This window comes from Castor canadensis, chromosome 11, assembly GCF_047511655.1.
Source record: "Castor canadensis chromosome 11, mCasCan1.hap1v2, whole genome shotgun sequence".
NCBI classification, from domain to species: Eukaryota; Metazoa; Chordata; class Mammalia; order Rodentia; family Castoridae; genus Castor; species Castor canadensis.
The window spans coordinates 116,073,460-116,217,638 of record NC_133396.1 but is presented as its reverse complement, the minus strand read 5'-3'; the positions used below and the strand labels follow the sequence as shown (position 1 = coordinate 116,217,638).

Genomic DNA, 144,179 nt, shown 5'->3' with positions numbered 1-144,179 from the left:
ACTGCTTTGACTATTCCATGGACACTTTGAAGAAGCTGTATGACAACTACCGCATGCTACCACGGCACAAGTCTGCCTCCTGAACGCATTGTCCCAGCAAATGGCTTGCACCAGACTTTTCGACATCATATGCTGGGTGAACTCTAGCTGATCCTGACACCAGTACCCAAGATAGAGCCATTCTGATCCTGCATGCTTATGCAACCATCTGGAAGGAAAGGGGAATGCTAACTACAACAGGAACAACTTCCCATAGGGATAAAAGGGAGATTACTCTAATAGTTTTAGGGCTAACAGCGTTAGTTACAGCCCTAACTGGAATCAGCTATGGGCTGATTGCCAATCGTGTACCTGCAAAAAAACTAACCAAAGTAGTAGAGGACACCTCAGACCAGGTAGGCCTTCCCTTTAAGGACATGTAAAGGTCTTTGTCATCCCTTGCCTGTGTGGTCATGGACCACTGCCTGGCCCTAGATTTTCTTTTGGCTAAACAAGGAGGAGTATGTGCCAATACTTCCTGTTGCACATATATAAACACTTCAGGCATTGTAGAGGAATGTGCAGACTACATTCTCCAACAGGCTAAGTGGCTCCAGGAGCAATCTCTTGAAACTCAGTTTTCTACACAGGTATGGAACCAAATAAAATTCTGGCTGCCCTCCAAGACTTGGTTCCCACACTTTCTGGGGCCTATAGTTGCTAAGGAATCCCAATATCTTCTTCAAGGGCACACCCCAATGACCTAAAGTCCTTCCACTAAGCTTCACTTCTTGAAGGCTCTAATCACCTCCCCATATTGCCACAGGCTGTTGACCATGCCTTAACACATGGGCCTTTAGAGGTTATTTAAAATCCAGATCATAACATTGTGATTAGCAGGCTTCTTTGACCAAAGTTCTGAATGTTGGAGTACGCCCAAGGATCCCTGAAATCCTGAGGAATTTTACCCTATTTTATACTCATATTCTCTCCTGGATAACCTCATCTCATCCTAATTCAAAGCTTTTATACCAAATCAATATCAATGCTCCTACCTTCTCTCTAGTACCTGGTGTTTAAGTATTTGTCTAACATCTAGCAAGCATCTCAAATCAAATGTAACCTGCCTGAAATATATCTATCTTTGAGGTTGTTACTGCCTGGTGCTCCCCATGTCAGCAGATGAGTCTTCATTCCCTCAGTCACTCTGTTCACCCACTTCTCTCTCCTACTCTATAGTTTTAAGACACTGTCCTCTGCAAATATTGTAAATAAGAGCCAAAATAAAAAGGCAAGAATGCCTACTCAGTATTGTGATAGTAGCAAAAGAGAAACAAATTAAATATACATCATAGAGACTAAGTAATCATGATGCAGTCATTGAATGGAAGACTACGCAGCCTTTACAAACCATGAAACAGATTTACTATTAACTGAATAGAGCAAGCTACAAAGCAATATAAAATCAGATTGAGCAAATACAAATTGAAATGCAAAAATGGGAAGTTTTCTTCTGAGAACTGGCTTCCAAACAGTGCATTGAATGTTTCCGTTTTGTTTGTTTCTAATGAAAAGCACCATCGTTTTTATCATTATAAAATCAAAACTTTAAAAAATAGGACTAGCAAAGTAAAGGTAAGGGACGATTAGTATACAGGATCATAAGAGGTTTTCTTGTTTACATTTTCATAAGAAAACCATTATTAGGGCTGGTGGAAGAAATGTCATAGGGTACCTAGAAGCTTATGGTCACAAATTGCTCAATCAGTGTAGTATCAGAGAAGTCAGTTTAGCACCTTCTCAGCCCTAAAGGTTTTCCTTAAATAAAAGGTTTGGAGGTGTGTTTAACAAAAAGACCAAGGGTTGGGGATGTAGTTCAGTGATAGTGTTTGCTTAGCATGCAAATGGCCCTGGATTCCATTCCAGTACCACCAAAACTTTCCAAAAGACCAAATAAAACAAGACCACAGGAGCACTGATGCAGTGGCTATGGCGTACATCCTGCCATTTAAATGGGAACTGACCATCCTTAATCACAAACAGAATCAGAAAAATCGAACGATCGCATGACACTTCTAAGGGAACATTCTATATCTGACCTCTTGTGACTATGAGATACACTAACTCTGCACTAAAAATATATGTAGTCAAGGTACTAAAAATACTGTATAAAATTTCCTTCAGGCCATGCGTATAAGAAGCATAACTGAATTTCATGTTTAGACTTGGCTTGTAGCTCCAAGATACAATGTATTTTTGCATATACATTATGTATATACAAATTTTCCAAAATCTGAAATCCAAAATACTTGTGAGCCAAGCATTTTAGATAAAGGGTGCTCAGTGTGTACTTAAGTTTGAAGAACTAGGTACTAAACTTATCTTGGGGTCTTGACAAAAAAAGGTGAATAGCAGGTCCAGTGAAAAGACCAGTAGGCAGGAGCTGGAGAAGTAGTTTGCTCTTGGATATGCCACCTCCTGGGTGACCTTGGACTTGACATTTAATCTCCCAGCCTCAGATTTATTATTTTTTTTATGAGTGATATTTTATTGATTTTTATTTTTACTATCATATTATTATTGTACTGGGGGTATATTGTGACATTTACCAAAGTGTTTACAATATATCTTAGTTAAATTCACCCTCTCCATCATTATCCTTTACCTCCCTTTCCTGTAAGCCTCAGATTTCTGATTTGTAAAGTAGAGTTATCACTATCTGCCTTTCCACACTGTAGGATATTTTCAGGATCAAATAAACTAATGAATACAACCCAACACATATACAAGGCTAGTCAGTCCTTAGGAGAATCTTGAAGAAATTTGTTTGAACATCAATTGTAATTATTTCCTCTTGAACTATTATACCACTGTGATAAGCTTCCTTGCCCTAAAGTGCAAATAATTTTCAAAGGATTATACTTGCAATTTACTTTAAAATGCTTCAAAAATTAGGGTGAGCCAGATTTAATGGTACACAACTGTAATACCAGCACTCAGGAGGCTGAGACAGGAAGATCTTGAGTTCAAGGCCAACCTGGACTATCTATCTGGACATAGAGATCTTATGTCAAAAAGGCAAACAAATAAACAAAACACATACGTAAATAAAATTTTCCACAAAAAATTAGAATGGATTGATGTGTAAATAATGAATGGCTATGTGACAAGCAAATATAATAAATATAAATGACAATACTGAAAGTATTCGCTATAAAATTCACTTTTCTGTATGTTTTTAAGTTCACCAGGAAATTATTGGGCAAGCACTCATCGGAAAGAGGACAAGACTGTGTGTCTCTTTAGTCATATAAGAGCAGAAGGCTTAGACTTGCATGCACAGGAAGAGCCTTGCATTGACAGAGAAAGACCAGCTGCATTTTGCTAATTTAAATTCCAGTAGTTTTATGTCAATTAATTGTGTCATAAACAGCAGCTAACAAAGCACAGCCAAGCCAAAGAAAGGAGCTCCTCCCAGGCCCCCAACAACAACTGTTCCCTGGCAGTTGTTGGAGACAGCCACTTACAGAGGCAGATTCAGCTCTGCATCTGTATCTCTGTGTGACCTTGAGAAAAGCATTTAACCTCTTCCTTCTTCAACTGTCCCATTGGAAAATGGTGACTACTATTGATGATCACAGGACTACTAAGATGTTGCAGAATGATTTTTAAGCACTCAGAAATGCTCCATACAAATTAAATGATTCTTTCCCTCTTTCAGTTTCCACTGTTGAGTATTTCTGAGATATTTCTTAGGATTTAAGATGTAGTTCAAGATGCACTCTTGTTCCATCCTCCAGTGCCTAGCATAGTGCCTTATACACTGTAACCCCCCAATAAATATTTATTGATTTGATCTGATAACAACATTAGAATGCATTTGTTCAGAAAACATTAGTCATTTCATCATTACAGTTGCCTTGACCTAAAGTGTACATCACAAACCTTGAGACTTGTCTGACGCAGCAGAAACTAAGTTCAGTTACTAATCCTAGGAGACCTTGAAGTGAAGGCAGCTCTACATCTGGGGCTTGCTGTTTTTTTCCACAGTGATACATATCATAGAGTCAAGAGGAGAGATAATAAATCTAATTGATTGCCTTGTACGTTATCTTAACATAGAGTCAGGCGCAAACTGTGCTGCAATATTTAAATGAAAGCCACACAGAGTCAACTCGATGCCAGGGGAGAGAATAGACTGATATTCTTAATTCTGAAAAACTGTATTGGTAATCAATTGGAATACGAGAGCAATTGAAAAGCTGTCCAATTTTCAATTGCAGTATAAGTTGGGAAACAATTTGAAAATAATAGCTCATACAAAGAGTTTTTGAAGCAGTCAATATGGACTTCACGTGAAGGACAAATAGGAATTTGGCAACATACACCACATTCAGCTACTGTGCATCCGCATCAGAGGCACCACAGAAGGGTCCTCCTCTGAGCAGAGCAAGAAATCTTTCAGAACAAGACTCTATTGAGACTCTATTTGATGGGGTAGTCACCAAGAAAGCATTTCCAATCAATCCTCAGGACTGCAAACATTTCCATTAATTTGCAATCATTATATATGTATGGTTTATGAAACTGGTTCACATTAGAAATGTTTATGTCTTAGAGTTATCTTATGAGACTGCTCATAAAATTGAAGATGTCTTCTCCCATTACCCACAAATTCTGATCTGTTATTGCAACAGATGAGAAACTTATATAAAAACCTAGGTGGCTTTTATAAAATTAGAGTAAAAACAAAAACAAAACAAAAATCTGCAAGCTGTTCTTTATTTACTTGCAAAAAATTTGTTGGGTAAACTTCACTATATTACAAGCTATGGCAATAGCTAAAGTTCATAGGCCTCAATTACAGTTTTAAATTTTACAAGATTGTACTGATTTTGAAAGCTGGTTATAAGCAGCGTGGACCTCATAGAATTAGATAGAGGACCACCTCCCTTATGAACCTCATCCTGCCTACTCTTCAGGTCCTACTCTTCAGGTCCTACTCCACATCACATATGGTGCAAATATTTACTGCCATTGAAAGCAAAGGCACAACTAATTGATTTAGATATGTCGGTTAACTGAATTGAGTTTGAACTTAGTTTTAAAAAGAATGACTATCCTAGAATGAAATAATTCTGCTATACTTGTTATCAGACTGAAAAAATAAAAACAAAACCACCATATATTGCGTGTGTGTCCGTGCGCGCACACGCGCGTTTTTCTTCTATGTGTGTTTTCTAACTCTCTTTAGAGGCATGCCCTTGTCTAATGACCTTAACAAGCAGAACAAGGCCTCTTTCTGGGACAATTTAAATGCAGTGTGCCTGGAAATGTCCGGGATGAGTTCTGAAACTCCCTTTCAGCCCTAGGTTTTCATACCCACACAAATGAAGAGCAGACAGTTGTTTGCTGGCACTGACTGCCCTAGGCCCACACAGACATGCAAATTAGGTGATACATAGGTAGTGCACTTTCATGTTGATTAAATTGACTCATTTCCTAATAGGCCTGCTTGACAGGGGCTGTAAGAAGAGCTCCTAAGTGTTCGTCGAGAATGTGGACAATACAGAAGGTGCTGTTTCTCAAAGGGACCTGGAAGAAAATATACCTTAGGTGATTCCAGAGTGTGATTTCCTTAATCTCTAATTTTAGTGGCTAGATAAAAACATTTTCCCCAAATGGTTAAAATGTGTGGAGTTAAACTATTATGAAATCTGTCACTGTAAACAGCATATTACTTTCTTATATGCTTCAAGTCATCTCTAATCACTTTGAAAGAAAGTCATTTCCTTCAAATTTGAGTTCACCCTAAAATTAGATTTCCTTCTCTATTAATAATGATGTTGCATTCTAGAGAAGATGCCAAAAGAACAAGGGTCATGTTCTTTACAGCAGAGGTTCTTAACTCAAGGGCAAGGGGTCCCTGAAGGACCTTAAGGAATTGTGGTCAGCCTAGGAGTGCCAAGCATTGTCTACGGAGTGAAGACGAGCACCTGTTTTCCATGTGCGTGTAAATACAGGAAACTGTACACGTGCAATCATATATTACCCCCTCTATTTCGCAAGCAGGCAAGGAAACAGGACTGCAGTTATGAATGGTATGTATAACTTTGTTAATTTTTTACTTAAGGATTTGCAGCCTCTAACTGCATACGATATGAACTATGATTTTAGATCATCATCATTTCTCTCCTTTCTGTCACAAAAAGAGAATAAATGCAAGAAAAAGAAATTTATAATGTCTACAAAGTTCCTTAATACTAAAATAGAATAATTGCATTACTTTAATGTCTTAGAAGACCCAAGTTTCCTTCCAAACTTTAAACCTCAGAGAACCCTGTAAAGATAAATAGCTACCTAATGGTCCCTAGTCACAGATCAAGAAGTACTTACAGGTCTGTATATGGCTGTCATGAATAGGTTAACTATTTTAATTTGGGAGGGGGTGTCTTTGAGGAAAATTTACCATGTTAAAGTTAGTTCTAATAGTTCCACTATTCTATCAACAAAAATTGAATTAGCTTTCCCTGTTGATATCCTTTTACAGGAAGAATGTAGTCTGATTTCATAATAATTTTGTTTTCAGAGCCAGGATAGGACATTTTTAGTTACCTCTTTGCTTTGACTAGACAGGATGGCATTAAAAAACATTCTGTACCAAAATATATCATTCTATTTTCTATTTCTATTTTCAAAGATCTCCAGGGAAAATCATTCTTTCTCTAGTTATAAATTTCAGTATAGTCTTCCCTGTCTAGTCCATCTTCAAAATTTCTAACCTCAATCCTCTCCTTGCATTTTAAACTTACTTCTTTTTAAACTCTGGTAGAAATTGGAACTATTTTATCACATTTTCCTTAAGCTCTTATAACTTCATTTATACTAGAATATTAATCACAAGCTGGGAAACCCAAACTTCTTTCTTTTTTTTTTTTTAACCACATGCCTAATTTTAAAAATCCTTTATGTTTCTATAACTCTCCAAAGAATTATTTATCATTTTAACTTATCCAATTTAGTTAAAGACCTTGAAACTAAGTTTGGTTACCGTCAGTATAACAAGAGGTTGAGTGAATCAAGATCATGGCCTTGTAAAGATGCTGCCAAACTGAATTAGATGCAGCTTGTGAAACTCTGTGGCAGTCTCCTCCTTTTCTGCTACATTTCTCCATATCTCCTCATTTGTTAAGCTAAGATTTTATTTTCCCAGAAGCATCTGTTATAAAATGAAAAACCCCTTGGATGGCATTTGCTAGGTGAAAATACAAAATGCATTGCATACATTCCAAATAATCTTTTTTCTTGTTCAATCTCTATTTTCAATAAAGATCTCATTGATACTCTTGACAGTTTATTATTTTTAAGTGCTCACCTTAAAATTGTTTCTATCTAAGTCAATACAACTGAAGAAATCCTTGAGAATAGTAAATAGTGTCCCCAATGGTAAGTAATACCACTGGAGGGACTGGAAAAATATCCTCAGTCTTTGGAAAATAGTATTTATGGTACATAAAACTTCACTTTTGATCTTAATCTTAATTTACCAGAATTTAAAGTCTTAAATCTTCACTATTACAGCAAAATATTAAGCTAATCAGCATTCCAAGAGACTCTTCTCCTGTCTGCTAATAACCAAGAACCTCAAAGCTCTTGCACAACTCTGAAAAAAAACACCCAACAACCTTAAGAAGCCATTAGCAAATTTTCTCATTTTCTGAGTTCCCATTGCATTCATTATTCATGCTACAAAATATATACTTCCTTGTTTAGTGTAATCTATCAAGATTCTTCTTGTGTGTTAGTCTTCCCTCCCCAGTAGGATTTTCAAGATATATTCATCATTGAATTATGATTTTAAATAGGTAACAAAAACCATTAAAGCTTTAGTAGATGAATGAAGAGTAGTGAAGTAAGTCCTTTCTTCTCAGTAAATGTTTTATCTAAATTTTATTATCTTTATTGCCATATTACTTAGACAGCTCTCCTTCCCTCCCAAAGGGCTTATACTCAAAACCTAAGAACTAATTTTAATGTTTGCCTGTGTACAAAGAAGTACTTAGACATTGTTCATCTACTACTGGAGTGCTATTCTGATAGCTGCTCTTTATCACAAATTCACCACCCTACTGCCAATGATACTGGAGTATTTTTTGATTTGCACACCTATGATAATCTCATCTCCATTAACACAGAGTGCTAGAATTTGCTGTATTTTTGCTCCGTATGTAGTATTCATAGAAGAAAGCTGAGGAAATTGGTCAAAGAAATTAAACCCCCAAAGGCCTTGTAGAGGAAGATAACTGGTTGGTTTCCATTTTACACATTGACGTCATAAAGGTTTGCCAAATCATTGTGTGTCTTTCTACTTAGTCTATGTGATGGACCCTGGTTCATGGAGCAGCCATATATAGCTGCTCAAAAAATAATCAGCACTTGACATCCCTCCAACTTCAGGGATTGGCAGTGCTGAGAAGAAATGAAGAGTTAAATAAAAGCTTCACTCTAGATTTCTTTGATGAAAGGGCCTATTTTTTCCTTGGAGGAGTTTTGGAACAAGGTTCATTTTCCAGCTGAGAATGCTGTGCTTTGTTAGTGGATAGCTTGTGACATAATTAGCTGACAATCTGGCACCAGAATTTTATGTGCAGATAGGACGATAATGCAGGGGGAGTGTGGCAAGGTTAACCATGTTAGAAGCCTTTCAACTTTAAAGGAAATCCTGGAGGAGTAAAGAATAGAAGAGACTGTGGTGCTGATCTTTTAAGCCAGAATCAATTGGAATCATTATAGAAGAGACAGAAGAGACAAACACCAATTTGTATACGTTTAAAAATATTTACCATAAGAAACACAAAAGTTTTATTGCTATCTCTCCATTTATAGCAGTGGCAAAGAGTCTGAAAAAGTGTTAAATCAATGATTTTAAGATTAAGGAATTTAAGAATTCACCATTCTTAGACCCCTGGTGTCCACAGGCTCCCTGGAAGATCCTAGGTTATTTTTCTCCCTGTGGCTTTATCGTTGGATGTTATTTTGGGGGACAGATTGCCACAACTCTAGAATCTATGGTGCAAACATGAAAAGTGAGAAAGGAAATAAAAAGCCTGGAGAATAGACAGTGACACCAATCATGACTATTAGATAGAGCGAAATAGAAAAATCTATATTTTTGGAAGAAAAAAACCCTTAGTTGCATGCCTTTACTGAGTTTGTTCTGACATTACAAGTGACGTGTGAATTTCTCTTTGAAAGGCAGTAAGCTGTTCAGTTACTGCCATCTTAAGTCTCAATCAATAGCTGGTCTTTTAATTTTTTTCTCTTCTTTTCTTTTCCAGAGTGGAGTTTGGTGTGTGGATGTTTTGCCTCCTTTTTCTTCTGGGCTGTCAGATTTCTAAGCAGACCTGGAGGGAGAAAGCTTGAAGATCTTGTGAGTCCACAGCTGCCTCCTGTCGAGGACGGTGAGTTTGATTAAAGGGGAGCACCCCCATGGCTTTCGCAGACCACATCCATCACGTTGATCAGCCCCCGAAAGGCAACATATTGTCTGGGACTCGGCCAAGGAGGGATATCAATTTCACAATTGCACTTATGTCTTTCAGCCAGGAACCAGTTTATTTTTGGCTACTGAAGTCTGAGACCCACTTTGGAAGCTGCATTTATCTGTTCATGTTTTCTGCCAGTTCCTTAGTAACTTTCTCTTTAGTCAAATAGAGGCAGCTTTACAGAGCCAACTTGTGTCTGGAGTTTCACATTTCTTCTCTGAGAGTCATGTTTTATATTTTGATACTTTTGAGGGTTTTTTTTTTTTCCTTTTCTATAATTAACTCTATCTAGAGAGATTTCTTGAAGTAGATGGGGGGTGGTCTCCTTTCAAACAAAGACCCAGAAAAACAGAACCATCAGAATTGGTAACATTTATTAAAGCAAAAGAAAACAAAAACAGTACTTGAATCTTCAGTTTCTGACATGTGCTGATATCAATAGTAATAATTAGGTAGCAATATCAGAAAGTCAACCCCAATGGGTATAAGTGGTTTTGGTGTCAGGTAGATTATATGTCTAAATTGTTAATAGTATATATTGCAAATTGTGGACAGTCGTTTCTACAGTGTGGCTTGGGATGTCATCAACATTTGACATAGGCTGCTCACGCAAAATTCTGGCCCACAATTAGCATCAAGTTATCTCATCATGGATATTCTTTTCATTCTACTGAGTAGAGTTGCTGTTTTCTGTTTTGTCTGTTTCTCCTTCTGTACCTTTACTATGCATGTCAGGAATTCTGGCCCAGAAAGAATCAGGTGCTTATTGGGAGATGTATTACAATGAAAGCCATTAACACAAAATATTTGCTGAGGAAAAAATGGAAAGTGTACCTTTAAAGGTCCAATATACGAAAAGTACATCTTCTAACTACTGTACATATTTTGCAAAACATCTCAGGATAGGAAATTGGAACAGACAACTCAAGTATAATAACCGGTCATTTTTGTTTTGTAAATTATGTAGTGAATTACCAAGTTAAATTCAATGAATTTTTTAGATAATTTCCCAGGTTGGTTTGAATATTCAAAAAATTGAAAAACAATGTGAAAAATCAAAAGTCAAATACTGCATAATCCTCTTTTAAGAACTGTATCTCTGGAGGTTTAAAGGTGAGTGATCACAGCTTCTGTAAAATTCTTTAGTGATTAAGCACCTATTTATTATATATTTGGTATTTACATATATACAAATACATATATTACATATGTAAGTACATTTTCAAATTTGAGGTAACCCTATTATAAGACACCTTTTTTTAGTAACTTTTAAAACTAATTTCAAACACAGAATTTAACATATTGTTTGAATGATTTTCCTTAAATAAAACAGGTACCAACTAGAACTGTTTAGGGAAATATTCTTTGGCCATTTTTTTTCCCCTTCAATCATCAAAAGTAGGCGAAACTTTATTTTTCAATTACTTCCTGAGATGGACGTCATCACAAAACATGTTCCTGAAAATTAACTTGAGATCCCAGTTTCCATTTTAGTGATTATATCACACATGAAACTGTAATAAGTGCTGAAACCTTACAGTGCTTAAATGAGGTAAGATATGTGAACTACCAACAGCAATAGCTATCTTTGAAATGTACTGCTGGATTCTTTATTTACCATTAAATGCTTTCCTTAAATTATTTTAAAATGCTATCTTTTTGGGTTCTGGGTTTATAAATGGCTCTTTCACAGCCTGTCTTTACAATGTAACCTTTACATCTATAAACAATCTTGTTTAATATTTTTTTTTAGCATAAGGACTATTTAAGTTAGTATTTTTTCCCCCTATGGATACAAAGTACTGCACAATCTCATTTTAATTTCCATGTTTGTTATTTCTCAAAGGAGACTTCTGTAGTCAAGTTCATCTCGGAGGGCAAAAACACTGATTAACACTTTCATATCAACCAGTATTTGAATAAAATCTTTATTTTTTTAGCCCCATGAAGTAAATGCATTTTTAAATGTCACAGTGATGACTGTCACTCAATCAAATAGAAGAAAGATAAACAGTTGCTGTCTGTTACGTGGCATTGTCACGGGGAGTTGTGACATGGAGAGTATACAGAGAGACATACTTCTCTGAAATTTAGGTTTTGATAAAGTAAACATTTGGATCTAGTTTTGATTAATTCTATTCTTAAGTGTTGTTTCTCTCTCAATCACATCTTACATCTCAGAAGAGAATGTAACATTAACAATGGAAGGAAGCTATTATTTGCCTAAGTGGATTTCACAATCTGTGATATTGTGTCATTAATTGAGCTGAGTTTCTTGACTTTCTCCATCTTGATTTTCCTGCTTGATATCTACTACTTCAGTACATAGCCAATATCACCACGCGCTGAACTAAGCAGTTTTGACATCTTCATTTCAATGTCCTTTTCTGTACCTTCAGCAATGTTAATGTTACAAATTATAGGAGGGCATATTAATAGCCATACCCAAGAAGCAGAAAGAAAAGTGCATTTTTTTAAACTAAGTACTAACTTGGGATTTCCCGGGCCCATTGTCAAGTCAGCCGAACCCACAGCTCCTCCATTGTGATGATAATGAATTCCGTGTTGTTGGCGCAAAGGTCGTGAGGTCACCGTAAGCTCCTTAATGGACTGTGAAATAACTTTAACTGCATTAACCTCTCTGGATCACATGGGTGGCACCAACAGCCACTCTTGAAATTCCCTTTCGCTTATAGAGACAATACTATTAGATTATCATATTTTCCATTTGGAATAGTGATAGGCTCAAAGCAATTATGCAGCTAAGTATTTCCATTAAGTGAATAGGACCTTAAAGAAGATTAACTAGAACATCTCTGACTTCAGATATGTGTGAGTGTGGACAGACGTTCCAAAAATCTCACTAGTCTTTCAGATGCCTTACACTCAAATTGTCTACCACATTAGATTTTAGCATGTAGCATCACTGGGTGAAACAAAAATACCGTATATGTGTCACAAAGCTCCAATCGATTCTTCCTGTTGTCTAAGCTAAACAATGTATTTAGGGGATACATTTTTACCATCTATTGATTTTCCTAAATGAATCATCTATGAAACTGAGAAAATGGTGAGAACCAAGAACTTGAATCAGAGAAAACTACACTGGAACCCATATGCTTTCCTTTCTCTAGGTTTTAAGGTCTTCTTCCCTGTCAGAGATACCTTTTTCTCAGGAATTTAAATGCTGCTGTCCTAATTTCGACCTGCTGGTTATTGTGTTTAAAAGATCAAAGTACTTTCCTTCAAAGCCACACAAAACTAAAAAGCCCTTATTTCTGAAGGACAAGAATAATTGGCATTTGTTTGCATAGATGTAATCGAGCATCTATTTACCTGCAAGTTAAGCCTGGTAGGATAAGGATCCAAGTGGGATTCAAAGAGAACCATGGTTATCAGTATTATCTATCATTAAAGTACCTCATTGTCATCTTGATATGACATAATAGAAAAAACACACCACATTAAGCATATGTTTTCAATGCTATTTGATTTTCTAGTGGGAAACCGTGAACTGAAAAGTGAAAACAGACTGTATCACTTTATTTCTAATGTGTGTATTTTAATGTTTAAAAAATTAGGACCCAACTTTCAATCAATTTGTGTATTTAAATAGTACTTTTTTAAATTCTGGGAAATATAATTGAAGATATCTTAGAGTTGTGAGAACAGCAAACTAATCGGAGATGCAAATGTCTTTCTTTAATGCTGAACTTTGTGTGTGTTACGTTGTTTTAACCTTGGAAAGCTGTTTTGTTTGTTTTTTTAAAAGATTTGATAGGAGATGGTTATTATTGTCTTCTAAATATGTATTTTTTAGTATTTTCTGGTTCATGTTTTGGATGTAGTGGAGTTTGAGCTCAGTGCTTTGCCTTTGTTAGGCAGGTACTTCTACCACTTGAGCCACACCTCCAGCACTGTTTTCTAAAAATGAAGGAGAGAAGATGCAATTAAACATGGGAAGCTTGGTTTGGGGGTGACAAAATGACCCATTATCTAAAAATTCTGATAAGAGAGAGCAATACACTTCTGCTGATGCCAAATACCTCAAAATCTATCATTTGATCACCTAATAAAAAATATTTTGGGAATGTCTTTGTCTCTTTCCCAGGGAGCTGCTTTGGTTTGTCTGGTCAGAGTTATTATGACTCTGATTGTCACCCACTAAATGGTTCACTCAGTTTACAGTCATTCTACAAGCAATTATTGCATGTTTTTGCATGGTAAGCACTTTCTACATGCACATATTCCAGAGATGGGGAATGACAAGTGAATTAGCAGTGAGGTGGGATGAGTGTTGTCATTGAGGCTGGAATTGGCAATATGGGGATTCAGAACAGAACACTATCATTGTACTTCTCTAACAGTTGAGATAAAGTGGTATTTTATACTTCTGTATCACCTTCCTGGTTCAGCTCACAATAAAACTACTACCCAGAAGGCTCGGTGTTTCTTGAATGTGGCACACCTGCCTTGCTCCCCTTCTAGTTTCTTTAGATGATTCTGCCCCAAGATGCCACTTCATGATGGCTCTCTTTCTATATGGAACTGTCATGAATGTACTCAAGGTATCAGACATGAAACGTGGGTTGTTTCTGTGTCTCCTGGCCCAGAGACCAGTCATTTAGTCTATAGGTATGTACAGAGCATGTGCTGTGAGATAGCAAGAAACTGGCTGGGCTTTTTTCCTCAAATGCGTGTTTGGCGTGAAGATCCAGTCAACTATGATATGATGGACTAGGCATCCTTGTAACCTTCAAGAAGCCAAGAATTTTCAATAATGGTCAGAGCCCATGCCAACAAGTAGTGCTCACACACTATAATGAAGATAAAATGCAGAACCTTTAGTGTAATGCTTACATTTCTCTTGCATCCATTGTATTGCCAAGAGTATGACCACACTCCATTGAGTGCATGAAAGTTGGAAAACTCTATAGTATATCCAGTGGCACATAAAAAGAATTATACATCATAACAAGGTGGGATTCATCCAGAGATGAAAGGTTGGTTTAACATTGCAAAATCAATTAATATAAAACATCGTATCAATAGAATAAAAACTAAGTCACATGATCATCTCAATAGTAGTAAAAAAACCCCAAAAATCCAATGTTCAGGGGAGGGGAGGGACAGGGGAGGTGGCCCAAACAATGTATACACATGTAAATAAATGTAAAAACGATAAAAGAAAAGAAAAATTTGCACTTGCTCTTTGCCCTCCCCCCCACCAAAAAAATCCAATGTTCCTTTGGGATGAAACACTCATCAAACTAGAGACATCTACCAAAACAACAACAATAACAACAAAAGGACATCGCTAACACTGCACCTAATGGTGAAAGACAAGATGCTTTCTCCTTTAGAACAGGGATATGATAAGCATAGCCAATCTTCCCACTTCTTTTTAACATTTGTACTAGAGATTTAAGCTAGGTTAATTAGGGAAGAAAAAAAAAATCCAAATTGAAAAAAGAGAAGTATAGCTATATCTATCCATAAATGACATGAACTTTAAGATAGAAAATTCTAAGTAATCCATTAAAAACTAATAGAACCAACAAAGAGTTCCACAAAATTGCAAGATACAAGATCCATATACAAGTCAATCATATTTCTATATATTTGCAATGTGCAATCTTAAAAAAGAAAAGGAAGAAATTCAATAAAAGAAATACAAAAGTTATACTCTGAAAACCAGAAGACATTGTTGAACGTAACTAAAGTACATCAAATAAATGGGGAAACATGCCTCGGTCATGATTGCAAAGTCCCACAAACTGATAGATTCAATGCAATTTATCAGAATATCAGCTTTGCTTGTTAAAAATTTACAGTTTGACTCTAAAATTTGTATGGAATTGCAAGGGACCCAATAATAGCTAAAATGATCCTAAAAAAGAACAAAGTTGGATAACTCTGACTTGAACACTTCCTACAAAACAATGGGAGTGAAGACACTGGTACTGCCACAAGAACAGACACACAGATCAGTAGATAACAGAATTGAGAATCCAAAACAAAACCGTACAACCATGGTCAACAGGTTTTCAACAAGCATACCAGTGTCATTCAATAAAGGAAAAAATAATTTTTAAAAAAAGACAAATGGTGCAGAAATATCAGGCACATGTTAAGACTAAAGCTGGGCCTCTCTCTCATATACAGAAATTAACTCAAAGTGGAACAAGGATCTAAATAAAGAGCTCAAACTATAACATTCTTAAAACTAAACATATGAACAAGTTTTCATTATCTTGGTTTGGCAAAAGGTTCTTAGATATGATGCCAAAAGTATGAGATTAGAGAGAAAAATACATAAATTAAATTTCATCAAAATTAAAAACTATTGTTCTTCAAAGGATATTACCTAGAAATTTTAAGCAAACCTCACAAAATAGAAGAAAATATTTATAAATAGTATACACAATAAGGAACTGGTATATGGAATATATAAAGATGTCTTAAAGCTTAATAATAAAAATACTATCTAATTTTTAAAATGAGTAAAAAATCAGAATAAACATTTCTCCAAGAAAGACATACAAATGTCTGGCAAACCCATCATTGGTCATGGGGGGAATGCAAACCAGAATCATAATGAGATAACACTTCTCACACACCAGGATGGCTACATTCAATAAGTCAAACAATAACAGGTGTTGGAGACGATAAAGAGAAACCATATCCCCTCCTACACTGCCGGTGGGAACAGAAATGGTTCAATCGCATGGAAAACAGCCTGGAAGTTCCTCAAATGATTCAACACTGAGTTACTGTATGACCTAGCAACACTACTCCTAGATATATATCTGAGAAAAATAGAAACATGTATTCACACAAAAGCTTATACATGAATGTTTATATTAGCACTATTCCTAATAGTCCAAAGGTGGAAAAAACCAAATGACCATCAACAGGCAAACAGATAAAGAAAGCATAATATGTACAAACAATGGAATATTATTGGGCCTTAAAAAGGAATGAATATAATGATACATGCTACAATAGAGATGAACTTTGAGAACATTATGCTAAGCAAAACAAGCTAGATACACAAAAAAATCATCATTTCATTTTCATAAAATTCTGCAATAGTGAAATTCATAGGATGGAAAGTAAATTAGTGATTACTTAAGACTAGGGGATGAGATGGAGGGGGTTGTGTAAAGGGATGGTAGATAATGAGTACGGGTTTTCTTTTTGAGGTAATGAAATGACTGTAAATTGACTATGGTGATAGTACATATACCAGTGAGTATTCTCAGATCCACTGAAATGTACACTTTAATTAAAGTGGATGCATTACATGGTATGTGGATTATATTATTAAACAGCTGTTAAAAAAGTGAACTGCAGAATGTATTATCTAAAGTACTTTCTGCTTGCCTTTGAGATGTGGGAAATAATTTCTTAAGAGTAAACATGAAAGATAAAGAATTCATTTACTGTCAGAATTATACCTTAGGAATCAAATTGAAATGGGAGTTACAATAGTTGCCAATAGATCTTTGATATACTAGGAAATTTGAGGATTTATGTGCAAAAATATTTCAGTGCCAGTTATCTGACTGCCACTGTGTGAGAGCAACTATAGTCTTAGTTTTTCTACTTTCCCCTTATAAGTTGTACTTCACAGTCATTTTTGTTTCAGGTGGTGTTTTTCCATTTCCTAGAGTTTTTATCATGCTTACCTTTTTCTGGAATTTTTAAATAGCAGCCAATCTCTTCCATAATAGATACAAGTGACAGAATCTCTCTGAAAGCCAGAAATCATATATTTTATATTCTAAAATGAAGCAATATTTAATAAGTAAGTATATGATAAATATAACTGCCAGGCTCAAAGAAAGCCCCTGAGATGCATTTCTCATCTGTGTAGCAGGAGCGATAATGGGTGGGTATGTCTTTGCATAAGTGTTCTCACTGAAGTTTATTTGCTTTAGGTCTTAAGGTGGCACAGCATTTTGCCATGAAGCCACTAGCAGCACCATATTGAACTGTCGGAAGTGCTTTACCTTCTCAGGTCTTGCTCCCATTAGTACTCACTGACTTACTGAATGATGGATTTTTAATCTGCACAGGCATTTTTCATATATCAGAATACAATTTTAAAGTGTATGGAGATACCTATATTAATTTCACCCACTCCAAGGACGTTTTACAATTCCCCAGAGGACTGTTTCCTCTCCTCTCTCCAAGGTAGATATTCTAAGAAAATATTAAGCCCTATTACATTTGGCTTTTCATCTTTAGGAAGAGATAGTCTAGGAAGCCCTCTGCAGTGGTTCACTGAAGTTGGCCCACTGGCTAATGTTTTAAGAGAATCACAACATCAAGACTCAGGTGTATGGTCAAGTGTGTTAGTCAGCTTTCCAGCACTCTGACGAAATTCCTGAGATAATCAATGTAAAAGGAGGAAGGATTTATTTTGGCTTATGGTTTCAGAGGTTTCCATCCATAGTCAGTTGGCTCTGTTGTTTGGGGACTTCAGTGAGGCAGAAGATCATGGCAGGAAGTGGTACAAAACCACTCACCTCATGGCAACCAGGAAGCAAAGAGAGAGGAAGTGGCCAGGGTTCCAATATCCCTTTCAAGGGCATGTCCCTAATGACCTAACTTCCTTCCACTAGACCCCCACCTCTTAACAGCTCCTCTACTTCCCAGTAGTGCCACAGGGTGGCAATAAACCTTCAACACATGGCCTGTGGGTGACATTTAAGATACAAACCATAACATTAAGTGACTCAGTCATTCAGCAATTGCATTTCATATGCTCAGTGTGTGCAAAGCGCTGAGTCAGCAGTGAGTGTGATGCAGGCTTGTATAGGACTTGGCCTGTAGATGGGGTTAGGGAGATGATACGACAGGTAGAGCCATACTAATATCAGACTACATGTAGTGAAAGAATTAAAATGCACAAAATGAGAGAGGTAGAAATAAATTTCTGTGAGAATTCAGAAAGGAAATCAGGTTATCTCCAGGAAGGTAGTAGCATTTGAGTTGGAATTCAACCTTTAAAGGAGTTTTATAGACAAAGTGAATAAAGAGACACAAAGTTTGGGATATTTTTGGGGAAAAGTCAATAATAATGTTTGGTTGTAACATAAAAAATTAATAGGAAGAAAGTCTGGGAAGTAAGTTGAAGATAAATCATGAATGAGATTATAACACCAAATAAAGAAATTTGGATTTTACAGAGTATATCATTTAGGATAAGATTGTAGCAAGTCTGTGCAGGTGTTAATTCTTAGATATAGAAGGATATTTTAGCAGTCACTTACTTTAACATTTTATTTTCAACTTATTTTCCAGAATTTATAGAATTTGGTGTCGTGGTGTACACATGGCTTGTCCTCAAAGTGTTCATGGATGGAAGCTTGGTCCTCAGTGTGGTGATGTTAACAGGTAGTGCAGAACAATCAAGAGTTACAGCCAAGTGGGAAATTAGGTCATTTAGGGCACTGCCCTCAGAAGGATTAAGGGGGTTCCCCTGGGACTCTTAGTTCTCACAAGAGAATTGTTATAAAAGAGCAATCCTGGTCCCTCACAGTCTCCCTTTCTGGCTCACCATGTCATCTCTCTCTCTCTCTCTCTCTTACACACACTCCCACCATGACACCATCTGCCCTGACATGATTCACCCAGGGGACTCTCACCAGAGCCAGCACCATGCTGCTTGGAATTTCAGCTTCTCAAACTGTAAGGTCAGTAAATCTCTTTTCTATATAAGTTACCCACCTTTAGGTTTAGATTCTTTGTTAAAATAACAGAAAATGGATTAATACATTTGGAGATTGATTAAATAAAGAGCATGAGGCAAGGAAAGAGACAATGATCATACCTGGCTACTAAGGTTAAGATGCAGAGTATAATGGAATATAGAAAAAAAGACCTATTTTGGGAGAAAGACTATGGATTAAGATTATGAAATAATGATATTGAACATTACAGCCTATCCAAAAGGCAATCTCAGGCAGCAGGTAGGAGTGTACATACAGTTAAGGTATGAAGGGAAATCAGGACTACAGATTATAGACTTGGGGTTCATCTACATACTAATGATGGCTTAACACCTCTTGAACTCATAAAGAACAAGAATAAATTACATATAAAATGAAATAATTCAAAAGAATACCCACATTTCCAGATCGGAGGAAAGAAAAGGAACCAGCGACCTGGACAAAGGTGACATAGCAGAAGTAAGATGGAAAGCACAAGAAAACTCAAGGAAGAACTCAAGGAACAATGATTATCATTGTGGAGGCACAACTTGTGTTTTGATAATGAAGAAGTTGTTAGGAGAAGGATTAGTAAACAAGAAAATAGAATAGATAATAATATTCCTCTGGTCTGAATATTTGTGTCCCCTTCACATTTATATGTTGAAATTCTAACTCCTCTGTGACGGTAATAGGAGGAGGAGCCTTTGGGAGATAATTAGACCACGAGGGAGAAGCCTTGATGAATGGGACTAGTGTTTCCATTAAGGAGAGCCCAGGATTTTTGGTCCCTTCCACCATGTGTGGTAATGATGAAAAAATGGTGATATGGAAATTAGGTCCTCACCAGACACAGAATTTTCCAGAATCTTCATCTTCATATTTCCCAGCCTCCAGAACCATAAGAAATAAATTTCTGTTGTTTAAAAGCCACCTAGTTTATAGTATTCTTTATAGTAACCTGTCACAGACTAAGACAAATACTGTCATTAAACAGTTGTATGACATTTTGCAACTTATAAAACACATTCAAAACTTTTGAGAAATTTTTACTAATAAACTTAGTTTTTGAACAAAGTTTCTATCTTAAATACTTTTAGAAAGCCAAGTATGAAACCAATGAGAAACCCAGAAATAGATTAGAGAATGGGTAATTATCATTAAAGTGTAATTAATGCAATTTATAATTAATTAATAGAATTAACCTCAATGAGACCCTCAAATTCCTATATCAGTTACAAGTGAATCAATTTTTTAAAACCATCTCATATTAAATAGGAAAAAGAAAAATTCAAAGTTTTGAATTTAAGAGAGGAAAATGTAAAGGTCAGCTCTAATCTTTGTAACTGTAATAAAACCGAAACAAGTTTTCCCTAAATTCAAAGGTTAAGTAAAGGAATCAAGAAAGAGAAAAGTTGTGTCCGAGGCAATCATTTTTAAACTCCAGAAGATGAAACATGCCCAAGAGATAGACAGTGGATTTTCTTTCACCAAAAACAAGTTTACCTTTCATGTAATTTTTTTCTCTAAATATGTCCCATGTGAAAAACCTTCCCCTGCCAATAATTTAAACTCAAATTTCTAGGAAGGAAAAGTGCAAATTTTGCAAATTGCTTCTTTTTTTATTTTTCTAAGTAAGTGAGTATCTCAAATAGAAAGGCTGCTTCATTTGGCTCATTGGGAAGCCCTTCTGTTTGTCAAGCTAACTATATTTAGTTAGAAGATAATTCTATAGCTACTTTGAAGGGTAACCTTGACTGTTCTGAGCCAATATTCAGTCATACAACCTTAGTGCTATTACTAAAAATTAACACAGTGCTAAAGTAATACAAATGAGGGACCTATTACCCAGAAAGTGGAAAGTTCATGCATCTGTTTACATTTTCAGTTTAACCATAAGCTTTCTTTTCTTTGAATATACAGACCTGATTTTAACCTTAAATCTGTTATATTTTTTAACAGTTTGAGAAGTTTTCCTAGAACTTATATCACTTGATTCTTCAAAAGAAATATTCTATGTGATTAGCAAAACAGAGATTCTAATTCCAGTTTCACAGATGAAAAACATGGCTGTCACAAAAGTGAAGTGACTGTCTTGTAAGACCCACTTCAGGTTGGACTCGGAACTCTGTCTTTCAAGAGAGGCCTTTGTGTTGGGCGTCTGCTTTCCACACTGGAATGAGGGCTCCCTGAGGCTCTGTTGTTCACAGCTGCAACCTCTGAACGTAGACTATGCCCTGGCACTTATTAGTTGTTCAATGATCACTTTAAAATAGATGAATACATAGTGATATATTCAAATGAAGTGGAATATCTACCAGTAGCTGTATTTGGGGAAAGAGAACAAGAACTGAATTATAGAGAATGTGAGAAACTTAAATCAGCATTATGAAGATTGGGTACTTGTATTTTTTATTGCATGTTTATTGAGATATTAATCACAATTTTATGTCTTACAGCTTTATTGGTATACAGAATATTACACATGGTTAGTGTACATGTCCTGATGAGTTTGGACATTATACCACCATCCTAACCAAGGTATCAGGCACATCCATCACCTCCAAATACCTCCTGTGTTCTGTAAATCAATCATTTTAAACATATGATTCAGTGATTTTTATAGAATTGTGTAATCACCACCACAATACAATTTTAGGGCATTTCAGTCACTCCTAAAAGATTATTCACACACATTTTTAGCATTCCATTCCTGAATCCTAGCAACTACTTATCTACTTTCTGCTAAAGTTGCCTTTTTTGGATATGACATATAAATGAAACGATATAATAAGAGATCTTTTGTGTCAGGGTTCTTTCATTTAACATGTTTTTGAGGTTCTTTTTCAATGCAAAATAACATTCCCAAATTTCGATATATCTCATTTCACTTATCAATTCCCCAGATAATGGACACTGGGTTTGTTTCCTCTTGATTTAAAAATCAATTGACCATAGATGAAAAAATTTACTTCTAGCATCTCAGTTCCATTGCTCTGTGTGAAAGCTTGAGCCTTTGCTTGCAACACACAGAGATGTTTACTTTAGTCACTAACCCAACACATTTTTCTGAAATTCTACCATATACCAGAGATTGTGCTGTGCAGTGGTTAAATAAATGATGGGTCTTCATCTTTAAATAAGATCCAGAGGAAAGGAAGGAAGTGGTTAAAATCTACTATAATCAAAGAAAAGTGCTAATTTCCACTGGACCTGATTCGTTACTTAGTTGGTTAGTTATGCCACTAGAAGATTAATAAGCATTACAGGACAGAGTCATGGATGTTGGAATCTTGAATCATTATTATTTTCCTGAGGGTTTGTGTTTGTGAGCCCTTGTTATGATTTGAGCTATCCCCTAAATCACATGCTTATTTGTAGTAAGAGCATGGAAAGGCATTGCTGGGGAAACTGCTTCCCTCAGGCCAGGTTGGGGGCTGGAGGAGGGGTGTATGAGTGGACAGAATCCAGAAGGAGATAGTGGAGGCAGCTAGTATAAGGAGAAAAGAAGGGGAGCTGGCCAAGACTCTTTGATCCAGTGCAAGAAAGAGCAGAATAAGTATTGCCAGTGGCAAAGACTGGGGAGGTCTTAGAAATACAGAGAGAGAGAGAGAGAGAGAGAGAGAGAGAGAGAGAGAGAAACATCTACCCATGGTTTCCGGATTCTTGTCACCATCAGAGAAAGAATTCAGAGGCAAGACAAAGTAAGGAACTGAGAGGAGGATTTATTACTGAGCTAAAGTACACACTCAGGAGATGAGTACTGTCTTTTCAAGAGAGAGTCACGCTTTTCAGGCTTCTCTTGGTGGGTTTTATACTAAATCTGAGGTATGTGGATCAAGGTGACAGGTTATTTTTTGACTAGTGCAACTTAACGAGGAATATTTTATGTCCATGCAGGTTAGAAAGTCAGACATAATGTTTGCAGTTGAAGCTTTTTTTTTTTTAAACACAAAGCCCAGTTTGATGATTGCTGATCTCACATTTAGAACTATATAATTTATAGGATATAAGTTCATGCTTTTTCCATTTCTTGTTTTCTTTCTGTTTTTAAGTCTTTCCTTTGACTCCTGACTGCTCCTTGATCAGTCTCTATTTCCTAAGGGAAGTCTGTCTAGCCTGAGAAGTGGCTCCTGAACCAGCAGATGGAGAGGTGTGGGATGATTTCCCACTGAGCACCTGATAGGAGGAAGCACAGATGCAAGCATGGAGATATGTTTGGCTCTTTACACTCAGTTTTGAGAGGTAGGAAAGGGTCAAATTCTGGAACTTGAAGTACCTAGCTTTGTGACATTGGACATGTACCTTAAGCCTCTTTGTGCTTCAGTTTCTGTAAAATGGGTACAATAAGAGAACCCTGAAAGTGAAAAGTATCTGTGAAGTCTGGTAAACACTACATAAATGTTTTATAACTTATCTATCTATCTACCTATCTATCTGTCATCTATCTAAACTTGCAATGCTTGGGAAACAATGCAATTGTGTCTGGAAGATAGTTGGAAGTATATTCTGCAAAGTAATCAAATCTAAACATATCAAGATGAGAGAAAAGTCGCAAATATAATATTTTCATTTAGTAGCTAAGAAGTGAAGGAAAAACAAATGCTAATGAAGAATATTTGAGTATATAACGAGTTAAGCAGGGTGACATACACTAGAAACCGAGGAAAATTAAGTTTTAAGAAGGATGGGGTGATAAACATTTAGCTTGACAGCAACTCCTGATTTTCCTTAAATAATTTCAGGTTCATCTATTGTCCCAACATAAAAGTATCTAATTTTGATGTTAAAATATATGGCTACACTATCACAATTATTCAGTGTGGCTAAGCAGTCTGTGCATGTGGGAACCAAGATGAGGTCTCTGACCATGGACCCTTTAGAGAAAGCAGGGTTAGCTGAGAGTTGACAGCAAAGTCTCACTACAAAGGAGTAAAGAGAGGCTGGTAGTCAGAAAATGCAGGTATTAATTTTGAGAAGTTTCAAGATATGAGGAAGGAGATAGGGTTGTCAAATTTAGCAAATAAAAACACAGGGTATCCAGTTAAATTTCAAATATTTGGAACATGCATATTAAAATACTATTTCTTTATAAAAGTTTCAGATTTAACTAGTTACTTTCTATTTTATCTGGCAATTCTAGAGTGAGGGAGATAAAATGATAGCTCTACAAACTACACTAAGGGATGTTTTGTACAGGCTGACATCATTGAATGTTTGTTTCTGACAAAATTTTTTTTTTTTTTGTGGGAGAGGGTTAGACTAGGGTTTGAACTCAGGCCTTTATGCATGCTTTGCAAAGATTTGTCAGTTCTCTGACGGACACAAATCTTTTTTTTTTTTTTTTTTTTTTGAGATACTGGGGTTTGAACTCAGGGCCTTCACATTGAGCCATTCCACCAGCCTTATTTTTGTGAAGGGTGTTTTGAGATAAGGGCTCTCGAACTATTTGACGGGTGTCTTTGAACCACGATCCTCCTGATCTCTGCCTCTTGAGTAGCTAGGATTACAGGCACGATCCACCAGCACCCAGCAAATATTTCTGTTTCTTTCTTTTCCTCAGTAGTTCAGGGGTTTGGACTTGGGGTTTCACATGTACTAAGCAGGTGCTCTACCACTTGAGCTACTCTGCCAGCCCCTTCTGACAAATCTTTAAGATGGATTTTTGTTTTATTTTGCTGGTGAGAGATGTTGAAAGATCAAGAACCTAGTACGTAGTAGAACTATTACATACTCATGTATGAAAATGTAAAACTGAGACGTGGAACTATTCCAGGAATGGAGCGATAAATGAGAGTGATGGAGAAGGTGAATTCAGCTATGATAGATTGTAAGAACTTTTGGAAATGTCACAATGTACCCCCAGAACAATAATAATATGATAATAAAGAAAGAGGAAGACATAAGGGGCTGAGATGCCTGGATTTGAATTCTGATTTTGCCACTTCCTCTCTGTGCAACATAAGGCCAGTGACTCAAACTCTTCACACCCCATCTTCACAGGATCTTTTACCATGATTCCAAGGAGGTGATTTTAAAAGTATTTAGAATGTAGTGTAAGTGTATAGAGCTTAGAACATAGTGAAACATAAGTATATGTTAAATAAAAATGTTAAAATGTTACTTACAAAAATATTGCTGCAATTATTTACAAAACACTAAAATACTCCCTTTAAATAAGTAAATATTCCTGTCTTCAAAGAATTATAATATCCTAGTATAAAACAACAGTGAGAAGCTGTGACTTTTACCTTCCCTCCCTAAGCCTTTCCAGATTCTTTTAACCTTAATAACAACAGTATGTTTATTATCAAAACTCTCACTGAAAAATAATCCATGAGGTCAAAGAACATTAAAAGATGCATAAAAGTTATGAGATACACACTTAGAGATGAAAATAAATGACAATAATATCTAACAACTAAAAGCAATGCATCATTCTAATTATTTAAATCATAAAAATAATAGAGAAATTTTTTAATACTAAAGAAGTTCATTTCTGACCCTTGTCTAATGGAATTTAATGATATTAGAAAGTTGACTTGAGGTTGTACCACTTGCTTTCTGGTGAATTCTCCCCACTTGTGCCATAGCTCAAGGCCGTGAAAACAGCTAGGGCCATCCTTCTAGACTTTGATGGTAGCACTTCAAAGTCAATCAGTAAAATGCCAAATTGTAAAGACAAAAGAGAGAAGTGATTAAGAGAATAAGAAGTAGAGTGGAATAAAAAGTGTTTAAAGATTTTGGAAACCACTCACCTTCAGGACTACTAACCTTCCTATCTCAAAAGATCTTTTTGTTTGTTTGTTTCTGTCTCAGAAAACCTGTTAGAGGAATGGTTGCTTTTCTGGATAACTTTTTATACTTCTTGAGACAAGTAATAGCTATAGATTTTCTTTTTCTGAGTTGGAATCCAGGAAGCTTAAAACTGAATTCAGTCACCAACTGGTGTGTGGGTCTCCATGATTTTGACTATATCTGTGCTATAAAATTTCAAAACCTAATTGTTATCTTATTGCTACTTTTTAAAAAATCGTTAAACAACTTAATTTTTGAAAATTAGAGTACAATTAAAAAAATTTCTGAAGTGTTAGATTCCAAATCTCTTGAGACTTCTCACCAACCATTAATTTCTCTGGCTTTCCATCCTCATGCATACTTATTACTACCCCAATCTAAATCCAGGATTACCTTCTTTTTTTTAAACAGTAAGAAGGAATCTTATTTATAAATAGGATTTTATTTTTAACATCCTACGAATGAGTAAAATTGATACTTTGTTTTTTATTTTTAATATGGTTAAATGCTAATGAAGAGTCAGTAAAAATGGTTGAAAGACAGCATCAGTATATAAAAATCAATAATATTGATTCTAAAATCAATATTGCAATATAACAAGAAAACTTTTCTTGGAGAAGGTTAGGAATGGTTGAAATAAACATCATTTTTGTTTCCCTTTTTACTTAAAAAGTATATGTCATTCTTACTGTACCTTTTCACTTAAACTATGAATTATGGCAGAATAAGAAAGACTGAGCCCAGCTCCTACAGGAACCATTCCAAAGCCAGCTGTTTCATAGTGGGGTTATAAGAGTACAATGTTATTTAAAAATGAAGCAATTTGAGCTAGGTATGGTGGTACACATCTATAATCCAGCTAAGCAGGAGGCAGAGATAGAGTAAGTGTCCAAGGCCAGCTCCAGGCAAAAGTGCAAGACCTTATCAGAAAAATAAACTAAAGCAAAAGGGCTCAAGATGTGACTCAGGTAGTGGAGTGCTTGCCTAACAAGCACAAGGCCCTGAGTTCAAATTCCAGTACTGCCAAAAAAAGAAGAAATTTGAGATTGTAAGTATAATAAATATTACATGTAATGTATAACAAAATAAATATAATTATGCAATTAAAACCAGAATTAAAATGACATGCAATCATAATAAGACAATATTTTAAACTTTGGCAGAAAATCAGAAATACACATGTCTAAAACTTAGCATGGAGATGCTTATTCTTTAGGCCTAGGAGGTAATTCTGGTGTGCAGCCAGGCTGAGAACCTGAAAACTAGACCAAAGTAATTCTGAATATTACTGGAAATAATCAGAAATAAAGAAAACAAGTAGGCTTCAATATGCTTTTCATTTCATTCATTACAATATTTAATTCACCAATCTCAAGCAAACTATGTCATATATAAACAGAATGGTATGTGGCTATTCGTAATTGTGAGTGAAGAGAAGTTAAGGACATAGGAAATTGTGCTAATACTAAGAGTTCTGTAGACTGTAGCCTGCAGGACTTTTGTTTCTTTAGTCCTGCACTATCCCCAGGTGCCTTAGTAGTGTCTAATCACGTAGCATGCACTCATTAAATACTTGTTAAGTAAAAGAATGAAGGTATAACTTTAAAAATGATACAAAGGGCATCTATGCCAGTAACTTAATAACTTTAAGAAATTATTAAAAAGCTGACGGAAATGTTGTATGAGTTTTACTCAGAAAAAATAAATAAAAGCCACATTTAAAAGTTAAGTTAGAATCCATGTCTGACGCATCTGTGAAAGCATTGTGTGGTGAGACAATTCAAATGATGATTTTGGAAACTGTGGACTCATGAAAACATCCTCTCCTACATTAAAAACCTTTGGACCATAATCAACCAGCAAGTACAGGAAGATTGGATTTGGGCAGAAAAATGTCAGAGATGGAGTCAAAGGAACCCACAGAAAGACCTTACATGTCTCTGCAAAAACCTGCAATTGCAACTTGCTTCCCCACAAAAGCTTCTAAGAGATTGAATTTGAGTCCTGACACACAGCTGAGTATCTAGTCTCTGTGGAGGACAGCTGGCTCTGTGTGCTTATCTCCCAGAAAGGAGGCCTGTTGGGCACAGAAGGTGCGCACAAATGCTTGGTGATTGACTGGCTGGTTGGAAAGAGGAAGATATGAGTCTGGAGGACAGACTGTCAGTTCCAGATGGTCCCCTGAGGAAGAACAGGAGGCGATCCAGGATCTCTGCCCCAGAAAAGCCACAGGCCATCAATGACATGTAGCAAACACTACTGAGAAGAGGCACAGTGGATGGATGCAGAACAGGCCTAAGATGGTATTCTTGAGTACATGGCTTTCCTAGTACCTTCCTCTCTCCTTTCCCAATTTGCTGAGCACTCCCAGGAGTGCCTGGGTCCACACACAGCGACTCAAGTGTCTTCGCATCTACTCACATTTTAGATATGTGTGAAGACAAAAACAAATTGGTTTCACAATTCTATTTTCCCCCAAGCACTGAGCTTCCAATAATTTTTTCTCTTTAAAAAAAACAAAGAAAGAAAAAGTTTATTTGCTGCCAGAGAGAAAGTGTGGGTCTTTGTTATTAATGTTGTAGAAATACAAATATGTCCACCTCAGAAAGGAGTCTTCATTAACTCCCACAGCCCAGAAAATTAAGGCACGCCTCATCAGGATCCGTGCTTGCTGTGGACTAAATTGCAAGGGACTAGTTGCTGAGGTCCATAATGCTGATAGAGCGGTTTCCACGTGAGTGAAGGATAAACAGCGATTAATTTCAGCCAATAAATAATGGTTTGAGGCCCACATTGAAAGAGGAACAATTACTTTTCCATTTTTCCTGCCAAATGAGCTGATAAGAGAAAACAGGGGAGTTGGCCACGTAAATCAGTCTTAATTTTATCTTTCCCATTAAAAAGCAGCCATTAAGACCATCTTCGGCTCATTTCATTCCCCTCTTGTTTCACTTTTTCAATTTGCACAAAAGGGGGGAGTTTGCTCGTCATAAAATTTCACTTTGGCCAACCTATCATTTGCATCTGGGCCAATAAATAGCAATTAGCATAAACATTTAAATCAGGAGCTGGAACAAATTCTTGTTCCCCCAGCAAGCTGTTAAATTACAGTATTTTACTATATATAAGAAGGGCTAAACAAAAGATCTGCTGGGCACTATTATTCGCCCCCAAATAGGACATGGTTGAAAGAGAAATAATAACTCCGAACCTACAAATGTCTCGCTCACTTTGAGGGTATCTGTCTTGTGGCCTTGGCCTCTTGAATTAACACGTCTCCTTCCTGTTTAAGTACTCATCCAAACAAGTAAGTTTTACTGCAGTTTTGTGAAGTATGAAAATGGCAATAAAGACTTCCTTGCATAAATAAATCTCTTGTGTTCTTATTAAAAAATGAATCAGTACGAGCCATTTTGTGCTCAAGTCAAAGTCCATTGTACAAAGTGCAACAAAATGTATATAATCCAGAGAGAAGAACTGGCCATGAACCCAAGAGAAAAAAAGATTATTCTGGTGAACATAATCTCAATGTGAGGCTGGGAGTAGTGGCTTGTGCCTGCAATCCCAGCTACTGGGAGGCAGAAGTAGGAGGATCAGAGTCTAAGACTAACCTGGGCAAAAAGAGCAAGACACTATCTGAAAAATCACTAAGGCAAAAAAGACTGGGGCTGTGGTTCAAGTGGTAGAGCAAGGGCTAGAGTGCAAGGCCCTGAGTTCAAACCATAGTACGGACAAAACAAAAACAACTCAGTATGAAGTGGTCTAGATACATAGCTCCTAGCTCATTCTGTTTTTCCTGGTGTTCATTTCTTGAAGTGGTCCTTGGAGGTGGTTTATTATAAGAGATGTGTTCTCTTATATCACATTGTTTTCGAAGGCAGAAATGCAACCCTAAACTTGCCTTTACCTAAACCTCATTACAATTTTGGCCCATGCTCTTGCTTGACATGTCAAAGGGTTCTTCTGAGGCTTTACAGACAAATATTAAGAGGGAAATATGGAGACATGCTCCAGGTGACTGTCCCCAAACCAAATATCAAGCCTGGCACCTGCTTTTCCTTTAAGCCCCTTTTAGTGTCAGTAGAAACTTAGCTCACTATTTATCTATGGCTCATTGAAAGTCAAGGTGAGTGCTCCTCTTGATTAGACCCTAATTAATTTTGGCTGGGAACTCAGAGTGGAACCGAGTGGTTCTGATGTTCTCTATGCATGCTTTCATGGAGAAGGCTTGGGTTTAGCAGTGAAACACCATTAACTGTTTCCAATTTGCACGTTCATGAAATAGTTATTTGCAGTTACATAGGAGCTAGTGAGAAGACATTGTGAATTTGAATCAACTGTACCCTAATGCTGTTTCTGGTAAATTATTCTCTTACTTCTCAGGCATTAAAAAAGGCAGGAAATTTCCTGACATCTAAGGAATTAGACATAGTCAACAGGGTGTCAACTAAAAACAGAAGAACAATATTTCCACCACTCAAGATACCAGCAAAACGTCACCCAGCACTGATTCTAACTTCTTGTGGGACATCAAAAACACCTCAACTCTCAGCTATGTGTGTACAATTTATCAGCTTAGTTGTGAATATGAATGATTCCCCTTTTTGCCTTTCTCTAAACTTCTCCTTTTCCCATCTTTTCTAAACTGTTTCCTGACTCTCTTCCCATCAGACTTACATGTGGACCTGGGGGGAAAAACAGGCAAGAAAAGGGAAGAGTCTCAAAGAAAACACATTTAAACTTAAATTCTGCCCCAGTGTTCAAGAGAATGAAAAGAAGTAAAGACAACCAGGAATCCAAAAGCCTCTTTCCTTCTACCTCAACTTCCACCTTCCCAAATTAGATGACAAAGTAGATTCATAAAATCCACAAATATTTACTAAGTGCCTGCTGTGTACTAAACCACATTCCCAAATTAGATGACAAAGTAGATTCATAAAATTCACAAGTATTTACTAAGTACCTGCTGTGTACTAAACCATGGGGGCACCATTGAATGAAGGCCTATGGCCTTCCCACTTCTAATTTTGGAATAGAACATTTAACATACAAGTTACAAATATTTGCTAGGCTATGAATCAGTAAGGCTCAAAGCACCAATAATTATATCTGCTTATAAAAGCACATACACTCTTTGCTCTCTCTATACTGCTGTCTAATGTTTAGTAGAATTTCTTTATACTATACCATTCCTATGCTTTAATTCATTTTTCATTTGGCTAGAGTTTATCTTTATGATATTTTCCCCAGTTAGGGTACCAACGTGACACATTTTCAAGTCCTGTTTACCTGAGCATTTTAATTTTGTTTAGAGTGAGTGATAAACTTGTCCTGGTATTTCGCTCCTAGGATGTGTGATCTGATTCCCTGTTATCTTTTGGGGCTAAGTGTGGTAGAAATCTGAAACCAGTACATTTTAGATAACATATCTTTTCTACTTGGATATTTCTATTTACTTATTCATAAAAGTCAATTTTTTATATTGTTTTGGTCTCTTTTAATCGAACTTGTCTAGACTTTAGAAGCACCAGTAAATACTGGATTGATATTTATTGAGCTCAGATTTTTTTCCTATTGTATCTGTGATCAGTTATATTCTTTTGTTTTTGTTTTTCCTTCTGGATTAAGTTAATTAATTTTGCAAATGTTCATTGACTATGTACCATGTGCCAAATTCTGTATCAGGAATTTGGTGGTAAGGTGGATATAACAATAAACAAGGAAGAATTGCTGCTTCCTTCATTGATTTCTCGCAAGCTTACTAAATGAAATTATTCAACTTCCTTTCAATCTGTTCCAAATATTCCTTTTCCTTTATTACAAGAGACCATGTCAGAAAATTTTTCCTTTCAATTTAAAAAAAAACTAAGTTATATTTCACACCAATAAATTCAGCATTTTCAAATGTAAAATCCAGCTATTTTTAAATATTTTCTTAGTATTGGTCAACCGTCACCACTATTTAGATTTAATTCCAGAGCTGTTTTTATCATTGTTGGTGGAGGTACTAGTGTTGAAGATCAGGGCCTCGTGCTTGCTAGGGAGGTTGAGCTACACCCCCAGCCCTTAATTATAGCAAATTTTCATTATCCCAAAAAGAAACCCCTTATCTATGAGCTGTCCCTCTGTCTCCCAGTATCTGAAAAACCTCAATTTACTTTCTATCTCCATGGATTTTCCTATTCTGCATATTCATATACACGGAATCAGACAAAAGTGGTCTTTTATGTCTATCTTCATTCACTTAGCATATTTTAAAATTTTGCCCACGTTGTAAAATGAGTCAGTACTCACCCCTTTTTATAACCAAACAACATTGCATTATACTTATAAACCACATTTTGTTCTTCTTTTCATCAGTTTAGTAACATTTGGGTTATATCCACTTTGTATCTATTTTGAATAACAGTTGTTATTGACATCTGTGTATAAGTTCTTAATGTAACATATAAGTTCAGTTTTCTTGAATATATACTTAGGAGTAAGATTCCTGGGTCATATGCTAAGTCTGTATTTAAGCTTTAAAGAACTACCAGACCATTTTCCATAGCAGCTGCAGTATTTTACAATTCCACTAGCAACTATGTGTTATGTGAGTTCCAATTTCTGTACTTCTTTGCTTCAAGTTGATGTTGTTGTTGTCCTCCCTCCTTCCCTCTCCCTTCTTCTTCTTCTCTCCCTCTTTCTTTTCTTTTTCTTTCTTCGTCTTCCTCTCTCATTTCCCCCTTTCCTCCTCCTCCATCTTCTTTTTCTTTTCTCTCTCTCTCTCTCTCTCTCTCTCTCTCTCTCTCTCTCTCTCTCTCTCATGAGCTATCATGCTTTTTCAGATAGGATCTCACTATGTAGCCCAGGCTGACCTACAACTTGCTGTGTAACACAGGCTGGTTTGGAACTTGTGATCCTCCTGCTTCCACCTCCCAAGTGTTGGGTTTATACAGGCGTGTGCTATCACAGATGACTTATGAAGTAGTTTCTCCTTGTGGTTTTGATTTTCATATCACTAATGACTAATGATGTTGAGTATCTTTTCATACATTTATAATTTGCACATCCACTTTAGAGAAATGTCTATTAAATCCACTGTTAAATTTTTAATTGAGTATTTGTTCTGTTGTTGAACTATAAGGATTCTTTATATTCTGAGTATCAGAATCTTATCAGACATAGTTTCTAAATATTTTCTTCCATTCTGTGGTGTGTTTGTACTTTATTGACATTGCCTTTTGATGCACATTGTGGTCATATTTTATACTTTTTCTTTAACTACTTGTGATTTTGGTGTCAAATCTGAGAAATCATTGCCTAATCTATGATCATGAAGCTGTATACTGTGTTTCCTTCTGAAGTTTTACAACTTTAGCTCATATTTTTAGGTTTTTTAATTCATTCTGAGCTAAATTTTGAATATGACATGAAGTAAGGGCTCAAGTTCACTCTTTCACAAGTGGATATTTGGTTGTCTAAGCATCATTTGTTGAAAATACTGTTCTTTTCTCATTGGGTGATCTTGGAATCCTTGCCAAAAATCAATTGACCACAGATGTATGGGTTTATTTCTAGACTCTCAATTTTCTTTCACTGTTGTGCATGTCTGTCCTCATGCCAATACCATCTTGCCTTGCTTACTGTAGCTTTGCAGTAAGTTTTGAAATTGGAAATTATGAATCTTCCCTTTTCTAACCTGTTTTGATTATTCTAAGACCTTTGTATTGTGATACAAATTTCAGGATGTTTGTCCATTTCTGTAATAAAGGCAGTTGGAACTTCGAGAGGTGTTGTAGTGACTTTGTAAATCAAGTTGAGGAGCATTACACTTTTTTTTTTTTTGGTGAGACTGGGGTTTAAACTCAGGGCTTCATACTTGCAAAGCAGGTACTCTAAAAGCAAGAGCTCTACCACTTAAGCCACATCTTCAGTCCATTTGCTTTGGTTATTTTAGAGATGAGTTCTCAAGAATTTGTCATCTAGGCTGGCCTCAAACCATGGTCCTCCTAATCTCAGGTTCCCAAGTAACTAGGATTACCCGTGTGAGTTACCAGTGCCTGGTTTAACAATATTAACTCTTCCAGTCTCTAAACACAGGATACCATTCCACTTATTTTACTTAGATCTTTAATTTTGTTAAGAAAATTTGTTAATTTTTGTTGTATAGTTTTATAGTTTTCGATTTATAACTCTGAAACTTCTTTTGCTAAATTTATTCCTAATTGTTTTATTCTGATTCTATTGTAAGTGGCTCCCACTTTTGTTGGAACATTTCAAAACTACAGAAAAATTGCCCTTTTGACAAATCTATTCCCTCTCATTTTCCCTCTTTCCCAGTTTCTCTCCCATTTCTTTTCTCTATTTGAAAAAATAATCTAAATGTCAAAAATCTGTCTTACAAATCGACATTTTGAATCATACCCTTTATATTACATAAGGACTGCTAATTTTTAAAAGAATAACTTAAAATAATGCTACCCTACCTTCTTAATGGTAGATGGGCTACTTTGCCTACTTGAACATTATCATTTTGAATGCTGATTATAGCTTTTGGGGGATGGTATTGACACCTCAGCTGCCAAAATAAAGAGAAACTGGTTTCTATTTTTGCATCTTCCAGTGCTGTTCATCCTATGGCAAGACAACAAATCACAAATAGATAGTAAGACATCTATGGAACAGGTTAATTATGGCTACAGTATTTTATAGGAGCAAAAAGGACAAGACTCATTCTGAAAAAAATCTAGTTTTACTCATTTATTCATTCTGTCACTTAACATATATTTTTAATATCTGCTATTATCAAGTATAGTGCCATGTACTAGAGATACAATGATGAAGACAACAGACCTGGTCCTAACTCTCTCTGATGGAAGTTATGAATTAATGTGGTTACAGACCATGGACAAATAAAGTATATATATATATATATATATATATATATATATATATATATATATAATACATATACCTTATCATATATACACACACACATATATATTATACATATAATTATGGATCTATTATCTATCTCCATAATTCCCTATCAATTATTTTAATAACTAAATGGCTCTGAAAACACAAAGTATTTTCTTAAATCCTTTAGCAGTAAAACCTGATCTATCTTGTTATAAAGCCATATTTATTTATACGCACATACATACATAATTTGTTTACATATATACATCCACTTGTTGGGAATATTTGCATATTTCCTATAGAAATATCAGTGTTCTTAATTGTAAAGTGCTTCCAGATTCTTTGAGATATTATTTATGCACCTTATTATCTTTCTAAATAAAAGTCTAAATTCTGAAGTACATCCAACATCAATGATTCCAGATAAAACGAATAAAAGGGAATACTTGGAAAATATTCAAGTGGCAAATATCTTGAAACTATAAGGACACAGTGACAGCAAGTAGTCACTGGGTAGATGGTTGAGGAGAGATTGACTTTATTTGAGAACAAAGCCCTCTCAGTTGGAATGTATATTCTAAAAGGAGAAAATTGAGAAAAAACCAGCATAGAGTTGAGCAGAGAGTCTGGGACACAGAGTGTTGCAGGTAAAGGGAAAGCAAGAATAAATTCTCCAATGAAAGGAAAGAAGGCCTTTGAGACTAGAATGTAGTAACTCTTGCTATTGTGGAAAAAGGATTTCTTAATCCATCCATAAATGTTGGTCTACCTGCCCTCCTTATCCCTGTCTTGAGCTCTGTAAAGGAGAATGTTCCCTTTCTCCGGCAATTAGGTGAACACATGCAGGCTGAACACACAAGCATCTCCCCTCCTACAGGTGTGTTCTGGAATGAGAGACTTACCTGATGGCTGGAAAAAAAACAATTAAGAGACTATCAATATTATCCTCTGTCTGCATCTCTTGTCAGTCTATCTGCCCAAACAGTGCAACTTCCACTAAAGATGAGCCTTACAAGAATGACTTAATCAACAGCTGGACCATTCCTTAACAAATTTGGCCATGATATTTAGAGAGCTTCCTTCACAGTCCCCCCATTCTCAGCCCTCTTCCATAAATGGTGTTATTTCATTGAAACCAAATAGAACTATTTTCTGTGTATTGTATCAACTTCAAACAAATTGATCCAAATCCATAATTGTTGGGGACCAGGTATGAAACCTGGACTGGGAATAACGGAGCTTGCAGAGCCTCTCCATAGTAGGAGCTTGCAGAGCTCTCCTACCATATTTTTCCCAGCACCTGGAGTCTTGACCTTTGTCCCTGCATCTCCTTGAAGAAAACAACTTGCTGCGTCCGCATACCAGCCCCCTAATGCAAAACTAAATAAAGTACCAGAACTGTTAGGAGACTCCTGATGCCAGATTAATCAATACCTTAGATAAGGTGTCCTGCGTGCCTTGATGATTCCAGAACAGATGTGTTGTAGTTAAGCTTCATTAGCCCTAGGAAAATTAGCCCACCAAACCTCATTCCTTTTACCTTAGATCAAAGAATTGTTGATGCTTGATTTTTACCTGAGTCTTTTCCTTTTACTGACCTATAAAATAAACACTTTGGCCAGGTAGATGCTTATGTATCCCACCAGGAACCTGCAGTCCTCCCGATCCCACTTTTCTGTTCTATGTCTGTATGTCTGTGTGTGTCTTATTTCTCATTCCCTGCCGCTCTTAGTCAGGTTCATGCAGCATTCCCACACACGTCACAGGCAATAATGAAATTTTAAAAATGGAATTTAAGGGGTAACCCCTTCATTTTATAGGGAGGTGTTGACTGCACTGCACCGCATTTGAGATCACCTCCTAGCCAAGCAATGTATTTACCCTCCTGTGAGGTGCTAGCATGGGATGGTTCTTTCTGGACAAGGGAGGGAGTCCACGGATAATTGTCTTTTGTGTGTGTGTTAGGATAAAGCTTAGCAGTCTTTCTTTTTCTTCTTCTCCTTTTGTTTTTTGGAGGTACTGGGGTTTGAACTCAGGGCTTTGTGTTTGCTAGGAGGACACTCTACCACTTAAGCCACTTTGCCAGTCCTGATGCTTAGAATTCTTATGGGTCAGGAACTTGTCAGGTCTCACCAATGCAGAGTGTAAAAGATGGCTTAATTCTGCCCAGATAATTAAAAAGTGTTAGGCAACATAGTTTTAACTGGTAAAACTGCAGTGGAAAGTATTTCCTCTTAAGACTGTTTTGTGAACAAAATTCTCTTCATAATTGCTCTTCAAGAACATAGGAAAAATTTCACTGCCCATCAAATTTTGAACCCCTCCCAAATATTAAAAGAAAGAAAGAAAAAGACTGCTAGTTTGTTGACACTTCTGGAAATCTGTAGAAAAAAACTTTTTTTCCTCAAAATTCATTGAAGTCTAAAGCTGCATTTATATGACAACAAATGTTGGATGAAGGAGAAAATTCTGCCATCTGAATTGTTGGTTACATAACATCTACATCAGCAGAATGGAAAATAATGGATAATTGGCCAGATGTTTGACTCTTCATTTGACTGGTTGTTTTCAAATTATTTTCTACCCAACACACCCAAGGGTTACAACACAGCCCATCAGTCACAGTAATTCTCAAGGGGGAGAGGTCTGTTCTGCTCCAAATTGAGGGAGGGGGTTGGAAAAATCCCCTCAGGTGACTCTGAGATGTCTCCCTAGGGGACCATCATGTGGCAAAGACTAAGTAGAAATGAGGCATTTTATGAGTGAGTTGATTCACTGGTCTCACAGTGAAAATGACATCATCAATTACGGTATTTAAGTCCTCCATTTTCAAAGATGAAAACTCTAGACTGATTTTAAGACTAGACTTCCACAAGCCAACTGAGACAGAAAACAAGGTAAGACTCACCGAGGGGAATTGATCGGCTTTGATGACTGCAAGGATATTTATTGATATGAAACAATTACCCTTAGCTTACTTCTGAAAAATCAATTTGAGGTGGGGGAGTATTTATTTAAGTAAAAAAACACTCATCCCTATTTTTGTACTTACTTGTTAATTTATTCAACATGCACTTTTGATGCATCTATTTCCCACAGAATATTCTTTTGGGTTCTACAGCTTCATATTTAAAGTCCTAATAGTTCCCAGTTTGTTGAGGATTAAAAAAATCTTGAATTGCTTTCAAAAACCAATTCAATAAATATAGTTTGGCCTTATGAATATAAAAATAATCAAAAGTCAGTTTTAAATTTGAGAAGTGAATGTCTCTTTTTATGCTTTCTTTTAAGCCATGCCACAAGTAACCTTTCACTTTCGTGTTCTGTATGTTTGCATAACTGCGTATTATATTCATGTCTAAATACCCACTATATGCAGACACACACAATTTAACTATATTAAAGCAAAGATTAATGTCCAGAATTAGATGACTGATATACCACATGAGCTTGATCATTTAATTAATATCAAATGTTCAAACATAAAATAAAATACAAGAACTCTTACCTTGCTTTAATATATAATTTACCTAGACAATTAAGAAAGATGAAATCACAGAAGTATAATATGCTTAAAACTCTGTTCCCTTTACCTTGATTAATTGTTTTGCTCCTGACCCACGCCTGGGTGGGTTCCTAATTCTGAGGTCCCACTGTACATTCATTCCAATAAGATCTTTCTTTTTTCCTGTGACTCAGGAGAAAAATAGCCATAACCATATCTATGAGGTTTCAAAGGACTATCAGCACCAAAATGACCTTGATACTTTCCAGTTACAGAGTCTACCTGTAAGTTCTTGTAAAAAGCACAGTTCCACTAGATGCTCAATTACAAAGCAAGAAATTTTCAAAAAATTATTCCTCAGAAAACAGAGTCATCTTAAATTCTAGCCTTAAGAACTTTCTCATTTCTAAGGGTTAAACTTGCAGTTACTTCATTTTGAAAAGTGATGTCTTATTTAGGGGGAAAAATTAACAGAGCCCTAAATGGCCTCAACTAAGATTGCTGATTGAAATGGTTTTAGAAAAAGAAAAAGTCTAAAAAATATAACCCATGTTAGTAATTATTCTGGGAGTTTATGCCACAATTCCAAGTATTGGCTGCCATGTAATCAATTGTTTTAAAGATCATCTGAAAACAATACCATAAATAATCATGCTGTAAAGAAGACAAATGTATGCACACAGGGTAAATAGAAAACTGAAAGCTGTCCAAATATAATATGAAAAGTATCTCATATAGACTTAGAAGGATTGTATATTAAACAGCTTAGACAAAGTGCAAGGAAAACCACTACTGGATGACAAATGAGGCTCAGTGGGGATAACGACACTGCTGTCAAAGATATGAAAGAAGAGTTTGAATAAGACTGGCATGAAACGTGAGTGGATCTTGAATTTGTAAATTATGTTTTTATATATATGTCTAAAGTGAATTATGTATAAGTATATATATATATATATATATATATATATATATATACACAAGCATTTGACTGCTTCAAATGTACCTCAAAATTCTTTATTCAAGTCCAAAAAATATTTTTTAAATCTTAATGAAAGAGATGAATCTTGCCTTGTATTTGAGCTCACATTATATGTGGGTATGTATAGGATACTGTTCATGCTTTTAAATTTCAGAGTTACATATGTGAATCTGCACCCAATGCAAATTAGTTATTCATTCACTTTAAACACCAAGTATTGTTGTTTAACATTTAATAATTATTTTAGGTTAATTTAATAGGGAAGCTATTGTTGTAAATTTTTCTTTTCTCTTGACTTTGTAAATATATTTTAAGTCACTGTAGTCAAAAGATAATGTGTTGGTCACTTGACATTTTAATGCTTAGAATATAAAATTATCCCCAGAGCAAGGAAGTAAATAAAATATAAAATACAGATGTAGTAAATAAAATACAAAATGCCTGTATTTTATTTCTATAAAAACATTCATTGTTTATTTGAAATTCAAAGTTAATGAAATGTCTTGGCAATCCTTTCCTGGGGTGAATTAAGAATTTTTACTTTATCATATTTAAAATGAATGAATGGGAGAAATTGTTCATAGGGTTTTCAGTATGCTAATTTTGGGGATAATTTATTTTCTTGATTCTTAAGCATTGAAAAATTAGAAGAAGTCCTGCCCATTGTGTTGGCTGTGTACTTCCTAGACTCTACCCAAAATATCCCCTTTCTCTGTCTTCATGTTGCCTACTCTCCCACAGCTGATATTTGTATTTTTTACTTTCACTCCATAGGGCTATTTCAGACAGAAATTGCATGAAGGATGCCATATCAAACAGTGCAGCATGGCAGAGGATGCTGGAAAGACTTGTTATGGGGGCTGCACATTATTCTAATGGTGGAAAATCCTCAGCTCATCAGGGAAACGGTCCTCTGAGGGGTATTCCAGATATGTATGAAAAAAAACACAAAATTTGAGATTCTTCTTATCATCTTACCAGTCTTCAAAAAAAAAAAGGGTAATACAAAGGACCTGGTGTTTTTCCCGCATGACATTAGCGCCCATGACTGTTCTCTATGTATTATAAACCTCACACAAGGACCATCATGAACCCTGCAGTGCACATTTTCATAAGACGATTTATTCCTACTTTGTGGGCATTTAGACCTCCTTTGTGTATTGGAGTAAAGTGTGTTCCAGCAATCAATAGCAAATGAAGCACTATTGTGTCTCTTTTTTTCCCCTAAAAGTACAGACCTTGGTGGATCTGGCCAATTCTTCTCCCTTTTAAAACTCTCCACTGTATGCTCTGACACTATTACAAAAGTCACACTACTCTGTGAGTCTGTTATTGGCTAACTAGGCAAAACCCAACAGGTCGGGTGACCTATTTTTGTTTTTTGACAGTGCAAGTCAAAGTACTTAACTTCAATCACGATTTCCTTTACAACCCCCCCAAAATAAAAAGCATGACAGTGAGCGCTAATATGATGGTAATTTCATATTGTTTCTGCTTATGAATTTGTCTTTCGCTTATTAATCATCCAATAAAGTACTGACACTGCAGAATCTTGACGTGGCTCAACAAACCATGGATTAAGGACAGTAGCACCCTCAAGGAAGAGGCTACCGCAAAACTGGAGAAGTGCAAAGCTTTTATTAACACCAGAGGCCCATTAGAGTTCTCTCTGTTCACCTTCAGTGGAGCAATAAATGAAGAGAGCTTCACCGGAGAGGACTCCTACTGTCTTTGTGCTGGTAATGCACAGCCAAGCTGTAGTCATGTTGTAACGCTTGTAAGAAACAGATGTTCCTTCCCTGACAAATCTCCTTTCTTGATTTATTATTCATTTGCTCAAATCACAATGGAAAGTCTTTGGCCCATTAATTAAATTCCAAGCAAAATAAAATTTGCAGGAGAACTCATTACTGGTAAATGACTTTGACACTTCATCAGATTTGAAGGTAAAATAGGCGACTTTAGGAAGTTAAAGGTGGAGGGAGCCTAAGCCTTTTCTGCAACCACTGCAAGATGATAAAGATTGTGATGAAATTTTTATGTTAAGTACTGATCTCAGAAAGTTCAATTTTCTCCCCCCATCTGCCCCCACCCTCTCTCTGTCCCCTCAGTGAGCTACTTTCTGGCTTCTTATAAAGGGAGGACTGAAGGAGACACTTGGATTTCAAATGTTTATGGATGTGGGTATCATATCTTGTTCAAACACAAAAGCACATTTTTTCAGTATGCAGAGAAACTTGGCACATTGTGTATTTGATGTATTACCTTTTGAATAAAGGTCCAGGGGAAATATAATAACCATGAACTGAAGCATGATAAAGGAATTAAAACTAGGACTTGAGAAAGGAACAGAGGGAATTTTGACATCCCGATCCAAACAACCAAAAATATTAGCGAAAGTGAAGCAAAAAATGTTAAGAATTTCAAGCCATGCATGACCTACACCAAATTACAAGCAACCCAGAGGGGGAGAAGATAAATGATTTCAAAAGATGAGCAAAAGTCATGGTCTTCTTCAGAAATAGGACGCACCATTGTAGTCAGGGTTTTGAAAATGTAAAAGCATACCAACTGCACAACAAAGTTTGTTTGCATGGCAAGTGAAATTCTGTTTCTATTCACCCGGTGCCAGTTGGGTGTGACTCATTGATGAAATCTGTCTTGTTCCAGTGATTCAAATACACTTTTCCCATGTAGTCATGCAACTGTGTTGTGATGCTTTTCTCCTGCAGTGATTTATATACTAAGGATGTCAAAGATTAAGGGTGTCTAGTTTTTAGAAGATGTTACATCTTAAAACTAGGTTACTGGGTAAAGAAATACTTAGCAAAACCATACCATAAATAATATGTTTTTACCACTTGAATCCAAGTATCTATAAAGATCTATAATAAAGTATTAAGTGACTTCCTATCCACTTGAAGCAAATTTATCATGAGACTTGTGAAAAAACATGAGAAGAATGAAAAATTGTGGCAAACTTTGAGCAAAATATTCATTCATTTTGTCTTTTGAGTGTTGGGTTGTGATATCAATCTGACTAAAATTAAGGTGAAATAAGGTCAAGAGCTGACACAGTTTTTAAATGAACATTGAGTTCTAAGATTAGTTGAGTTTAATAAATAAGCCCAGGCAGCATTCTTAAACCATGTAGACTTTTAATTAAAGATTGATGAGAGTCCTGGAAGAGCTGGTGTTGACTTCTTTTGTACAATGTCAGACTGTATTTGTGACGTAGTCAGATGGCACCAAGAAAGAAGTTTAACGTTAACATAGTCTGGAAAATTGTGAAGGTTACCTGAAAAGATTCATAAGGTATTTACACTATATTTTGATCAAATTTTCACTAGATCCACAAAGCTTCCAGATGCACAGAGAAACCAAACCAAACATATATTTCACATAGATCTAAAAGCAGCCACTCCATTTCCACTGAAAAATTTCTCTCACTAACCCATACTGCCCATGTCTCCACTGTCCCTACTAGGCTTTCTGTTTTCAATTTCCATCCTTTCTACTTGGTCTGAGAAATAAAAACATAAGAAAGAAGAAACCCATATCTGTAAATGATGCCACAAAAGACAAAAATGAGACTTCTGCAAACCACGGAGTCAAAGGAACAGCAAGAGTATATTGTGATAGAAAGAGAGATGCTAGGCCAGCATCCTAAGTCCACCCAAGACTAGCCACCTTTGTCCAGGCCAAATGAAGGATCCTTCTGGCATTATGCTAGATAATAGAAGACTTTACACAAAGGTGGAACTGAATTTTAAACCTTAATCGAAATTTTAATTTAACAAGCACACCAGTGCCTTTCTCTCAGTTATGTAACTGCCTATCAAAGTAGTCAGTCACCTTAGTTGGCTATCCACTTGTCCTAATGACATTGTCATTGCTCAAAAATTCCTGTAGCTTTGTAGGAAGTGCCTTAAGGAGAAGAGTCATTTTTTTAGTCTTATTTCTGTTTAGATGATGGGTGACATTACACCTCTGAAGATCAAATGATCCATCCAATTTTACTTCTACATGACATTTCCCTAGTTCCAAAAACAAACTCTATCTTCAAAAACTATCAACTTACCATTAATCAGGACATTCTCATGTTCTCAAGGTTATTTCAAAAAGGGAGTTATAAAATGTTTTTTTTTTTGAGCAAGGTTGTGTATTTTCCCAAGGTGACAACTTTGAAGGGGGCACTGCTCATTTAGATGAATTAGTTCTAGCTTGTTAGCTAAAATGTCCTACTATAGTCATACAGAAGCTCTAGATAATGAAGAAACTGGTATATAGATATCTGTTCCCTTATTTTCATCCTACTAATAGTACTAAAAGTGGAAACAAGAGTGTAGTAATGTTGTAAATCTCTTCAGGGCCTCTGTACCTTAAAGTAAAAACTAACAGCCACCAAAACTTCAAAGGTGCTGTCTTTTGAATATCCCAAGTAAAAGTATTAAAACAGCATACTTTATTAATTTTGCTTGCATGAGACAGTAGGTATTTGGTCCCTAAATTACCAGGAAAAAAGGAATAGTCATGAAACAACCGAAAAAGTACAGACATGAATAAAAAGACTATTGTATAAAATGGTGTGAAAAAAATAAAGAATACCAAGAGCCAAAGGTCAGTAAAAGAAAAAGTATAATCTCTCAAAGCTGACTATTGAATAAAAATATGTGCAAAAAGTAGAGAAGAGTAGGGTGGGCATGATTGTGCCCATCTGTAATCCCAGCTACTCAGGAGGCAGAAGGATCGCAAGTTTGAGGCCAGCCCAGGCAAACTTAGCAAGACATTTCAAAGACAAAATGCAAACAAAAGTGCTGGGGGTGTGGCTTAAGTGGTAGAGCACTTGCCTAAGATGCATAAGGCCCTGGGTTCAATCTCCACTACCTAAAATAAAAGAAGTGGAGGAAGAGTTGGAGACAGAGAATTTGTTTCTCAAGAGGTTGGTAAAGGACAGATGTCACAGATGCAGAGGTGAGATAAAAGGCATCAAGAGTATAGCCTGTTTCCCCTTCCAGGAGGTGAAGAACAATGACAAGGTTTTGTGGTCTCATCCCCTTGATGGTACCTTAGTGTACCATCAAGCAAAAAGTTCCCTTTTTTCTCTCTGTAGTTTCAGTAAATCGGTTCTGTCATGGCTTGATAATTCCTTTCAGCCCTATCATTAGAAGGTCAGCAGTAGCCTAATGCTAGTCTCAATGCCTGCTTTACCTCACTTCATCTCATCACGTCAGCATGGGTCATCTCACATTATCACCTGAAGAGGGTGAGGGTGAATACAGGACAATATTACTTTCATCAACACAGAGACCATATTCAAGTTAATCTCTTACTGTGCCTACTTCATGAGTGAAACTTTATCGTTGGTATGTATGTAAAGGAAAAATAGAATAGGTTGAATTCTGCACTACTCAAAGTTTCAAATATTAAGCATTCAGGAATTTCAAAGTATTCCACTGATTGTTTTGTAGAACGTTCCCTGCAGATAAAGGGATACTGCAGTAGCCTTTTGGGCTGGATGATTTTGTTGCTTAAAATGGTGGGCTTCAGGCTACATTTGGAAGTACTACTTTCTTCCAGAACTGTAGACTCTACCTATAAGTTTATATAGTCCTAGGAACATCCATCTGTTTAGAGGGAGGTCATGCAACTTATGAATATGGGTCACTACAAATCCATGTCCTTGCAGCACAAGTAATTCCAAGGGATCATTCGCAGAATGCTATGACAGAGAACTTACACAAACTTTTGAGAAGAGCAAAGTAATCTATGACAAGTACAGTCATTGTCATATATGTATAAATAATATGCTGCAGAAGTTCAGGTAACTGGGGAAAACCTCAAAGATTAATTAATGAAAACTACATAATATATTCTCCCTTATGATGCAAAAGAAAATATTAAAATTAGGAAACATGATATATTGATCAAGTGGAATTCTAGTTAAACTATAGGAATGAAAAATTAAAAGTCCATGAAAATTCTTGGAAAATTCTGTTACAACTACTCCATCTCCACATCTGGAACAAAATAAAACTTGAAATCTGTGCATTTGAATTCAATATCCCAAAATACACATTCTAGTGGCCTAAATTCTAATCTCATTGCTAGCTTCTCTCTCTTTCTCTCTCGGTGGTTCTGGGGTTTGAACTCAGGGCCTCATGCTTGCTAGGCAGGCACTCTACCACTTGAGCCTCTCTGTAGCCCCACTAGCTAATAGTCGGGAGGTCATTTCTGCCTAGAAGAGCAGCCCAAACCCAATGAGTATTAGTTTCTATGTCATTTCATGCTGAGACATAAAAGGGAGAGTTCCTTGCAATACTGGTGAGTGGTAAGTGGCAATATAGCAGAAAGCATACAAGAAAATCCAAGTAAGTCAAATTTGAATCTCAGTGCTACAGGAATAAAGACAAAAAGGATTAGAAATATGCAGATTTCCTTCTGTAATTCTCTTTATTACATTTCTGTGTCAGAAGGTCCAAGTTTGAAATATGGGGCAAGAATACTTCTTGATCTTTACTGTCTGACCAATGAATACTTCATTTTCCTCTCCCTCATATGTTTCCAGTGTCACTTTATGTATCACTGGGTAAATCAACACATGCCAATGTGACTAGAAAGAAAGAAGTGGGAACCAGCTTGTAATGGGTGGAAGCTGAATTCACAGATTGACCACAATTAGCCTGCCCGTATTAGTCAGGTTTAATCACTACAATGAAATTCTTGAGGCAGCTTACTTTATAAAGAGAAAGGGCTTATACAGCTCACAGATTCAAGGGTTCAATGCCCAAGGTTAGGCTATCCCATTTGTTTGCCTTCTGGTGATTGGCAGCCAATATCATCTCACCATGGTGTGAGTGGGTGTTGGAGCAAATGGTCACATCTTGAATAGGAGCAGAAAGAAACTGAACTCTCACAGTCCCTTCTAAGGGCAGCCCCCAGTGACCTCAGACTAGCCCCCACTAGACACCATCTCTTAAAGTCCATCTAACCTCCCAATACTGTCATCCTGGACACCAAGCATATGAACCTTGGGATAGGCACAAGCTGTATGCAAACCATATACAATTGGGAAGATTTTAAACCTCATTAAAAAGTAAACAATGTACTTGGAATCAAAAGAACAAAGCTTGGGACCCAACAAGGGTCCTCCATGGCTCTACAAACTCAGGCAAGTAAGTCACCTGATCTTTCTAAGACAGTTTCCTCATCTGTACAGCATTAAGGTTTTAATTCTAAATCCCTTCCTGATCTAACATTCTAGGATTTTTGCATTTTTAAAATTGATTTCAGTTCTCATTCCAAGTTCTTGGCTGTATACTTGGGAGTGAGACATTTCCCAGGATAATGATAATAACTGCTCATTGAGTGCTTATCATGTCTGAACTCTGGGGAAGACATTTTATGTTATTTTCTGCTCTTTTCAACCATCTTTCATCTCCCTTTGCAGAAAAAAACCTGACCTTCAAATACAGTAAGAAACTTCTCTAATACCGCATAACTCTTAAGAGGCTGAACTGAGATTAAAGCCCAACATTCTCTAATTCAACACCTGTACTTTTCCCAACACTGCCTTTACCTCCAGGATCTCAAATAAATCATCCCTTAGAAATCCACAGAGGTGTTTCTGCAAGGATGGAAAAGCTGAGAAATAAAGGTGAAATTTTAGTACAAGTCATCACACACACACACACACACACACCCCTAAAAAAAATTACTGTGAAAGTCCTTTGAGGTTAGAGTATCAGGAGACAAGATTTGCCCTATAATGCTGAAGTACTCCCCCAAGAGGGGATTTAAATATATATCAAATCAGTAGGCAATATTAATTGTTCATTTTTTGGTCAACAAATATTTCTTTTTTGTTATTGTTGCATTGGAGGTACATTGTGACATTTACAAAAGTTATTACAATATATCATAGTTGAATTCCCCCTCTCCATCATTAACAAACATTTCTTAAGGATTCACTAAGTGTCATGTTGGATGAAGTGTGTGGGTTTGGGGGATATACAACCTCCACATGCCCTTGGAGAGGTCTTAACCCTAGCAAGCAAACTCTGCATTGTGGCACATGGTGGAAGGTGCAGAGAGGTATGGAGGAAGCATTTCCAATACAACCTGGATATTAGAAGAGACTCTTAAGATAGTATGTTGCAAAAACTGAACCTTGACGAATCAAGACAAGGTATACAGAGGATGTGCCTGGGGTTGAGAGAGAGAGACAGAACAGAGGAATGAGAGATGGTTCCTCAGCCTAAAGAGAAAACACAAGTTCAAGAAGGTCTCTGAAAGGAATCTGCTTGGAAGACAGGTAGCATGTAGAGGCACAGTTAATCATAAAGCTACAGAAGAGGGAATGGACCAGAAAGTCTGTGGACTTCTAATTGAGGATTTTGACTCTGGCCTGGGGGCAAATGGTGCTATGAAAGAATTTTAAGACTGAAAATTATATGAAAAAATGTGTTGAAATCTGACCATGACAGGGGTATGAAGGACCTGCTAGAATAAGGCAAGGTACAAGATCAAAGTGAAACAAGGACCAAGGAAATATGACTGAAATTCTCAAAAGGGATGTTCAGAGCTGACTATACAGAACACAGAGGATGATAATATGTTATTTTAAAAAAAGCTGTTAACAAAATGTTATGGCAGTGAAATAACCTATGAAATGAAACACAACCCCATGCACAAAAGGACCCTGGGCTTGCTTAATGCCTTTGTGGTTGGTATCTTGCATTTTGTAGGTGAAGTCTGATGGGACAGCAGAACATGGACGTGAACAGAGACATACTTGCTGTACAGGTTTGCTGTTCCTTGACATCCTGTTTGCATACAGTATTTACAATGCCTTGTGAACACAAAATTCCAGTGTACTCAAGATTTGTAGGAGTTCATCAAGACTCAAAGCAAATACAAGATCAGTGTGTTACATTTATGATTGAGCAAAGGCATTGTCAGCCATAAGAGGCTGCTTTCCACTGAGCCAGAAATGCTTCACATGCAGAAAGAAAGCAATGACATTCGAAGAAACATGAATGACTAGGGAACTCTATTATGTCCTTACCTGACTTCCTTGCACTCCATTTAATGTGAAAATGATGACATAGAAGAAAAGGAAAAGAGAAAGTAATCCATGGTTCCTTTTCTTTTCAGTTCAATACTTTCTTACTTATCATCTGCAAGCTAAAGGTAGAGTGTTAATAGAACATGATCTTGTCAAGAAGTGAAACGAAAACAGTTGTTTCCACTGTCTGGGAAGAAGGGAAGACATGTATGTTTGAGCTATGAAATATGAAAGGTGTAATTTGGTGATTCTGCACAAGATTAAGTATACTTCTATTAGAATTTAAAACTGGTATTGCACAATATAAGGATGAATGATAAAATTGATGCTAGTAATTTAAAAGTTTAATTTTTTTCTTAGAATGACTTTCAATAGTAGATAAATAGTGTCATGACAAGTCAAAAGAGAGATTGTGCAAAAAGGAGCAAGATTCATATTTTAGTACCTCTAGTGCAACTTCCTTCTGCTTTTTGAAAATGGGGTCCTGCACTTTCATTTTTTGTACTGAGCCCACAAATTATGTATCTGACCCTGTTCCAGGTATGCAGAGATCTTCATAGAGATGATATAAAACTTGTGAATGTTTCCTAGTAGAGGAAAAATAACTTCCCGTGGATATTAAAAGTGTGGACCATGGAGTGGATCTGGACTCTGATGAGCTATTAAGGTAGAGCAAATAAAAGCAACCAGAAAAATTACAGTAATTTGACAGAGTAATTTTATGTCTGCTAAATTTAGAAATAAAAAATATTTGAGTTCATACATTGTGAACATTTGGATTTCTAAAGTTATTTCCTCCTGACTGATTTTTATTCTGTTTTACAAAAATATTAGATCACAGCAGACTAGAAATTAAACAAACCAGCAAAAATGTGCTCTTTCCCACACGTAGTTTGAGAAGTCCTGATGGGGTGCTTCCTCCCGTTCAGGTCCTGGGCATTTTGTCCACGGTCTGCTTTTGCGTTTAGATATGTTAGTCTGACTTTGTAGGGATGTGATCACTTTGAAGACAGATGTTTAATTCTTTCTAAAAACAGCGACAAAGGGTTTCTGTTGTATAACCACTACTGGAAAGAACTATCACAAAACAAGAATATCTCTGGTTACCTACAACTTTCTCTACTGGTCTTTCCCTCCTCAGTTTGCCATCCCCCAGTCTGGGTCTGTGGCACCTACATCCTTTTCTGCCCTCCCAGTCCATCCTTCCACCTTCATCTGTTTTTATCCTGTGAAGGAATCATTTACAAAGGAACTTTGACTTCTTCCTTCTCTCATACTTCATCTGGATTTGCTAAGTGTGGTGGTTGTCAACTCTACCTACCTATTGCAATCACCTGGGAAGCTCTTTTTTGGTAAAGGTTCCAGAGTATGATATTTCTCTTTTTTTTAATTGGTATATTCCCCAATTCAAGCTAGGCTGTTCAAAGACAGACAGAAAGCATGAGGACTATTTTCTTTTGCATCCTATACAATAATAGCAAATTGTTCAAGATGTAAGTATGATATTTCTTAAAATCTCCCCTGGAGATACCAGAAGCCATACTCACCCATAATCCTTGGCAACTTCACAGTTCAAGTTCTGTGTTTTAACTTTTGATCTGCAGGACATGCTAAGGAATTTCACAATGAACCAATTAATTCTCTCCTAATGAAGGAATGTGATTCACTTGTCTCTGGGGATACTGCCAGTGGCCAACTATAAAGAGGAACCTTGCACACTGAGGAGGGGCCTGACTGGAACAGGACTGTCTGGGTGGTATAACCAGAGTCCTAGGTCAGATGCCCAGCTCTGTGGTTTCCAACATGTCAGGTCCAACAGTTGCCCCAAACAGAAGTAAAGGTGAAAAGGCAGGAAAGGATGTATTCAAAATAGGTATGCTGTGCTATACTATGCTGGGAAGAGGGAAAGCAAGCAATTCAATCCATCTTCAGTGTACTGATATGAGTTTTAGGTTAGTATATTAGAAGACCTGGGACAAAGGGCAAAGAGGATGGATAATTAAGTAGCCGCATTCAAGTGTGGTCTGACTGGGTATTATCTCAGTTCTGGTTCTGTAAGATGGCCCAAAGAAGAAGTCCTTATTGTTTGAGGGGATGATTGGTTTCCCATGAAATGATTTATCTGCTTGTGGGGTGATCTCACCATGGGGCTCTGCTGCACATGGATTCCAAGCTGACTGCAGGTTTAGGACAGGACTGGAGACTCCCAGCACCTTTTTCGGGGTCAAAATCAGACATTGTAAAAGCTGACAGTAAGTTGCCTCAGTTACTCTTATCTTTGAGCCTTCAGCCTCGAAGGGGGATGAGATAGGTTAAGTACCAGTAGTTTTCACATAGATGCTCCTGGAGTGATTAACAGGCCGAAGTGCAGAGTTAAGCAGGAGTCTGACCCAAAGGTTTAAGGCAAAGAAGACAGATGCAAAATGCAGACAGTGATGCCTAGCTTTTATCCTGCTTTCAGTTACCTTGTGGGCCCAAATGGGAGTCAGTGCTTTTTAGCAAAAGCAGTTTCTAAATACTTACTATAATGCTGAGGCTGCTGATTCCTGACTGTGTAACTTTACATAAAAGTTTCTTAGCCTCTGTGTACCACAGTTTTTCCATTTATAAAATGGAAGGGAAGACACTGAGGATTGTTGAAAGTATTAAATATCTATAATATGGATATATATAATTTATAATATAGGTAAAAATACTTATACAAGCAGTACTTAGTACATAGTAAGCCCTATAGCAATGCTTGGTAAAATAATAATAAATCGGATTTTCTATAGTAGCTTTAATGCATTCTGCAATACTTGTCTTCAGTTCCCTTCCTCTCTCTTTTTGGTGGTGTTGGGGATTAAACTCAGAGCCTCATGCTTGCTAGGCAGGTGCTCTATTATTTGAGTCACACCTCCAGTCTTTTTGTTTTAGTTTGTTTTCAGACAGGGTCTTGCACTTTTGGCCAGGCTGTCTTGGACTATGATCCTCCTACCTCTGCCTCCCAGGTAGATGGGATCACAGGCATGAGTCACCATGTCTAGCCCCTGCTTCTTTTCCTTTAACCTAGACTTACATCTTACTGATAATATTTGACATGAACTGCTTCCTTTTCCTTCTCTTTCATTTAAACTCTTCTTTTAAATTTCACTCATTCTTCTCCTTCGAGATTTATGTATTCTTGGTTCTTTTCCTAGTTAGCCATCCTCACTCAGGCCTTTGTCTCCATCCCCTGCTGCTTATTCCCAAGACTTGCTCCAACAGTCTCTCTCCTCTCAATCATAACTGGATCTTTCATACCATCATAAAAACATGATCAGTTCTCTTCTTCAAATAACACTTTTTAAAATAATTCTGTCTGCTGTTCAAATTCTCATTTCTTTTCTTTCTCAGCCAGGCTTCTTTATTGTCCCTGATGTTTTTTCCTGAATGCTTTGGTTTCAATATGGTTTGTACCCTCTGAAATTCATGTTGGAGTTTAATCTCCACTTTGAGGCACTAAGAGGTGAAAACTTGACTATCTGTGTTGTTTACAGGTGGAGATTTTGTGGGGTTACTAGGTCTGGCTAAGGTCATCAGGGTGGAGCCCCATGACTGAATCCTGGTGGCTTTATAAAAAGAGAAAGTACCCAAAAAGTATACACTAGCTCTTTCACTATGTCTTGCCTTGCACTGCCTGGGAACTTTGTCAGCAACAAGACAAAGATCAGATGTGACCTCCTCATTGCTGGACCTCCAGAACCATGAGGCAAAATAAACCTTTGTTTTTATAGTGTGTGGTCTTGGTTACTAGCAATGGAAAATGACCAACTTTTCTAAACTCACTAGCCCTTCAAAACTCTGTTTCTTTTCATATGTTTGCCACTTTTTCTTAAGAAGTCATCTTAATGGTTTTACTCCCCCTCAATCATTGTCTGTTCCTTGTAGTACTTAACTTTGATCACTTCCTCTTATTTAAAAGTCTCTTCTTCCCTGACTCCCATGGTTTTCCAGGCCCTACTTCTCACTTACCTGTCCACTCTGTCTCTGTCTACTTCAGTGATATATTTTCCTGGGTCAACACTCCCATGTAAACATTCCCTAAAGATCTGACTTAGGTTCTGATCTCTTCCCTCTATTCTCTCTCTCTTGATAACCTCATTTAGTTTCTCCTCTATGTATATGAAGTGGAATTCTCTAACCTCATCCTTTCTTTATGTAGATGAAATCAATTTCTCTTTTTGTGTCCTAATCTTTATTTTCAACTAACAACTAAACTTCACTACCTTGCTATTACAAAGGCATCTCAGACACATTACAAATGAAATTCAAATACCTCCTTCCCTCTTTGAGTCTCCTGTGTTTGCTAATTTTATTAAATGCATCACTTTCTTGCTAGTACAACAGACTTGAAACATCCTTGCTGGGTATTATAACTTCCCTTCCCCACCTAGCTTCCCCTGCTGCATTCCAGAATGAAGTGTATTGATTCCACCTCTATGACATCTTTAATATCCACTTTCTTATTTCCACTCCTACTGGCCAAACTATATGTCAGAACTTCATACCTCTCAGTAGAATTCCTGCGACATCCTTGATTCTGCCTCTCTAATTCATCTTGGACAGTCCTACCACAGAGCACTGGTCACATCATGTTCCAAAAGCTTCAAGAGTTCCCCATTGACCCAAAAGCAAAGAATTAACTCCCTAACCCCATGTTGAGGGTCTTCCACAATCTAGTCTCTAGCTACTGTCCAATATTCAAGTGAGACTCCAACTTAGTATTTCTAGTCCACGCACTGAAGTCCTCTACCTCTGTGTTTCATTTCTCTGTACCCTCTACCAAACTCAATTTACCCCACTATATTCAAATCCCAACTGGTTTTCAGTGTGGGATGCCTTGAATAAGATTTAGTAACAAGGCCAGAGGTTCGTCCTCCATAGATCAGGGCTGTTTGGTGACAGCAGATGGAAAGGTGTACCTAGTTACTTTAGATATTCAGAATGACAAGAGCACAGTGGTATAGAGGGCCACTCAGCCTGGATTAATGATTTGGTCTGTGCCCTAAAGAAGGTCAGGAAATTGCCAGGGTGAATAATGACTGTCGATGCTAAGAATTTATCTGTAAGAGAAACAGTCTAAAGTAACAATAACAGTATGCTGATAGTTGAAGAGTTTAACATACCCAACATTTACAATTGCTAATGTTGTGATTTTGTCAATTAAAATAATATAAAAGACAGAAGAATAACTGGGACTTCATTCCAATAGATGGTGTTGTACTTCAGGTTAGACAAAATTATAGCAACAGAATAGTATGTCTGATTCCAGCCTCTCCCTTCTTTCCTGGACTTCCTGGCACACAGTGTCTTCTTTTCTATCCTTGTTTTCTCAACAAAGGTATTGCCAAACAGCTGTATCCAAAAATACAATTCCCCCTGCTCCCACTCTCAGCCACAAGTCATGCCCACTGAAAATTTATTTCCAACAGCATGATTCTTTTGGGGAAATAAATATGTATTCCAACTATTGGATGACTTTATTATTCAACTGATAGCTGAGCTTTCCAAAGGGCTTATTTTACTTTTGTAAGAACTTCATAATTTTAACAATTGAATATCATTCAAATACTATACCAAATATATGGAACAATAAGACTTAAAATGGAAAAAGAAAAAAAATGCAGATAAACTATAATGGAGAAAGAAAGGACTGAAACAGTGAATTTGGGAAATTAAACAGAGCTTAAGTCCCTACAGCTAGCTTATACTTTTAAGAAAAATACTATAAACTGATGTTTCTTTCATACCAGTTTGTCACCTACAGCTCAGCCAGGCCTCTTGTTCTTACAAAGCAACAAAATGTGTTTTCCTGAGCAGAGAAGGTACTTACAGTCTCTTTGCTACAGGTCAATTTTATAACTTTTAAAGCACCAAATTGCATCTAGTAGTTAGAAACATAAAACCTTTAGGTTAAATTGCATTCTACAAATGGTTCATGGTATAAGACTATGAGTTATGCTGAAGCAAGAAACAAGGAGGCAAAAATACAGGTATAATTTGGGAATCTAAAAGTTGACCTCAGGTGTGACCTTGGAAAAGTCATGAAGCCTCTAGGCCTAAGTTTTTATACCATAGAATAATAACTTGGATTTCTACAAAAATTCTTTGAGTGGCTCCAAAAGCCAGCATGTGACAAGATATTTTCCCAGCAGCCAAAACATTCTCTGTAACTGACGGATGGCTTTGGTTTTCTTTCTTTCTTTTTTTTATATACACAAAAAGACACAAATATCAGAGCTCAGTCAGTGCTTAAAGTTTTCTCCTGCACAAAATAATGATGCAAATACCCAGAACACACAAAGCTAAGGGTAATAATTCTATCACGATTTAAATACTCAGAGGTTTCCTATGCAAAGCAATTTGAGCAACATTCAGAAACACATACACCACGGGCAGCAAACAGCTCTTTTACATTTAATTAGGCAAAGAAATGCCAGCTGAATGGGTTAAAAATTGCCACTATTTCACAGTAAGTGATTTTCTTAACCCCCAAGGGTTCAAATTACTTTGGCAGGAAAAGCAATTATGCAATTAATAGGGGAAAAATCTCCAGAGCTCTGTAATTTGCAAAGAGGTAAAGGTTCTGTGCTGGCCTGCAGGGGACAGCTGATCTCTGAAGCTCCCCCTTTTTTTCTTCTTTTTCTCTCTTTCTATTCCCTTCTTTTTTCCCCCCATTTTGACCACACCCAAAATAAAAAGCAAGGATATTTTGAGGAGTAGGAAATCACAACAGCTCGAATAATGCCCCTTCCCGTAAGTTCATGACAGACTCATCAGAGTGGATGCCTGCAATCGGAAGATTAAATACTAGCATCGGAGCAGAGTTTGGTTTTATAATGTATTGTCCTCTATTTCCCGGGAGGCTGCTTTGTTTGATAAAATGCTGAGTGTGGTGTAAAAATATCCCTCTCTCTGTAATTTGCACTCCTCTCCATTTAGAGCTATTCTTGCTGCAAACGAGAATTGAAAGCTGCTAAAATTAAGTGGTGTCAGTTCTCAATGACACTTTAATGATAGAGCGCTCAGCAAATGAGATGAGAATGAATTCCAGCATCTGTGCTAAAGATAGCAACCAGCTCCACACACTGTAATGTTCCAAGGGGCCACACTTCACCTGCTTCATTCATATGGAGTAGAACTGAAATAGAGAAGCTATCATTTAAGTGGCCATAAAAAGAAAGGTGAAAGTATCTGATCACCACTGGTTCAAAAGAATTGGAATTGGGGGTTGTGAGTCTAAGACCCTCTGTCTGGCTGAGCACCCTACTGCTTTGACAAGATAATCTCAACATACATAGCATATTTGTTTCAAAGAGGGTATCACACATGTTCCACTGACCAACAAGGTCTTTTCTGGTACTGTGACCAAGAGGACTTGAGGCTCTAATTTATTTTATTAAATGAGCAAATATTTACTCAAACTAATGACTTATTTTGTCCTGTTCTGACAGATCTGAGTATCTGAATAACTTTTGTAATACCATGCTATCATTGAAGGGGAGAGATGTGTTCAGTCTCAATTTGGGGAAAAAAGAATTCTGGGACAATAGAAACTTTCTGAGGCTCTTGGACACTAACTAACACCACACAGGAGACTGAGTAAAACAAAAATCTAAGGGAATCAAAATTGGAATCATGGAAACAATATATATCATATTTTAAATCATGAAGAAGCTAATACTTGAAGGTAAATTCACTGACATTTTCTCTCACAGATATACAAATTAATTCAATGATTTCATTGAATGATTGAATGATTTCATTCCTGCTATGCAGGAAAATCTAAATATACACATATATATTTATACATATGTATATGCACATACTTCTATGTGGATATATGCCTGCACACATATATAATAAGGTATTTTAAAATGTCTACAATCTTCTTGACAAAACAAAGAATCATGACAAAATCTATGGGTTTGTTTCAAAGCAATATACAGACATGTCCATATCAATAAGTCAGTAGATGGAAAAATATGGAAAGGAAAAACCACTTCATTACCAGGATGACCCTTGTTTAAGAAGGGCTTCCTGGAGAAGGTCACCTAGGTATGGGTTTTGAAGAAGTCAAAGAACTGAATAGGTGCAGAAGAAGGAAAGGTAGGTGTTCTGGCAAGAAAAAATGTGGGGCCAAGATATAAAGGTGGGTGCCCTATTTGACACACAACATTACAAGGAATAACGAGACACTTGTTGGCTATCTAAGGTACATATTGCCCAAATACCTAGATTCACATCAAAAGAGTTTGAATGTGTTCTAATTAGTAACAATCAGTCACCATAGATCCCTTAGCATCTCATGGGTGTATTGTAAAAACAAAATGAGGAAACATACAGGAAAGCTAGGAGCACTGCAGGACCTGGCAGGTAATACACACTAAGTGTTGGTCTGTTGCTGGGTTATTTCTGAATGTGTCTAGACATATTGAGTGGGCTGCTTCAGAAGATGGTCTGTGCAAAATGAACCAGAGGCTGGGAGAATTGGGGCTCTCACTGCAATCCAGCCATGGGATGACAAGCATGCCTCACCACTGCATATGCAGACCATATGTCACTAGATTTCCAAAAAGCTGCCATCTGCCACCATAGCAGTCTGATGGACTTCTGCTGCCTGGATGATGCTGACCAGGGACCGGCTGGACAATGTATCCTACTGTAAAATGTAGCTTACATGTGTTTCTTGAAATTACAGTGTAGTTTTAAAAACAGGCAGATGTGGTACCTAGGAAGCTGAAGAAAATAGTGAGTCCCATTGATTGCTCTTTTATGCTACCACTTAATAACAATCTGGAGAACAATGAAATTCCTTATGGCAAGGTGCTGTGAGTATTTGTAAAAAAAAAAAAAGCTTCAATATTTTAAAATGAATACCCATTTTTGCAATCAGATCATAATGGAAAATATCAAAACAATTTTATTTCCACATCTCTTGAGACCATTAGTGGTTTGGCAGCATAGCAAAGTTAAATGAAATCATTTTAGCCTCATCTGAGCCTTCATCCTCTTACATCCATCTCTTAGCTTGGCAATGACCAAGAAAGGGCTACAGTGCATTATGACTTTATGGTGGCTAAAGGTGCTCACAGCTTGCTTGACAATGATGCCTATGATCTTTTACTTCCAGCAACACTGGGTAAACCCAGTGTTTACAAGTTCTTTTCCTACTTCAGGAGTGAAGGATACCCAAGTGCATTACATCATTTGGTTTTGTTCAATTTTCTATAGCTTAGGTTTATTTTTAACTCATAGGGACTTCCATAGAGTCATTGTGATATAATTTATGTGTTATAAGATGTGGTTTAACATATCCCTTAAATGTACAATTCAGTAAGCTTTGTCATTTGTGTGCAGTCCTGAAACTGGCACCATAATGAAGAAAACAAATATATATATTTTTTCACTCCCCGTATAAAAGACTTCCTATGCCCCTTCAGGGATCAGTTTTTAAATACTACATATTAGTTTTCCGTTTTAAAGAATATAAATGGAACCATATTCATTTGGTTCTTGAGTCTTTCACTCAGCATAGTGATTTGTGGTTCATCCATGCTGTTGCATGTACCAGTAACTCAGTCATTGTTATCATTCCTTTTTAGTGTTCATTATATGAACTTTCTGCATTTTGTTTCTTTGTTCACCTTGTAGTGGCCATTTAGGATTGTGTCTTGCCTTGACATCCACTAGGAATCTAAGTTGGACTATCTCATACCAGAAGCGGGGCTCGGTCTCCCTGGACAGTTTCTCATTTTCCCCCTCCCGTAGTTCTGCAATGTGGTCAATCCAGGTATCTGCTTTACACAACTGCCTCGCTCTAAATCCCCCAGTCCTCAAGAGATACCTGCTTAGATATTGCCTGAGACCGTACAGAACCCACACTTTCTCTCTCCAGTGGCAGAGCCTGTGTTCTCAGGACAGCTTCTGTTGGGGACCAGGCATGAACCCTGGACTGGGAAATAATGGAGCTTGCAGAGCTTCTCCATAGTAGGAGCTTGCAAAGACTCTCCTTCCATATTTTTCCCAGCACCTGGTATCTTGACCTTTGTTCCTGCATCTCCTTGAAGAAAACAACCTGCTGCATCCGCATACCAGCCCCCTAATGCAAAACTAGATAAAGTACCAGAACTGTTAGGAGACTCCCTGATGCCAGATTAATCAATATCTCAGATAAGGTGTCCTGCGTGCCTTGATGATTCCAGAACAGATGTGTTGTAGTTAAGCTTCATTAGCCTTAGGAAAATTAGCCCACCAAACCTCATTCCTTTTACCTTAGATCAAAGAATTGTTGATACTTGATTTTTACCTGAGTTTTTCCTTGTACTGACCTATAAAATAAACACTCTGGCTCAGGTAGGCGCTCATGTTTTCTACCAGAAACATGTAGCCCTCCCGATCCCACTTTTCTGTTTTATGTCTGTATGTCTGTGTGTGTCTTATTTCTCATTCCCTACTGCTCTTAGTCAGGTTCACACAGCATTCCCACGGAGGTCATAGGCAAGCTCCCCCCTTGCCCTTTGAGGCAAGTTGCTCTTTCCTCTCTGAGGGCTGTGAGTAATAAAAGCTGTTCCTTTTACTTTGTGTGTTTTGTCGTGCTGTCTCCCCTTGTCTCAGTTGACCAACATGACCAAACCTAACTCTTCTCCCAGTCAGTACTCTCTAGAGAATAGCTACTTTTGGTAGGAATAAACTGGACCCAGGTCAGATAGGTGCCCTGAGTGTGTCTGCCAGCGTAAACAAGCTTCCTAAGAGGGAAGATATGAGAGGTTGGATATTTAGGCATTAGACTATCTCAAGATAAAGAATCCTGTCAAAGGCACTCTGTAAATGTTCCAAACCAAATCTCCTAAAATTCCATTAGGGCAGGACGAGAGGTTATAGCCACTCTATAGAGAGAAACTTTGAGACCAAATCACAGGAAAATATTACACAGATGTTGGCAGGTGTTTTCATTTCCTAGAACTGCCTTAACAAATTACCACAACCTGGGTGACTTAAAATTCTCTCCCAATCTTAGAGTAGAAATTTGAAGTCAAGATGTTAGTAGGGCCATTGTCCCTCTGATAGCTCTGGGGAAAAATCTCTTCTAGCACTCTGGCTTAGCTTCCTGTGGTCACTGGCAATCCTTGGCACTATAGATTCATGGATTTAGTTTCTGCCTATGCCATCTCTCCCCCATTTGTGTCCCAAAATCCCTCTTTTTCTCATTTTTTAGTGGTACAGGGCTTCATGCTTGCTAGACAGGCACTCTACTGCTTGAACCACTTCTCCAACCCTTTTTGCTGTGGTTATTTTTGAGATTGGTCTCACCTTTTGCCTAGGCTGATCTAGACAATGACCCTCCTACTTTACATTTCCCACCATAAGTGGAATGATAGGCACATGCCACCATGCCCATCCATTTTCCATTGAGATGGAATCTCTTGAACGTTTTTATCCATGTTGGCCTCAAGCCACAGTTCTCCCAATCTCAGCCTCCAGCCTAGCTGGAACAATAGGCATGTGCCACTGTGCCCAAACTTTTTATGCCTGGAGTAGCTTCAGACCATGATCCTCCTGAGCTCAGCCTCCCAAGTGGTTAGGATTACAGGCTTCAGTCACCACTCCCAGCTCAAAATTCCCTTTCTTTTTTTTTTTTAATACTCCCAGCTCAAAATTCCCTTTCCTACTGGATTTAGGGCCCACTGTAATTCAGTATGACTTCATCTTCACTTGATTTAATCTACAAAACCATATTTCCAAATAAGGTCACATACATAGACACAGGGTAGATGTGAATTTTGTACAGGTGGAGGGATACTATTCAATCCAGTATGGTGGATCTTCACAGTTTTGCCTATTATCAATAAAGCTGATATATAACTCAGTTTGTGGATGTTTGTATTTGTTAAACACATATGCATGGAATGCCTCATTTGCATGTAGGTGTATTTTTAACTCATTAAGAAACTGTCCAAAGTTTTCTAATGTAATACCATTTAACTCTCCCACAAGTAGTGTTTGAGAGTTTAGATGTCGCACATCCTACAGACACATCACATAGTCAGGTTTATTATTTATAGAGCTTGTTGCCTATGTTGATACAAATCCTTTGAACAGACATATGAATTGATAATGTTCTCTTCCAGTTTGCTGCTTGCCTTTGTTTTCTAAATGGCATTTCTCTAAAAGCAAAAGTTTATAATTTTGATAAAAGTTCAATGCATCAAAATTTTCAAAGTCTGTGCTTTTTATATTCTACCCTAACGTTGTAAATATTTTGTTTGCTTTCTTCTATATTTTTTGTGTTTCTTCCAGGTAGAGAATATTACTATGGTTCAAATTGGTACAGAAGCTGTGATGTATGAACCATAAAAATGTGTTTGATAACAAAACCTGGCAACTCTAAAAGAAGTAAAACTAGTGTTCTTTGTACCAGTTTTTACGAAAATTAATAGATAAGAAATAAGTTGTTTAGTTCATCATTTTTCCTCCCAGGAATTGTATAAATTACTTCATCATGAGGTTAAGCCAATACTTTTGGAATCCCAATTCTTCAGTTTACTACCTGTTGGGCTGAGGGAAAATTATTTGAATTTCTGAATCATCATTTTCCTCTTCATACACTAAATATTGCTCCATATTGTCAGGATAGGTGATACAGAGAAGGTCAGATAGTTAATTTTGGGAAGTTTGAGTTGAGGATATAAATTTGGTATGCAAGCAGAAAAATCAAGTAGACAAGTTTGGAGGAGAGTTGTTGTCATAAAGATGTATTTAAAGTTATGAGTCAATGGCATCAGCATGAAAATTAGTATAGATTAAGAAGGGAGAGAAGGGGACCAAGGACTTTGCCAGGAATACTTTAACAATAGGAAGCCTGAGAAGAAGAGCAAAGAAACATGAGAAAGAGTGATTAATGAAGTAGGAGGAAATTGGACGTGTGGTGTCTAGAAAGCTAAGACAAGGAAGTATATCAAAGAAGAAGGAAGTGCCAACTGCCAAATGATGACAGGCCAACTAAAACAAAGACAGAACATCAGCCATGGATTTCCAAAGGATTTTATTGGTGGCTGAGACAAAAGGATTTTAGAAAGATACTGTAGAGAGGTGAATTAGAGCAGGTATAAAAGAGAATGGAGCTTATTAATTGGAGACAGCAACTCTTTCCAGAAGTTTTGCTGCTGCAAAGGAATGGCTCAGTAGAGGGTGGGGAAATGGAATAGAGAATGCTTTTTAATGCATTTAAAGGGCTGTTATGTTGATCGAAATTGATGCACATTAGATCTAACCTGTGCAGGTGATATGCATGCTATAAGGAGAGACAATCAAATGTATTTGATGGAAGTAATATTAGGACTGCTTTTGTTTCAAATAGCAGAAATCCACTGGAGCCAACCTAATCAAATGGGAGTTAATTATAAGAATACAACTGTCTTACAGAATCACAGAAGTAGTTGGCCTTTGAACAGGTTCATCGAGGTACTAGAAACTTTAAGTATTCATTCTTCATCTGTATCTCTGTTCTTCTCTGGTCATCTACTCTATTCATCTGTTTGCTTCACAGACTGGTTTCTTCTGTATCTGTGAGTGGAGTGGTAGAGTTCACCTCCCTCAGAAACCTTCTCAGTCTACCTGTCCTTGGCCCATTTCCAATGCCCACCACTGACCCAAAGCAACTGAATTCCTGGGGGTTGACTCATATTGTAAATCCATAGCCAAAAGAAATAATTCCTGTGGGTAGAATGAGCTGCTTCCAGATGATGTAGGTGCCGAGTATGGGGAGACAACAGGAAGTATAAACAGTACACAGACGAAGAAACTTTCCTAACACAGCAAAAGGAGGGACAGTGATGTCAGAAACAACCCTAATTTATATACATATTTAAAATGAAAATATTTATCTACATGTACACATGTGTAAATACACTTATACCTGTCCATAAACATGTGCACCTGTTTGACTTGAGGTTGCGTTATGGAACTTTACTGAAATATTCATCTTCTTAATTGTGATGTATCTAGGCTTATAATAAAATAGATTTATATTCAATTAACAGTGAGTTTAGATTAGACAGAACAGAAATGGCTTGATGAATGAGGAAGTCTCAGTAGGTACCTATGCATGTATCCATCCAATCATACGTTTTCCAGGTAAGAATAGTGAGCTATTGAGAACTGAAGTGACCTATGACCATTTAGCTGGTTAACAGAAAAGCCAGACAGTTTTACACTTACTTTAATCCTTTTCCCCTACTTTAACAGGCGGTGCACTTGTCATAATTCACCAGTACCAACTGCATAAATACTGCCACGAAACTTTGTTTGGAAACAAATAATATTTGTACAGATGTGTCTGTAAGGAGCTCTCTTCATCTTTAAAGATGAAATGATGGAAATCATAATTCTGTGGGTTGAAACTGCAAATATGTATAAATGCCTTACAATTTACTGTGCTTGGGAAACAACGTCTATTTGATTTGTAGCTGGAGCAATATTTTTATAAATCTGAGAAAATTCAACATTGGATCATATGTACATTTCAAGAGGAGGGAAAAGCTTGGGTGGTGTCCTGTGACAGCCTGGAAACTTCCAGGAGCAGGGAGGTAGTGGTGTTCACAAGAACAGAGAGGACAGTGTGTCACCCATGTGCCCAAGTTCCCTTCAACTCCAGCAGGTCCTCCATGTGGCAATGTATGTCCTTCAGGCAGTGATAACAGAAAGAGCAAGAATGATCTCTTGTTGAGGATGTCACAGGAACCATCTCACCAGTCGTATTAGTAGAAAGTCATTTTTTTTCTGTATCTGGAGCTTTATCTTAATGTTGGAGATTTAAAGTGTCTTTTTGATAACTAATGCCATAAGTAAAATTTTAAACTGAAGACATTTTAGAAAGATGTATCAGACTTGTCTCCCTAAGAATTATGCTGGAAAAATCTCTGGATTTCTTTCGAGTTTGTCTTGAATTCCAACTCTGCTTTGTCAGGTCTTCATAATTGACACCATACTTAATCTTCTTGTACCTAAGTTTTTTCTGTTTAAAATAAAAAATATAATGAAAAGTACTTGATAGAGTTGTTTCCAAAATTGTTAGTTAATTTCCATACAGTGCTTAACATCTAACTACTGCTAAAACAGAACAGAACAAGATATATCTCTTCCCTTGTGACAACTCTCCATTCTTACCACACTGTTTTCTACCCTTACTCTTGCCCCAATCTCTTCTAGTTTATGGTAGGAAGGGAGATATTCTGAATATTATGCAAGATGCTCAGAATCTCACTTGCCCCCAAATGTGTTGGAAAAACAAATCCTGTAACTTTTTAGTTCTTATTTAACACATGATATTTTGGCACTGATACATGCTTCTAAATAAAAGTAAAGAATCCATACCCAAAGTATCCAAATATGGCCCAATGTATTCACTGCTTTCTCAACTGTCTCAAAAACAAATTGTTTATGTTTTAACTAGCTCAGGTAAGAAGAAGTCTGAAGGGGACAGTCACACCAAAACCACAGCAGAGATCCTGACACTACTCCCAATCCTTAGTTAGAAGAAATAAGAGTTGCTTTATGTGCACATAACACTTTGGAGAGGCTGTGCTTTCCCTCAACACTCAACCAGTACATTTTAGATACCCCCCTCCCATGTGCCCATGCTAGTAGGATGTACCATACCTATACCCATGCACAAGTACAGATACAGCTGGCCATTTCTATCTGTGGGTTCTATATCCAGTGATTCAACCAACCACCAATTGAAAATACCAGGGAAAGAGTTGCACCTGTGTTAAGCATGTACTGATTGTTTTTCTTGTCCTTATTTACAGCAATTCAGTATAACAACTATTTACATGGCATTTGCATTGTATTTGGTATTGTAAATACTAGAGATGATTTAAAGTACATAAGATGATGTACATAGGTTATTTGCAAATACTTCATTTTTATATAAGGGATTTGAGCATCCACAGATTTTGGTAAGCATGGAAGATCTTGGGATCAACTTCCCACAGATACCAAGGAACAACTATATATATGTATGCACATACTAGAATATGTGAATTTATGAATAATAATTCCTTTTATTCAGTGGCTTATAGTCTACCTGGTATATTCTGAAAGCCAAAACTGACAGGAAAATCTTGTGATATAGATAATATTACAATAACAATAACAAATTTTTATGCTATGATCGACTACATTTCTACTAATACTTGAGGCAAAATAAAGATAAAAGTGACCAGAACAAAGGAATGTGTAGTCTTTTCATCTTAAAATATTTTTCATATTAAACCTAGCTTAAACTCTTATAGAACATCAATAAAGGTTGTTTATTTAAAACAAACAGATAAAATGTTTGTGTTGTAACTAGGATTTTGAGCCTTTAAAAAGGAGCAATTCAGCACCACATGTGGTGGTCCAGGCCTGTAATCCCAGTATTCAGGGAGCTGTGGCCGAGGATGTTAAGTTTGAGATCAGCTTGAACTGCAGAGCTACATAATGAGGCTGTGTTGCACAAAACGAAACAAAGCAAAGCAAAACAAACAAACAAAAAAAACAAAATCAAATGGGATCAATATAGCATTTTTAAAGAAAGCATAAATTTACTTTATATCAAATAAAATAATTCCAATAAATTTTGGCTACTTTGACTTCTAAATTCAGAAATTACATTGGAAATTTCCTAACTTAAGTCCATAGACACACGGGAAATTTAAAACAAAACAAAACAGGATGCCACATAGCTGTCTCTAAATACATAAACTTTTGTTTGACTTTTTATCTTTTCATCATATAGCGTGACTTTGTATAGATGTAACCAAGCACCAAGGATTTTTTTCTTCACTCATATGCTGTATTTGTAGTTTTTACTAAACTCCCTCATTTGAATACACCTTTGAATTATTTTATTTGTATGGTACAGAAAGTACATCAATTACATGGGGACATATTTCTGAAGAATCCAGGACCTGCTACAGGAATTACTTCACACAGCAAACATTTATCTGTGCTTACTATCACCAAACCCTAGGATATAATAATGAGCAAAAATAGGTGTGACCCCATTCCTAGAAGAGCTTGAAGTTTAGTGGAGGAGAGAGCATTAGTCAGACAATATATAAATCCTTGTAAAGCTGCAACAATTAAGAGTACTGTGAAGGGATGTTTGTGTGTTACAGAAACTTGCTTTAGCATAATATGATTGTGTCCAAGACATCAGGGAAGGGTTCTAGAAAGCAATGCTTCAATTGAGCTCTGAAGAAGTTAGTTCAGGAAACAGAATTCCAGGAGAAGAAACGGAATGTGCAAAGGCACTGGAGATACAAATCTGGTACTGCTGAGGTTAGTCTCTGTTTAAGAGGATGCTAAAGTGGAATGTTGAGATAAGACCATGCAGTCCATTTGAAGAATTTCGCCTTTAATCTTAGCATTGTAAGCATCCCAGGGTCTCACGCAATAGAGAGGCATAATACCACTCACATTTGACAAGTAGCACCTTGACTTCTGCATGAGAGGTAAAGTAGACATCATAGGTAAATAATGGTGGGCCAATTAGTAGGATTCATGATTAAAAGTGAAGAACAATACTAGCTTGGAGATACAGAAAAGTGGTTATTTTAACAAATAATTGAGATTCTGTCTTTGACCATGATTGCATAACTGCTATCAGACTTTCCTTCTAAAGCAAGCAAGCAAGGATAAAACTGCACAAAATATATGGTGCACCATCTTGGGGTATTAAGTAACAGACAGAACTTGAGAGAAGGGAGACTCATAAAGTGAGCTTCATAAGTGACACAGTGCTCTTGATATGGACAATTTCCTGACTACTGGCACAGGAGTTAGAACTCACAGCAGCAGTCACCCTGAGCTGAGGAGAGAGAGCAGAGGCTGCAGAAGCAGGTGGAATTTATAGGACAAAGGACCTGAGAAGTGAAAGCTGTTCAAGGCTTAGGGGAAAGTGACTGAAGTGGGACTTCACCCTGAGCCCTTAGTTCAAGGCTAAGCTGCACAAATAGGAAAGATAGCTAAACCTAACAGACAGTGGCAGCTGTGGATAGAATGACAAATGATGATACCATAGTCATACAGTTCAGAAAGCATAGGAGGGGCAGCTTAGCCAGAGCCTCGCCTACATTGAGTTGGCATTCCCATGGGGACACAGTTTAGGAATAAGGATGAGGACACATTCGAGAGCTGTAATGAAAACCAAAAGGGACTCCCTTAAAAAAAGATAAAGCAAAGACTGGCAAGTTTAAAAGAAGTTCTTCCAGAACAAAATTAAACAGCAATTAAAAGCTAATATCCAGAATCACTTTATCATGTCACCCAAGTTGTCTAACCTAGAATTTTAAAACACAAGACTTATAGGAAGGGAAGAATGTGGTGGCTCATGCGTGTAATCCCAGTACTCAGGAGGCGGAGATCAGGAGGATTACAGTTCAAGGCCAGTCCTGGCAAAAAGAGCCAACTCAACACACAGATTGGGTGTGTTGGGTTCCATCTCTAATCTCAGCTACACAGGAGGTATAGGTAGGAGGATCACAGTCTGAGGCTGTTCCACGCAAAAAAGTATAAGACCCTATGTGATAAATAATTAAAAGCAAAAAAGGGCTGGATGTATGATGCAAGTGGTAGAGTAGTTGCCTAGAAAGCCCAAGACTCTGAGTTCAAATCCTAGGGAAAAAAGACTTTTAGGAAAACACACCCATAATCAAGAGTAAAAACAATTATCAGAAATTGGATCAGAGATGTCTCAGGTACTAGACTTAGTAAAGACTTTACAAGAGTTATTATGACTGTATTCCCATGATTAAAGGTAGCAATGGCTGTAGTGAAGGCACAGAGCATATCTACATCAGGGTAGATGTGGAAAGAGAACTAAGACATGAAAAAGTGTAATACCTGAAATTTTAGAAGAGAACAAAATCCCAAAAAGGCTCAGCAGCAATTTGAAGACAATAAAAGATCCAATAAGTATTTGAGGACAAATAAATAGATATTATCTTATCTGCAGAAAACAAAAAAAAAGGGATTACAGAAATCCAACAGAACAAAAGGTAAAAGACTAATGAGCATGCATTTAGACATTCGAGAGGGAAAGGAGAGATGGAACAGGAAAAAAATTGAGGAAAAATAGCTGAAAAATTTGCAAGCTAATTGTACATAGGCACTTAATACCAAACTGGAAAGTTAAAAATATAAATAAATGGTGTAAACTTATAATTTGTAAGTTTGACTAAAGTGTGAGCCCAAGGCCCCAAGCATACTAAGCAAGTGGTGTCTGGAGAGCGACAATGCATTGTGATCAAATAGAGATACACAGAAAGAAGAATGAAAACGTTTCTCCAGCTGTAAAAATGGTTAAATTTTTCTAACCTGGCACCAGGTAGAAGATGCAGAAAGGATAAAGGACCAAATAAGTTATGCCTTTAGAAAGGTAAAGCTCAAATAAATAAAGTTATGCCTTTAAATAGATAAAGCTCAGCAGAGGGGTCAGAGGCATAGGTAGCTCTCATGTTGTCAGCTGTAATCCATTCATCCTACAGTTTAAACAACTTCCTAGAGGAAGTGGGATGAACTGCTGATCAAGGCTATCCTGAATAGCCTTGCAGAAGACTGTCCACAATGGATTACCCTGGGTTTCAAACTGCACATTCGGGAAGGTTTTTATGTTTTTGTTTTGTTATTTTTGTTTTGAGCAAATAAGTATGTGCACATAAGAAAATGATTACTACAAAAGAAAGAGATGTAAAAAGAACAAAGGAAAGAAAACAGCCTGGGAAAGCATTGCTTTGGAATTCTACTACATAGTGATTGATAAAACCGGCAATTTTCAAGCCCAGTCACAACTGTATTATAAAGCTGTCATTGTACAGGATATTGATTTATACTCTTAAAACATGCAAATAGCAGGAGAGATCATTTTTCATGAAGTCTTAGTTAATGAGAATGACTTGGGTCCTCAGGGAGGGTAAAGGAGAGAGGTCAGCCTTGGCATTCGTTCAGAGAAAAGCCACTTCACCCCTGCTGTGTTTTGGAAGTGATGATGAGTTACCTGAAGCCTGAGCCAGCATTCCACTTAGTTGGGATAGATGTCACACATTGCCTTCTTGCTAATTGGAGAACACACGGACCCTAGCTTAAATAAAATTAATAATTTCATTATAATAATCTACTGATGAGATGAATTAGCTTAAATACATTTGCATCGAGATAACTCGTAGTTTTCTGAGGAAAAAGCACATATGTCAAGGAAAACATATCTAGTACTCCATCAAGGTGAGAGGTAAGAGGATAATACCAGTTATTTCTTAGCCATCTCTCTATAGAAGAGTAAGGTAAAATCCAACATTAATTTTAAGTATGTAAATTAAGGGAAAAAAACTAACTTTACCAATCCCGCCCCCCAATTTTTATTTTTGTTGAAACTTTTAGATAGTACACCTAGAGGAATAAATATAAAGATATATAATATTTGTATTACATTCCTTTTATTTGTATATATAAATATACAAATATTTATATATATACAAATATATTTGTAAATATATTTCTTGTATTTGCACATCTCTATGCAAATACATATATGTATTTCTATATCATTACAAATAATCTTTTAAACCTTCCTCTCTATCTGTCCAAATTTTTGTTGACAAAATTTGGAACTTGTGGATGTGAATCTCAATAATAATTTTATATCCTATGTATCTTTTATTTTGTTTCATAATCATGCTGACAACTGGATGAGTAGAATCCCATAGGTATACCTTGTACCTATGGCTTAAACCCACATTTTATGGTTCTGCCTTCTTTCTTCTTCAGTTCTGTATTGTGACTCATTTCTCAGTCTTCCATGGTTTTCCTCTGAGAGATCTTTGTCTCCCAGAAAAGTCTGAGAATGGTGTTTTTTACATAGTCCTTTTATGTCCAAGTCTGTCATCTGCTTTTGCACATGCAAGGACAATGAGCAGGATAGACAACTTGGGGGGACAGCTCTTTTATCCAAAATTTTGGGAAATGTGTTTCAAAGGTTTCTGATTAATTTAGTACAAAGAGAAAAATTAATACAAAAGGGATTCCTTTTTCTTTTGCAGAGAATCTGTTTCATTTTTTTCTCTTCTTTTTTCTTGCCTGAATATGTAAAGATGTTTTTCTTTATTCTTTAAATCCAAACATCTCACCAGCAAGCATAAATATGGATCTTTTTCATTGGTTTTCTCTGATCCTCGGTGAGCTCTTTTAATGGAATTTACTTCTTCATTTAACAAATATTTATTGAGTACCTTTTTTGTGCCAGTCACAAAAAAACCCAAAAAACTTTAATGGCAAAGGAAGCAACAGAAAAAAAAAAAATCCCTGCCTTCATTCAAGTACGTTATATGAAATTGTTATTTTTGTAGATCAAAGTGATTTAATGTCAGCTATTTTAGATGGCTCCACATATTAAGTTTACAATATGTAAGAAAGTGTTGGGGAGAATAGATAAGGGGGAAAGAGAGTGTCTGGGAGAAAAACTGCTCACAGTGTCCACTGGTTAAAACTGTTAAAAACTCTCCACTCTCACGATGCAGGCCAACCTGGAATTATATTATTCATCACACTCTCCCTTGAACATACCCATGCTTCTTCTCCCAGCAGATGTCTCTATTTGTAACCTTAGTCTTTTATTTGTATTTTTCTTTCTTCCTCTTCTTTTTTCTTTTGTGGCACATGCTAGGCAAGAGCTCTACTACTGCCCTAATTGTATTTTTTCTATTTCAAATCCTAATTCTCCTTTCTCAGTCTTATTGTCTTCCATCAAGCCTGATCTGGATTCTGAAATCATTTGGAAACCCAGGTTTTTCCAGCTCTGAGGATTGCTCCTGCTAATTTCCCCTCTCTAGCAATTAGCATTATGCCCTAATAGTTCTCAGGCCTAATTGGAACTTCATTTGGAAACTTTTAAAAAATATATATCAATTCCAGGTCCCACCTCAGATTAATTAAACAAGAAAATCCAGAAGTAGAGTCTCAGAATTGATCTTGTTTAAAACTTAAAATATTGCATAATTTGCTTAATATTTTGAGGAGCATTAGAAAATTCTGATGCCTAAGATCCACCTCTGAGAGATTCTAATTTAATTGGTTCAATGGTCCAGGCTGGACAATGTTTCCTAGGTGATTCTACCATGCAGCTCAAGTAGGAATGGCTGGTTTGGGTGGTGACTAGTTACAACTTTGAATGGAACCTGAGAGAGTCCATAGAAAAAGATGTTGCTGATTTGGCAGGGGGTATGTGGGAGATACAGGAGGGAGGAAAACCTTTTCCTCTGTCCTCTTAGGTACTGTAGTTGGACCTGTGGTTTAAACTTACAAAAGTAGATTAAAGGCACACAATTTTTATTTAATGTTAATATTTAAGTTTTTACATGCATAGAGACCTTCAGAGAGAAGTAAAAACCCAAGGAAGTAGTTGTACCCAGGGGTTACTATATCATTTTAACAAAGGAGAAGTGACAAGACCAAAGAAAAGAGATTTGGCTTCCAGGGGTGGTAAGTTGTGGGGAGGTATATGCATGGGGGGAAACTAATGGAAGACAAGGGTTATTTAGTGAGGTTTCTTATGCAGATTCATTTCATTGCTGTCTCCAGCTCCAGTGATGAAGGTTTTTCTTCATTCCAAGAGAAATTTATGATCTGCTCCTAAGCAAGGCCAGGGAAGGCAGCTTTTCTTCTGCTTTTCTCAATTGCTTTCAGCACAAAATAATCTTTATTTCAAAGTGACATATTTGGGGGTGGTAAATTTTTTATCCTCAAGTGAGACACAGATGGAGAAACTAACAATAATAAATAGCCAAAGCCAGTTGTGACAGTGTACTCCTGACAGGGGAGATTGGGGCAGAAGGATCACAGGTTCAAAGCCAGCCTGGACTACATAGCAACACCCTGCATGAAAAATAAATAAATAAATAAACAAACAAACAAATAAATAGCCAAGTATCAGTACCTAGTGGCAGGCACTTTTCTAAAAACTGCATCTATTCACTTATTTATACCCTATAGTAATACTATTCTGCTCTTCAATTTATGGACAAGAAGGCTAAAAAAAAACCCTATAATTTTCTTCCACAAGAGCATACATCTAGTAAAGGGTCAAGATTCAAACCCAACATGGTACCAGAATCTAACTTCTGAATCACAAGGCTAGACTACTTTGCCTCTAAATGGGATGGAACAGCTCCAACGCTTCTTTTATTTAACACTAAAGCCATTTTTATTGAAATTAACTCATGTCAAATTAAAATGGAAACAAAACTGTATTCACAGCTACCTGTCTGTGTATGGTTTGTACCCACGATAATCCCACAACACAGCTGACATCCTTGTTCAAATTGAAGCTGAATTACAGCTAAAGGATCTTGAGAATGCAATCAAATCCAGAACTGACCTTTATCACCATTCAAGGCTATGATTTCTAAAGGTTCTTTCGAAGACAGTAAAGGAGTCCAAGAAATTTTGTCAGTGTTGAAAACCCCAATATCAATTGCGCATATAACTAGCTTGTTTTGAGCCAGCACAGGACATGCCATCAAATTTGGTTTGGGATGGAATTATATCAACTCAGAACAGTAAAACTGATAGCTCAGCTAATTTAAAACTGGTGGAGACAAAGAGCTCCAGGATTACATTTAGGATAAGTGCTAAGAAAGAAAAGAGGGGGCCTCTTTTCCTGAGTGCTCCAAGGATTGATTTTTAGGGAAAGAAGCTATCAGGCAGGTCTCTCAGAGCCTTGGAGTGGAGTCAGCCAGGAGAGGCATTCTCCCCCACAACATGCTAGGCTGACCAACAGAATATGTCTACTCATGGGAGAAATTATGATTCTAATCAAAGATGATCTTTAAAATCCTTGAGTACTAAGGTTAACCTAACCTTTTACATTTAGCATTATGATCTGTGCAAGTTTTCCTGCTGGTCAGAATAATATGAAAGTTCTAGTAGAAGGAAATTGCATAATTAAACCATAAAGTTTTGTATTTCTCAAGACATATTACCTTGGTTGATTCCAAGTATATTGTTTTAAGACTTTAATTTCAGGAAATATATTAAAATTTTCTTTTAAATCTTTAAAGTTGGGTATACTGTTACATTTCATAGTCCTCTTTGTAAAATAAAGAAAACACTTTGAGACTAAAATGGGACCTGGATTGAATCCCTCCAAACTCATTATTATATGAAGATCCAAACTCTACTGCTTAACAATCAGGACATTCAATCATTTTTATCCCATTCCAACAAGGTGGGTTGAATCTCAATTTCAGAGTAAGCTTTGAAAAGCCAAGAGCAGGAACCATGCTGGATTTTGTGTTTTGGTGAGTCAAATCAAAAAGCAGGTATTTAAACCCAGCTATGAGAGTATTCCAAAACTTCCTAGTCTCTAATTTTCTTGAAAATAGGCCTTTCCTGTTTCCATGGCATCTTTAACCTTCACACTGTCCTTTCTCCAACAACCCCACTCCTTTAGAAGATACATGTTTGCTTAGAGAAATCTAATTTGTGTTTTGTTAATGTGTGCTGTCTTTACTTGCTATATTACATTAAACGAGAAATAGAGTTACCAAAAAGTCATCTCACTTGAAGTCATTCATAAGCGATCAACAAGGGAATTCATATACCAATTTCTTTTTTGCTTCATAACTATCTGCAGCACTAACTTGACCTTTACCTAAACAGGACTATAATTGCAGTTAAGATTATATAATTTACAATAACAACAAAAAATTACTTTGGAGGAACTGCTACTGGGCACAAATGTCTCACAGCCATTAAGTGTATCATTCATCTTGAGAAGAAAATTATTCTTATCCACACCGACATTTTTAACATAAACTGTAGTACTCTCTGTTGGCACCTTTTTACGTACCCATTAATCTCAATAGTAAAGTCTCAGTCTCACCCACCTAGTCTCTGAAGTTTGGATGTCACTACTGTGTACAATAAAAATTGTATATTCATGAACTCCATTTGTTTTATGCCCTTCTCTCTGTCAAACCCTCCCAAGCAGCATATGCTTTGCTCTGTGGAGAATAAAATCAAATTTGTCTGTCTTGTCATATTGTCATCAAAATGATAGTATCACAATTAGATTAACATTTTGTGAAGGAGCTGAAGGGAGGGAAATGAAATAGGAGCACATTATAATAAAATCCACTTAACCCTTTCCATCACAAATCCCTTTTTCTTTAGCACCCGGAGGCAACGAAGGCAATCAAACTCTGGAATAAGTGACACCGTCAAATTATTATGATCTATGTTGGAATCAAATAGGTCAGTTACTAGGCCTGCAAGGTACATTTTCACTTGAAGGGACCATTAAGATTTTGTGACAACAATCTAAAGAACTAAGACACTTCCTGGGGTTCTCTAAACTAATCAGTTTGGAATTAAGTCAGCAAGAATTGGTCAGAGTGGTTGATGACACTATTTGACCCTTAATATATTACCACTCAGAAGTCTAGGTTCCAACTCCAAGAAAATTTCCCATGCTGTAATGGCTAGGTCCTAGGAAATTTGGTGGAATAAAATGCTAGCATACAAGATAGAGACTTTATTTTCAATACTTTGTTTAATAAAATACTGTGAGACTCAAACAGAAAATGTTATGAGTCAGAAGAAAGGCTTGAACTAAGGATGGGTTTAAATTGAATAACAATTCTAGGTTTAGTCATCTGCCAAATTTTTCTTCTTACCCAATGTGTGGAGAACAAAGGAAGTCACACATACAAAGAAAGGCACTGGTTAAGATGGAACTTACATTTAATTTTTGATCTTGCATAGAAAGATGTGAACTACTTTCGCATAGGCTGTTTTCACTAAGGGCTGTTACAGTGGGGCAGTGGTGGAGTCACTGTCCCACTGTCTCCCTGACCACAGTCCCTGGAGATGCGATGGGCCTCCTGGTCTGCTCTGCTGTTGGTAGCAAGGTGACCTTCTATGACCTTTTTCCCAGAGAAAAGGCAGTATTTATAAGATTAGACTCGCAGTTCTTGGAGTGCAGCCATATCCTAGTCAGCCTCTGTTGTCCACAGAATTACACAGCTTTTCCCTTTCCTACGCCACCCCCTGCCTTCGACTCCTTTAACATGTCAGTATTCAGCATTAAGTCACATCTAACATCGTGTTGTTCTCTGATTTGAGCCACTCTATCTTACTCGTGTCTGTAGTTGCACTCCTACCAATTCTCTACAACTCTACAGGTCACATTGACTATTTCCCTGTCTCAACAGTTGCCTCTCTCACACCCCTTCACACACACCTGTACTTCTAAGTATGCCCTACTCATTCTTTCACTCAGCTCAAGTGTCATGCCCTTAAGGAAGCATCACCTGAACGCCTACTCTTGACCTTCACAGCCTTTTGTCAGAATTTCCTCATAAAATAACAACTACCTGCATTTCCTTAAACTAACATATTCAAGCAATAATTCACACCTGTTTTTCTCTAATATGTTGGCTATTATGTAGCACATGATAACCCTCATAAAATCAAAATAAAGAATAAATGCACGAAGAGTTTCTAAACATTTATCAAAGAAGGTGGTGGTCTCGAGAATGCCAGATAGTCACAGAGGAAATATCATAATGAAAAATTTGTTTCATGTTTGAGTTGGGGGTTATTTATTTATTTTGAGAGAATCCATAGCACACCTTAATTTGAGCAAGCCAGTGGGACAAAATCTCTCATTTCATTCTTGTGAGAAGAAGGAGAAACATGGACTGAGTGCTGGTACAACTTTATAGATATGTCACAGGATAAAAAAACTCAAAAATTAGTTTTGATTATTAGACTGGTTCTTAGGAGAGGTTTGTGGCATAGCAGGATGTATAGTAACATTTGGGATTTAGTCTTTTTTGAACTCTTTAGTTTATTCTATCTATTGAATAATAATAACTAATAATATTGATATATATTGAGAATTGGCTACATACTTTCCTATATTGGCTGCATACTTTATATATATATATTCAAAATATATTAAAATGTACATGTAGGAATCCTTTGGATTAGATATTATTACTATCTCTGCTCTACAGATGAGGAAACCAGGGCACAGTGTGCCTGATGACACATTGATTATGCCTTGATATGACAAGAAGCTGAAAGGAATTATCTATTGGATCACAAAAGCAGGCTTCAACTGAGCTCAGTAGACTGGAATAATGGATGAAAAATTCAGCTATATAATTTGGGGAGTTTTGACAGTTTATTTACTAAAAAGACATTTGCTGAAGATTTACAAAATGCCTGAAATACTAGTGCTGCTGAACACTAGGAAACATTTGGTAAGTTTGTTTACTGACTCTTTAAACCTCCATCACCACTCATAAGAGCCAGGGAGACTTTTTTATATCACTCATCTTGGAGATGGAAGTCAATAATTTGACACCAGATGTATCAGAAATTTCTGCACATGGAATCACTAAAGCCATCCAAGTATTATTACAACATTCCCTTGCCGTCTTCCAGGATAACCTGCCAAATTCCCCTCTCGTCCTTCAACTTTGTCATTTATCATCTTCAATGATACAGTTCCTAGACTTAAAAAGTGCAGCTGCTAGGAACCTGTAGGATCCTGTCGGGTGACATGTCCTCACTCAAAGTATAGGAGGAAACTGAGGTAATTTACCCAGGTTCAAAGCCACTTCAGTATCAACATCTAGATCATTTAAACAAGAGAATTTGGAATCTTTAGGCATAAAATAAACAAATTTTAGCATTCTCTCCTTTTCTCATGAGTAGAAGTGGTCTACAAAACAATATTTAGAATAGTTACATATGGGTTAGTCATATTTTAGAATATGATGTTCTTATTTTATAATCTATTCTCCATCATTATTAGTGAATCCTCTAGAAACTTTACAACAAAGAAAGAAGTAAACTTATTTCTCATGACTAATTATAGAATAGGTAGATTTGAAAGTTCTGGTTTCAAAGTGCCCACAAAGATAGAAGTAAAATGGCAAGTACATGAGTTAGCTTTCATAGAACCTCCCTTCAGTCCATTTAAAGAAATGTGGTAAAATAATAGAAGTATTGTTTTTGGCTTTCAACCAATTTACTGTTTTAAAAATATTCATACGATTTAAAAATGCAATTTGTTGTTATATTTTTTAAATTAAGAATATGGCTAAATCTTTAAATAATAATTTTAAAAATACTCTTTTTTTTCAAAATTTCCAACAGAGTAGCATATAGTAAAATTGTTGTGCTAAGAATTAAATGAAACATACAACCAAATGAACAACAGTTTTCCTATTCACCAACCCTACCACAATATTTATCAATGGAGTTGTAAGCTATAGCATCTTATATAAATTATAATATTCAAAGGAAGTAGGTAAAGGGTGATTTCTATTTCTTCTTATATTGGTAAATCATGGTTTTCAAGGAATTTATTCACTTCATTTAATGATTAATTTATTGACATGAAGTTATTCATAAAATGCACTCCATTGTTGAAATTTCACATCTGAAGAAGCAATATGTCCAGAATGACTCTGTGAGGTGTTTGGCCGACTCTCATTGAAGTAAAGCAGCCATTTAACCAGTAACAATTACTACAAAAATTAAATTGTCTAGAAACTGAGATTATACAGCAAATAGAAAAACTAATTTAAGAAAATCTACCATATCTCAGTCAGAAGAATGAGTCTCCATCGTCCCTTCGTTATCGCCCTTTCATGGGAACTCCCCTCAGCTCTCCGTCCGGGGCTATGATTCCATCTTGGGAGTCTGACCACCCATGTTTCTCTTCCCAGCTCAGAGTTGCAGAACTTTTATTCTGAGTGTGCATGATTCAGAGGCCTGTGCTGTCTTTCCCCATTCGGCCCTTGGATCAAAAATTCTGTGTTAATTTCAGGAGTCCAGTCATTTATTGTGGCCTCCAATATCTCATGCCCCTGTCCCATCGTACTTGTAGACCACAGGGAGGGGCAAGCCTTGAAGACCAGGAGTCGCCATTCCCTCTCAGTATCCTCAGAGGTCTCATTATAAGAAAAGCAGGCCTCTCTCCCACCCACCCTCCCACAACACCGTTAGAAAGTGCAGTGGCCTTAAGGTTCTGCACAGGGAAGGAAAAGAAGACTATGAGGCTGGAAAGTCCCAAAGCTCTGCCTTATTTGGGTCAGAATAGAGAGCTCTGTGCCTAAGCTCTTTGTCAAAAGCAATGGAGCTATTGACTGACAACAATTAAAAGGAGGTAGAAATCCCATGTAACAATCAAAATCCCAGGGCAGCCAGACATTCAGAAGATTGAGGGAACCCGATGCTAAGAAGAACCCTGCTGGGAACACCATTAACCAACTCTGCAGTCTACAAGGCTTAGCGCATGCATTAGGCTGTATCCACTCCCCCCCCCCAAACCAATCAGAGAAGGGTAAGGGGCAAAGGCTCACCCCATGCCACATACAGACCTATTAGAAAATGGCAGAAGCCTTATTGGTTCAGGAGGCTTCAGCATAACATCTGACAACCACTGGTTGAAAAATAAGCTATTATGATGCAGGGACAACGTCGGGGAACCTAGGATTACAAAAAAGCCACACTTATTCCGTGTGCACACCCAATGTTTCATTCTGTCGGGAGTGGAAAGAAAGAACAACTCTGAACCCTAATTTCTGGCTACATGCAGGACACAATTATAAATTCCCTGAACTGTGAAAGCAGTCTCCAAGACACAATCACAGCTGATAAAAAAAGGTAAAATCTAACTGATTTTGGGAACTTAACTATAAGCTTTGGCCAATAAGGACTTGTGATAACCTAAACTGACCCATAGAAAGCTAAAAGATAGGGCCAGGCATAGTGGCACATGCCTGTAATCCTAGCTACCTGTGAAGCATAGGTAAAAGAACACTGTCTGAGGCAAAAAACACAAAACCCTATCTAGAAAAGAAATAACTAAAGGAAAAAGGGCTGGGAGCACGGTTCAAGAGATAGAGCACCTGCCTAGCAAGCTCAAGGCCCTGAGTTCAAATCTTAGTACTTTCAAAAACAAAACAAAGAAAAAAAAAAGAAAGAATGAAAGAAAGGAAAAAAAAGAAATCTGTCAGGTAGTAGTGGGAGGGAGAGCGTAAATGGAAAGGGTGAAGGAGGGGGAATAAGGTCAATATACTTTGTGTACTTGAATGAAAAGAGAACAATGAAACTTGTTGAAGTCATTTTAAGTAGGGGGAAAGGGGATAAGGGAGAATGATGAAGGAGATGAATCTAACCAAGATACATTGCAAGCACATATGGAAATGCAGAAATGAAACCTCCCTGAACAATTAGTGTAAGCTAATAAAATGTTTTTAAAAGACAAAGAAGAACAGATAAAAAAAAAAGGAGGGGGGGGAATCTGAGCATCACAGACTTCATACTGTAAGGAAAAAAGACTACAGAATTAGTTCAAAGAAATCAATCAAAAAATAGATTGGACATGATAGTACACACTTGTAATCTCAGCTACTCAGAAGGTAGAGATAGAAGGATTGCAGTTCAAGGCCAGCTCAGTGGAAAAAATTAACCCTATGTCAAAAGCAAGCTGGATGTGGCAGTTCACACCTATAATTCCAGCTACTCAGGAGGCAATTGAAACCACGGAGTCCAATTATTGAAAAGTGAAATAATCTAAATGAAAAATTCTCGAGTGGAGTTCAAGGATAGATTTGAGTTGGCAGAAGAAAGAATCAATGAGCTTGTAGATCAATAGAGTTTATGCAATCTGAAGAAACAAAGAAAAAAGAATGCAGAGAACATTGCAGAATATTGCTAAATGTACTAACACACATAACAAGCACCAGAAAGAAGAGAGGGGGAAAAAAGGAGCATGAGAAATAATGGTTGAAAACTTCCCAAATTAGATGAAAAACACTTATCCATATGTGCCAAAAGCTCAAAAAGCACATCCTTTAAGTAGAATAAACTCAAGCAAATCCATGTCGCAGACGCATCATGGTCAAGTTGTTGGAAGACAGAGACCATCCTAAGGAGCAAATGGGGAAAATGACTTGTAATGTACAAGAAAGTCATGGACAGGCTGAGAGATGGCAGATTTAAAGTACTGAAAAAAAAAAATCAACAACAGTTACCTTCTATTAATCAAGAATCCCATATCTAGCAAAGCTATCTTTCAAAAGGGGAAATAAAGATATTCCCAGAAAAACAAAAACAGACTTCATTGCTAGCAGAATTTCCTTGAAACAAGTACTAAAGGAAATTCTTCAGGCTGAAGTCAAATTGAATCCACATTTAAAAAAATAAATAAATAAAAATGTTCATATTAAGATAACATACATATGAGTTTGTGATCTCAGTACTTTTAAAGATATAAAATTCTACAAAAAGTAATTGTAGAAATGTACTGCTGGGTTTGTTAACTGTAAGTGTGCACAGTCTATATCACAGTAATAAGCAGAAAAAGAGAGAAAGGGAGGCATGCTGGGATAATCTTTTTACATCTTACTGGAATAAAGTTAGTAGAAAGCTGAAGTAGCATATTATGAGTCCGTGAACCACTAAATAACAAACAGAAACATTACCTGTAGGATCTGTAGTGATAGTCCCTTTCATCCCCGATACTGGTAACGGTTTCTCTTTTCTTTTTCCTTGTTTAATTGTATTAATCCTTTCAAATAACCAACTTTTGACTGTTGATTTTGTCTTCTGTATCAATGATTTTTATTCTCAGACTAATTATGCCCTTTTTCTAGTTACTTTGGTTTTCATTTGCATTTCCTTTTTTCTAGCTTTGTAAGGTGGCAGCTTAGATAACAATTTTAGAACTTTTATCCAGGATGAGCATTTTAAAGCAATAAATTTTGTTTAAGCACTTTTCAGTATATTTTTCACAATTATGATATCTTGTATTTTTGTTATCATTTAGCAAAAAATCTTCTAATTTCTCTTGTGATTTCTTTCTTGACCTATAAGTTATTTAAAAGTGTGTATGCTTAATTCTAAATTTTAGAGGGTTTCTGAGTTTTCTTTTTATTATTGCTGTTCCACTAATGTGTTTGAAGGCATAATCAGCATGATTTTGTTGACACATTTTATGACCCAGCATTTGTTCTATCTTTTCTATGAGTTCTTGAAAATAATATGTGTTCTCTAGTGGTTGAGCATACTGTTTTTATAAATATCACCTCTATCCATTAAATCAAGAATGTTGTTCAAATATTTATATGTTTAATTATTCTATCAGTTATTTGAGAAATGGTACTGAAATCGTCAGCTATCATGTAGATTTTATTAATTCTCCCTTCAGTTCTTTCACTTTTAAACTTCTGGAACTTTGCTATTAGATCTTTGGGAATGGCATGTCTTCTTGACTCTTGCTGTTAGGATACTTTTTCTCTGTCAGTACTTTTTTGCTTGAAATCTACTTTGATGATAATATAGTCATTTTGTTGAGAGTAATTTTACATGGTACAGTGTTTTCTATTTTTTTGCTTTCAATCTGTTTGTGTCTTAATATTTGAAGTGCATCTACTGTACCTGGTGAATAGTTGAGTCTTATTTTTATTGTCTGATTTCTGTCTTTGAACTGGAGTACTTACTCCATTTGTATGTAATATATTATTGATAAGTGTTAGTTATTTTTACCATCTCACCATTTGCTTTATATTCATCTAAGCTATTCATCTTTTTATTGCTCCTTTTTCACTCTTTTTAAGTTAATCAAATATTTTAGTATTCTACTCTATCTACTACAATGAATTCTACTTGAACCTGTTTTGTTTTGTTTTTTTACTGATTCTCTAAAGATTTCAATTTGCATCTTTAATATTCACTGTCTACCTGGAATTAGTATTACTAAGCTTCATACATAGCATAAGAATCTTATTGTAGCATTTTTCCATTTAGACACCTTCCATCTTTGGCATTGTTATTGTGTATTTTACCTACGCATGTTCTAAGGCTTACACTGGAATGTTGTTAAGCTGTCTTAAACTGTCTACTCAACTTCAAGGAATTTGAGACAAGGAGTAAAGGTTATCTTACATCTACTCATTTATTTACCAATGCTCTTCTTTCCTTTTCAGATCACTGTTTCCATCAAACTGAAGAACCACTGGTAGTGTTCTCCAATCCCAGTACTATAGCTTTGCTCATCTGATGTCAAAGGCTCTCCACTTTCATACCTGAAAATATCTGTTCTTTATCTTTTTTTTGAAAGATAGATTTATTCAAAATACCAGTTTTAACTGGCAAAATTTTTTAACACTTTAATGATTCAATTTATTTTCTTTGACTCCATGGTTTTTGATGAGAAGTAACCTCCCTTTCTTATTGCTGTTTCCCTGTATGTACTGGGCAGTGATGAACTGGTAGATATTTTGTTTGTTTGTTTGTTTGTTTGTTTTGCAGTGATGAGGATCAAAGTCAGAGTCTCTTGTGTATTATCAAATGTTCTACCACTGAGCTACATACTCAACTCGAGGTGGTAAATGTTTAGCAAGTAGCTCACTGGGGAGAAAAACAAAGCCCTGATCCGTAGTGTTGATGATTTCCAACAATCAATAATAGCTACACCCATATCTCCTGATTCTTAATCACAGTTTCTTTTACAATAGCACACAATCTCATTTATTCAATGAAGATTCTTTTTATTCTCAAAGACAACTTAACAACAAATATCATTCCTTTAAGATTTGCAGACAAAGATCTTTCTATTCAAATGATAATACTCATTAACTTTATTCCTTGATGAACTGTGTCCGGAGACTTATTTTTCCTTTAAATGATTTCCAGACAAAAGAAGAACATAAGATAGGTTCTTGGAGGAAAAAAGTGGGGAATTTAAAGGAATACAGAATCTGGGGATGGTGATAAGAAGCAGGAAACTGGCAACTGGACTACAAGGAAAATAGTCTGCTAACTTAATCTTTGTTCTGGTTATCCTTGGTTACTGTAACTTGTTTACTGTAGATCCTGGATTTGGGAAATTTCCTTGACGAGAATTGTTCAAAAGCATAGAGAAAGTGGTTCTGAAATCAGAGTCCATTCTTTTCCAGTTGTTCATTATTATGTGCCAAAAATCATCTTAGCTATAATTTAAAAATAAATGCACAGATTTATGAATACACGAAGTGTTCACAGCTGCAGTAATTATAGCAGGTCATGATAACGTGAGAATATTGCAAGGGTAACTAGAAAAGTCAAAGCAATGTAAAATTATTTGAAAGAATGCTATGTGTATATAATCAAATTATATTTATTCACTAACTAAATTTTTTATGAAAAAAACCCAAAACTCTCAGGCATAGCACTAGGCATTAAAAAAATCAAACATGAGTAATTACCCAAGAAACTCATTCCAGTTGGAGAGTTAAACATGTGGACAAAGCCAGATGCAACATAGAAGTTTAAGAATAGACACTGCCCTAGACTGCTTTTGGGATCAGAAAGGGAGCATTAATTCTGCATCCCTAAAACTTGGGGTGAGGATTGACCAATTGGAAGAAGATTGTTTAGTCAGAAGGCTACAATCCAGATGAATCTTGATGTTTAAACATTGGTCAAATAAGCAATATGGAAAGTGCAAGTCTGAGTTTGTGTTCAGTGTTTGCAAATGAAAATGGGGGACAGGCAGAGCATCTGCCTTATAACACATACATAAAATTTTCCTTTAGTTTATGTTCACTTATTATTTGTAGTACTTATTCCTTATCCTTCCCAGACAATGTTAAAACGCTTTGGAAAAGCTCCCTGCAATACATTGTGTGTTTGTGCTTCATCTGGGTCTTTGGACTCATTGAACAGGTTCAAAAACAAGACTGTAAGAAAGCTGTTCTCTCTCTGCCATTACATGCCTCCACTTGCTTGGTGTTCTTACTTTTGGGTATCTTGTCTCTGGTGTAAGCCACTAACTCTGTCTGCTCCTGAAATGTTCAAGGACATGCTGTTGACACAGTGGTGTCTAAAAGTCAGACAGACGGCTTCAGGCCAAAGAACTGCTGTGGAAATGGTTTACAGTTACCTAAATTAGAACTGACAACCCAGTCCTGGATTTATAATGTGAAATTCTTTGGTTTTGAATGTTAGAAACTAGCTAGAAAAGGAAACGGCACAAACTGAGTTGTTCTGTTTTTTTTTTTCTTTTTGCTTTGGGGCACCTCTTTTGTTGTCCTTTATATAGATGTCTCTTTATTTTAATGAAAAATATTTGTGATGTTAAAATGATTAGTCGAAAGTAGTTATTCCATGTTTATGTCCAAAGTGACCTGAATGTAGCTGGAAGTTAATGTGCATGCTGTAGAGTGAAGATGACTTCTGAAGTGCTTGTTAACGTCCCACTGACTTGGTGTATAGCTTTTCCTAAAGAAAATTTTTCACACATTAATAAATCCTTGTCTTTTAGTTAATGCTAATATTTGGCTATTATATCAGTGGTCTGTGACTTTTGACAAAACTATCACCACAGTACCCCTGAGGAAAAGGCTTGCAACCAAAGGATTGGTGAGAATCCCTATTGTTTATATTTATTTTATGTATAAATTATGAAGAAAGAAATTAGGCTTCACTGGTCTTTATCATAGCGATGGACACCACTTGCCCTTTTGGTGATCATGTGACATGTAGACCCCAGTGCATCCTGAGAGGCCAGAGGAAGTAGTACACATACCATGGAAGAACTGCTAGTGTGTCCTGTACTAAGTTCGCATGCTGTAGGATGTTATCGGTGTCATTAATTTTATAAAAATGAGTCCTTTTTACATCATAAAAAACTTTAAGCAGGTGATAATCTCATATTGTACAAAATCCAAAACACCTAAGATCATAAATTATGGAAAGTCCTCCATACTTTGGTTTCCATCCTCAATTGTGGAAATGATCAGAGGTACCAATTTCTTGTGGTCCTTCCAGAAATGTACTCTTTGTGTACCACAAGCTGTCATGAGTCCATATCCTTTCCCTAAAGTCTGTTTTTATAACAAGGAGTGGCACACCATAAACATTCTGCACCTTAATTTTTTTCAATTGCTATTTCATAGAGAAAGTTCCATATCAGTACAGAAGGAGTTTCTGTGTTCTTCTTTGTGGCTATACGGTATTCCCTTTTATACCTCTTCTATGATTGACTGGCCAGTCCTCACATGGCATGTACTCATGGTTTCCAGTTTTTGAATATTGCAAACAACACTGCATTGGATAACCATGTTTCGTGTGCCATTTACACATGTACTCTATGACTATTGCATAAATTCTGAAGAAGTCAAGTATCTGTGTCAAAAAGCATGTGAAAGGTACTGCCAAATTAGCTTCATAAATGTGGTACCAATTTCCAGTCCACCAGCAATGTACGAGAGTGTCTGTTTCCCCCACAGTCTTGCCAACAATAAATATCTTTGCATAATTGAGCTTGGGGTTGAAAAATGAGCGTGATGATTTAGTAAGATGAGCCAAGAATAAACTTTTTCCATTTGGATCTATCTTTCTTTGCAAGGTACCTCTTCCCCAACAATGATAGCCCTTAAAACTTTGTGCTAAAATAAAGACCATAAAATCAGACCTTCAAATCACTGTATTACAAAGAATTAACCAAGAATTTTTCAAAATGAATGAAGTAGTTTCTATCACATTCTGCTTTTTAGATCATCAGTAAATAAAATAAAAATTACTTTATCATATCCCTTTTAAATTTCTATTGTGTTGGTTTTATATATACATAACATATATACATATATAATTTATTTTGTTCCATAGTAAACATACTATTAGTAAGCTTAGTAATCTGAAATCCAGTTTAGTTAGGATCTGAAAGGCCCCAACCAGAGTGGGCTTTAAGATTTCCAAATATATATTCCCTCGTAAGGGAAGATTATAATGAAGTCTACAGTCTTTATTTTTCCCTAAGAAGACAAATTGAACAGAAAAAGAAGGCTGATCACTCAGGAGAAGAATGGAGGGAGAGGTTTGGTCACCTTCCTGCAGTCTCCGTATATTGCTCTCAAGACAACTCTGAAATGATACCAGAGTCTCATAACAACTGTTCCTGGAACAGCAACTGTGTGTGGCCAGGGCTTTCTTCCCTGGCCACATGGGCTCCTGACTACAGCTCCTACAGCAACTGCTCTTTCCTGTGGCTCAGGGATTGCTCAGTCACTGGACCACTCAGCACAGCTTCTGAGGAGAATCTTAGAGAACATCCCACTAAAACCACAACCAAACCAGGAGCCTGTAGTTCATGCCTCTAATCCTAGCTACTTTGGAGGCAGAGACCAGGAGGATTGCAGTTCAAAGCCAGGCCAGGCAAACAGTTTGTGAGACCTTATCTTGAAAAAACCCATCATAAGAAAAGGCTGGTGGAATGGCTCAAGTGGTAAGAGTGGTAAGAGCACCTGTCTAGCAAGTAAGTGTCCCTGAGTTCAAACCCCAGTACTGCCAAAAGAAAACATGTAAAACTGGAAAACAGAATGATAAAGGAAAAAATAAATGTTAAATAACAAGAAAAAATTTAACTAACCTTATAATTCAAACATAACTATTAACTTTTACCCTAATTCCTTCCATTCTTTTCTCAGTATAGAATACATTGTTTTACATAATGAAATTATATAGTATATGTATTTTCACATTCTAAATTTTGTTCTCAGTGAAATGTTGTCAAAATTCCCATGTCATTGAAAGCACTCCCATGTGATTGAAAGCACTCCCATGTGGTGGGAATCTCAAAGGAACCAAGACTGCAGAAACATGAATTTCTGTGTCTGTTTCACACTCATTCACTCTGGGGCACATAGTCAAAGAACAGCCTGGAAAACAGTGCAGAATCACCTGCTCCCTGTGAATTGTCTCTCCAACTCAGTCTAGTTTCTTCTGTTTCCCTCCCTTCCTTAAAGTAAGTTAAAGATGCCTCTGATGCCATGTTCCTGCATCTTCTCAGAGTCCTGTGAGCTAGGCTGCCACTTCACAGAATCACACTTCTCAGCCTTCTTTTGCTGCCCCAGGCTGGCTCTCACGCTACTGTTCCTGGTCATCCTTAAAATTATCTACCCAGCCACAGAGTCCCTTCTATCATCACTTCTCCCTGTGTGTCATTATCAAATCCCTAGAGAAGCACCATCCAGTGGAAACAGAATACATACCACATGTTTAATTTTATATTTTCTAGCAAGTTTAGAAAAGTAAAAGGGAAATGAATATAATTTTAATAATGTCTTATTTAATCCAGTAAATGAATCCTTTCAACATGTAATAAACACAAAACTTATTAATGAGCTATTTTGATTCCATTTAAAAAGTATGAAGTCTTCAGCTGGGTGCCAGTGGCTCACACCTGTAACCTTAGCTACTTGGAAGGCTGAGATGGGCAGGATCTGGGTTCAAAGTCAGCCTAGGCAAACAGTACCCAGACCCCCCCATCTCCAAAATAACCAGAGTAATATGGTCTGGAGTTGTGGCTCAAGTGGTAGAACATCTGTTTTGCAAGCACAAAGCCCTGAATTCAAATTTAATTCCACCCCCTCCAAAAATACTAAGTCTTCAAAAGCTGCTGCTTACTTGACATTTTAAGACAGAGAATATATACCTTTATTGGTGTATTAATTTTTTAGAGGATCATGAAAATGTGGCTTTCCTGACATTGTTTTAAAATGAATAGAGGGTTCTCAGTAAACTTTTACATTACTCTGCAACATGTTTTGTTAGAAAAGCCTGTGGTAGTATCTAAAGTTATGTAAATCATCAGTTTTTAATCTGGCAGGAAGTAGATAGTGGCCCATTAAACTTTCGTAATTAAATTTTCCCTGTACTCCCCCATAGAACCATTATCTGAGTTTTCTAATTAACACAAGGGGAGGGAGTCAATTCAGATTGATGGGATCTAGAGCCATCCCCTTTCATTTTAATGACTTTTAATAAACTTTTATTACTATTGATATTGATAATTATAATCCACCCTTTAATTCTGCAATGTGATTCTAAGGACCTTTTCAAAAATTGCAAAATTCACCTTTAAAGCTAGAGTAGGCAGAATTATTCTATTCCCAGATGCTGTGCACTTAAGACAGTGACTTTAAGTGAGCTGAAGGGTAGCTAGGCATGGTGTCAATGGGTTTTCCTTTCTGTGAGCCACAAGGCAGGACCTCTGCCTTTACACAGCCTCCTAATTCCATAGCACAGCAACCAGGGAACGGCAGATAGGCTGACTGGGAGGTGGTTTCAGATAAATAATCCACAGGGAATTAGGTGGAACTTGCTAAATTTGTTTTGTTTACAATTGGAACTGCACTGAGAGCAGGAGGCCAGATGCCCAAGAGGATGTGCCATTAGGCAAGCAGGCTGGTTTCCCAGAATGTGTTCATGAGAGCTTGCCAGAGTTTTACATAATTCGACATCCCCTCAGAGCTGCCATTCCTGTCATTGGAACTGCTCCTTCCAGGTGGGAAAATAAATTTGCCAACATTGAGCACCTGAGCACCAAGAACTCTTCCATTAGTAGTTATAGGTTGCTTCAGAAATTGGGGTTCTGTGAAGATACATCACCAGGGTCATGTGTACAATGACTGCTGGAGCTCGGATTAAGCTTATGCTACTTTTGGTGAGTTGGTTAGTTAAATCAAAAGTTGTGGACATGAGATTTGCCAAATTCATAGTGATTAGGGGACACTGCACAGAGTATTTCATAATTTTATCTATAAAGTGGGTTCAAGATCAACCTGAGATACCAAGCCAGCTTAAGGGCAACCTGGATTACATAAGGAAACCCTATCTCAAAAAACTAACAACTAACTAACTAACTAACTAACTAACTAAATAATACAATACTGTATGCCACAAAAATGGTGTGAGGATTACAGAAATAAGGTATATGAGTGTCTGGTTCAATAATAGTCCAATCTCATTTTACTATAATTTTTATTTTTATAATCACTCACTTGTTGAATACATATATATAACAAGTGAGGTACGGTTTTTCAGATAGCACAAAACTATGATCCATTAGAGAAGGAAGGTAAATGATGTGAGCCATACAAATGCCTTATTTTTCTGTCTGGAGCCATTTTGCAGACTGCCTTGTGGCGACTTTATCCCAAAGACAGTATGGCAATCTCACTAAGTGAGGAGACACACATTAGACTTTAGGGAGACTGAGGGAGCTAGAAAGGAAACAGCAATGGAGTTTTAGAAATTTCCATAGGGATCCCATAAATCTGTTACACATCAGTGAGGTGGAAGCCAATGAGACCACAGTAGAAAATGGAGAGTTAAATGCTGAACAATTCCTCCAGCCTATGCAGAACTGAGAAACCACTTCACTGGAAACCCCAAGATCATTGTAACAGTGATGCTAAATTCATCCCTGAAGAAAGGATATTGTATATTATGGATCAGCAAAATATAGTCCATAGGCTAAATCCATGCTGTGCCCTATTTTTGTATGCCTTACCAGATAAGAGTTTTTCTGCATTTTTAAAAGATTGTAAAAAAATGAAAAAGATGTACACTGCAGATTGCATGTAGTTGTCAAAACTTGAAGTATTTTCTGCCTGTTTCTTTATAACAAAAACTTATGGATCCTGCTCTAGACCTTGTCTTAAAAAAGTCTAAGACAATAATCTTTGAAATAATTAAACTGATCCTTAGTCAATTCAACTTTTTCCAGAACAATGTCCAACCTACTTTAAATAAATAAAATAAAATCTACCATTTAACAGTACTTAACTCACAGTTCCCATCATCTCATAAAAATTACTAGGCATGCAAATAAGAAATAAAATGTTATCCATAACCAGAAGAAACACTTCAGTAGAAATGACTCAAAGTAGTCTCTGATGATTTCCTGGACTTCCATGGTGTTTGTTGTTATCTCCCCTTTTGCATTCCTAATTCTACTAATTTGGGTTTTTTCTCTCCTCATTTTAGTCAGGTTTGCCAGGGGTCTATTGATCTTGTTTATTTTTTCAAAGAACCAACTTTTTGTTTCATTAATTCTTTGTATGGTTTTTTTGGTTTCTATTTCGTTGATTTCAGCTCTTATTTTTATTATTTCTCTCCTTCTATTTGTTTTGGGATTTGCTTGTTCTTGTTTTTCTAGGAGTTTGAGATGTATCATTAGGTCATTGATTTGGGATCTTTCAATCTTTTTAATATATGCACTCGTGGCTATAAACTTTCCTCTCAGGACTGCCTTAGCTGTGTCCCATAGGTTCCGGTAGGTTGTGTTTTCATTTTCATTGACTTCCAGGAACTTTTTAAAGCTGGACATCGATCTACCATTTGATCCAGCAATACCACTCTTGGGGATATACCCAAAAGACTGTGACACAGGTTACTCCAGAGGCACCTGCACACCCATGTTTATTGCTGCACTATTCACAATAGCCAAGTTATGGAAACAGCCAAGATGCCCCACCACTGACGAATGGATTAAGAAAATGTGGTGTCTATACACAATGGAATTTTATGCAGCCATGAAGAAGAACGAAATGTTATCATTCGCTGGTAAATGGATGGAATTGGAGAACATCATTTTGAGTGAGGTTAGCCTGGCCCAAAAGACCAAAAATCGTATGTTCTCCCTCATATGTGGACATTAGGTCAAGGGCAAACACAACAATGGGATTAGACTATGAGCACATGATAAAAGTGAGAGCACACAAGGGAGGGGTGAGGATAGGTAAGACACCTAAAAAAATAGCTAGCATTTGTTGCCCTTAATGCAGAGAAACTAAAGCAGATACCTTAAAAGCAACTGAGGCCAATAGGAAAAGGGGACCAGGAACTAGAGAAAAGGTTAGATCAAAAAGAATTAACCTAGAAGGTAACACCCACGCACAGGAAATCAATGTGAGTCAATGCCCTGTATAGCTATCCTTATCTCAACCAGCAAAAACCCTTGTCCCTTCCTGTTATTGCTTATACTCTCTCTACAACAAAATTAGAAATAAGGGCAAAATAGTTTCTGCTGGGTATTGAGGGGGTGAAGGGGAGAGGGAGGGGGCAAAGTGGGTGGTAAGGGAGGGGGTGGGGGCAGGGGGGAGAAATGAACCAAGCCTTGTATGCACATATGAATAATAAAAGAAAAAGAAAAAAAAAAGAAATGACTCAGCAGTGACAGAGATGGTGGAACAAGCAGGCAAGGATATTAAACAGGTATTACAAATGTGCAGTGATGTAAAAGAAGTCACTGATATAATGAGGAGAGAAATAAGGAATATAGACCTTCTAGAGACAAAATCCACAATATCCTAAATGGGAAATTTACTTTGTGGGGCTAATAGAGGTGAGATTCTGCAGAAAAAGATTGGAGAATTTGTAGATACCTCAATAAAAATGTCCAAACTGAAGCACAGTAAAAAGGAAAATGTCAGAAAAAATGAACAGAGCCTTGGTGTCTTTAGACAATATGAAAAGGATGGAGAGAAAAAATACAGAAGGAAATATGATAAAAATTTTCCAATTTTGTTGAAAACTGCAAGGCATTGACCCATGAAGCTTGATAAACTCCAATCAGGATAATCACAAAGAAACCATATAAACATAAATCACAAGAAAATTGTCAAAAATCTGATAAAAGGGAAAATATTAAGTAAAAAATGAAAATGAACCTTTTGTCTCAAACTATGCAACTATATTCTGAAAAAAAACCCGTCAGCCTAGAAGTCTATATCCACTAGAAAAATATTTTGCAAAAATGAAAGTCAATGTCAAGAATGAACACTTGGAATTTGAAGCAATTATTTTTTTGGAAGTACTGGGATTTGAACTCAGAGCCTCATGGTTGCTAGGCAGGTGGTCTACCACCTGAGCCATCCCACTGGCCCTGGAATTTGAAATTAAAAAAAAAAATACCACTCATAGTAGCACCAAAAAATTAAGTTCTAAAGTATAAGTTTTATACAACATGTAGAGGATCTATATGCAGAAAACAACAAACTTTGGTTAAAGAAATAAAATTAAGGCTGTCTTAGTCTCTGTTGCTATAATAAAATAGTACGGACTGGGTGATTTATAAATAACATGAATTTCTTTTTCATACTTTTGGAGGCTGGGAAGTATAAGATCAAGGGTTGGTATCTAAGGAGGGCTCTTTCTGCTTGGAAGGTGTCACCTTGTCACTGCACTCTCTAGCAATGAAAAACATTGTATCCTCACATGGTTGATGCCATAGAAAAACAAAAGCATGCTCTCATCACCCTGGAGCTAATCTCATTAATGAGGATTAACTATCTGCTAACAGTCACATCTCACAATACTATTGCAGAAGGGGTTAAATTTCAATAAATTTTGGAAGGCACAACATCATTCAAACAGTAACAAAGATCTACATAAATGCAGATATATATGGCGGATTCACTGATTGACAGACTAAATATTTCAAGATGTCAATTCTGCCCAACTTGACCTTTAGATGTTATTCAATCCAATCAAAAGCCCACAGAAATATTTTGTAGATATCAACAAAATGATTACAAAATTTAAATGGAAAGGCAGAAGACCCCAGATAACTACTAAAATACAGAAGAACACAGTTAAAAGACTCATACTATGTGATTTCAGGACACAGTATGAAGCTATCAAGGCATAAAAGGGAATGTGTGAATCTTTCTGTGGGACAGGATTCTACAGGAGTTTGAACTAAGTAAGGACTCTACCACTTGAGCCAAACTCTAGTCCTTTTGTCTTTAGTATGTTTTTCAAAAAGGGTTTTTTGCTTCTGCCAACCTCAGACCACCATCCTCTTATCTCCACCTCCCATGGATGACTCTTAATGCAAATTTCTAAGTTAAAGAAATCAATCTCATAAAGACCATATATTGTTATGCTAATTGTATGACATTCTGGAAAAGGAAAAGCTATGGAGACATTAAAAGATCAATGGATGCCTGCGATTTGGCACTAAGATTGATGATTGAACAGATGAAACACTGGGGAATTTATTTTTTAGAATGACAAAAGTATTCTGTATGATATTATTATTGTGTATACAAGATTTTAGGCACTTGTCAAAACCACTGAACTTTGCATCCCAAAGAGTAAGTAATAATACTTACAAATCTGGAAAAAAAAATATTGAGGAGGTTGAGAGAATTTTAGAACAGAAGTGCAAAGCAGCAAAAGAAACTGGCTGTGACAAGTCTATGAAAGGGTCTCACTGAAGGGATGGGTGACACAGGACTGAGCTAAGGAAACTTAGAAGTGAGTGGAGGCTTTAAAACCAAAATCTGTATATAATAAACTGGTCTCTAGTGTATAAAGTTGTAACTCAAAGAAATATGAATATTATGTAATAATTATATAATATATATTATATGTGTGTATCATTACACACATATAATTGAACAGTAGTCTGCAGATGATAGGAAACAGATTTCTCACTGTTGGAGGGGAAGTTTGCAAAAAATAGGAAGAAGAGGTATCTCTGGGCTGCTATAACAAAACGTGTGACACAGAACATAAATTGATTTCTCACATTTCTGTAGACTGGGGTTCACAATGAAGACACTGGGAGGTTTGATGTCTGCAAAGGCCCTGGGCAGGGAACCCTGAGAGTCCCCACCACAGTCTTAAGACCATCCTCAGGGCCTCTGCATCCTGGGCTGTGGTGGGAGTGGCAGCATTGGGAGTCTCTGCATTGACTTTGGGGCCATTCTCCCATTGTCTGAATGAATAGCATCTGGCTCCCTTCCATTTCTATTAATCTCCTCATCAAACATTGCTTGCCCAAATCCCTTTTCTCTTCTCTGTATGCTTTTTAAAAATCTTTCTGTGGTCAGCCTGTGAATTTTCTAAATCTTTACATTCTACTTTATTTTTAAAATTACAAATTCTGTACTTAAAGCATTACTGTCTTCTTACATTCTACTAGGAGCAGTTAAGGGAAGCCATGCAACACCCTGAAGACTTGGCTGCTTAGAGATTTCTTCCGCCAACTGTCCTCATTTGTGACTCTTAAGTTCTCCTTTCCTCAAAGTCTCCGTCACAGACACAACATACTCAATTTCTTTACCACCTTATAACAAGATTGACTTTCCTCCATTTTCCAGTAGCTCATTCCTCAGCTGCCTGAGAGCTTGTCAGAATATTTTTTACTGCCCGGAGTTCTACCAATGTTCTGTTCATGACCAAGTATATAGTCTCTGAGAAGATCACAGCTTTCCACCAACTCTGCTCTTCTGAGGTCTCACCAGAATCACTTTGTGCTCATGGCAATACAGAACTTCTCCAGCATTCACTTCAAAACTGTTCCAGGCTCTACCCATACCAATTTTCAAAGCTGCTTCCACATTTTTAGGTAATTGTTAGAGTGACATCCAACTCCTGGTAACAGCTTCAGTCAGTCTGTGCTGCTCTAACAAAATTCCTGAGACTGGGTAGTTTATAAAGAACAAACATTTATTTCTCAAGGTCAAAGTTGTCACATGTTTCTTATATGGTAGGGCCTCTGACTCTGCTTCCAAAGTGGTGCCTTATTGCTATAACCCTGTAAAAGGGAGAAATGTGGAATGAAAGGGGCACACACACACAAAAAGATCTAACATTAATTCATTTATGAGGCCTGAAACTTCATGACGTAAACACTACCAGGAGGCTCTACCTTGCATCATTCTTGCCCTGGCGATTAAGTTTCCAGGACATGAATTTGAAGGGCACATAAAGAACCTAACAAAAGAACAAAACAGTCCATAAATTAATGGATTAGGAGTGGAGACATTAGCATGAACTCGTGTTTACCTTAACATCCATGTAAGTCTTCATATATGGAACTATTTTAAATAGATACATACACATGCATTTGTATACACAGCCATTCTTCCTTACCCTGTCAAATGAAGAACATATAAGCAATGATATTCCAGTTGCAACAAACATCTCTAGCTCCCAGATCTTGGTTTCTACCACCACTCTTAAGTAAAAAAAAACAGGGTTCTTTGGGAGAGTTCCTGATTTTGGACTGGGACAGGAAATACACAAGATGAGCCTGTAGCATCTTATAGTCCTAAAAAGTAAGGAGGTGTTCAAAACAAACAAACAAATCCCCACAATGGAGGTAGTATGTCACAGGCACAGAGGAGGATAATTTGAGCAAAAAACTAAATACAAACCAGTGTTGTATTGAAGCAATTATTCAAAAAAATAGATGAGGGACTCTTTCTAAATCATTTTATAAGACAGTATTATTCTGATACCCAAACCAGACAAAGTTATCACAAGAAAAGGACACTACAGACCAAAAATCCCTCCCATGAGTAAAGATGCAAACATCTTTAATAAAATAGTATTAAATGAAGTCAAGCAATATGTAAAATAGATAGTTGTGATGGATTTGTGTTGCTTCAACTTACTCTATAATGCAGGAACTGTATTTTCCAGATTTCTTACCTCTCCAAAATGTTAAGTTAGCATTGGCCTAAGAAATGTTTTGCATTAGGTGTGGAAAGTGGAAATGAAGCTTGCAGCCATACTGTTTTGATGCAAGGAAGGCTGATGTGGGGATACCTGGAGCTGTGGCACTGTATACACACTGCTGCTTATCTTCTGCTTCTCTTGTTGGCATTGGGTGGGAGCTAAGACCTTCATTCCTTTAGCTCTTGCTGGATCATCTTCTGTAGTTTGGCTATATCCAGTAGCTCTGGAGGCAGCAGCTGAGCCTGCAGTACCTCCAGTGTCTGCCAGTTCTCTTCCCTCAGGTTCTTTGAATCCTTGGCCAACTTGTGCAAGTCATGAGTAGCCACTAAGCTCACACCTCTTCCAGCTCACACCGAAGCATTTCCTTCAGATTCTCTGACCCTGAGGACAAAACTCATACACTGAATACTCTCTAATTGTTGTTGAGAGAAGTTAAAGGTGATCTAAGGAAATAGGTGATTTTCTATGTTGATTGATTAGAAGATTCAACATTGTGAAATTATTGAACTCTCCCTAAATTGATCTATAGATCTAAGACAATCACAATCAAAACCTGAGCAGGACTTTTTAAAACTTGACAAGTTGAGTATAAAATTTATAGATAAAATGTAAAGGATCTAAAATAATAATAGAAATCTTGAAAACAAAAAACTCTGAGGACTTTATAAGCATTATAGTGAAGAAAAGAAGCCTAACACAAGAGTATACACAGTGTGATTAGATTTGTATAAATTATAGAAAAGGAAAATTTAATATGAAATGAAAAAAAAATAGTTCTGGGTTTGACTGGGTCCAGGAATGGACAAGAGTACAAGAGAAAATAAAAAAAGTAAGTGAACTTAGGATACTGGAAATATTCAATGTCTTGACTGAAGTGGTTATTTACATGGGTGTTTACTTCTGTCAAAGCTAGTCACACTACACATTTCCATCAGGAACATTTTAGTAAGTGTAAATTATACCTAAATGAAGGGCTTCTTTTAAGTTAAAAATTCAGGTTATTCCAGAGGCACCTGCACATCCATGTTTATTGCAGCACTATTCACAATAGCCAAGTTATGGAAACAGCCAAGAAGCCCCACTACTGACGAATGGATCAAAACAATGTGGTATTTATACACCATGGAGTTTTACTCAGCAACAAAGAAGAATGAAATCTTATCATTCGCAAGTAAATTGATGGAACTGGAGAACATTATCTTAAGCGAAGTTAGCCAGGCTCAGAAGGCCAAAAATCGTATGTTCTCCCTCATATGCAGACTTGAGATCTAAAACAAATGCAGTAATATTACTGGACATGGGTCATATGCTAAGGGGAGAATGCATACAGGAGGAATAGAGAAAGGTAGGAAACTCCAAACTTGAAAGTGGTTGTTGTGCTCACTGTACAGAGGAGCTAATAAAGTAATCTTAAACTGTCAGAGGTCACTATGGGTCGGTGACCAAGAAGAGGTCTGGTAGAGGTGAATCAATTCGGGTTGTAATGCAAATGTGCATGGAAGCAATGCTAGGAATCTCTCTGTATAGCTATCCTTACCTCAAACTAGCAAAAATGCTGTTTTTCTTATTATTGCTTGTGTCTTCTCTTCAACAAAATTGGAGAAGAGGGCAGAACAGGTTCTGCCTGGAAGCAAGGGGGGTGGGGGAAGTGGAAGGGGTAGGGGCAAGAGGGAGAGATGGCCCAATGTATGCACATATGAATAAATGAACTAAAAAATTAAATTAAATTTTAAAAATTCCTTATTCTTTTATTTTTGGTGCCATCACTACAATTTACAGGGCAATATACCTGATGTAATGAAAACAAAAAACAACAACAGACAAAGGATCTCTGAAATGTGCATCTAATTGACACTATTGCCACATCAACCACTAGCTGCACCTTTTGCATACTAGGGCTATGACCATCCTGAGCAAGAAGGGCTTCCTGTGGAAGCTAGTGTCACTTTTCTGATTGTGGGTCATTGTAAAGACAATGTGGTAGATTTTGCAGTTCTTCTAATGCATTTGAGAAGACTGTCTCAAAGTAACCTGCTGTTTTCTTAACAACTCCACACTCTTTCTCTGGCTAAGAATTATAGCCCTTTTCTGCTGTCTTTAAAACCGTGTGCTATCATATCTGTCACTTCTACCACAGATCTATCACCACCACCATAGGTACTGCCAGAGTGTCTTCCACAAAAATTGCCCCTCCTTCATGGGTCCATAATTTGATTGCTATCATCCACTCTAATTTCCACCACCGTAGTTATCACTGCCAAAATGTCTCCATTGTTGTACCACTACCACCATAGTCTCCTCTCTATTATAACCAGGATCATCACCATAGTTGCCACCATTACCTCCCAATCAATTACATCCACCATCACCTCCATAACAGCCCCTGCTGCCACCACCTCCACCACCACAGCATCATCTTCCAGCAAAGTTTCCATCATGGTCAAAATTACCTCTACCATGACTCGTGAAGTTGCCAGATCCACTGCTATGTCCTCTTTGTGGTCCATCTTTTGTTTAGAAGGGGCCTTTCTACTTCACAGTTATGCTCAGTGGCTGTGTGCTATTTCCGAACGACAATTTTATCAACTGTATTATGATCATCAAAAGTTACAAAAGCAAGTCTTTTTTCCACTTGCCTGTCTTCCATAACTTCTATGGTTTAAATCTTCCCATACTTGTCAGTCATCTCTCAAATTACATTCTTCTATATCTTCTTTAAGACCACCAACACAATTTTTCGCTGTTAGATGACACCAGACTTTACAGAATCCCCTCTAGAAACAGCTGTCCAGTTCCACTACACACTCTTCAGTCTTGTGTGGTTGAGCACACATTGCTGCACCACCACTCTCCCTTCAACACAAGAGTAAGTCAAGAAACCGGGGCCCCTGAGGTATTTTGTTTGAGGTCTCTCATTACCACAGAATCAGTGAGTGTGCCCCATTTCACAAAATGTTCTCTTAAACTATCATCTGTAGTTTAAAAAGCCTAGGCTACCATCAAACAGCTTCCTCACTGCTCTGGTTCCTTTGGAACCATGACCATTTATATTCTAGTCTTCCTGCATCTTCTAGAAGTAAAGATGCTAAGATGTTTAATGTGAAGAGATTGTCATGTGCTCCTATTTTGAGACTACACTTGCCTTTTCCAACTTGAGTTCAATGTGAGACCAAGGGGGATAAAGACAATTTTTTAAAAGGAGTATTATTTTGCAAGCTAGGTATGATTTTTCATACCTGTAATTCCAGCACTTGGGAGGCAGAAGCAGGAAGATTACTAGTTCAAGGCCAGCCTGAGATACATAGCAAATTCCAGGCTAATCTGTGCTACATAGCAAGACTCGATCTCTAGGGAAAAAAAAAAAAAAGTATTTTGCATCTTGAAAATAAGGAATTGAAGTGTTGTTTAAATGCTATTCTTTCTGCCACCACACTAATAAAACCCTGTTTTAAAAAAATCACAATTTCTCACAGCATCTACAATCAATTGTAAGTGCATCTTGAAGTCTAGAATGCTAATAAAACTTTATTGCTATTGCTGGTTGTCTCAATAGAACTTGGTAGCACAGCTTTCCAAACTGACAAATGGATGTCACTGAACTGGGCACACATTGTGAAGGCATTCGTTTACTTGTAAATAAGTTATTTAAGAAAAAAATTAGATAAAGCGTGGCTAACTCATAGGTTGGCATGCAAAGTAAGAGAGAAAAATTAACAACCAATTTGTCTTGTCTTGGTCTAGATTATTGTGTGAAAGACACAGATGCCTGAGCAGACTGTTTTAAAGACAAAGTTTCCAGATTTGGATGTAGGATTGGACAATCTGAATAAATACTGTCTAGGATAAAACTAAGATAAGAAATTGCTAGAGAATGGAAGTAAAAAACCTGAAAAGTGGTGTGTTCACTAGACTACTGTCCTAGAGAGAAATATTTAAGAATTGCTCAATGAAATTTTCTGTTTGTTATTAGTGATTGGATTTTGTTTTGTGCCAATTTTTTTTATTGTTTTTGAGGGATGGGGATACACTGTAGCATTTACAAAATTTCTTAATGATATATGAGCTATATCACACTTGAATTTACCCCCTCCACCATTCTGCTTTATCTCCCTTCCCCCATTCCTAGAGCAGTTTCAACAGGTCTCATTTTTCCATTTACCTACATGTGTACACAGTATTTACACTATATTCACCCTCCCATACCCTTTTCCCACCTCCTCCCCCTTCCCACTGGTATCACCCTCCAGACAATACCTGTTCTGTGATTTTGTAAAAGAGAAAAAACAAATGACATTTTTCATTGTTTAAGATAGCTACACAGGGAGTTTCCTTGTGACATTTCCATGTATATATGTGTATATAATCCAAATTGGCTCATCTCTTCTATGTTTTCCCCTTTCTACCTTAGTCCCCTTCTCATGGAGATTTTAACCAGTTTAAAAATTCTATATTCATTCTTGCATAGAGAGTACATCAGCCATATTCACCTTCTTAACTTCCTTTTTTACCTTCCCTCTCAAAAATTTTAATCTAATATTTATTTATACTAAAGAGCATATTTAAAATATATCTAAGATATGAAGGAAATAATGACATGGATGCCTATAAACTTCCCACCCAATTTAAAAACTACAACATTGCATCCGCTGTATTGTTTTACCCTATTCCATCTACCCACTTCCTTCCTCTACCATTGCTAAACTGTTTTCTGTGTAGATTCCTGTCACGTATTTTCCAGTGCTTCAGAACTTCTCCTTCATTAGGCTATTTTTAGAGTTGTGTCGAATATGTTTATCTCTAAAAATTTATTGCTAAAGGTTTCCTCGTCTTCACGGTTCATGAAAAATTCTAAATGTATAAGTCTTCTGACAGATTTCTTTTTTCACTCCATGTTTCCAAATTACTGCACTTAGCAGTAACAAATGTGAGGTTCATTTTCCCTGCTGTATAATATACCACTGTGTGACAAAGTATATATCCATTTCTCCTTCTAGTAAATTAGGGATTATTTACAGCCTCTTGTAGCTATGAATATTTTAAGTGTATTTCTTGGTACAAATCTATAGAGCGTTTCTAATATCTACAACTAGAAGTGAAACTGCTAGATCATAAGTTATTTAAAAATTTAATATAACAAGATAAAATCAATCTGGTTTTGAAACTGGCATATCAGTTTGCATTTCTGAGTGTGATGTACAAATGTGGCCAATATTTGGTACTGCCAAGCTTATTAATGCTGGCCAGACAGATGGATGAAAATGGTATCTCATAGAACTAATTTGCATTTATTGGGTAACTGGGAATTTGAACAAATTTTCAAATGTTTATCATGTGTATTTCTTCAACCATGAAATAACTATCCAATTAAATTTTTGCATGTATGGTACTGATTTTTTCTCATGGTGCTGGGGCTTGAACTCAGGACCTTGTGGTTGCTAGGCAAGTGCTGTATCACTTGAGTCATGCCCCCAGTCCTTTTTGCATTTCTTAGTGTTTTTCAGATAGGGTCTTGCATATTTGCCTGAGCCAGCCTCAGACTGTGATCCTCTTAGATTTACCTCCCAAGTAGCTTGATCACAAGCATGTATCAGCTTGTTTTTGAAACAGGGTCTCACTGACTTTTTGCCCAGGCTGGCCTCAAACCATGATCCTCCTGTCTCCACTTCCTGAGTAGCTGAGATTACAGATGTGCACCACCATGCCCAGCTCTGTATGATATTGATTCTTTGAAATTACTTAGGGTTTGACTCATACCCTAGCAATTATTTTTTGCAAATGTGCCATGCATACTGCAGAATGTGTATTTTATATAAGATATAACACATTACCTAAATCCACAAAATAGATAAACAGATCCTATTAAGTTTTTCACTCAAATCTCTATCTTTCCTTTTGTTTTTCTTTATTTGCCCTATGTGTTAGTTTCCCAGGGCTGCCAAACCTGGGCAGCTACAAACCATAGCAGTGTGTTCTCTCACAGTTCTGGAAGCCAGAAGCTCAAAATCAAGGTGTCAGCAGGGCCAGGGTCCCTCTGAAGGCCCAGGGGAAAGGTCTTTTGGCCTCTGCTTGCCATCTGATGGTCCCTGACAATCCTTGGAACTTTTTGGCTTGTAGCTACATCACTCCATTTTTTTTCTGGAAGCTTCACATACCCATCTTCCTCTGGGAGTGTTTCTGTCTGTGTGTCCAAATCTGCTCCTTTTCTTTATAAAGACATCAGTTACTGACAGAGGGCCCACCCTGATCTGGTACACCTCATCGTTACTTAATTAGAGCTACAAAGACACTATTTTCAAATGAAGTCACCATCACAGGTAGCAAAGTTTATAATGTCAACATTTCCCATGTCTTTTGAGGGGAGAAAACAACTAATGCCATGATACCAACTAAGACTCAAGGTTTTATTAAAAGTTCTCTCACCGGGAACAACAGGGAACTCTGGTGATGACAAAGTGAAGACACTGGCAAATTCTCCCCATAGACAAAATTATAAAACTGAATAAAATTGCCCCAAACTACCATTTTAGGGCACTGGGAATTGTCCAAAAGCAAACAGCAAATTTAGGAACATTATTGATGAAAAATGTTGAACTTCAGGTCAGAAGAGATGGAGAAAAGGGAACAGGAAAAAGAAAACTTGATCTGATGTAGGATATCTTAAAAAAACTCATGAGGAATACCATACATATCAGTAAAATATTGAAAAGCTTCCCCTATAAAACAGGGAAAATGGCAAGAATATGTGCCACCATCAACTTTAAATTGGATGTAATTCGTGAGGTTTCAAGGTAGATGGATGCAGTTGGAGGACATTGTGTTAAGTGAAGTTAAGCCAGGTTCAGAAAGACAAAGGCTGCATGTTTCTCTCATGTGTAGAAGATAGATTAAAAAAAAAATAAACATACACACAAAAATAGCCATGATCATATACAAACTAACATGTAGAATATGTATTTAATACTAGAATAGTATATGTGGGATATGTATACTTTATGGAATTGAAGGGAGAAAGGAAAGAAAAAGAGAATGACAGAGTCAATAATGTCAAAACACATAACATCTGTGCAGGAAGAGGATATAACCACCTGTACTGGAAACTGTTGAATAATGGGGGTGAGAGGGAAGGTGTAAGACAAAGCAATGGAAGGGGTTGAACAGACTAAAGTAAAATATTACTCACAGCTGGGATACATTGAGAAATGCCTTTGAACACTGACTTTGGAATTAATAATGAAAGACAGGACTGTAAAATAGGTACAGTGTGTGTGGGATATTTGTGGGAGGGAAGGTGAGGGAATATGGTTGATGGATTTCATATACATACACAAAATAGAACAATGAAACCTCTTGCAATTGCTTTAAGAGGGGTGGAGAGAGGGTTGGGATGGGAGAAGACTATGGGGTCAATCTAACCGATGGACAACGTAAGGCTTTTCAGAATGTCCATGAATCCCTCCTATACAATAAATGTATCCTAATAAAAGTTAAAACAAAATAAATTGGAAATAATTGAAGGGCAGTAAGTCAAGAAAAAGAAATAAACAATAAAAGGGTGAAAAGAGGAAATAAATTTTCCATAATTCATAGGCTGATTATGTGTACAGAAAGTCTAAAACATAAATCCACATGTACATTATCAGAATTATTAAGTGACTTTAACAAGGTTATTAGATAAAAATCTCAGTAAACAATAATCAATCATGTTCTTGCCATAGGTAACTAAAATAGTGAAAAATTTAAAACACATCAGTTATGGTATCAAAACAAATAAATACTATCAAGTAAATTTAATTAATATGTGCAATATCTCAAAGAAAAGTACAAAAAAATTACTGAGGGAAGTTAAATAAGATAAAATAAATTAAGGTATACGCCATATTTATTCTTCAAAAGAGTCAATATTGCAGTCAATTCTCCCCCCATGAGTCTTTGGAAAAACTATAATTTCAATATAAAAGCATGGTTTTCTGTGGAAATAAGTAGAAGGCACAAAGATTAATAAGGAAATGAAAAGGACCAATGTTATCCATAACAACCTCGAAAAATAAAATTGAAGAACTTACATCACCAAAAGACACAATTCTGCACTAAGACTGTAGAAACGGCACAGGTAAATCAACTGGTAAAATACATGACAGTCTAGAAGGAGACTTGCACATATAAGGACATGTGACACTCTAGTACAGGAGGACAGGACGCAGAGGATAGTTACATGGAAAAATGTCACAGAAAGCACAAAGCTAACTCCAGATTGATCTCTTAAATGTGAGAAATCAGTAACACTCTGGAATATAACCGAGTATCTGAAGGACCTGGGATGGGCAAAGACTCTGCAAACAAGTGCAAAAAGTGTCATTATTAAGGACCGAAGAGATAATTAGGCCTTATGGATTTTTAAGAACTTTTATTTATCAACACACAATGAGCAAGTAGATAAAAAGCCATGGGATGAGAGAAGACATATGTCATACGGTGTCCAACATACTACTTAAGTCAAGAACATAAATGAGCCCTATGCATCACTAAGAAAACACAGACAACCTGATGGTAAAAGATTTAAATGAGCCATTTCAGAGAGTGTATTAAGTAAGCTAAATATTCAATAGCCACTAAGCCTATCAAAAAGTGATCAACATCATTCACCAGAGAAATGCAAATTAAACTCACACTGAGTTACCACTTCATAGTCTCCGGAATGATTAATTTTTTTTAAAGTGTTGAATGTTTAATAAGAATATAGAGTAACCCTCAGACATTTTTATCAAGAATATAAATTGGGATAACCACTTTGCAAAAGTGTTTGACAGTATTCACTAAAGCTAAACATATAGATCCAGTGACTAATTCTATTTTTAGCTGTATGTTCATCAAATATTCTTAATAGCCCCATGATTTAAAAAAAAAACCTCAAATACCCATCAAAAATATTATGAATAAATAAAAGATGATTTAATCTCACAATGGAATATTGTACACCAATGAAAAAGGGAAAAGTGCTCCACACAAATCATGAGTGAATCCTACAAACATAATAATAAAACTAATGCAAAAATATTTACAGTATATATCCATTTGTATCCATAAAGCTCAATGTGAGTATCAGAATAAGAAGCTTACACTTCGAAAAAATTTTGTCTAATCTCTCTAAGTTGTCACACAAACAGATACAGAAATAGGTACAAAATAATATTTTCCAGGATAGTGAAATGTAATCAGGAGGTCAGGCCTTGAATGTCCTCAATTAATCTTTTGCATAGTGCTTATATTTTCATTTTGAAACTTGTGTCTACAGACAAAGAGTTTAATTTTCTATAATAATTGTACTTCTCTTTCTTCTGATGACTCTCAGACATGATGGGTCAATCTCTCTGTTATTGGATACAGCAGCAATAAACTCTGCAAAGCTGAGATCCTGTCTGCTTTAAATGGAAACTGAGAGGTTAGTGCTATTACAATTATGTTATCATTATAAATATATTTTTTAAAAAACTGATTGATGCCCTGAGTTGGAGACTTCATTGAAGAGGGAAAATTCCCTTCTAAGGCCACCGATGAGTTACTTTACACTCTTCTAGTGTGAAATCTGGACTTCCCAGCACATCACCGCAGAAGCTGGATCCTGCCCATCACCTGTCCTTCACAGGCAATGAGTGGTTGAGCCACACTTGCCTGGTTGCACCTCCGAGGCTGGAAAAGGAAGCTGACTTTTTCCATGTCTATGCCACTTCATGTGCTACTCCTTTTGCTGGCTTCTTTGCATTGCAGTCTCCTTCTTTTAACTCCTTCACAGAGCCCCTTCTGATATGGCCACCAAAGTACACCTCCCTGACACCTGCTCTCAGAGCACCCTGTGCTACCCACATTGGTGTACTTATCATGTAATCCTGGAATTATCTCATTACTTCTTAGGTTACTACTTTAGACTTGGCACTTCTGGAGTCTTATTTTCAAATCCCCAGTCATTACAGAACCTGCAGAGGACTCTGTGTGCTTGTTGACTAAAACAAGCAAGTAAACAAAACATGAAGAGTATGCTAAAATCAAGTCTATTTAGTGCTTCAGTACATGTGGCTTCCTGCACCTTGTCTACTCTAGTGAGATGAATTGCAAGAGCCTGAACTTACAGGTTCCTGCTGTTCATGTTTAGCCATCTTAATGCATCATGGCTGATTGGACACAGGGAAGCTCTCAATTAGTCTTGTTTGGCAATGATGCATACAGCTCTATCCAGAAATGATAACAAAACACCACACAGCCGCCTGACACTAGCAGAAGAAGAGGCAGCATGTCTGACCCCACAAATCTTGACATTTTAAGATTGTGCCATTTGAAGGACTCTAAATCTGCCATGTTACCTGTTGGGAATCCTCCAACAGGTACTACTGAAGGGGCTAAGAACTTCATTGTGCCGACCACTTCCTTGGTTGTGTTTCCATAGGTAGAAACTATAGGAGACATTTAAGCCATGACAGCTATACAATTTTGTGGGATTGGTGCTTTGGACTCAGGGGTTTACACTTTCTAGGCAGGCACTCTACTGCCTGACCCACATCTCCAGCCCTTTTTTGCTCTGGTTGCTTTTGAGTTATGGTCTTGCTTTATATCCAGGTCAGCCTTCACCATCATTCTCTATTTTGTTCTCTTATTTTAAGACAGGCACATGCCACCATGCCCAGATTTTTTTCCATTGAGATGGAGTGTTGCAAACTTTTTGTCTGGGCTGACCTCGAACCTTGATCCTTTTTATCTCAGCCTCCCTGTAGCCAGGGTTACAGATGTGACTCAGCGGCACCTGGCTATAATTTAAAGAACCCAAATGGGAAATCCAAAACAAAATCCTTCAGGAATGATGAAGCTCACATTTTTACTAAATCAACCAAAAAATCCTACACAATCCTGTTCTCTACACCATGTCTCAGAAAGCTCATGTATAGCCCTGAAAGAAATTAAAAAAATTTTTTTTCATTCTACACTATTGTTAAATTCCTACTCCCTAAGCCAGAACTTTATCCTTACTTAGCTAGCTACATTTCTCTTTTCTCAAAAGAAAAGGGGCTTCTTTTTGTGGCACCTAAGGACATGTGTGTGATGTTATTATAGAGAAGAAATTGGAACTCAGAAGGATAGAAGAGAATGATCTGAAACAGATCGTAACTGGCATGGAATCTTATGTTAGCTGTATGGCATGCCAGATCTTGCTAATGTAGCACGTGTAAGAAAGCCTGCGGAAGGCTTACCCGTGTTCTGCTGACCATAAAGAGTCCACTGAGAATGTCCAGAAAACAACAAATGTGAAGCAGATTAAAACACTCGATGCTATTAAGTGACTTTCAGGATCACAATGCATTCCAACCAAGACATGTGAGTGGAGGTGAGTGGAATTCCTAGCAAGGATTTGTGAGTTAAGAATTCATTGTAGAATAGTAAATATCACGATAAAAGCTCTAAAGTATTTGATTGACTCACCTATAACATTCCCAATGAGAGTAAAACTTACATAAATTGGAGTTTGAGGGCTTTTGAAAATTATCTAATTTGTGAGAGGCACAGAACTGAGGTTTACAAAATAGATCCAGGAAAACACTTAAAAAAAATACACACACACATACACAAATGGGGAAGATTTTCATGTTCCTTAAATAGGAAAAGATATTGCTAGTCCAGTGTGATTAAAGGAAAAAATTCAGACTGGGTATAGCTCAGTGGTAAAGTGCTTATCTAGAATACAGGAGACCTGAGTTCAATCCCCAGCACTGAAAAAAAAAAAAAAATGTGCTGACTTAAAAGTGAAACACTGGCACTTAATAGTACTTGTTTACTAATGCTTGAAATTAATTTCATAAGGAATATAGAAAATGTTCACTAAATCTACCTATAACTAATGTATTTTCATATATATTTTACACTGATGTCCTTTTAAATTTGAATTTAAGTCATAAGTTAAGTCAACAGCAAAAGAAAGATAATAGATAACAGGAAGAAATGCTTTGTATTCCCATCACCTTCCTTTCGAAGACTCCAGGCATTTTTGTTGTGAGAGCTGATGCTTAGATATGAAATTGTTTTTACTGAGTTATTGATGACTGTATCTAAGCAGAGCCTAAGTCAAATTATAGTGTATTATGGAAGCAATAGCTTCCTTCAATCTTTTGCATTATTGTAGTATAAAAGCCACCTAAGCCCATTACGAAGCTGCCATGAATATTGTGTCTAGACCATAAGTCATCTTGGTTTTAACCAAATTAAGTCTCTACTACATGACTCCGATTTAGTATCTTCTGAACATAGCAGTGTAATCTGAAACTATGGAATTATTATAAGAGAAAACTGAGACACAGTGCCTTACACACAATGGTGTACAATAAGTATTTGTTGAACTAAAGTTATGGCCTGGGCCTACTACAAATCTTTCCTATTTTTCTTCTATAAGTAAATTAAGATGTCCCAATCTATAACATTTTTATCATGCCATTAGCCCTGATATATGAAATGATATTCCTAAGGAGAATTTAGAGCTCACAGTAGCCAGAATAGAACAGACTAACACACGTCTTCTGAAAGAACAATGTGTTCTATTAAGGCACACCACTGTGCAATCAATTTCCTACTGGATATCAGTATCAGTTAGGTATCCTTCTTAAATCTGGCTTCCCTGGCAAGGATTACTCCAAGATTATTCACAAAAAGACTAAAGAATACACATTTTTAAAGAAATGATATATAGTGTATTCTATTAGTAGACATAGAATATACAGTGGTAAGGAGGAAGAATGATGTATTTTTGGAGTATGAACAATGAGTTCTATTTTCTCTAAAAATCTAAATTTTGACCTAACAAGAGTTCTCCGACATATCAGGCAGGTAGCATGCTTTGTACCATGAGCATTTCAAGGAATTAATTTCCATTCATGAATGCTTAACTTAAGAATACAGGGTGTTCTACACAAAGATACTCCCCAGCTGCAATTCATCTCCACTAAGAAGATAAAGGAGGAACGAAGGAGATGGATTTACAGAAAAGAATAAAGGAAAATAGATCAGACAACTTCATTTCTGTGTGGATTTCCTACTCAATGCAGTTACTTATGAGGGACTTTTTAGAAATCGTTTTCCGGAAGGATTTGAAAATGAAATCTGTTCTTTCTTCCTGGGACAGTCTCAAAGGGGCCCTTCCTAGGGGCAGGAGTGAAAACAAAAATAGTTTTTGTGTTAATGAAGGTTTTAGAGATGTCACTTAAGAAATTGAGCTCATATTGGTGATTATAAGTCTCTACCTTCTGCCTAGCAAGTTCTAGGCTCTCAATCAAACCTCCAGTACCACCACATAATAATAATAACCACAGAAAAGGTCTGATCACCAGTGTGCCATGTTTAATAATATACATATATTTTAAATTAAATGTATATGCACTTATAACTGTAAGTGACTCAGGCATAAGGATGATTAGATAGATTTAATTATTTCACTCTTTATTATTAGCATATATTAATTGTTCAAAGAGGTTTCATTGTGATATTTCCACACCTGCATATAATGTACATTGAGATCAATTTAATTTTGAGATGAAGGAGATACTCATTTGAGCCAGATTCACATTTTGTGCACCATGTAAAGAATGATTTTATTTTGAAAATATACAGAGATATAATGTAGAGTTTCTGAAACAGATAGGCTTAGAAAGGGTGGGTTGCATTTGGAAAATACTTCTTATTCTTTCTGGAATAGGCACTCGTATATGCCGGCACTTTTGGTTCTGTTTATTATTATTATTATTATTATTATTATTCCAGTAAGTACTGGGATACCCTGTTTCAAACCAACCAGCAGAGTCCTGAATTTCCTCATGAAATTCATTTTCAACTCTTTCCATTGTAATGGTTATAACATTTACCAACCTCAATTACACTGTAACAAAGTCAAGGTTCTTTCTGTTAGGCAGGATTCCAATACCACTGAATCGCTCTCCTGCCAAGGTCTAGGAACAGTTAAATGCAAAGCACCAGAATTAAAGTTGAGCAGTAAAAGCAGTAAGTGTTTTACTTCTATCTCATTTGGGACCTCCTAAGGGAAGAAACTAGTGAGCTATGCAGACTTGAGGGGAAATAAAAAAAAGAAAATTGTCCCAATGCTATTCAGTAATCAATTGGAGATAAAAAAAAATCAGTCAGTATCAGGTAATAAAATATGGAATTAGTGTAGAGCACTTGCCCGAGGATACATCCTGTAGTAAAGGTTATTTTTCATGATTTATAAGGGGTTTTAAAGAAGCTTGCAGAATACCGCAGGACAAGTGAAAACTTGGGAAGCTTTACATTGTTCTGCAAGTGCTTCCGTAATACTTGTTTATGTTGGAAGGTTGGGGGTGGGAGAAATTGTACGGTGAGGTGGAACGGGTTATCGACCAGATTGATCATGGGAACAAATCTGCCGGTGGTAACCTTGTTTAATGATATGTTGCTGGGCTCAGCACCTTGCTGAGGCTGTGATTCTTCACCGGCTGGGGCCGCCTGATGGATCGCGGTAGGACGCTGATGGTGCAATCACTCACCGGCCGTCACGACACCTGCAGCAACCTGACACCGGTCCCCGCAGAGCCGAGCAGCCAGGCTGCGGGGCCCCCGGGAGACACCGCGACCCTCCGACGTGCACGCGGGAGCTCTCTGGAGCCCCGCACACGAACCTTCCTTTGGAGGGCATTTCCTTAAAGAATTTGTTCATGATTTTTTTTTTTTTTACCCCCCAAATAACTTGAGTCCCTTTCATAGCTTAGACTTCTCAATTCCATCTGACACCCACAGCTCTTTAGGGCTTATTGCACTGTGGCCAACGGAAAGACCAAGCAAGGCCTTTAATCCCAACAGAAGGACCTGAAGATTCAGAGAATGTAACTATTTTCTACCAGGACAGAAAGTCATACTTTATCATAGTTTTCTATTTTGAATAATTGAATTAATGGAGTAAGGCCCATTTGGCAGAGTTTGCATAACAAGGTCTGTTTCCTGTAACTATGTTACTCAGCTAGGAAAAAGAACAGGATCTGTGCCTTTTGTCTTTGTAATCCAGTACCTCACACATAACCTTTGCTGAAAGAAAAAAACAAAAGAAAGCAAAAATGAAATAAATGAAGACACAATGCAATTGGTTTGAGAAACCACAAAATTGTTGTTTCTGTGTAAGGACTGTTACTGTGTGATTCCTTTATTCAATCAGGCTGTAAAACCCTATTGCCTACTCCATGAAATCTAAACTTACCTACCCTGCAAAATACAGCCCTGAACACCAAACTATTCTGGCACTTTCCAGCATGACTTTTGGGGTCTAGTTAGGACTGCTTCACTGTGCCCACAACTCATGCTAATTCTTGACTGTGTGCTTGTTTCCCTTTTCCATTCGCTGCATGGAATATTCTCTTTCTCTCCATTTGTGAGCCTTTCTGGAGCCAGCCTTGTTCTGCCTCTTACAAGAGATGCTCCTTTATTATTCCAGCTTCTAACACCACTTTATCAGAAGCCTGAGGTTTGCGTACTGGTCCTCCATCCCCTCCTTCTTAACAGTCCCAAGATCTGTTTGACAGACTTGTGGCTTGAGAGATTCTAACTCCATCTTCAGCTGTCAAAGTGAGACGTGAGACCTGGGCTAAACTCGTGCTCTGAACCACCTTGATGGTACGTTTGGTTCAGGAATAGGTATAGGACATTCATTAGGGCTATGCTCTCTTTCCTGCTGCACAAACCTGGAGGTGTAGGTGCTGTTGGGAAACATCTTGGAACCCCAAGGGAGGCTTGGGGTGAAGCTGGCACTGCTGTAGGTAAGGTAGAGAAGGAGAGAAATGGGATGTTTGGCGCATCACTGACATACACAATGAGGTCTTTTTCCATGCCTGCCCAAAGAGCACTCTGTTGTGTAAGCTGAATATTCTCTTCGAGTTTCAGCCAGTTTCTGTTACTTGTAATATAGAGACCACCATCTCCTCTGAACTCAATTTGCATTTATAATAAATACACACTAAATATTTGGGCTTTCCAAGGCCAAAATTTTTTGGAAAGGGAGCCATTCTGTCTGTAACAGAACTGAAAGCTTCTTGAGGATGCCACAGAGTCTGTTTTTCCCCTTGACCCCACCCACTGCATAGATTATCGAGTAAGAGCTCATTACACATTCATGTCCCATTCTTCAATGACAAAGTCAACCTCTCTTCAGGCACTAGTGCCCCTGTGCTTTGTGACTTGGTAGCTCCACTGGTAGAGAAAGGAGTTCAGTACAGAAGTCACTGTGTCTCTTGTATCAAGAGGGAGATTTTACAGACAAAAGAAGTGATCAAAAGGTCTCTACTCAGACCTCTACTTACTCCTATTAATTCATCCACCAACATCTGTTGACCAAGTCTGTAATACATTGCTTGTTCTCTTATGCTTATCCCAGTCCTGACTGATCCAATAAGATGTTTTCAAAAAGTCAAGTGTCATGTTTATCAAACAGCAACCTCTACCTGAACTGATTTCTCCAGGGTTTTGTTGCTTTCTTACTTCTTTCGTAATGCAGAGTGGGAAATGATATACACAAGAAAAACAGACTAGTGACATATTCAAAAGTATGACTGGTACACCAGAACTTGTTAGAACAACATATACAATCAATAAAAATACAGCCAAACCACTACTGCATAAAAATGTAACCATGGAACACATTTGTGCTTTATGCAGTTATTTCAACTCTAAAGGCTTCAACTTAAACAAAATATAGAGTTTATGAGCTTAATTTGGACAGGTTCTTAATTTCTAAGACTTCATATTGCTTCATTTTTAATTTTTTTGTATAAGGACTATCTTTTTAAAGTAACCTACTATTTCAGAAAAATACACTTCTGAGAAAAATCTTTTGCCACACTTGAAGACAGTGCTTCACAATCTTTATTGGGCATAAGAAGCAACTGGGAGCTTTTAAAATACAGAATCCTGCCCTGCTCCCAAAATATCTGATCCCAGGTTCAGAGTAGCAAGTTCACTTTCTTTCAGTTTTTCTGCCAAACCACCTTACTATTGAAACAAGTTGCAACTGGATAACTGAAAAATCAAGTTTCTCCCTAAATACCTTTTATCAAATTTGTGACATAGAATGGTAGCTCTAGTAATTTTTCTAACTACTCTTTAGTTAAAAAGAAAAAATAACACTAATGTTCTGAATTCATCTATTGCTTGAATTGGCACCTATGTTCTGTTTGGCTCCATGTCATTTGTCTCTTTCTCAGATAGATACTAGAGTCCTGTCTTCTTTGTATTATTCTTAATTTTATTAACTATATTGCTACCACTTGGGAAATATTCTTAGGTATATTATTAGTCATAGTCCTAATAAGTCACTATGCTAGCCTGTTTCAAAAAGTTTTGTTAGCAAACAAAAGAGCACATACTTTTCTGAGAAGGTGAGAGAACGATGCTGGCTTTATAAGCCATGAAGAATCAGAAGCTGGAAGACACTAACCAAAAACATAACTGCACTAAGATCTGCTCCAGGGAAAAAGGGATATAAACAGGTAAGGATTGTAGTTTTCCACTAAAGAACTCAATTTTGGTATCATGTCTTAGGTAGCTGTCTCATTGATTTACTCAAATCATTTGGAGACACATTTGTAAAGGTATTGCCCTAGTTTTCAACTAAAAGGTTGAAACTTACAACCATTGTTGGAAGCCCTCAAAAAAAAAAAATTGAAACAAAAAGTGAGGTGACATTATTCAAGCTAACCAAAAATATCTTTAGCTTTCATCTTCTTGTGTTTTCTTATAGCACTCTTTAAACAGCGCCAAGTATGTGAGCTCATGTGTGCTTGCACATGTGTGTGGAAGACAGAGATAGTTTTATTTGCTGAACAATACCACCTATTATTTAAAAGTAACCCTAATTGTAAGAACCTTTGTAAATGCTACAATGTACCCACGCTCAGCACAACAATAAAAAAAAATACAATGAAAAACAAACAAAAAACCCTCCTGATATTTGCAGCTTCCTAGAAAGGTAATTTCTCCATTCATTCCTGCTTTAAACATGAAATGTTTAATAATGAATATCTGCATGTATTTCCTTAATATTCTGAGGATTTCGATAGACTTTATGAACACAATTTCTAATTTTCTGAATATGTGGTGTACTTAGCATTAAAAACGTGAAATGATATTTCTTCTGACAAAAGATATTTTCTTAAAGGTAAAAATAAATAAATAAATAAAAGTAACCCTATCTACTTTTCTTCATTGAGGTGCTCTCACAGCAAGTAGTTGCGAAGACCAGAAATTATGTCTCCTGACACAGCATGTGGATTTTGACAAACGTACATAGTGTCTACATCAGCAGCTTCTTTGGCTCTGCTTTGCTTTCAGCATAATACACTTACCTGCACTCACGACAATAAGTTGCCCCTGTAAGATTTCTTATTTAGCCTCTTGGTCAACTTAACCTATTATATTTAAATTAGATTGGAGATATCCAGAGTAAAAAGGACAGGCATATACTCACACCTGATGCCAAAGTTTCTTTACCCTCCCACAAAGTTTCTGCTTCATTTACCTACAATCATCTTTCAATCCGTACCCCTTTCATTTATGACTCATACGTGTAATTCAATATAAACTTCAAACTCACTGGTATTCAAGAAAACTGCAAGGTTTTTTTCCTCTTCGTACATGTAAAAGTTATTCTTGAATAAGAACCTTAATGCAGTGGTGTTACTATAGAGGTAGAGGACATTTTTCATCTTATAATAATAAATGACATGCTGAAGGGACATTCTGTATCGTGCACACTTTATAGCTACTGTTCCTGCTTGATTAACATAAAACAAAATAGACAGAACTAACTATGAATCTAGTACAGCGAACGCTGACTACAATGAAGTCCTGTGAATTTTAATGTCGTCTTTCTATATTTATACCTTAAAATGTACATTCCTGGCAGCTAAAATAATTAAAAGCCCTCAAAATATTATAAGTACTACTTTAAAAAAATTGCTCCAAATGAAACTAAAGCACAAAACTTTTTTAAAAGATAATTATGAATATTGCCTGTATTTATTTATTTATTTGTTTTGGCAGTACCAGAGTTTGAACTCTGAACCTCAAACCTGTGCTCTACCATGTGAATCATTCCCCTAGGCCTTGTTTGGATTTATGCGTGATACACTGACAAATGTAGTAATTCAGACATTTACTCAGCAATGTCCATTAATTTTCCAGACATTGAAATCTTACTCAGAAACATTTAGGATTTTATGTCCCTTTTCATTCTAATTTTTGTAAAAAAGAAAATATTGCAATATAAATTACCATTAATATATCTTTTCTATATCTTAATAAATGCTTCTTATATGAAACTTTACCCTAAATGATTGATGATTTGAACAATCAGAATTTAAACTGTTGTGCTTATCAGAATGCTCCTATCACAGGAAAAATATAAAAACACAAATGCTTTAGGAATGGAGGTCTGTTTTTCAAGAAAGGCACTTATCAGCTACAATGTTTAACAGTCCTTTTATTTGGTTATAATTTGTCAGATTAAAAATAGACAAAACATAAATTGATGTTTGGGAGCCTAATTTAGTTGGCATAATTTTCCAGAGAAATTTAATCTTATTTGTTGGAGCTATCTTGATATGAAAGAATACTCTGGTGTCAAAAACTTGGAACATTTTAAAAGCCATTTCATTCTACAATTCTATCATTTTAATCAATCTATGAGGCTGCATATAAAAACCACAAGGAAAAATATTAAAGCTTTGCAGGGGCTGCTTGAACATCTGTGGACATCATGGAAAGCTACTTAATAATCCCAATGAAAGAAGTTTTACATTTTAAAATTTGAGACCTCCTTATGCAAATCATTTTGCCTTTAGCCATTTCAAAAAGAAATGAAGGACCTAGAGGATTTTACAGTTTTACATAACACTGGTGAGATGGTTGTCAACTTTGATCTTACATTAATTAGTTAAGATCTTGACTGATCACAGCAAAAGCAAACTCAAAAATCTGGTCCCCAGCTAAAATGAAGTGTAGCCACAATCTAAGATGATAAAGATTTCTGCTATGTTTTATCTTACACTCTCTCTGTTTAGTGTATCTTGAATGGCAAATAGTATCATAATTTGTTGTCTAGTAAAGTGGCTCACAATGATGTAAGAATGCTGTTAGCCTTCTTATATAGATATCAAGTTCAATATTAGGTGGTCGTACCCTTAAGCTAGGTGGGGGTATAAAGCAAACATTTTTTTCCTGCGTAAAGATTAAGATTCTATTTCATATAATTATAAGAAATTAGGTTGCGCGTGTACTGCTATCACACATCAATTCTAAATGAAATGAAGTCTATTGCATTAGGATTTGCTGTTTTGTTTTGCTTTTACCCAGCATGAAAGTTTACTATAAGATAAACCTTAGAGCTATACTTAACTTTTAGGAAATATGACCTTTCTTTTATATATGAGGAAGTAAAATTTAAAACTCATGAAACAACCAATCCCTGCAAAGAATTTCCTTTTCCCTACAGGTAGTATGAAATGGAGCCCAAATGACAGGACCCCATCTGAGCCTCCCCAGCTCCCCCAGTCTGCACAAACCCACTCTATCAATCATGGCAGGATAATGCATAGTGGCTGCACCTGTGACAGGAAATGATTGAGTGCTGAACACAGGGCCTGCTTCGCCTGTCGCTTTGTGCATTTGTATTTCTCCAGGGCTGGTTTGAGAATTTTCAGAACTTGGGGGTGGGGGGGAGGGAGGATTCCCATTGTATTTTGAAAAAGAAATAATAATGCATTCTGATTATCAAGACACAATGCAAAGGAGAATTTAGGCTGTAAGATGCCCCAGTTCACTCAGGTGTGGGAGAGCACCAGTGCAGCAAGACACAATATTATTAAGCTGTAATTTAGGTAAGATAAGTAGAGGATGGCAAGTGTGGCCATGCTTTGGGAGATGTCTCACTCACCCAGTTGCAATACAGACATTTGTTCCTTTACGATCACATAAAGGAACAAGAACAAAAGGTTTAGGCTCACCTATTGTCCAAAAAAGACTTTATAATCTAATTTAGTTTAGAATAGTAGAGAAAAAATATTTTTTAAGTTCTCGTTTTTTGGAAAACTCTGTTTTAATACCATAATCTAATTATTTAAATGGTTTAATGTCATAATCTTTAATGTTAATTAAGAAATTGTGTATTTAATAATTTTCTGCTAGTTCGGCCATTTCCTGAAAATACACATGGTAAAAATATATTCCAACGTCTATTTTCAGGTAGTGTTTTAGGTAGTTGGTCCTTCTGTATAGAGCCATATGTGTTCTATACAAGCAAAGAATAAAATAATGACCTTGGATTTTATTGTGTATGTTGTTCATGCAATTCGAATTTTCGTTTCTAAGATAACTAAATACTTTTGTTAAAATAATATTACCTGTTAAAGGTGAGTGTGAAAGTAGGATTTTTTTTTTAAAGTGAAACATTCACCACTCAGTAATTGAAAACTTCCCACCAAGGGCGGGGGCGGGGGGGGGCAGAAACAATAAAAACAATACTGAATATGTAAACTCAGTTTCTTGGGTTAGAATTTTCATTTTTGTCTGAATCATTTGCTCTACATAACGGGACATAGCCACATGCTCAGACTTCTAAAGTGTTTTTATGCAAGAGAAAAGGGTGTCCTTTTCCTATGCAGCACTGCCGTCCACCTTCCTTCCACATAGGCAAATACAATTACGGGGAAGTGAAATGAGCGCAGCATCTAGGTGCTAGCTTGACCTAGGACAATCGGATTGCGTTGGGGGTGCACATGCAAGCATGCACGTCCGGTTTATCTCATTGTTTGCACCGAGAATCTCTTCCTCCCTCTCTCCACGCTTTTCTTGACGGATCTCCAGTAAAGTTGCGTGGTTCTGTGTAGATGGAGGCCGCTGATTAAGAAGGGGGAGGGCGCTGACTTTCTCTGGACGCTCACGGATCCATCTCCGCTAAGGGGATGCAGGTGGAGAGGGTAGAAGTAAACTGCGGGCAGTTTGGCTCAGTGAAACACAATTCCTTGTGGCCAGATGAGTGTGACTGTACACCAAAGCGTTATTAGAACCGAGGAAACGGGGTGGGAGGTCTGACTGATACAAAATAGAGGAGAAATGCAGGAGGGTCCCCTAGCTGGTGGGAACTCCCTGGCCGGGCCGGGCGGAGGATCGTTGCGTGATTCCCCACCCTGACGGGCACTGTCCCGGGTGCCAAGCCCCGCGGACCCAGAGCGCGGCGCGGGGGACCCCTCCCTCGCTACCCAAACTTGGGTATCTCCTCCATCACTCCTTGCAGTTTAACTGCGGCAGTTGTTCTTCGGAGCTGGGGGGAGGCTTCCTGGAGGCTGGGGCCTGGCAGTGCCAGCGCGCCCCGGAGTGAGAGGGTGGGGGTGTCACCAGGCCACCGATCTGCTGCGCGCCTTTCTTTGGAGGGGCTCCGGGAGCGGTCCCCAGCTCGCACCCCAGCGGGGACAAGGAAGGCAACAGCGTCTTGAGACAGGAGCCTTGGTCAGGGGCCGCTACTGTCTCGCAGCGTCCTCTCCCCGCGCTGCACGCGGCTGCTCCGCGTCCCTCCTCCGCACCCCACGTCGTGTTAACCGACCGGGAGACTTCCTTTAATTGTAGAGTTCAACATAAATCACTAGGTTCAAAGAAATCTCGCCTGACTCCGCTCCTTCCCCTGCCCTCCCCCCCGCCCCCCGCCATTGCCATTACTAATCGGCTAGAAAGGGAGGCCCGAGAAACAAAAGGCGAAAAGGAAAATTGCGCTACTTCTCCCTCGGTGTTGAACTTGGAGGTGGGGGGCGCGGGGAGCCGCGCGGGCCGCGCAGTGCAGGAAGCCACGAGCGGGTGGGAGATGGAAGAGGAAGAAAGATAAACATCTGGGGATTGGACCATATGCTGAAGCTTTGTCTTGTCCTTCAAAGTTCGGCTGTCCTTGAAGTGATTTGTCAGGCGGCCCACGGGTGACAGGGAGTATGTGCGTTGGAGAGCAGGGCGGGAGGCGGGAGGCACGGCGGGGGTCCTGGCGGGGGAGAACAGAGAGCGGGAAAGGAACAGAGAGAAGAGGGAGAAGCCGTGGAGAGGGGGAGCAAAGTGACCCCAACGCCCAGGAAAAGAAACTAGTATCCGCAGAGGTGCGCAGCTCCAGATCCGGTGATCGCGGGGCAAACGCCAAGAGCCCCGCAAAAAGCAGCAGCTGGCTCACAGAGGTTAAAGAAAAAGGAAGGCCAAGGAGAAGACTAAAGTGAGAGAACGAGAAAAGAGAACGTGGTCGGAAGATAGATCGAAATAGTAACTGAAGTATCAGGAACAGGGAATGTCTCCTATTTTAGGAAAGGTGGCTTTGAAACACCCCCACGGCCCCCTCCCATCCTTCTTTCCTTTCTCTTTTGCCCGCCAACCGCTGAACTGATTAGACTGTAATTAAGGCCATAAAGCCCTCAGATTATACACCTGTTTATTCACTAAAGTCGGGGTCTCATCAAGCAAATTAGCTGCTTCCAGGCTACACATTGGGCCTCGAGTTTGCCTGATTAATGAAGTTTATTGGGAGCTGTTAAAAGCATTAACTGGAGAAAATCTCAGCAATTCGTCATATTTAAGGGATGGAAATTAAATCTTGCTATGCAAATGAGAAAAAAAATTTAAAACGTCTTTAGGGTTTACTATCTGCAAGTTATTTTTCTTTAAAATTTAGTTCAGGAGATAAGCATTTAAATGAAACATCATTTAGACCTAAAGTTACCAAAAATAATCAGTCCCACCTTATCCGGCATTATAATGGAGAGAGAAAAAGATAGAAGAAGGCACTTCCCTTAGATGCTCTGATTACCAAGACAATCTCAAGGCAATGAGATTTTTAGGACATCCAATCACAGAGCCAACTTTGAGAAGAAGCCCACTATTGAAAAGAGTTAATGTATCCATCCACAGAATGAGATTTGTAAGTATTCCTTCAAGAAGAGGAGTTGAGTGTTTGATGGAAGTGGAAGGTGGCAAAGGTAACAGTTAACTGAGACAGAAATTAGGTAAGTGCCTTTTAAAAAGGAGCAAATGTGACAAGGACAGGAAAACAGCGAGTGGCAAGAAAAAAACAGGCAAAGCAGATTAATATTTTTGCAAACTGGCAACAAAAAGTGTTTCTGTCCTCAGTGCTGTAATCGTAACCACTGTGGTTCTTTGGACAGGTGTGGGAAGGTCCGATCAAGAAAATAAACAAGGGACAAGGAGGAAGTGTAAGCAAATGGAAAGAGGAAATGAAGTGGGAATTGAGAAGCTACTCCAGCATTTGTAAAGCAGCTTGGCACTACCACAAATGTTTATTAATGATTGCAATTACAGAAGTGAAAGGAGAGTAATTTCAGTATCTTAGTTATCCAGGGAAGAGAGAGATCTTTTCTACAAGAATAACAAAAGTCCATGCCTATAGATGCCTTCTGTTTCAAGAAAATACTGACAATAAACACATGTAATGAATACATCATTTAATTCATTGCAATAGCAATGCAAATCTTTCAAGAGTTATTTTTCAAAAAATTCTATTTTTTCCTGAGGACATTTTAAATATTAGCACAGCTTGAAATGTCTCTTGCTATGGTTAATATATGTGTTTAAGTACAATATTTATAATTTTGGTAAAATGTATAAAGTAGCAGAGTATATGAATCTAAACTCTAGAAGTCAAGAAAAGCAGGCAAAGCTAAGAACAAGTTAGGTGATCTTTAAGAAAAAGTATTTCATCATAGCATCACCTCCTGTAGATTCAGTTTTAAAGTCTGTGATAGATTTTAGTTATTCTCACTAATATTGTCATTCAAAATTGATTTTATGGTCAATTCTAACTTCTTAATTTTCAAAACTTATGGCATTGAGATTTACTAATTTCTCTCTCTTTAATGAAACCACAATTGGCTAAAAGAAGTAACTATAATGATTTATATTGATGTTTTTGCTTTAAAGTTTAAAAAAATTCAAGTGATGTATTCCTCTCCTTTGGAAGGTATAGCACAGCTTTGCGAAACTAAAAACATCTAAATTCACAGTGTAGAGAATTCATTCCATCATCCACAAGCATAGATAACATTGAAAATTAACTTTCATTTGTTTTAATCTTTAAAAATCTTGAATTTGCTTACTGTTTTCTAAAAACTAGTGTATTCTAAGTTAAACCACAAAAATCACCTTTTGCTTTTATGAATAGTATATATTTTAATGCCTTACAAAATGATTATAACAAATGAATATTTATATATCATAAATGAAATAAACATTTAAAATAATTTTGGTTAATGACTAAAAATTCTTGATAAATGTATTTATCACTATTCTTGAGATTACTTAGAATATATCCTATAATAATATTCTAATTATTGAGGGATCATTCAGTAAAAAGAGAATGCATATAAATTAAATTCATTGTTGTTCAATTTTTGAAAAGAGGTATTTTCTCCATAATTTTGAAGTAACTTGAAGAAAATCAATTACCTTTTGTTCTGAAAATGGGTCATTTATTGGGGCTTTGCTTTGCTTCTAATATTTGATTTAAGCACACAAATGAGAGAAGAGAAATTCTCTGAGAATATTTTTAAAATACATTTTGCTGTGAACACACTTTAGAAAATATTATATGTTTCATTTTTAGAATCAAAACATTTAAAATGGCATCATACTGACCTTAGAATACTTGCAATCATAGTATCATGTACCTAACAGTTCATTTAAAATATGGATATTTTTGTACAAAGGTAATTTGCCTTTGAATGTGTAGTCATACAGAATGGGCTTCTGAGCTACTGGCTAATGGGTATCAGTTATTGTCATTTGTATTTCTGATCTCTAGAGTGGTATGGATAACGAAGGTCAAAATGATCCCTGATGAAAAGAAACTTTTAAAAGCATTTGGAAAAGTTAATGAATTAAATTTCCCTGCACTTGGAGATATTAGGATTGGGAGATCAAGACTCCCATCAGCCAAATCAAGAACATTCACAGTTGACAGGAAAGCTCAAAGTTTCTTTTTCCCTCCAGAGAAATGTCCTCCCATAGAGAAGAAAGAGGTGGTTAGTTACAGGAATGACATTATCAGTTTAATGAGTATGTTTCTTAAGCAAGGAATGTTAATATGTTCCCCTAATTTTTTGCTGCATTTATTTCATGTTGCTCTTCATAACTGCTTAAAAATGCTTCTTGTGAAAACATTCTTTTTCCTTTATAAAGCATGTTTTCTGTTGGGGATAAAATTCTAAGTTTCTTAAGCTATAATTACTGTTTCTAAATCTTTGCAACAATAATGAAAGTTCAATGCAAATTACATAACCAGAAGAGATGTCCAGCCTCCCTTTTTAAAAGATAGCCTTTAAATGATTTATGAAATAAAAATGCTGCTTTGGCTTGCCCTTCGTAACCAGTACTTCACCAATTCTCTATCTTCCTAAATGTTCAAAATGTTAGAATGTTAAGGAACTCTCTCCACACGTGCTTTAGGAACTATTGCATTTTAGCTAAGCCTCCAAAAATGGAAAGTGTTCTGATGCATTAAATAATTTGATCAGTTGGTTTTAAAGATGTGCTTTTTTCATTTGTTTTTACAGAGTAGTGTATGAAATAATTCCTCATACCACAGGACATGTGCCTGGAAAGACAGGCCAGCATGTCTATAACACTTGGCAAATACATTTATAAGCTACATTCTCTATTTTTGATTCTTAGAAGTGATAGCTTCTTTGTAGAAACTGGCTTAAATGCTAGAATTTTATAAGTTCAAAATTGTTTTGGTCACCCTAATGCTATAAAAATGTTGATGGAAAAATTGGTACATGAAGATAATAGAGTTGATAGTATTTTCATTCTTAACCATGCAAATATTGCTCTAAATGAAATACAATTCATTATTTTGTATTTCCAAGGCAACATTTTGAGTCTAGAAAGGTCAGTAACAGTATTCTGTTTTGATACATGATATGACCTAATTCACATGTTGCAGAAATCCAAAGGGGGTAGAGGGTGTCTCTTTCTTCTTTTTAATGTAAGTCTAACTTGCAACAGTTAAAATGCCTTCCTATAATTGTAATGAGAGCGGAGGGTTTTAAGTATGGAATGAATCAATTATTGTGAGCTGGGCACCTATCTAAATCTTGGAATGCCAAACCAAGGAATAGAAAATGAGTCTTTGACAAGTATTCAAGATTTCAGTATGGTCTCAATAATGAGGATGAAGTACCTACTATTAAATGAAAGCAAAGTTTTATTCACTTTCTACGATATATGTTCATGTTCATTAAAAGAGGTCAGGTTGAAGAAAGCTTCTTTAAAAAAAAAAGAAAAAAGGTTATCTAACAGCATTAAAGGGAAAAGTCAGTGACAAAAATGTCCAGTTGGTGTTAAAAAGAGGAACATTCCAAAAGCACATAGAATAACTTGAGTGAGGAATAACTATATTAACACTGAAAAATAACAAAGAACTAAAAGTTCTTTACATTTCTATTTTAATAAATAGAATTTGTCACTGACTTTTCTCATTAATAAAACTCTTTAAAATCAACAGCAACCAAAGGATTTCCACAAAACAAACCAGAACTACTCACTGTCAGTCTTAGCAATTCTGAGAATTTGATATTTTTCAGCTGGGAGGACCAGTGGAATGTAAAGTTTTAATAGGAACGAAGACAGAGAGCAATGTCAATTGTCAATTGTGTTAGTTTTCATACACGGCCAACATGCAGGTAGATCGTAAAAGGCAGGGAGGTTCAGGTTAAATAAGCTAGCTCCCTGGACACACATTCCAATAATCTCTCCCTTTTCTCTTTACATTCCCTTTCTTTCCTTTAGGATAACTGTCTCTTTTTAATTCATTGTAACTAGTTGTTTAAGTAACTTTACAATTTACTGTTGTAAATAGCAAGCCAGAAACATAAATGATAGTGTCCTTACCAATTTGTTAACATACTTTGATGCTTATCATAAGTGTTTTTAAAGCATTTTGAGTGATTCAAACAGAATATGTTCTTTACTGGCTTATCCTGTTCTAATTACATATTTCTTGAAATTATTTAGGTTCTGTATCGCATAGGATGAAGTATTAACTACATGTTAAATATTAAACTTTATAATACACATAAAGACTAGGACATTAAAATTCTTCAATTGTTGCATATTGTCTATTGTACTGTACTTTTATTAATGCATTTCAGGAGTCATATGCAGAAATAAAAATTGTGACTTTTTTAAAAACATGGAACAAAGTCACACTAAGTTCAATATTCATAATATCTTATAAGTAACTTCATGAAAGAACAAGTTTATATTTTAATAGCATTCATGCATTTGGATGATACTGTATACAAAATAACAAGAAAGCACCATACTCTGATGTTTACTCTGCCCAGTTAATATTATATTAAATATACTAAATTAATTATGCTTATTTATCAAGTAAGAAAATTAAGAATTTTATGGTGAATGTTAGGAGATATTTGTGAGGAAATAATGCCTATATAGTAGATTTTATGTACAAAATAAAAGCTGTTTTTATTTTGCTAGAATAAGAAAAACCTATATTTTGATATTCTTTAAACTGTCCATGTTTTTCAATATTTTGTTTAAGATATGTACAGGTTGTTTGGCAAATTTTGTCACTTTTGTTTACAGGGGAAGAGCTATCCCTTATATGCATGTATAAAAGTAAAGAGACCAAACACAAAACTGAGGAGTGAATCCTCAGAATACTGTAACTAAAAGCTGTAAAATGTATGCCTGAAACAGCTAAAATAAGTCCCTTCAAATTCATAGTCAAAGACAAGGTTTTAAGTTGGGTGCAGTGCTGGAACTGAAAAAACAAGAAATGATTTCCAAGTAGTGAGCATTTACTAATAAAAAGATAACTGTTTAGTGTGATAAAGAAATTAAAATCTGTAGAGAAAGTCTGACATCTGGTGGCCCACAGGAAAAGTGTCAGAAAAGAATGAGACCATTTTAAACACCTTTATAAAATACAAATCAAATTAAAATTTAGGTGAAAATTCTTCCTTTTATTCCATAGCCTAGAAAGTTTGTATAACATGTTTACTTTCTTCTAATGATTATACCATGAGTCCTTTTTTTTTAAAAAAAAATCATTTTATAATTTCTTAAATATGGTGTTGAAGATATTTTTTCTAGAGAGTCAAACACTGGTCAACAGATATTTTTCAAATAATAATGAATATGCATTTAGAAATAATTTAATTCTAATAAAATTCAATCATAAAAAATTCTGTATTATATTCTTGGAAGTAAAATGAACCTTTCATAAATCTTGCCAATAACCAACTTAAAATATGAAAAACCTACAAAGAGATTTAAAGTCATTGATAAAAAGCAAGAATAATAACAAAAAAGATGTTAAGCCTTCAAAGTGAAAGGTAATCCTGATTCCTCATAAATATCAAAAAGATAATTAATAGAAAAAATTATCACAAACATAACACCATTTTTTAAATTAAAATGATCCAAAATAATCACAGTTGTTATCACAAACTATGTTCTAAGCCTGACAACCAACTACTGTGGAATCTGTTTACACTAGGTGAAATTAATCTTGCTAAAATTATGCAGTAAGGAAATGACAATAACAGTTTTTAAAAATTAGAAATATTATTTTATAAACTATACTTTTATTAGGCATTACATCTTATTTTACCATGTTCCTTGATTCTTTAAAAATCACTACATAAGAATAATAAAAAGCTTTTGGGTTTTTACCCTTATATTTCAAAATATGTAAGTAGGAATTAGTACAAAATTTAGTATCTTCTTCTGCATAGTCAATGTAAAATGCAGTTGCCAGAGGGAAAAGTTTTGCATAATTAATGTTCTTTAAAGGATTTGACCAAATGGTGTGAATATTGTTGACAATTTTAAAAACATCTCCTGGTAATTGCCTCAAATTTCCATTTTGCTTGGTGTATGGAGGTAGAGCCCAAACGCTGTTTCTGTTTGCAGCTGTTTGATGTCTTCATCCAAGAGGCCGTGTGACACTCAGAATGCTGCTGGTGTATGAAAAGGCTTCTGTCTTGTAGCATTTCATAAATCCTTCTGCACTGGCAGATGAGCGGTAGCATCATCAGATCAACATCTGGTTGATCTCATTTCCCGATAGCTTTAAATGGAATTAGCATAAGGTGTGAACTGTCAGGCAGAGTTGGTCCCCACTTGTGCCATTTGTGTGGGACAGGAGGTTGAATTTTACTCTACTGTGAACTTGTAACATGAACTTTTAGGAGAACATTTCTGATGATCAGAGAGAAGGGTTGTGCTCACACCTCTGCAGTCAGCTACAGAAAACTATCTCTACTAATTTATTCATGAAAAGTTGATATTCCCACAAATTGAAGACTGACAATTAATTGCTGTGTGCTTACAGCAATTATATTATAGTATTTTGGTATTCTTAAATTTAAATTATCCATGTTTTTCTGTATTTTGCCAGATTGGCAAAATCTGTCATTTTTATTTTAGAAGCTCTATTATTGATGTATGTGCATAGATGAAATCTTAAATATAAAATTCAAGAGTAAATTGAAAAATCAGAATACTGTAACTAGAAGCTGAAAATGTATACCTGAAACAGCTAAAATCAATGTCTTTGAATTAATATTCAAAGTTATTCCAAGAATACTTACCAAATAATAAAAACCAAAGTTGTTTTTCTTTAGAGATATTTCTTTTTTATTCTTATATTAAACAATTTTTTATGTGATTATGTTTCAAAACTCTAAGTGCTTTGAAGATGGGAATTCTTTTCCTGGCAGAGACTTGGAAAGTATCTTCTAGCATTTCAGAATGAAAACAACTCATTATATCCATTAATAAATGTTGGTGCTCATTTTCTTCATAAAAGTAGCCTTTCAGAAAAGGCCAATATTTTCATTCTGGTATATACTTTTTGAGGACTCTTTAAGTAGGAATGCTCTGTTCTTCCCTCCTAATATCTGTCTGGCTCTGATATGGGATCTTTGGTATTTGCACTTGTATGAAATGCTTGCTCTCCTTTTTTTTTTTTTAACTCAGTACCTGGTACACAGTGGCTTATCAATAATTTTTAAACAAACAAGCAAATAATGAATGAATGCAAATGTACGTTTTCCTCTAATATCAGCAACTTTTTCCTTAAAGAGTATACAATTGCAATATGTGTATTCACATTTGAGAGAAAATGGATAAATGGTTGTGACACACGCATACACATTATATGTGAATGCGTTGAGGGTTCTTTTCTTTGGACAAAGAGCGAGAGAGAAAGAAATAGAGAGATGAGACTCGTACATCACAAACCTTCACAATTAAGCAATCCTTGGGGTCCATGTTACAAAGTAGGTTCATGAAATAGGTAGCGTTTCAGCTGCTAATATCTGCATTGATAATGTTTATACAGTGAGTTGCCATCTGCTACACGAACATTTGCACATATTAATGGGCCCTGAGCTTGCAATGATATATTTTACATGCAGAAGCATGTTGGAAATTTTAACAGATCAAGTATGTTGGCCCTTAACAGGCATTCTATTATCATGCTATCCATAAACCAAACATTTGGTTTTCTGGTGATTTTACTATAAAATTATGTGTTTTTAGAGCCCTCTTAATTTCAACATCTTCCCCAATCAGCCCTAACCACATTATTTTTTCCCTTTCAACATATCCTACAATATTTACTCTCTAACTTCTCATTTGCTATTGACATCTTGCTCTCTCTCTCTCTGCCTCTCTCTTTTTAAAAACTATTTAACTATTTACTAACAAGATAGTGGGCTTTCCCACATGGTTGTGATTTCTATAATCAGAAAGTGTGTCTTCCCTCTTTGGCATCCACAAAATACGCAGAACCAATGTTCTCAGAGATAATGTTAACTTTTGAAGTGCCAGCACTAAATATTTCCTGACTTTGTTTCTATAAAAAATTGATACTAAAATATAAAATGTTTTCATGTTTGCCAGTTCATCTAATGTCATCTCATCAAAACACCAGTCACTCTCTGTACATTAATCATTTTTTTTCATTGTACTAATTACTATTTGACTACTTTACTAGGATTAAGTCCAGAGTGTTAGAACACAATTTAGAGTTCACTTAATCTTTCTACTTAGAAGAAGGGTCTGTTGCATACTCTCCCTGAGAGCTGTTCCTGTGGTCTCGGCTTGTGTTCATATGACAGGGAGTTCATCACATATCAACATAAACTTAAGCCATTGCTGGAAAGATGCTGTTATGAAAGATTCTGTGATGACCAGAACATGTCTTCTTGATATATCCACCACAAGTCCTAGTTTTGTGTTACAGATTTATAAAGTCAAATCAATTTTTACTCTTCCAATATGTTAACACATACACACACACAGACAGACAATTGTTTTTTTTGTTCAATAAAACTTTTCTGACATTGTTCATTCACTCTGGTAGTTGTGCTGACAGAAACAACCCCTGCTTTCATGTCCACGTGGTCAAATGGAGAGTCAAAATTAAACACATTATGTTCATAACACATGGCAAGCACAATGCTTGAATAAGAAGTGCAAGATTAAAGAAAACCAAAGTAAAATCTGGTTCAGAAGAGAGCAAAGTCCAAGTAGTGCTGACTCTAAAACAGATGTCAATATCACATCTTTTGGCATCCTGTACCCCTCCTCCACCTCAAGATGTACATTACTTAGAAACACATCAAAAATTGAATGTGTTTTTTTTCTAGATGTGGTAACATAGTAAGTCTAGTCTCAACAGAGAACAAGGTAAGAAGAGAGTCTACCAAAGAGGGGACTTCCATTTGGTGTACTTTTACATGAAATTGGAGGTTACTCAACTGCTTATAAAATGTGGAAAGTCCTGATATAAAACAGCACATATCAATTAAGATTATTTCAGCAGCAAGTGACAGAAATCCCTAAGTCAAAATGGCTTAAACAAGGAAACACTATCTCAAGATATCCAGAAGTCAGGGATCTATAAGGATGGCTTGGGCTTTGCTTCTTTGAGTCCTTGGCTCTGCCTCATTTTTGGACTGGCTTCATCTTTACACTGGTAGCAAGATGACTGCAGCATTTCCTGACATCACATCCCAAGCTCAGCAATGTCCAGGAAGAAGCATCTTTTGTAATGAATTCTTATTTTGAATGAGAAACTACCATTCTTTCATTCAGTAGTTATAGCTTTAGCATTTGATAAATGTTAGTCAATATTCTAAATTGTTCAAAATGCAAGTGGGAGATAAACAATAGACCTCTCCTTATATTTCATTGGTCATAAATGGGTCACATGGTACCCCATAGCCAACCAGTAGAAAGAAGGATAGGACCACTATGATTGATAGGAACTCAATCCAAAATACTCTAAGGAAAACTGTCACCCTCCACCAAGTTGCAAAGGGGAGAGTTATTCGAACAAATTGGGACTTTTTAGTAAGGATTCAATGAGGAAAGGACATTTAATAGACAACAATGTTTACAAACAGAACTTATATGAATGTATTGTTACTCAACTTGTGAAAACTAATAATTTGGAAGTGTCATGTACACAATACTAAGTTAAATAACCAAGACTATTTAAAAACATACATAAAATAATCAAAGCCATATTTAAAAATCTTTGCATAGTCAAAAAAGACCAAATAACAATACAAAATGTCTAAAATAACTTGCTTGATAATAGAAATATTTGTGCATTTGTATATTCTGTTTATTCTCTTTTCCTCCTAAATTTTCTTTAGTGGGCTTGTTCTTCTCCAAGCAGTTCTTTAAATAAAAAAATTAGTGTGTCCAGATGCATTATTTATTGTCCAATGCAAATCAATAAAGCAAATTTATAAAGCCCGAAGTTTCCCAGTTTCAGTTTAAAGCAATGACATTCTTATTTTTTTTTTAGTACTTCCAGCTCAACCAAGAGATAAACACTTTTAAATAAAGAATAAGAACTCCCTTGCCAAAAAAATTAGGCAATGATCAAGAATATATAATATTTTAGATTTTAAAATTTTATTAACTATTAAAATAATTATAAATCACTAAATATATATTCTTACAACTATACTTGGGTTTGCCTAATGTTAACATATCTTATGGCTGGATTAATTACAATTTATTAGAAAATCTGTCTTATGATTTACAGACAATATTCCTAGCATCAATATTATGATATTCTTAGAAAGCTGTAAACTCAGATTTTTTTTTTAAATGGCATGTACATATATATATATACACATATATATTATGTCTCTCCTTCTCATTACACTTTGGTTTCAATTTTCAGGAGGCATCATGTTTGAGAAACTAATTATGACCATGCAGCTGCTGGGAAACACACATTTAAAAAAATTTTATTTTATCATTTTTACATTTACTTACGTGTATACATTATTTGGGCCACCTCCTCCCCCAAAACACACATTTTGGGGGGAAGAAAAACTATGAAGTTAAAAGACTGCAGGGCTGCTCTACCCCTGAGATCATGGTAGTCCACAAAATATTCTCAGTTAGAAATGGGAAAAGGCTTTGAAAAAAAGCATGTCTCATACTTTTTTCAGACACACTTCACGTGAAGTAACCAGAATCTAACATCATTATGCTATAAAAATGGCATTCCGGTTTTCATTAGCATGGCTTAATCTGAGACTTTGAAAAGCAGCTATGGAGGATGAGACAGCAGTGATTTGCTTTTGAGAGGTGACCACTCAGAAAGCAACCTCTCCTGATAAGTGTAACGGAATCACCACTAGCACATCTCTAAAAGACAGAAGCCCATCCACTTGTGGAGCGGTGTGTGAGCTGTGGACTCTCACACTGTTTTCAGGAATGCTGTGACTGTTGCTTTTTCCTCTCAGTTTGACACCTAAACAACTCAGAGCTGATAGGATTCTCCATCAATCACCTTGATCACAACGGCTGCATGGACAGGAAATTTAAGAGAACTGATCTGCTCTGTCACTTTAGGCTACGTGAAGAACATTGTTCTTTTCTCCTTTCTTCCTTTTCTTCAGGCCATCTCATTCATCAACCAAACAACACAACAATTGAGACCTAAAACTAAAAAACACATATAATGACACTTGGTGAAATGATTGGGCACTGCCAAACCCACCAGGAATCAGGCTAACTGCTCAATTTGATTTAAAGAATCACTCCAGCAGTTGTTAGACACTCATGTAAACAAACGGGTATGTGACCTCAAGCATCAGGTAGCTAGACTTTAAGTATCCAATATCACAGGATACATTTTTTTAAAATCAGAAACTTTGAAACCTTTGAATAAATGCCATTTGGAATGAATCAAGAATTACATCCTTAGAGAAGTCAATATAGAATGTAAACATTCTGGTTCATTTCAAAATGTGGTCCAGATGCAGGAGTTGGCAGCCTCTAGGTTTGAAATAAAGTGTAAGCAGGGGATAGATGCACCCACTGGAAATGTGATGATGAGGCTTAAGAAACATGAGTAACAGAGCTTCAGCAGAGCCTGGGGACAGCTAGAATCACTGAAGGCTCTGACACCTTGGGGGTCACATCTACCTCTGAATTTAAAGGTACCTTATTTTGTCTTCTATACACGTGAATATGATTAAACTCTGCTGTTGTGCTAAATTTCCAAGATTGTAAAAAAAAAAAGTCAGGGGAATTAAAAAGGTCAGAGCAGTATTTCATTTCACCAGCAAATTCATGGAATAATGTTATAGGAAGACAGAAAATTATTTGAAAAAAGATCCTGTACCCAAACTTTGGAAAATAGGAGTGGGAAAATCTAGGTGGGGAAGAAGCGATGCTTTAAGTGTATAGGTACAAAATGGGACTCTTTAGTATGTGACATTCTGCAATCAAGAAAATTGGGATGCCATGTCAATAGCAAAAATGGGCCAAAATGCTGGTTGCTTAGTGGGAAGATTTCCCAAGGGTTAGTTGCCATTTCCATCTTTCCTCTGAAGTCATTTACAACTTAGAAATGTAGACTCCACACCTTAGCACCATGAAGTAATAGAACAATATAAATCTTTCTATTTTAGTACAATACCATTGGCTTATGCATCTAGAAGTAAACTTTTTAGATTTGAATAGAAAATTAAGAAATAGAGAACTCCACAAACAGAACATACACCTGAATGACCAAGCCTAAATCCATTGAGGACAAATTGCACAACACTTTATATAAATGTGCAAAAAAAAAATGTCAGCAGATTTATAATAAAAAAGTAATGCTTGCTAATGCATGTATGCTTTGAGTTCTGTTAAAAGTCCAGTTAGCAATATGATACTTTGTAATATTTTTAAACTCAAGTTGTTCCAAGACAAATCTTAAAGCAGCTTGAACTGAAGGACTTCCTCAAGTTACTTAGTGTCTATATAACATGAAAAATCAACGAACATCCTCAAAATAAGCTAATATTCATGGTGTCTGACTATATAACATATAAAATATCTTCTAGTTGTTGAATATTTAAATTTTAATTAGAAAACTTGGGGCTTCTCCTAGGGTAAATGGGATACTTTAGTGAACATTTATTGTCTGAACATAAAATGTATCAGACAAGTGCTTTGTGTGTGTTATCTTATTTAATATATTCATAAACCAATAAAGAGGCAACATTACCATCCTTATTGAACAGATTTGAAAGCTAAGACACAGGTAAGTTAAACAACACGGATGAAGTATACAGTTGGAATACAAACCCGAGGCCCAAACTCTTACAGGATATACTACTCTGTGTAGGCATAGTTAAAACCATAAATCATATACAACTTCACTCAATAAATTCTGGTCAAGGTTCTATGAAAATAGTTTGATGATATGCATATTGTCAATTTTGAAGCTTGGAGGATTTTTTTAAAATCCTTTAATTAATAATAATATCAAACTTGGCTATTAAAATTTTATGTGCATTATACTACTTATGATGGCTTTGATGAACTAAGAGTTTACATTAAGATTACTGGACTGGATCAAAATTCTTTGATGTGATTTTCTGTGAAATGCCTCCAGATTCTTCATATCAGCAGCAGCAGTATTGTAGATACTTACTGAATGAGGCACCATAAGATATTGTATGAAAAGGGAGCTGGCGGAACAGAATTCCCTAAGGAGCTTAAAAACCAGTAGATCAACTACATGCACAATAACCCATATGATCATAAAGCAAGGTGACCCAAGTGCTGTCATAATTGTGCACAATATATGATACACGCTCCCCACAGACAAAGCCCTCAATATTGTCCATTTTGTCTCTGAGTCACCTAGTAACCTATAAAATTCATAAATAAACACGAGCTATTGTTGGAAAAAATTGATAGGTAATTTGCAACTGTATGAAAAGAATCAGAGCTGGGCATGGTGACACATACTTGCAATCCCGATACTCAGGAGGCAGAAGCAGGAGGATCACAAGTTCCAGGCCAGCCTGGGTTCCATAGCGAGACTATCTCAAAAAGTCCAAACCAAAATAAATGAAAGAATCAGAGTAGTGTGCTGCCTTTGGCTTTTCTGAAGTGAGGATTTGGTTTCCGGGAGCTTAGATAGGAAACTATCCTAGGAAGCATGAGTGCGAGAGCTAAGAGAGAGTCGAGAAAAGCGACACAATCACTGTGTGCCAGTAGGTCTTCATCCCACTGTGACCCTCTAAGGAATCATGTACAACATGCCTCAGAATTTTCAGTCCTGAAATTGGAAATCTGAGGCATGTATTCGTAGACACCAGAAGCTGCAAGCTTCTCTTTGGGGTAGAAGCCTTCTGTGCCTTCTGTGCTTCCACATTCTCTAAGCCAACCTTGAAGAAAGCTTTAAGGCAGGAAAGTGAGAGCCTAGGGCCTGTGACAGAGGAGCTGCCCATGTTCATGGAATGTCACCTCAGCTGCTATGAAGTCGGAGGTAAGCTGAGAGGAGAGCAGCCAGGCCTGCTGTGTGTTATTTCTTGGGGTTATTATTATGTATATTTCTTGGAGTGTGTTATTATGCTTGGAGTTATTTCTCTAATCCATGTAATATGCTCATAGCCTCACCTTTCCTTCTTGGACTAGTGGCCTTCACTTAACGGAAGCTAGACTTGTCCAAAGACAAAGAATAGAGAACTCTGAAGTCAACTGGGCCATTCAAGAATGAAGCTGTAATTGTAAACTTACTATTTCTGCTCTGTAACCACGTAACTTACCTGGTATGTGTACATTGTTTAAAACAGACTTATTGTGATATAATTGACTACAATAACTTGTGCATGGTAGGTGTTATCTTATCATCATAACTAACAATATTATGAGGGTGATTGGGTAACTGAAATGGCTATTAACTTCCTTTCCCAGGAATAGTTCACTGATTTGGTGGAAAAGATTATGCGGACCCAGGAATCAGTTTAATTGGTTTGAATTCTGGTTCATTCTCCCAATTACTAGTTATGTGGCTTTGGGCACTTAGCTAGTAATTTATACCACAAGTAGTAAACTATAGTAGCAATGCTACTGTCAGGAGCCAAAGAAATTCTCCCAACTTTTCTTATGAGAGTGAGATGGATAAAACTTACATTAACACCAGCTATGAAGCTGAGGTGTATGTTGGGCTTTATTTGCTAAACATACAAAAAGCCCTGGGTTCAATTCCTAGCACAGAAAATAGAAGGAACAAAAACATGAGATTTCAGAACATGATCTCCCCATTATGATTGTATTTGTCATTTGACAAGGTTTTTGTACATAAAATATACTAGTGGTTATCAACTTTGGCATCAGATGCATTTGGGGTGTAAAAAAAAATCTCACAGGCTACTCAACTCTATTCCAGGGCAATTTAATCAGAAGCTAGAATCCAGCAATTAGTATTTCCAAGGAGGTGTGCACAAGCCTGCCTCCCTCACTCCCTCCCTCCCTCCCTTCCTTCCTTCCTTCCATTCCTTCTTTCATACTTCCTAACATGAATGAGCTATACTCCTGCACTCCTTTCTGTAACATGAAAGGTGGAGACAGGGTGCTTAAAGCAGTCTTTTTGCTTGTATAACCCAGAGTCAGCCTCCCCCACCCTAATGGTGGTAGCTCCAAAACTCACGGAACTTGGTCTCACAGTTATATCAGCTTTAACAGGGAGCTGAAATACAAGAAAGGAATTTAACTTTCTGTCAATGGGTTGTGTTTTCCACCCAACAAGTGTCTTTAACAAGGTGCATTTTTTTGTTAATTTGGTTCTTTGTCAACGAAAGTTTATGAATAAATGGGAAAATATTGTAATTTACAAATCTTTAAGGTAAGGGCATCCTTAGTAGGTGGGGGCAACCAAAGCTCTGGCATCTCTCTAAGAACCATGAAAAACTGAAGGAAGCAAATACCACACCAGACTGTAGGTGGGCACATTATTATTGGACACTACAAACCCTGTATTTCATTTTTCTCCAACTTGTTGTGGCTCACAAAGACAAAGTATAGACTCAAGGGCCTAATTCTTCCTTGTTGAATTGCTGGGACTGTCAGATTTGCATCTGATTTGAGTCAGAGAGGTGAAAATTAATACTGAAGACCCTTTAAATTCTTTCCTTAATTTCTCCATCATTACATATGGATAATCCATTTCCAGGTGGTCTGTTTAAAACTTGAATACTAAGTGGTATCTTGCCCTTCTCTTAGTGTTCTTTCCTGATTGGTTGCATGAGTTGCCCTAACTAAGTAGACACTGGACTGTCACCACCTCCTCCACCTAAAAAAAAAGTCCATTCCTGTGTGGCTAGCAGATTCAACATTTATTATTAAGGAGAACCAAACCAGGGCCTAGATCCAAAACATTTGCCCTAAAGGATCGAGTTATCTCTTTGAATTATCTGTCTACAGGTAGAGCAGGCAATAGAGCAAATAAACAAAATGAAAACCCTACATTTAAAAAAATATTTTAATAAGTGTTTTACGGAAAAAGCAGCAGTGTTTCACGGAGCTTCATTGCTCAAGTTTATCCATTTTATCTTAAAAGAGAAATGTTATTCTATCACAAAGTGAAGCAGTAGGTAGAAACAGTAGAAACACACAGCAATCACTATAAATGTTTATAGACATAACTGAAGGCTTATCTAAAGTTCATCTTGTTTAAGGACATGTTTTATGTTGTATAATTCCTCTTAGAATATCAATCTAATAAGCACCAAATGAGGCTGAAGACAATGCTGTTATAAAAAAATGGAGAAAAATGATTAAAATATGATAATTATACTGACAGCTTATATGCTCAATCTAATCAACCAAGCTTCCAATTTGTTATAATGTACACTCACTCATACATTATTGCTTAATTATAGCAACACTTCTATTTGGAAAGGTTGTCAATCATGTGAATACCCATCATTTTTCTTCTTTTTTTTTTTTTATGAAGGAGCATATTTTAAACAAGGATCTGAATCCTTTCTACTATCGTTTAACCCTTGGTGTACTTTTTATGCAAAAACCATGGTTCTTATTGAATGTTTCCCTTGTACCTGGATTTAGATAAGTTTATACTATACAATATTATTCCTTTACATCAGAATTGATATGTAATATTCTAAAATGAAATTAAGTATTAACAGAATTTGGTGATTTGTGGTTATTAAGATACCTATGAACTGGAACTAAAAAGACAAAAGAGTTTTTTAAGAAAGGCAAAATTTGAAGATACGGCTCCATTTGTCTGCATTCCACATTGATCAAGAAGTGTAAAAGAAATGCTAGTGAAGTTGAAATTTAAATAGTTTTAAAAAGAGTCATGAATGCTAATGGAAACAGTTTTTACCTATTGCAAATCTGAGGCTTCCCTTGTCTTTTACTTTCTCTCCTCTGTCTCCATCATTCTTCTTCCCATTGCTAAAAACTTTTAACACATTACTAAAACAATGATTTACATGCATCTGCCATCACCTAGTGAGCATTTATTAACTTGCTTATGCAAGTCTACTGCAGCAGGATGAGGTGAAAAATTGAAAAATGTTCATACTATTGGAAAGACTGAAGCTTGGTTTCAGTTAATTATTTTGAATATAGTATATGTGAAACATACATATCCACTCTGTAGTGATACAGAATATGACCTCTAGAGTCTGTGACAGACATTATGAAGGTCTAGTGTCTGTGATATGACCTATGAAGGTAATCCTTCAATATCTGCAGGGCATTGGTTTCAGGACCTCCCAATGGAAGTCTCCAGAAATTCAAGTTTCTTGCTTTGGCCCTTTGTAGTTACAGATTTTGCATCTGTGGACTGAATATTGTCCCTGTTTTTTCTCTACTTTCAGGTTAGAGCAGGAGTCCAGTCCATATTTTTGACCCATGGTGGGTTAAATCTGCATATGTAAAACCCGTGCAGAAAATCTCTCTGTATATATGACTATATATGTATATAGTGTATTCACAAATTTCCAACCTGGTTTATTTAATAGGTCACTTTGTCAATTAGTGAACACAGACATGTTTAATCTTTGTGTTATTGTTTCTATGACTTCATTCAACCACTAGAGAAGACAAGGCCATGGGAAGGAACGACAGAGAGAAACTTTATTTCTCCTTCATTTCTCTAAATATTTTCTTTTGTAAGTCAAAATAATGAAGCAGATGTTCAAATTTTCAGGCTCCACTATTTCTTAAAAGCTCATTTTGTGATGATGAGACACTCTGAAATACACAATTGCAAAGTAAGAATATGAGCCCATATGTCCCTGTAACCGTGTTTCTATCAGTCTCGTGAGTTACTAACTCTTAGACAATTTATGTGAAGGGTTTGTTCTAGAAGCCCTTAGATAGAACACAAACTGTATCCAAAGACCCAGTTGACAAAATTCTCTATACTTGGGTTTAATATAGGCTACACCAGAGGTTGGGTTTCACGTCTAGGTGACTTCATTTATTCATTTTTAAAATTGGTAATTATTCTTCTTTCTTAGCCAACATTTCTTTCTTTGACATCTTTATTAGCATGTATTAATTGTACATTTCATGCTTACCTTGATTAGATTCATCCCCTCTGTCATTCTCCCTCATTCCTCTCCCCTCTGCTTAAAACAATTTCAACAGGTTTCATTTTTCTATTTTCATACAAGAATTTGAAGTCCATCAACCATATTCACCCTCCTTTGCCATCTCCACTCAACCTCCTCCTCCAACTAATACTCACCCCTAGCAGAATGTGTTTGACATTCCTGTCTTTTTTTCACATGTACATTCATTGTTCAAAGGGGTTTTACCCATGAATATATGGTACTTTAATTAGATTAACCACCTCTATAACTCTCCCTTTCCCTGTATCCACTATTATTCAACAGCTTTCAGTGTGTTTTGTTATGTCACCTTCTTATACAGATACAGTGTATTTTAATGTTATTCGCCCACTATCATTCTCTTTTCATCTCCTTCCTCTCCCTAGTCCCCTCAAATAGTCCACTACAACAGACTTGTTATATTTGTGTATACATTTACCTTTTGAGTCTATCTTCCACATAGGAGAGAAAATATGTGACCTTTGTCTTTCTGAACCTGGCTCACTTTGCTTAACACGATGATCTCCAGTTCCATCCATTTACCTGCAAACAACAAAATTTCATTCTTCTTTATGGCTAAACAATACTCTGTTGTATACATGTTCCACATTTTTTAATACATTCATCATTTGTAGGGCATCTGGGCTGTTTCCATAGCTTTGCTGTTGTGAATAGTGCTGCAATAAACAGGGGTGTGCAAGTGTCTCTATCGTATTTTGACTTATATTTCTTCAGAAATATGCCCAGGAGTGGTATTGCTAGATCAAAAGGTAGCTTTATTTTCAGTTTTTTAAGGAACCTCCATATTTATTTTTACTAACATTACTTAAATAATAATTTTAATCAAATTAGAAACTGAAACATTGACTATCAGACAGTTATGACTAATACCATTAAATGTGAACTAAAAAAATTATAGAATGATTTCTCAATGTAAATTCTTTTTTGGCAATACTGGGGTTTGAACTCAAGGCTCACATTTGCTAGGCAGGCTCTCTACCACTCCACCAACCCTATTATAAATTCTTTTTGAAGCTCTGTCACATGTTAAGTGAACATGCATATCATACTCAAAAACTGGAAGGGTATTATTTCAGCTTTAGAGCTGGTAGCCAGTAAAGTGCAAACTTCTTTTGGTTGCACTCAGTTCTGGAAATAATATTTCCATATTTAGCACCAGATTGTACATTTAAAATAAGCCCAAAATTGTGCCATGTATAACTGTCTATAGCTTGCTTTAAAATGCATCAAAAAAGATATAGTATAGCATAATGTTAGTTGCAGAATTTAGGTTAGATGCATGATTTTTCACTATATAATTCTTTAAAATAATTTATTTCAATATTTATTTTCAATAAAATATTGAAAAATAAATTTAATACGTTATTAATAATTTCTCCCATAAATTAAAAATCAATGTTGGAAAATAGTAGAAATCTTTTCCTTTAACTTGTTTTCAGCACTTTGGATTACCTATAAAAGCAATATAGTTCAGTCCTAAAATGATTATGTTCAAGGTTGTAAGTTCAGGCAATTCAAGAGCTGAGGACACTTGAACAGGTCATCTGAAATCACATGAAGGACTTTAATGGTGCCATGTAGAAATATTTCTATCATCCCATAGTTCAAAATCTCATGTAAACATCTTTCTTTCTAGCACTTGTGTGTGCTAATATGGAAAAGCTATTCTTTTTTTTTTAAATGTTTACTCATTTAGTGACTATAGTCTTACCATAGTCTGAATTTTTACGTTCTCTCATTTTAAATCAGGACCAGGGTGCTTATGGTTTATTACTAACTCTTCTTTAAATGTGGGCTTGCAACAGCTACTACTTCTATTAAATTCCAGCTTATGGAAGTTTTTTTTTTAAAAATGACCATGATACTTTTAGAACTGTACCATCTGGGCATGGGGTCTAATTCCCCCCTCCTTGAATTGAGACTGAACTTAGAACTTGCTGATAGCCAATTCAATACAAGAATGGAAACTTCGAGACTCCCCGGCTAGGTATATAGGGCATTTGGTTTCTGCTAATTTTCTCAGGATACAGGCTCTGGGACAATCCAGCTGCCATGTTTGACTACCTCAAAAACGCACATAGAGAGGTCCTGTGGGGTCTTGTGGCTGACAATCCCATTGTATCTGTACCTGACATCCTCCCCACCCCTACCAAGACACCAAGCACATGAATGAAGCTGTTGCCAGCCCCCCAAGAAGAGCCCATCCATCAGTTGAGTTCCAGTGAAAGCCTTCATCAATATGATAAGGACCAGAAGACTTGACCAGCTGAGACCTGCATGAATTACTGACCTATGAAATCCATGCAGTATAATTAAATGACTGCTGTTTTAAAAATTATATTACTATTATTATATTGAAATAATTACAAACTTAAAGGCAAATGTAAGAAGTGGTACAGACAGATCTGATGTACCCTTCACCCAGGTTTTCACCATGATCATCTCTTGCAAACCTGTAGTACAAGATCCAAATAAGGATATTTACATGGAGATAGCTAAGAATCAGAAAATTTCCAAGACCAAAAGAAGCCCTCATGTTGCCCTTTTAATGTCACCTCCACTTCCCTCCCACCCCCATCCCCACTTCCTCTCTACTCCTTCACACCCACTAATGTGTTTTTTATTTCTGTAATATTGCTATTTGAATAATATCAATGGAGCAAACAGTATGTAACCATTTGCGATAGATTTTTTTTTCAGGTTTTATCAATCAATATTTATTATAAATTAAAACTAATAAAATTTTTTAAAATAACAGCAATAGGCTCCATTAAATCTTAACATAATTAACATCTGTTTCAGAAAAAGTAACTATTTTTCCCAAAACAAAAAACATTAAGTGAGAAGAAAGTAATTATTTTACATTTTTGCAAATCTCTTTAACTACTGTCTTAATAGAAGGCACCTGGATTTACTTATCTTCTTCTTCATTCAATCTGTTGCATGCACTGTGTAGTTTTGGTTAAATTACAGGGAAAAAAATCTGGTCTCAAGCAAATATGTAGTTTGAGGAGGGAGGATTATTTAGCATCCTTTTCATGTAATTATGGTTATTCTTCTTTGATACTGTACCAAAACTCAACTGGTAGTAATTTCGCGATAGATTTTTTTCAATCTGGTTTTTGTTTTTTTTGACTTGCCTTTTCTATTTTTTCCTTTATTATTGTTATGGGTAGGGGGACATTGTGGCAATGTCAAATATATCATACATGATTCACCTCCTCAACCATTTTCCTTCATCTTTCCTCCCCTAATTCCTGGAGTAGTTTGAACAGGTACCATTTTTGCATTTACTTATATGTATACACATTTTTTTGCACCATATTCACCTTCCTACCCTCTTTCCTCAATACCTCTCCCTCCCACTGGTGAAGCTACTAAATTTTGGGATCATTTGTTTTCCAGGAATACTGACTGAACTTCTTCAGAGCAGACTTTATGTAAGTTCCAAAGCCAGCTGATTTTTCCTAGTAGACATCATGTCTCAGGAAATATCCAACTAAAACCAATAATCTCCAGCATGAGTTTTCACATAGAGAAAAAAAGTTCCAGTCATTCTGTACCTGATATGTACCAAGAGCTGATTCGTACTGTGCTCATATGCTTGGGAATAAACTTACTGATTTGTGCACAGTTATGTCTGACAGCCCCCCCAAATAATAGCAAAGCATGGCATTGATATTATGTGATGTCTAATAGCTTCACTTGATGAAGGAGTTTTTGCAATCGTTCATTTGGCTGCCTCTCTGAATGTGTTTATCCCTAACATTGTGGCTAGCTTTACAGAATTATTGACTGTAAGATAACATGTACCCATTTTACCTTGTATTTCAGTCTTCTGATGCAATTGTAATGATCGGTATCTCTGTAATTTAGTCTTATGCTCCGATTTTTGGAACAAGTTGCACAGTTTTATTACAGAAAGCATTATTTTGAGTTTGGTTCAGAGAAATTCAATTTGTTTACCAGAGAGGCAACAGGGCTGTTTTTCTGATGTGTAAGGAAAGTGAAGAGTGACATTTCATGCTATTATTTGACAAGATTAAGATGCATTTTCCACTGATTATTTTGAAAGAAACTTAACTTTATAAATTTCATCATTACACTTTTTTGTTGGAGGAAATACCTAGGTGAAATTACCATGGTCATGCATTCACTTGTCCCAGCAAATTCATGGTCAACGTTCATACTAAGTCTAATAGCTATTTCTATATTACCATCCAAAAATCTTTCAAATTGTTCACTTATTTTTGTAAGCTGTGGATAAAATACATCACCATTATTATAATTGTCATGATTATTTAACATGTATTGAGAGACTAATACACACCAGGCACTATTCTTCATCTTTATGTGTATTACCTCATTTTTCCTTCATAACTCTGACATGAGTATTACTGCTATTCTTTACTTTCAGTTGAGGAAATTGAGACATAAAGGATTAAGTAGCTTGCTAGAACTGTCTATTGACACTAACTATTAAAAATATTAGAATTAGGATTCAAACCTGAGTTATCTGACTGTAATTGCAGTCTTTCCTTCTCTGTTTTTTTTTTAACGACTCTGGATGGTGTCTCTGAAGTCTCCCTCTTTCTCTTGGCTCTGTGGAGCTGCTTCACCTAGTTGAGTTCCCTCCTTTATGATTACTTGGCTGGTCTGGGGGAAGGTTCCAGGTCCAACCCAGCTCACTGTCTTGAACTCTGCATTTCCATTGATAATTTGGTTGACTTCTGCTGATAGCATACGTTCATGCAAAATCTGGATCCAAAGGAGAATTTGGAATGTTTATAAATACTTCAAGCAAATCACACACAACACACCTGGACATATAAGGAGAAGTGAATGAATTTGAAGAGCTGAAGCTATCATATGTTTATCGTATGTTTTCATTTCTTTCATACAATGACACAGTTGACAACAATCTTTGTTTACCATGAAGGAAGTAGGAGGGACTCAAAGAGCACTGCACTATGAAACACAAAGGAAGGGAAAGTGAAAAATGATTTAATTGTGAAGAGTTGGGTGGGAAGCCCCGCAATATACCACTTTAGATCCACTGAGCCCATTCTCAAGTGTGTGCTCAAGAGAGATCAGAACATCCAAAGAGCTTCTCATATTCAAGAGCAGCATCGTTTGACTGGAAGAGTAACTCAAGCAGTAGATGACCTGCCTAGCAAAGCCCTGAGTTCAAAGAAGATCTATCATAGATTAGCTGCATAGATGATCAATCTGACATGGGAGGATAAAGGACAATGGTGGAGGGGGTGAATTCAAGTATGATGCATTTCATACATTGTAAGAACCTGTGTAAATGCCACAATGTGCCCCTCCCCCAGCACAACAATAAAGGAAAATAAAATAAAATACTTCAAAAAAAAGGCATATTTCAGTAGAACAGTAAAATCTCTAATAATAAATTTATATCAGATTCAAGCCAATTGGATAAAGGGAGAAAAAGCCAACCAGGTCATTTATGTGGTGGCATAAAGCCTATTAATGATCAACTTGCAAAAATAATAAAATAAAATTTTAAAAATCAACTGAATTCTTTTATTGACCTAATTAAATGTACCACATAATTCAATATCAGCATGAGTGTCATTAGGTACTAAATGATCTCATTCCATAATGATGTTAAAATATATATAACAACCAGGGCTAAGGGCATTGCTTAGTGCTACAGCACTTGCTTACATACGCAAGGCTCTGGGTTTGAACCCCAGCACCACAGAAGCAAAGCAAAGCAAAACAAAACAAACAACAATAAAAAGCTGCCTTCCTAGTTCAAAGAAAAGAAAGCCTTTCTTGAAGAAAAAGAGGCTCTGGCGTGGTGGCACACACCTCTGATCCCAGCACTCAAGAGACTGAGGGAGGCAGATCACCAATTCAAGCCCAATTCTGGGCTATATAGCAAGACCTTGTCTCAAAAATAAAAACAAACCAGAAAGTAAAGTTAAAATATTTTCTAGTTCTTCCAATCAATAGAATATGTATATACATATATATGCATGTGTATAAATCATGACTATATGTGTATATATGACTCTATATAGATAGATAAATTCAAGAAAAGAGAAATAGATGTATTGAACTTTTTTCTTTTGCTAACACAATGACTAAAACATTCAACAAACATTTATTGTAAACCCACTAGTGCCAGGTGTTGTAAATAGGGATTTTTGCACCCACTATCTTATTTAACACTGTTATTAAATACTCATTTTCATTTTCCTTATAAAAAATAAATTCTATTTTTTTTTATTATTCATATGTGCATACAAGGCTTGGTTCATTTCTCCCCCCTGCCCCCACCCCCTCCCTTACCACCCACTCCGCCCCCTCCCTCTCCCCCCCCCAATACCCAGCAGAAACTATTTTGCCCTTATTTCTAATTTTGTTGTAGAGAGAGTATAAGCAATAATAGGAAGGAACAAGGGTTTTTGCTGGTTGAGATAAGGATAGCTATACAGGGCATTGACTCACATTGATTTCCTGTGCGTGGGTGTTACCTTCTAGGTTAATTCTTTTTGATCTAACCTTTTCTCTAGTACCTGGTCCCCTTTTCCTATTGGCCTCAGTTGCTTTAAGGTATCTGCTTTAGTTTCTCTGCGTTGACGGCAACAAATGCTAGCTAGTTTTTTAGGTGTCTTACCTATCCTCACCCCTCCCTTGTGTGCTCTCGCTTTTATCATGTGCTCAAAGTCCAATCCCCTTGTTGTGTTTGCCCTTGACCTAATGTCCACATATGAGGGAGAACATACGATTTTTGGTCTTTTGGGCCAGGCTAACCTCACTCAGAATGATGTCCTCCAATTCCATCCATTTACCAGAGAATGATAACATTTCGTTCTTCTTCATGGCTGCATAAAATTCCATTGTGTATAGATACCACATTTTCTTAATCCATTCGTCAGTGGTGGGGCATCTTGGCTGTTTCCATAACTTGGCTATTGTGAATAGTGCCACAATAAACATGCATGTGCAGGTGCCTCTGGAGTAACAGTCTTTTGGGTATATCCCCAAGAGTGGTATTGCTGGATCAAATGGTAGATCGATATCCAGCTTTTTAAGTAGCCTCCAAATTTTTTTCCAGAGTGTTTGTACTAGTCTACATTCCCACCAACAGTGTAAGAGGGTTCCTTTTTCCCCGCATCCTCGCCAACACCTGTTGTTGGTGGTGTTGCTGATGATGGCTATTCTAACAGGGGTGAGGTGGAATCTTAGCGTGGTTTTAATTTGCATTTCCTTTATTGCTA

The 144,179-nt window shown here is 36.6% G+C and overlaps 1 pseudogene; it reads right to left on the bottom strand.

Moving 5' to 3' along the window:
* Positions 1–49,890: 49,890 nt before the first annotated feature.
* Positions 49,891–49,996, bottom strand: LOC141414434 (small nucleolar RNA SNORA31; annotated as a pseudogene).
* Between the last annotated feature and the right edge of the window lie 94,183 nt (positions 49,997–144,179).